Source organism: Perca flavescens, chromosome 6 (genome assembly GCF_004354835.1).
Source record: "Perca flavescens isolate YP-PL-M2 chromosome 6, PFLA_1.0, whole genome shotgun sequence".
NCBI lineage: Eukaryota > Metazoa > Chordata > Actinopteri > Perciformes > Percidae > Perca > Perca flavescens.
Genome location: NC_041336.1, coordinates 13,130,649 through 13,274,827, shown reverse-complemented (window position 1 = coordinate 13,274,827; position 144,179 = coordinate 13,130,649). Strand labels below are relative to the sequence as shown.

Sequence of the window (144,179 nt, the reverse complement as noted above, 5' to 3'; positions counted from 1 at the left end):
GACACAGAGAGCACACAGAGCAGGAGAGACACAGGGTGTATACAGGAAGAGAGTGATAGAGTGGGGAGGAAAATGAGAGGGTAAGGAAGCCCTGTGGCATAGGAGACAAAGAGTGGGAACGAAGGCAGGAGAGTGCAGGGGAATGAAGGACACACGGTTAGGTAGCATTAGGAAGGAGAAGGTGGGGGGTTGTTCACTATAGAGATGAGAAAGAAGGGAAGGGTGTAGAGGTTAATGACAACCTACAGTGAGAGACGAGAAATATTCTACAGCCATCACACGCTTTTCACAAACCTTGAGATCACAGGAGAAGGTGCTGGGTACTAATCTGGCTCATTATGGTCAATTGAGCTAATGGTGGCTATTGTTCTCCAGCAAGTGTGTGTGTGTGTGTGTGTGTGTGTGTGTGTGTGTGCTTGTGTGTGTGTTTGTGTGTGTCAAACATAACCTTTTCATAATGCACATTTCTTCTCCCTGATGTTCCAACTTCCTCTGTTTTATTAATTAATGTTTAGAAGAAAACACACTTATATCAGTCGTGGTCTATACAGAATTTAGCACCATTTCTCATCAAGACATTGTGTCCCAAAAAGCGTCAGTTAGCATTGTGACTCAGATTTAGTCATATGATGCCCGAGACAGCACTTGGAGCAAGAGATAACCTTTGAAAAAGGCTGGTTTCCTTAAAGTTTGTAATGTCAGATTCAATGAATGTACACACCATTAAGATTAGAACCAAATAAATTAGGGCTGTCAATCGATTAAAAAATGTAATCGAATTAATTACATACTCTGTGATTAATTAATCGAAATTAATCACATACATAATTAACGGTGGCTGAACCGATACTTTTTAAGAAAGTAAAAAAAGAAAAGAAAAAAGAAGGGTACTAAACAACAGTCGGTGACATTAAAGAAGGGCCTGTTTATTGCTAAGGCCATATGGTTAAAATTAAATGATTTGATAATAATCTATAACAATGACAATAACTTATTTCACTAGTAAATTGCTGTTGAACGACAAAAACAACCACCAGATGGGAAAAGGACATTTACAATAACTTCAAATGCACCACGATGCTGTAGTTTGCCAGTTTCATTGAACGCACCGTCTGTGTTGTTTTTCCGACCGCAGCTGCACTAGAAATCTAAACGCACCCTAGTGGCAGCTGGCTTGTCAGGCTAGCAGATTGTTACATACCGGTGTTGAATCCTCTACAGTAAAACACAGTCAAAATTTACACCGTTTAGCGTTAACTGTCAGCATTTTAACAGTGTTTAATCCAGCTACTAGCTAGCGGTAGGCTAATGTTAGCTGCTGTCGAGTATAGTGTTAACTAGCTGTTTTTTTAACGCGTTATTTTTTCTTAGATTAATTAATTGAAATTAACGCGTTATTTTGACAGACCTAAAATAAATACATTAGAAGTAGGACAAATATTGCCCATATTGTTGTGGATTTCAAGGTTATGACTGTTGGGTCAGTAAGGATTTCCAGTGGCTGTATCCATAGTTATTGCCCATGTATTCATCATATCATTTTGAATACTTTAAACCCATCCCCCTCAATGGAAAGCCAACAGGATTAATGACTTTGTTTAGGCTCCTGTGGTGGTAATCCCCTTTAATGCTTCAATAGCCATAGCCTGCACCTTTTCCATTTTGAACACAGATGGGGAACAGATTGTTCCAGAAGAAGGTATCTAATAAATACCCAAACCCCGGTCACACACTTTAACCTCTAGTCCCACTACCTCCTCATTTTCTACCCATTTTTTTCTTGTTTAATGCCCTTTCTTTCCCTTCCACACCTGTTGCGAGACATTTTCCCGGAACTCTACCTAAACAATGGCTGACTTTCCTGAGCTCTGACAGCCCAACATCTGGAAAAAAACAACTAGTTGTCCCCCCCCTTCCTTTGTGAATTTATGGTGACCTGACATTTAGCAGGCTAAAGCTTCTCTGTGAGGGGTGTGCAGACTGAACTAGGTAGAGTTACGTGAATGTGAAATGTCACCTTCTAATGTGTCAATAGTAGTTTAGTATTTAGTAAGAGTAGACTAGAGGGCAATACTCAAAGTCAAACTGAACCCAGTGGAAATTTTTTTTTTATTGTTTTGTTTGGAAATTTCTTTTATTGCAGCTAAATGATTTGTTTTCCTTTGAGAGAACAACAGCTTTTATTATTTCGTGTTGCTTATTGACTTTAGTGTCCCTGGGCTAAAGTGCATTCAGTCATGTTGTGGGTTTGAATGTAACTCATGACCTTTGTTGCATGTCATTCTGTCACACTAATTATTTTACTATCTTACAAATCAGAAATACTTTATAAATGTAAGCTGGATAAAAAAGTTAAAAGCATTTGATAACACTTGAGGCAGACCTGAGGGAACAATAAGCACAATACCCTCCTGTTGTCCAGCACAGCCCATGGAGCATTTATCTCTCCAGATGGACTCTTAATTCATTTTGAAGGGATGTGAATGAAAAACAGGCTCCACTTGTGCCTCAGGGTATTTATAACAGCTATAAGTTTCAAAGACGTGTTCTTTGTCTTCACAGTTTGCACGTGGCAAACTCCTTACTTTTTTTTGGGCACATGAAAAAGGTGCAGAATAAGAGAAAGGCTATGCATATGGCCCTCTTTCATTTACAGGGAACACTTTTATTGCCTTGTGCTGACACACACACACACACACACACACACACACACACACACACACACACACACACACACACACACTTAAAAGCTCAGGTGCAGAACTAGAGCTTACAAATATACCCATGACCACATGCACATACATGCACACATACATACGTGATACGTGATAACTGTCCTGGGTTGTTTTCATGCTATAAATACTCCCTGGGTAGAGCCTATCCCATTATAGACACGTGCAGCCTCCTCCCCCCTCCCAAATCCTCTTATAGCATCAAGACTTTAAAAGATATGAAACGTCTCTCTTCGCAGAACACATCATAAATACAAAATGTGGCAGCCCATTGCACAGAGTCATGCCTTATATTTGGTTTAAGGTTTCATGTAACTTTTTTAGTGGCTTGTTAATTTGATTAAGAAGCTGTTTAACTGTGGCTATGAAAGAGTCATTATTTTTGAAGTGTATTGGTTTACTTACGCAGCACTTTGGGATGTTTAAATGACAAACTCAGTCTAGTTTTTGTTTAAAATTTTAAAGCGGTAATCTAAACTGATCTGTCAGTTTTTTTTTTCTCTCCATATTTCCACCCCTTGAGTTACTTGTCCTGGTATGTCAATGCAATGGCTATGACAGACAGAAGAATTTGCTTGCGGCAGTGCTACATTATAGAAAAACAAGAAGTTGAATATGCAACAAAGATTTTTTGTTTTTAAATGCTGTCCTTTTAAAACAAAAGAAATCACCCAGCCTTTCTCTCAATGATAGGTTATACAGGAGGTTGTATTTGCTGCTAATTAAAGCAAACCTGGAACAACTCTTCAGGGGAAAAAATGTAGAATTCAGTACAACTTCCTGTGCAGAAAACATCTGGAGGCAGACACCTCATCATGCGCCTGGACAACAGACATTGTTCCATCCATTTATCTTTCATCCAACACTTACAGGATGCAGCAATACTATCAAACAAAAAATAAAAAATAAAAATGACTGCAGTAGACCAGACACAAATCAGTGAAACAAAGAAAAAGAAATGCATGCATAAGAAACATTACCTGAATGTGCTTGTTAATTTTTATATGTGATATCTGTGTTCACATTTATGAAATTGCCCGTACCACATACAGTGACAGAGTGGTTTGCTTCTAAAATGTTACTGGTTCAGCTGCAACATGTTAACGTAACCCTTACTTGTTTACTCATTGACTCATTATCTAAAATTAGTATATTTACGGTATTTAATATGTAAGGTAGAGGGTCATTAAATGTGTACATATGTCAGCTCTGCATTGCTGCCTAACTCCCTCCAGCTTTAAATAAGCACAATCTGAGCTGAGCTTTAGGGACCACCGTCCTTCCTGCCATCTGGTCTCTGTTGATTGCCCTGGAGAATAATACTTCCAACTAAACCCACTCCTTCTCTCTCTGTGTCTCCCAGGAGTCCACACAGGTGAGGTGAGGACAAGGACGAGATCTTCATCTGCCCCATCTGTCCATCAACGAACCAAGTGCCTCGGTGCCGGCCACCCTCAGGTCACCTCAACCACGACGGGCGCCAAACAATAAAAGTCTTGACCCTGGCGTCTCTCAGACAGACTGCACAAAACAAATATTTGAGGCCATTATATCTCATTTCTCAAGGCAGCCGTCACTGAAAAGATCAACAGTGAAGGGTGTTGTTGGGAGAAAGAAAAAGAGAAGAAAACGTGTGGGAGGAAAAGTAACCCTTTCAAAGTGCACCCCTGCCTGCTATTTCTGCTGCGGTGTGGGCAGGGAGCGTCTCTTTTGGGAGAACTTTTGGCTGACAAAAAAAGGTCTTCCCTGTGCCCTGCCTGCCTATCCAAATGCCTGTGTAAATACTGGATAGAGATATCAATTTGTCTGGGCTCTAACATTGCCCAACAAAGAGACTGTAAGCTATCTATAGAAAACTTTACAACAAACTTGGACTCTGTGGTCCCCTGAATTGCTACCTATCTATTACCCCTCAAGGAAGATTCACGAGCTGTGAGAACAGGAAGTAGAGCTGTCACAGTTTTCTACACTTAGAAACTTTTACAAACACAAACTAGGTTTGAAATTTTCACGGGGGTGAACAACTGCTTTCTGGACGACACCAGAAGTCATTAAGGGGGCTGCATTTTTGATGTCTCTTCCAGCTCAGTAAATCAATATGAAGCCCCTAACGCCAGCTGGATCCCCCTCTCCTCTGAGGCTCCTCAACAAAGGTCCAGACTACCTGCGCAGGCAGATAGATGGTGGAGGCCACGGCCGCTCAATCAGCGCTGTGGAGAGGCTTGAGGCGGACAAAGCCAAATATGTTAAGAGTCAACAGGTGATCAACACCAAACAGGAACCTGTGCTGGTGCCCTGTGCTACCCCACCACCGCAGCCCCGGCGAGCCATATCCATCCCCGGTAGCCTGACGCCTCAACTTCCCCCACGCTATTCATCCAACACCCCCTTCTCTACACTCTCTGGCTCCTTCACCTCAAGAGATGAGAATGAAAACGATGACTCCAGGAAGGAGAACAGACGGACTTCTGTTGACGTTGAGGCGCATAACAGGAGCAATATGAAAAATGTCCTGCTTCCAAACCCCAGGACTCCTGGCATCAACGCCTTGGTAGCACCACACAGTGCCCCTGTACTCAGAAGGAGCACAGGCAAACGCATGCTGAGGCCGGACTCCCTCGTCATTTATAGGCAGAAGAAAGAGTGCAAGAGCCCCAGCAGCGCAGCAGCGGGAGAGAACGATAACACGGAGGTGAAGGGCTACAGTTTTGTCCGCCGCCTTTTCCAGGGCTCCATGAGGGAGAAGAGTAGCGGAGGTGAAGGCAGAATTCAGAAAATGGTGATCGGTGAAGAGAAAGCGCCATCACGGGATGGAGACTCCCGCATGTCTTGGACCAATGACAAAGACACTACGGACGGAGGACCAGGGAGCAGGAGGTCCAGTAAAACTGACCAAGAACGCAGCCCAGGGTCTATCCCCAGCCCTGGCTTTAGCTGTGTGCTTGAACAGACTAAGAATGGATTTACAAATGGTACTAGTGATGGTACTACCAATGGCAACCACTCAAGTAACCATGAGGATGAGAATGACCCATGGAAGCGTGCGTCACCCCCACCAGTACCCAGAAGGCATTTTGGGGAGTTGCGGCGTTCAAAGTCAGACCTGCGTCTGCGCTGCTCAGCGTTATCAGAGCAGGAGCATTTCTTTGACTTCTGCGGGCTGGATGTGGACATGATAGAGCGTCTGGGTCGAGATAATTTCCTCTCTGGTGCCAGCTCCATAGACACACTCTCATTGGCCCTCCGCAGTGTAGGTGGGGACGGCTGCGGCGGCTCAGGGGATGGCTGCGGTGGCTCAGAGCCCAGCGAGTTCTCCCAGCACTCGGGAGACGGGCTGTTTCAGGAGGAGCTGGCTGAGCAGCTTCCCAACGGTGTGTCAATCATTGAGAGGAACGCTCGTGTCATCAAGTGGCTTTACGGGTGTAAGAACGCTGCTCGAGAGGGACCCAAAGAGTCTACTGTTTAATATAGGGACAAGGAACCATGCGCTGTGGAGTGCTAAGTGTCTGAGGTGTTCTTTCTAAGGTGATAAGGGTTCCCTGGTTTCTTTCCTGATGCGTACATCCTTACACAGAGAGAGGAGTAACTATTCAGTGAAATCACCTGGTGGAATATATGGTTCTGCAGACTTTTACCCTTTGGTGTTGAGATGCACTACAAACCAAAAATCAAAGCATTGAATCATGAATGAATTTCACTTGAATCTCAAAAAAAACATTCAGTATGGGCGTGTGCCAGTGTGATTCGCTAGCCGCATTGACGCAATGCATCATAGAAGAAAAAAATAGGACTTGTTTCTCCTTTTGAGATGCAAGCAGCAATGCAAGTCAAAGCAGCTAGAAAAATTTGATTTCAATTTCAATTTCAAATGGATGTCACTGACAGTTGACTTTTGTTTCAGACGCAAATGTCTGCACGTAGGGTTAGCACTCCATGGCACATGATTACCTTTAGTCCCTTGCTCTCCAAAGAGACTGTTTCTTTAACTGCTACTAGTTATCTCTGGTCAAATTGATATATTATATTTATGGATCTCAAGGACGTATTGTGTGGGTATAGACAGACCTTACTGATGAATGGAACTATTTCTCCGAGCAAAATGTTTCGGTATCTGTGTGTATGTGTGTGGCTGTGTGTGGAGTGGACGTTGCTGTCCTCTCCATTTGTAGCTTCTTTTCAGATATTGACTGAACTGATCTGAAATCAGCCCCTGTGACCCAATCACAAGGCACATATGTGTATGTTTGTCATGACGCAGTAGACACAGTTTAGTGTCCTTGACACCAACACTCTCCTGTAATGACTAAATTAAAATGGAAAACCACTAAGCTATGTTTTTTTCTAAACTGTTTGAGTGTGAAGTGAACCATGAGTACCTCATTCGGATCTGTCCCAGTTTAGTTTGTGCGTTTGTGTTTTTTTTTTTTTTTTTTTTTACTCCTTAAACGCAGGCGTTGGAACAAACATGCGAAGCACCCCTGTGGGGTTGTTAATGCACTGAACTGGACAGAGAGAGAGGAAATGAAAGATAGACATATAGCGTTGACTCTTTACAGAGATTCATCTCATATAACGTTAAACACTGAGCTGGATTCAAAGGACCACCCGCATTATGGTAGACAAAGAGCCATGCCTGGCCAGTAATTTCCATCATTTTCATCTCATTTTCTAAATTCTAAAGATGACTTTCACACAGTATAAACACTGTCCAATAATCACTTGCGACACACTCATTGATTACCACAGCTAATGCTTCATGCATGTTCAGTGCTCACAGCTGTGTAAGCTGTGGGGTTGCACAATGAGCAACAGGGAAAGATTCCTGTCAAGCAAATATAAGCACAATGAGAATTTAAATCTCACAAAAGAAGTTTAAAAAAAGGAAGACAATTTCATAAAAAATAATCTATTCACCTCCAAAAGTAAAGGAGCTCAAGTTGTCAAACCTTTACTGCGAAATGTTTTAGGATGTCACTTTCACCATCTGGCAGTTTACGGACGTTCAACCTTCCCAGCTGGCTCAGTCAGCCCGTTTCCCATCAAAACAAGCAGTGGAGGCTGAAGCCGCCCTCCTTTCTCTGATAACCAGAGATCCTACCTCACTTCATCCATCCTTCAGTGATTCTCACTTTATCTCCATGAAAGGTCAATCCATTGCTTGGCCTGTAGGATTCCACTGAAATATGAACTGGGGGTGTGCTGAGGTATGCGGAGGTTAGACTGAGAGGCGTTCTGGGCTGAGAATTATTGAACCCAAGGGCACAATATATTTGTACATGTGATAAATTAACACAATTAGTTGCAGCTTTGACATGTTTAATTTTCTGTATGTATTATCAGCATGGCTCCTAAAAACCCCTTCAACCTGGACTTTTTTTTGTTTTATATCTCCCTGTAAAAAAACATTTGGTTGCATGTTTAAAAAGTGGCTCCATTAAATTCTGAATCTCTTTTTTTATTTGATATATAGGAGAGATTTAGTTTTTATTCCAAAGAGGTTTGTGTATGATGTACACAGAAAATAAACACAAAGAATGAAATAACGTGTGATGGCACTTTCTTTGTTGTGTTTTTGGGTGAAATTTCAGTGAACCATATAGCACATATTGCCAAAACACAATTTTCTACATAAATGACACTTTAACATTCTTTTATCATGCACTATTCAATGAAGTATTTATTTGATGTAACATTAAATTAGAAAAATAGAGCAGTAAATGTTAAGTCATACAGAACAAGCTGTGACTGAGGTGTTCTCTAATCTTCTTAGAGGGTAATGGTTGACTGAGTCAGCGTTGTGATGCTGTCTCATCCTTGACTCTTTGTAGCCTCCCTTCACCCCATCGCGTCCCATTTTGCACATTATCTCAAGTGGCTACGCGCTAATCCTTTCAGCATTCCCTGCATGGTATGCTCTTGAGTGAGTTGCAACAGGTTGTGTTTATAGACATGGAGGCCTCTGTGTGGCTTGATGCTATGTCTACGCCGTCCGAGAGACGACCCTCCACCCTGTCTGCAGACTCCTCCTGACACTCTTTCTCTTCTCTCCTTCTAAGACCTGAGTCAGTGTTGGTTTCCACACGCACCAGCTCATGATGTATTATAAAAAGTATTCTTTCTATTCTTTCTAAGTCTCCCCTAAGTCTCAGAGCTTGAATCTTTTAGTGAAAATATCAGGTGAAGTTAGTCCATTTATTGTTGGTAAATTGGGGACTAACTCAGAATTTTTGTTTTAGGAAAATTACAGATTCATTTACAGGTCTTTACGGTCTTTAAGCTAAAGCTAATTGCTAACTTGGCTCCAACATATTTACCATACACACACATGAGAGTGATAGCAATCTTGTCATCTTTCAGAAAGAAAGTGAATAAGCGCACTTCCAAACATGTCAAACTATTACGAGCTTCATTTATTCCTCTGGCTCACAGACATGAATTACAAAACTCCACATCGCAATAAAGTCAAAATGGGTGATGTACGGGTTAAAGTTGATCCACTATTCACTGTGCGTGAATCGGCTCCATTTCTGAAGATGACTTCATCAGCTAGAGGAAAGACTTAAAAAATATATGATTTTTATTTTTGGGACGACTTTCCCAAAGGACATTTAGGGATGCGATTCTCTGACACATTCCCGGGGCTCTTTTATGCAGACACTGAATAACATTTTGCGAGCTGGTTTGTTTCCTCAGATAGCCTTAAAGTCTTTAAATGTCTAACAGCAACACATACAGTGTGGCTACACACATTAACACACAAACACACAATTGCTCCATCCCTTTACCACACTTCCCTTTCCCTCTTTCGGTCTTTCCCAATGCAGAAGAAAACAATAGCTGTCCTGTGTGCCTGTGTCTATGTCAGTTACTCTGACCGGAGGGCCTGCTGTGACATCCTGTTTTGGGTTCATAGGACAAGGTTTAAACATATGGTCATGTTTTGGGTTTGCCCTTTCTTTCTCAATCTGCCTGGAAATAAACAGATAACAGCTGGTACTGTAGAGGACGATTCAGATTTTATTAGTACAGGGTTGATGTAGTTTAGTTTAGTTTGGTTTGGTTTGGAGCTATCTTGGGAAAAGTTAAGCTAGTGTACTGGTTTCAGAATTTTGGTGAGCTTGCAGAAAATGCCTTGTTTGAAAAGTGGATGGTAAACTGGCAGGGATCCATCACTCCAGGCTTTGATGCTGCTGATGTGGTTTTCCACTCACATTAAAAATCCCCACAGGGGGTCCAAAGACTTGCTTTACACTCTTGCCCACCAGCAAATCCTGTCCAGCAACGTTCTGACCCAGTTATGACTTCACAAACTGGTTTGGAGTTTTAACTCAATAAAGCATCTCTTGAAACTTAACTATTCTTAGCAATTTAATAACCCACAAATGTACCTAATGAGTGTTTGTAATTCGCACAAGCAGTTGTGGGTTTACTTTGTTCATTTAGTTTCTTTACTGCCACAAAAGCATAACAGACTTATTTCTAGGGCAAAATAAAATTAAAATGTGATTCCCTCTTTGCCTGTTTTAAACTCACTGCAGTCTTGAACGCTTCTGGCAACTGTCACAACAAGATTGTTTCAGTGTCACATCACATAGGCAGCCAGAACATGAGCTTCTTTTGGGATAAAAACTTCCAGTCCAGCTGTCTGATAACAACTCAGGTCAAATACTATCACTTTGTGTCTGAGTGGCCTGAAACTTTTGATGCATTTGTAGTTGAGAATTTTTTCCTCTGTGCTCTGAGAAGCAATAATGTGTGTCAGGGTTAGCATGGGTTGTGAAGTGTGTCAAATCTGGCCTAGTTCTTCTGCGCCAGCAGCTCCAGCAGACTGTGGATGTCTACGCTTGAGAGAAGCTGGGTTCATGACTCAGGCACAGAGAGGCTGAACACACAAAACTAGCAGAAAGGTCTGTGTGATCTGCCAGTACAAGAATAAAACACGAAAGCTAATTAGCAGCTATTACAAAAGCACAGTTTCATCAGTGATGTGCTAGATACATCAAAAAGCTACGAGCATGGGGGACTTTGTAGAAGCAGTGGGGATCTGTATCTGAAGATACTGGTGAGGACAAGAGCTGTGTTCATGTTACATATAATGATTCTGACTAGGTTTTTATTATGTACTCCTTAAACACTGGAAAGCGGCATAATGAAGTATGCTCAAAGATGTCACTATAAATAATACATTTTCCTGCACTACTGTCCCACATCGTAATACTAAACAGAAACTTGAGGACCCACTCAGCTGGAAAAGGGTAAGAATGGTGCAGAGAGGGCTCCAAATTAATAATGATAAATGAAGTATGGTAATGTTACGGGGAAAAAAGTGTTTTCTCTCTGTTAAATTAAAGCGCCGTTCATTCCTAGTTTGATTGATGTCTTTCAGCACATAATGTCTGTGTGGAAAAGGTAAAGTAAGTTGCTTAAATATAACTGTCCAGTAATTTCAAGTACCCACGATTCAGATTTCTTTTTTTTTTTTTTTGGGGATAATCTGTTAGAAACCAAAATTGTCTATGTGTATTAGAACAACAAGCAGTGCCTTGTACTTCAGTGGGGGAGTGTCCCTTAAATACACTATCTGACCCTGTTGCTTCTATCATAGGTCATTGTTCTTCTCTTTTTTTAATCACAAAATCAAGAAAACAAGCAAGCTGTGCTGAACCGATAATCATAATACCAAACCGTAGTAACGTATGGAATTTTTCAACATGCATAGAAGGAAAACATGTAGATAAATGCAAGGCTGCTTGCTGAATTTGTTAAATTCAACTGTCTTACAGTAATGTTGGCTTGTTATTCAGAAGACCCTGAATTATCAAAAAACACCAATTCTGCTACAATGTTTCTCAAAAGGCTACATGTGTGGTGTTGAAATGAATTTGAACACATAACGCGTTGATTGTTATTTGTTCGAACTTTGAAATGTCATCTCTAGTACGTAGTTTTGGAACTTGAAAGGCAGTTATACGGTCTTGAATCAAGAGTGGGGGAGGGCACCAGAATGTGACCGCAGACTCACAACTGAGAGACTTAAACAAAAGGTAAGTAAGTCCAAGGAATGGCTGCAATGGTCCAAAACAGCAGCAGTCATGTAACAGTGTTTCAAAATCAAACAGCTGGTTTACATCTGGCAATGTAACCTACCAGAGAATCAGTCAAAAAGCAACAAACTATGTTGTACCTGCTTACTGTCCTAACTCCCAACAGCAGAGATCTTCAACAGGGGGGCCGCCAAAATATTGTTTGATGTACAGTATATCTTTATGGTCTTTAAGCTAAAGCTAATTACTAACTTGGCTTCAACATATTTACCACACACACATGAGAGTGGTATCAATCTTGTCATCTGTCAGAAAGAAAGCCAATAAACATACTTCCAAACATGTCAAACTATTACCAGCTTCATTTATTCCTCTGGCTCCTAGACATGAATTACAAAACTTCTCTACACCTGAAAAAAAGTCAAAATGGGTGATGTACGGCTAAAAGTGGATCCACTATTCACTGTGCATAAAGTAGCTCCATTCCTGAAGATGACTTCATCAGCTAGAGGAAAGACTTAAAAAATATATGATTTTTATTTTCGGGACGACTTTCCCAAAGGACATTTAAGGATACAATTCTCTGACACATTCCCGGGGCTCTTTTATGCAGACACTGAATAAAGTTTTGCGAGCTGGTTTGTTTCCTCAGATAGCCTTAAAGTCTTTAAGTGTCTAACAGCAACACATACAGTTCAACTACACACATTAACACACAAACACACAATTCCTCCATCCCTTTACCACACTTCCCTTTCCCTCTTTCGGTCTGTCCTAAGGCAGAAGAAAACAATGTGCCTGTGTCCTCAGAGTTACTGCGGCGGGGTCGCCAAAATATTGTTTGATGTACAGTATATTATTTGAAAGTTGGTTTGTTTTTTAAATTAAAAACATGTCTGACATGAATCTGACATATTATAAGCAAAGATGAATCTGCCTATTCATAAAAAAAAAAAAAATTACACAACAATGATGACATACTTAGCCATTATAGTAGCCATCCACAGATAAAGTTTACCTTAAAGCTTAAGGACTTACTTTGCCTCCCACGCATATGTTTAACATTAAAACATAATGTTTAAATAATAAGGTTAAGACAGCATTGGTGTAATAGCCTGTATATCCTATAGGTTAATATGTAACTATATTATGTATTTTTTATATCTCTTTTATATTTTTTATACTGTATTATGTGTTATATGGACCTGGGTCTGCAATAAAGCTTTATATTATATTATATAATAATAATATAATAATAATATTATATACATATATCTGTCCCAGTATAATATGCAACTCAATTTTAATACAATATTTGTAGTAGGGGGTCCTTGCTCGATCTCCCTTTCAGCTAAGGAGTCCTAGGCCTAAAAAAACGTTGAAGACCCCTGCACTACAGAACAATTTCAGCTACTGCCCCTTTGACTCTGAATGCCAAGCTGCTCCCTCTAAAACGGCTGAAATCTTAAACCAACGTTGGCAGGAGGTGCTGGGGGAATCTGCTTTGGTGTGCCCCCATCTCCGTAACAAAAACCATCCCTGAGCTGAAGGTATCCTATAGCTGCGTCAGGTCATAAATCAGAGGAGTGGCCCTTTTCATTCCCCTTCTCTCATGCGTGACCTCAGCTTCCCGGGGGGTCAGGGGGATGGGCTGTGCCTCAGGGCCTGTGGGAAACCTGACCAGGAGCCACAGACCCTCTTCAAATAACCGTCTGACGTCAGGAAAGACTACTGCAGAACAACGGCGGGACTACCGGAGGCGCTCTGGTTCAACCCCAACTGAAACTTACACGAAAAGGAGACAAGAGTTTTATGTTTTTTATTCTCTGTGAGCAGTCAGGTCAGTTGACCCTCATTGTAGAACAAGGGCAGGGATTGACTGCAGCTGGGCTAAACCAAAACTGAATATTGAAAAATATTTTATAAAATTCATTCAGGAAGTGTATGCTATTGACAGTTCCCTGGTTTATATGTAAAATAGGTTAAATAACTGACTTTAACAATTGCTGTGGTGTGAAAGGATCCACGTTAGTATGAATACACCAATGGAAAGACTATGCTTTTGTTCCTGTAGTTTTCCACGGAGATTGACAGTAAAACACCAAGTGATCAAAAGACAAAGCTGCCTCTCGCTGAATCAGCACTGGTAGAATACTTCTACAGCTAATCTCCATCAAGCTGCACTACTTGACAAGCAGAAAAATCGAGTAATCGGCTCTTTCTGGAACTTTTTCCTCCAGAAATCAAATCTGTTGTCCATCAAATATATCAGACAAATAGTCTCATCGTCAGATAGCAGCATCCCCAAACTGTTATACAGTAGGTATCATAAGTTATCATCATATCTAGATTCATTATCTATTTTCTCTGTTTGAATATATTCACTCCTCTTGCTCTCCCAATCTGTCTGTCTGTCTTGACTGAACAATTCAACATAATTAAGAGAATTGATTGAATCATTTATTAGTAGATGGTTATCCTTGACATATCTCATATTTCGACAATATGTTCATTATATGTGTACTATTGTAAATAGATCACAATATAATATATATCTGAGAGAAGTTGTTCAGACTCTTTTGTGTCTTTTAATATTAAAATATCTGAAGTTTGAACCAGAAAATCTGTAAATACTGTATTCACTATACAACTACCCATAATCATGTAGTGTGTTGCATGCTCTAGTAATATCATTGCAGTGGGGCAATTGTAACAATTGTTTTGGTTTCTTGAGTAAGAATACTCAAACTGAAGTCACTATGCATCTATTAAAGCTTTAGTGTTGGGGGGGGGTCATGGAAGGCTTGTATCATGTGGATGCGCATGCTCATGGGAGCGGCAGAAACTACGCACTATAGCTTTAACAATGCAGCACCTTTTTTTTCGGGAATATAATTTCTTTATAGTGAGTAACTGAAACACAATGTCCATCTCTGTAATACACGTTTATTGATGCCAGCTGTGAAAATCTACTAACAATACGAGCGAAAGTTAACGTTACTGTAATTATTGTGCTGTTGGCACTGCCACTGATATAGCAGAAGAAATGTGAATGGGAAAGTGTTCAGCTTCATCGTGAACCATTGACTTCTTTTGGGCAGCCACTGCTATATAGCACCCGAACTTGAGAGTTGTAGCCTATTTGTTGTGACAGGAACGAAAGAAATGAAAGTTCTTTGTTGTGACAAGTCCAGTGTTTTGGATAGCCGGGATTAAGGTTGTGTGGTTGGGAGTTCAGCAGAGCTGGGCCAAATACTAGCTGCAAATAATCCTCAGTGTTTGTTTTCACCCGCTAGGAGTGCAGATTAGCAGGGTTTACTGCCAGTTTTGCAATAAGAAAGAAAGAAAATTCTCACTGTAAAATAAATTTAAACAACATGCAGACAGTGGAACCCCTCTACATACTGTATCTTTCCCATTTGGCGAGGAAGAATGAGAAGAATCTAACAAACAAATTAGCAAAGATCTTGTGGTGAATGGTTTTAGTTGTGTCTTGAAGAATGTTAGAGTCAGAAGTCAGAGACGTACTGTAGTATGAAACTTACATGCAGCATCATCTTTAAGATGATTGTTATTGGGTTTTCTGCTGTTTATGGGGGAAAAAAAGTGAGTTTGCTGATAAAAAATGCTAGTCACTATTCAAAAGAGGAATAAATGTTTTGGCAGTGTATGACAACATAAGTCAGATTTGTTTTTCCTGCTGTCAAACATGGCATTGTGAATACCAGCATACTCTTAGTTACGGGTTTATTAATTTGAAACAAAAGTCTTTGTTTCAAAGTTTGAAAGTCCCGTCGAGAGCAGATTCCCTGAGAGCAGATGTTCCTCACAACAAGCAGTAAACAGGTTTATAATAAAACTAAGGAGATAAATCAAAAATCCACAGTCAGCCACATGACATCTTTGGCCAGTTAGATGATGATGATGGTTGAACAGGGCAGCCAGCAGTGATCAAAGTCAATTTTCTTTTGGTTGCAAAACAGTATTTAAGGAATGCACTACATTTAATTTGATCTGAAGTGCTATGGTATCCCACCAGTCATTACCGACCTTAATTGTGAGAAGTTATTAGATTATTAATTCAATTATATTATTATTTTCAACAATGAGCCAGTTTGAATATGGGGTGACTCTCAGAGCATGTCTGACCTTTTTTTGAAATCTTGATTTCACACAAAATAATGAAAATGGTACTTTTTTTTCCAATTTTATTATATATTCCAGTTGATTTACATGCATATGGTGCATATAGCTGCAAATACTGGAAGCAGGCAAGAGTCTTGCTAAAACAGCTGTTGAAGGGCAAATAACTATTCAGGATTTAAACTTGAGAACTTACAGAGCAGACAGACTCTATGATTACCACCCCGACATGCCACCCTAACGGAGTCCAAAAACATGGGTGTGTGCAGATTTTCAAAAATTTGTGTTTGCTACTCTTGTTGAAAATGATTATAATTTCAATATGTTTTTCATCCACATCTATCCTTCATCTTTTACAGTAACATTTAACAGTGTGTTCTTCACTGTGAAAGCATTTTAGGCCACTGGGTAGTGAGAAAGCTGCCTAATCACATAGTGAGATCTATTCCGAGTCATGTGGGAACAAGAAAACATCAGGCCGACAGCTGGCCCTCGCTCCCCGTCTGTATCCATGAAAACATTCATCTATATTTCTCCGACTCTGATATTCGACTCTCACGAGGGCACAGAGTTCATAACCCAAACTCCTCGATACAGTGTCTTTATTGGCCACTTTATTGCACCCCTATGGTTTCCGTTTACTCTCTTTCACTTTAAGGTCTTGATGTTTTCACCAAACAGGGTAAAGGCATCTCCTGGGGCCATATGTTCACAATATGGCCTTGGTACAACCAATGACAGGACGTTTTCTTTTTATATGGCAGCTTTGATGTGTTCCACAGACAGTTAAATTTGTTTGGGAAAATGTATGTTTAAAAAGACAAATCATCTGCAACTTCAAATAGTCTCCTCCTCCTCCTCCTCCTCCTTACACAAGCCTTCAGTGACGGTAAAATCCTTAAACAGGCAGTTCAGTAAGCTTCGGGTCAACACCATCGATTTTTTGCATGGATTTCAGAGGAAGCTGCAATAGTTTGTTATAATATCCTACAAGTTGCTTGGGAGATGCCCAAGCAACTTGATAGCATCTATTGTAAGATACCTACATATTTCAAGCTCTACATCCCCTAAGTTGTTTCCAAGTTAAGGTACCCAAGTTATGTCACTAAAGTAATTTTCCAAGACTTGACAAAGCTCCTACAGAGAAAAAACACATTTTAGACAGACGAGTAGCACATTTGGTCTTGTATTGCAAGTGTAGATAGTTAACCGCCGTATTATAGTAGCTACAGTATATTGCATAAAAATGTAGTTAAAATGTTATTTTGCTTTTTATTACCTGCTTCATGTAGTTCTACTCGAACATACGGTCAGTTTCAGCAAATATTACAGAAAGTTAGTTTTATAAGGCTTACCTACTGCACCTTTAAGTTCCACAGGCCTTTTTCCTCCCCCTCCCCCTCCCCCTGTTTCGCGTCCACCTTTAACAAGCACATCATTAGATCCTGTGGCCAATCATGAGTTGTGGAGGGGTGTGGTCCAGGCAATCACAGCTGCTTCTCATAATCCTAATTCCCAGTCCAACAAATGATTAGAAAAAAAAACAGCAAATCCACAAAACCATGCAAATAACAACTGCCAAAACATGCATCACATCTACTAATAAAACCAAATGAAAAATACACACTGCTAAAACTCAAACTGGGCAATTAACCAAAACATGCAACGTTGGGAACAAAATGAAAAGCTGCCTAAAGTCACATTCTGACATGTATACACAGCAGGAGCAACATTAGTGAGCAACAGCACTTGATGTGTCCTCTGAGGGTCCCTCAGGCAGATGAAGAGCGTCTGTCTGCTGCTCTCTCCAACCTCCACCATCATCAAAGCAGACCAGAGCGTTTGACCTCGCCCTCGTCTCCACCACAGTTCTGGGGTTAGCCTTTCCTAATTTAACCCCAGTCTGGTTGCCAGGGCGAGGGAAGGCCCATCACCATGGCGCCATGCTGGGCAGGACCTCCCCTGAGGATTCGGCCAATGACAGCCCACAAAAACCACAGAGGATCCCCACCTGACATATCACCCTCTGTGGGATCTAATTGTATTGTTTAGGAGAACACCTGTCAATTATTAGGGATGTTGGGGGTATCACATTAGCTTTAGTTATTTTTGTTAGCTTTTAAATTCTTGTTTTTTTTTCGGTTATTATGTGGATAGTTTGATTTGATGTGTCACTTGACTATTTGGTATCTCTGCATACAGTTACTCTCAGTCACTCAATTATAACCATAATTCTGTCCCCTTTGCTTGATTGGTTATCTGCAATTGGAATATTCAAAAACATTGTCACTTTTTATTATTTACTTTTATACTAACAGTATCACTTGCGGTATTACATAAGTAGTATTGGAAGCAGGGAAAGTGTGGAAAAACAAAAGTAAGAGTGGCATCTTCTGTATCCTCTGCTGTTTTAAAAAAACAAACAAACACTGGAACAAAGATTGTTACAAACATTTTCTCCATTAGAAGCAAAGCAATAGACTTGTATTACATTTGATCAAAGTTAACAGCAACAATCTACAACATCTCATACTGAAGTAATTATATCCACAGGTAAGAAACTTGAAAACAAATGATCGGTCAACAAATTACATGGGAACTGCCCCAGTGAAGTCTAATGTGGTCTAATACAGTCTGTTTCCTCTAATTACATTCCTCAGTCCATCAGAATGAGCTCTCATGACTTATTGCCAAGAGTCTGAATTACTGTGCAAAGTCCAGTGAGGAATGCAGCGCCGTTACGTAACGGACTGCAGAATATTTGAGTTATGTAAAGACTCTTTTTTTGGGGGGGATTCTGCGTGAGTGATTCAGGTGTCTAACTGGCCAATTAGTGTGTCACTCATGCAGGTGTAGAGGTCAACAAAAGGAACAATTAGTCACTCCATTAAAGTGGAATGAAAAGATTAGGCCTGCTGTAATCTCCCATGAGTGTCCAAAAGGTTTCTCCACCTGCGCAGACACATCAGACGTGATGCCAGATAGCTGCAAGGTTCAACAAGGAGTTATAATACAACATAACATACATACTATTTTTATATAATTTGTTCTATTTTATTGTTTTTATTCTATTCTAATTTAAATATTTAAAATATCTGTTTACACATTTTATGTGTGTGTAGCTTGGAGGAGACTGTATTGTATAATGACAATAACCAACCAGTGAAACCTAAGTAGACCAAATACAAGGTGGTTGCACTTGATTGATTGATTGATTTATTGATAGATAGAATTATGAGTAAATCCAAGCTAAAGTTAAGAGTTATGAAAATAATTCTTTAGATATTTATTATTTTCATTTTACTTCTTTTTCCATTTCTGTATTGTTAGGGTTTTTTCTTCTTACCTCTTCTCTCAGGGAAAATAGGACTTTTGTGTGTGTGTGTGTGTGTGTGTGTGTGTGTGTGTGTGTGTGTGTGTGTGTGTGTTTTGGGTTCAACTGCCATCAGACTTTTACTCCTTTTGATTATGTTTAGTCTTACCAAGAAATTGCTTGTGCATGGTCTTACAAAATGAAATAATGTAACATTATTTTTTTAACCATACTTCATTTAGTGGGTTTATGTCCACACAAACAAGTCCTCATAAATGCCAACTCCCCACAATAGCCTTGTCTCACAATAGCTCTACCTCCTGACAGCCTCCATCCACTCCTTATCAAGTAACACTGTCTACTCTTCCGCATCTCCTCACCCCACCACCTCTACAGCCAGACAGGCTGTGACACCACAGATTCCCATGTCAGAAATAGAGATGGACAGAAGGACGACGACTCCAAAGAGAAACAGCATGAGAAGGAACAGAGGAATTTCTGTTGGGAGGGAAAAGCAAAAGAATGACCAGCCGAAGGAGAGACAGAGGAGCTTTAATGACATCTTGTTGACAGGCTGGATGGGGGTATGCATGGCCCCTGCAGGAGCGGAGGAAGAGAAGGGTGTAAGAAGAGCCATATAGGCTTGTATAGCTGTGAATAGATGTGTGCTCTGTTACGCTCCCAACCCTGCATGTCTCCATGCCTGCACTGATCATACATGATGAGAAACAGGAGCAGTGAAATCTCCAGCTGTGCATCAATGTGTAATTTCCGACTTGGCTAGTTACGTTACGGGCCACTGCTTTCTCCAGGCTCAATTTGCTGGCCATGGATGCATGATCAGTCTGTGGTGTATATGAGGGCTATGTGGTGGAAAAACCCAACAAATATAATTTCTTATTTTTTTCTTTACATTTCTTCAAGAACTTCCAGCAAGTCCAGTTGCCTTTGCTTATCACAGAGAACTACCATGACCTGGATGACTGAGAACCTTCAAAACATAACTTAATCCTTGACAAACATAATAAAAGGGTTCACTATGCTTAAAACTAAAAATATCTGCAATAGTCTGCCTCCCTAATCTGTTTTCAAAAACTTTGTCTTTTAGGTGCCTTTGTCTCGACGCAATTAATTGCACAAATGGTGATAAGGAAGTAGTAGTAAGGAATTAGGCTTAAAGGAATAGTTTGACATGTTTGGAAATACGCTTATTTATTATCTTGCTGGTGGTTAGATGATAAGATTGATACCTAACTATATGCAATAACAAAAAAGATGCAAAGAGCGTATTTTCCAAACTGTAAAGCTATTCCTTTGACACATCCAGCCAATCGCTGCATGAAGTAGGCTTCATTACTGGACTGTCTGATTTGGGAAGTTACAAAAATTGACACTGTAAGACAATATGACAAGCACTTTGTTTTAAGCACACGAAGGCTTTAGGAATTGCTGTGCACCAAAACCAATGAAGTATCTTAGACGGTAAACCATCTTCAAGAATAAAAAAGCAAACCCAGTTACCTTTGACTTAGTACTTCTACTTCTAGTAGGCTACTACAACATCCTACTGGATTACAGAGAATCTTCATAAACGTACTTTTTATAGATTTTAAAACTCATTAAAGTATTAATACAGTACATAAGACAAGTTTTTATCTCCATCATCCTGCTAAAAAGAAAATCATTTTTTTCAAATAAATTTTCTAAATGCCTTCGCAGTGTCTTGCTGGAGTCGGTGCGTTCTTATGGTGTGCTCTGTGTGTGTATGTGTGTGTTTCTGTGTGTGTGTGTGTGTGTGTGTGTGTGTGTGTGTTTTAAGCTTAGAGGTTGTAGCTGCAGGTCGGGAGCAAAAGCAAAGAACAACGACCCTAAACAGCTGTAGCAACAGTAACTTGAGCCTGACAAGGACTGTGTGGAAGGCTCGATTAGCATTCCAGCAACCACAATACCCAAATATACAACGTAAAGATATCACACGCACACCAGCACTTTTATTGTCTAAGCAACCAGCACAACCAGTGGTCCATATCAGCAGCCCGACAATCCAGCTCTGAAAAGCAGTATGATTGATGAAGAACTGTAACCCTCTGGCATATCACTGCCTTAAAAATAACTGTAACTATAATTTTGGAGTCAGAAACATCTCAGCTGCTCAGTTATATTTTCTATGTCATGTATGGAAATACCATGGCTCATGTTCTACAGGCTCAGCGCTTCTCTTGGTTGGTGGCCCCTGTCAATACAATCAATACAACCTAAACATAAACTACAATCATAAACTGAGAAAGAAACACACACATATTGACTGAAAATCTATTGACTTGTGGTCATAGGACAATCCGTTAAGCCCTTGTTAAGAGTGTCAATAGCTGTAGAAAAATCCATCTATTTACAGCAGACAGAGACAGACCTACATTTGGAGATGGGTGTTCAGATTTCAACAGAGTTGTAGATAGATGATGGGTGGCAGTGTGTGTGTGTGTGTGTGTGTGTTTCTCTGTGTTTGCGTGCCTGTGTGTATTTGGGGTTTTGGTGGGTCGTGGTGTGGCCAGAGGGGGTGGTTTAGCCGAGAGATTACCCCTCTGCTGGGAAAAGAGGGGGCAGGTTTTCTTTTTCAAAGGGGGTCCCAAATCCGTTCCTAAAGAGCCGCGAGATTACAAAACTGAGATTGAGCCCGTAGATTAGAGGGATGAAACGTCCTGTGAGAACCTCCTTAACGCGAGGTGAGGGACTGAGGATTGATGGTCTTTGAATAATTCACCTCCCTGCCTCTATTGTCCTCTAAAACACTATAAAAACCTTTCTGAGAGGCTATACAGAGCCAGGCCAATTAATTAATTACCACCACTCTTCCTTTTCAAAAACAAAACAACAAAAAACTAAACATTATATTTTAGGCCTTTATTTCTGACTGGACAGCTTAGACTTGAAAGGGGAGAGAGAGGCGGAATGAGATGCAGCAAAGGGCTGCAGGTCGGAGTTGAACCTGCGGCTGCTGTCCCAAGGACTAAGCCTCTTTATGTGGCCGCGTGCTCTACCAGATGAGGTACCCAGGCGCGTGCAAAAGAGATTTTATTCATATTTTGTGGTGAGTTCTCCTAGATGTCATTGGAGTTAATCCAAATGATTTTATCTTTAAAATTATACATCCATAATTAAAGGGATAGTTCGGCTTTTTTGATGTGGGGTTGTATGAGGTAGGATCCATAGTCAGTATATTAGCTACAGTCGATGGCGGTCTGCACGCCCCCAGTTTGGAGAAGCAGGAGGCCAGGCACGGAAGCAGAACAATCTGCTGCTGTGGACGGGGGCAGCAGCTAAACATACGTCAGACAGCCCTTTTCAACGGGGAACTGAGGCCGTTGAAAAGAGCCATTTTACCCTGGCAGAACACGGGAGTTGCTGGTCTATCTCCTCGATTGGTTAATCTGTTCATGTTTTAGTGTGACTTTGGTGAATCCAGCATAAGCCTTTAGAAGACCAAAGTCACGCAATAAAACAAGCAAACTAACCGATTGAGGCAGCGGTAGACTAGCATCTCCTGTGTTCTGCGAGGTAAAATTACTGTTTTTGTCAAAGGAGTCTGGTGGCTTTGAAGAGAGCATAGATAATGGCTCTCACATTTCGAATTTTATCACTCCATTTAAATGCCGCTATCAGTTGTTATCAGCTGTTATTCATAGGTATGGTTTAGAAGGGGCCTGATACACCTACTAGGAGATTCAGAAGGCTGTTATCATCTATTCATATGGTAACGGTTACCGTTAGCGTGGTCACGATGCCTTGGCATCACTTTTTAATGCTCTGGACTAGTAGGTAGAGTAGGGCCCTCATATCTGATGAAGCAAAGCGAATGAACGGGTTTCATTTTAGATGAACCTCTAAATAATCTAGATTTCTTTTTTTTTTAGGTGGGCAAAAACATTTTGCTGCACTCCCCATCTACAGTAAATTGCTAAAGCCAAAATTATACTGTTGGTGCGAGCGAGGGTCCGCGTGATGTAAATGTCATCATCAGAGGGTATATACGTAGACTCTGTGCAGACGTCTGCATGCATTTCTCCGCATTTCAAGTGGTAGTGTAGCGATCTTCCAACTATGCACTCATGGGGTCCGCAGCTGTGCTTTTACGCGTTTGTTCCGGAGTATAAGCGAGCCTTTAGCTGCCGTGCTGGTACTCCTTAGCCTGGATGCCAGCCGAACTTAGCCCCGCCCACAACATTTGAGGTCGGGAAGTTTGGTCTGGACTTGATCCGTTGCAGAGCAACTATGCTCGAACCAGAGCTGTTCGGACCAATCAAATTGTAAGGGCGGGCTTTATACAATGATGGACAGATGATCAACAGTAACGTAATCAATCACGTCACCAAAGAGCGCTTGGGTTTAATTTGTTTATAACAAAGATGGCTGCAGCTGGAGAATTGAGATGTGTAGATTTCGCCATTGTGTCTGTTATAGAAGATATCAACAGCACATTAATTTTAAAATGCTCTGAATGGTTGTAGGTCTATCCAATTGAGTGCAGAGTTATTTTCTTTCCTGGTTTGGTTGAAACACAGCCCATAATCACAGCCCAATGGAGCAGTATCAGACTCATATTCTGACTAGAATCTGAGTATGACGACACCAGGCTAGGTACTCCTGCCTGCTTCTCCAAACTGGGGGTGCGCCGACCGCCGTCTACTGTAGGTAATACACTGACTATGGCTAATATCTCATACAACCCCACTTCAAAACAAATCCAAATGCATCACTATATGTTGTCGTTATGAACAATTTTAAGCTTTGTAACTTTGTAACTTTTTTGAAGAGATTAATCATCCAGTTTCTTAATATTAAGTGACAAGTATTTCATTAAATTAAATCAAAACCAAACCACACGTTCACAGGGATCCACACATTATCTGTTGATGATTAACAAGGCTAAAGGGTGCAAGACAGAGGTCATAATAACCCAATACAGAGTTTCCTCCTTCTTATCTCTACAGACATACTGCAAACACTCGAGATTAACACTGACGACTGCTTTGGCTACATGTTTGTTTGGGGGATCCCCTGCTTTTAGCTGATAAAACTGTCAGATTGTCGTCTGGTGCAAAGTTACAGCTAATCTCTCACACTTCTCTGACTGAAAATATGACCTCTGTGCAGTAACTCCAGTCAGTTAAATATGACCACATTACTTTTGGGACATTAGTATAATTACTGTAAACAAGAAGAACCATTAGAGAAGAGATTAGCAGCCTCTGGACGCATTTCATGTTCAATCTACTAGAAATAATTATTCAGTTTGAAATGACAGTCACCTCTCATTTGAGGGGGTTTATATCCACATCAGATGAAAAGTGTAGGAATTGTGGCCTTTTTATGCATACTATTTTAGGGGAACAAAATGTTAAAGGTCCCATGACATGGTGCTCTTTTATATAGGCCTTAGTGGTCCCCTAATACTGTATCTGAAGTCTCTTTCCTGAAATTCAGCCTTGGTGCAGAATTACAGCCACTAGAGCCAGTCCCACAATGAGCTTTCCTTAGGATGTGCCATTTCTGTCTGTAGCTATTGAGGAGGAGAGAGGGGGGGCAAGGTGAAGGGTGGGGGTGTGGCCTTGACCAACTGCCACTTTGCTCGTTTGAAAGCCATGATGTCTCTCTCTCATGGGTGGGCCAAATTCTCTGGGCGGGCAAAGCAGAGAAAGGGGAGGTAACCTTGCTCCTTATGACCTCATAAGGAGGAAGATTCCAGATCGGCGTATCTGAGCTTTCATTTTCTCAAAGGCAGAGCAGGATACCCAGGGCTCGGTTTACACCTATCGCCATTTCTAGCCACTGGGGGGGACCATAGGCAGGCTGGGGGAATGCATATTAATGTTAAAAAACCTCAAAGTGAAATTTTCATGACATGGGACCTTTAATGTATGAATGTAATATACCTTTTTTTTTCCATGGTGATGCTCCACTAGCCCTGTACTGCTGCCATCCTGTGTGTTAGCCTTGTCCTCAGCAGGTGAAACACAAAATTTGTTTGTATTTCTAGAATAATTGCCCTGGTGCATTGTCTCAAAATCATCTCGCCGGGTTAGCGCAGATGGTCGAGCAAGCGCACACATATAGAGGTGTATACATTGACGCAGAAGGGCAAGGGTTTGAGTCCGACCTGTGACAATTTCCTGCATGTCTTCCCCTTTCATGTCTAGCTGTCCTATCCATTAAAGGTGGAAATGCCCAAAAATAATCTTTAAAAAAAAAAAACAGGGAGGCTAAAAGTCAGGTTTTTCCACCCTCATAGACATTTCAATTTAAAGCAAATGTGCTGCAGGGGAGACAAAACAATGCCAAAGTGTGTCACTCACTAGTATTTCCAGCTTGCACTTTATATGTTTTTGTGTGTGCATGCTTTCCACAGACTAGTTTCCACATTCTTGCCTCAAGCAGGTGTGGCAGTTGTAGGTTAGAAATCCTCAGACTACAGTGTGTTTGTGTGTACATCTTTGCACCCGTAGGTAGGTTTTCCAGATGGGACAGCTGCTGTTAAGTGTATGAGTCACTGTGTCTGTTGAGACGCTGTCGTCATACCTGAGTGCTACCAGACATGTCTGTTTGTCTTTGAGGGCTTTTATGTACGAAATGTGTAAGTCTGTGAAGTCTAATATTACCTTTCCTGTTTTCCGTACCTTCACCTGTGAATCTTCTGCCCGACCACGACTCTCTTCTGATCTCAGATTTTACAGACAAAACAAGCTGAGGGGCCAACGAAACGACGGCACCTCAGGGCTACATTTTTATGCACGTCTCTCACTCACTGATGCTATTTTATAAGCTTAACAACTTTGAGACCTTGAGCTGTATTCTTGAAGAGAAACTTTCCCAAAGCTGGCACAGTCCGGTCACTTTGGCTGCATAATTTACGACTCGAGTTGGCCAAGAGGAGTCACAAAGGGACAGACGCTGGAAATACAACTTCAACTTACAACATAATCACATGGTAGTTTGACCCAAATTCATCTTTCTGCACTATGCCTCTAAAATGGTCCCACTGACCTCACGTGATGTTTCTTCTTTCCTTTTTTTAACCAAAAAAAAAAAGTTGTGTGGATAACCAAAATTTGCTTCAAAGGATAAAGAAAGCATCTATGTATGATACAAATCTAATTTTAATTTTCTTGTGTATTTCAGCTTTGAACTTGAAGTATGTGATAGAAAAGTCTAATCAGAGCCACTCCACCTTTGTAGCATTAACCTGTCACCATAATTACTGTGTTATTGTCGTATATCATCATAATCACAAATGTAATTCCACCACAAAAGAAAATCATGGATATAAACAGATTAAACTTGTTATCTTCTCTAACCATCGCCTGTCAAGATGAGCCAACAGAGAGAAAGAAAAGCATTGTGGGCTATGTGCAACAATTAACGCAGGCTCACACAGCGTTGCGGGCTGCTTTTGTTTGAAGTAATTACAGTGTGTGGAACAGAGCCCAGGGCAAGGTGTAAAGCAGTTTAGTCATCGATGTTCGTCAGCAGGAAAAAAAGAAAGTAGTGGGAATGGTTTTCTGTGTAGAAGGGGGGTGGGGAAATGTTTGTGCAACGCTGAGAGCCAAAAGTGAGCTGAAGGGCAAAGGTCACTGGATCAGAGAGACAGGGTGACGCACACACCTGTTTGAGAAGTCAAACAATAGCTGACACCCTTGGGTGTGTGAGCATGTGTACATGATAGAGTTGGATTTATTAAGGACTTTCATTCTGCTCAACAAGAGTGGAAACGGTACAAAGGTTGGTTAGTGAGGTGGAAATCATTCACTCATTCAGTATTCCCATCAATGTCATTGTTTAAGCCATCGTTTCCCTGAAAACTTTAAATTCTGATTGTGTTTATGATTAAAGTGGTAAGGCATTACATATTTGCAAGCATATGTACAGTACGTCAAAAACTGATTACATTTTAGATCTACATATAGTTATGTAAAATACAGGTATAGTTAATCTTGTTAAAATATGAAAATTTCATCCTTCAGTCATTTCAAAGGTTCATTTTGTTAAAGGGCTCGTTAAACACGCTAACTTTTGGGTGCAAGGATTCAGAATGCAATCACAAAATATCACAATGACAATGTGGAGTAATGGGACATTAGCCTCATGGACTCATGGCAGTGTGCTACCCACCCGGCCCGTTATGAGAGCTAATCAGCACATATCTGCGTTAATCAACCACCAGAACCGGACTCTCTCTCTGTGTGTGTGTGTGTGTGTGTGTGTGTGTGTGTGTGTGTGTGTGTGCGTGCGAGTGTGTGTGTTGGAGGGAAAGTGTTTTGCATCTGATGAATGAAATGTATCAAGGGAGTGTTGGTGCAGTCATACCGAAATTCACATCTCATTAATTTCTATGCGGAATGTGGCGAGACACATTCGCTTCCATTTGCCATTTCATTTTTTATTTTATTTTTTGCAGTAGTGAGCGACAGCAAAATATTTGATAAAACACTGTGTAATTTATAACTTAAAAACTAAACACTTTATAACTTAATTAAAAAAAAAAAACATTGTTGTTTAGGTTAGGAAGTCATTACTAGGCATCGTGATCATAACCATTAAATATTAATGTTCATCTCAATCCAGAAAACTGTCATTTATTGCCACTTGAGGGCAAACTTGATTATCTGTTGTAATTGTCCCCCAACAACATAAGTGGATGAGCTTCACTTATTGATATTTTCTTATTAACAATAAATCAAATGACTTATTTTATGATGAACCCAAAGAAAAGCCTATATAACGTAGTACAATATGTAGTACAATATAATGTAGTACAAGTATGTGAAAAGCTGCTAAAATGAGTACTTGTATTTAGTTTTTTTTAATCTCAGTTTATGAACCAAACAAAACAAATATTTTCCCCATTGATAATAAAAACAGCTCATTATTTCAGAGCCCCCTGAGACACATTTTAAATGTGATTAAAGCCACGACAGACTTCTCATACACCACAGTCTCCCCCTGCACAAACTGCCACCCATAACTGTTCAGTTTCTGATGCTATCATGCTCTACAAACCCCATTTCCACTGAGCGTTTCTCATTTGGCGTCATAAAACTGCAACATGGACCTCAGCACTGCACACACGCATCAAATAGTCAGCAGCATTCATCAGCTTTCCCCCAAAAAAGCCATTCTCATGATGAAAATCAGCTTTTGTACCTCCCGGGCATGTTTTCACATGGTCTCTGACAAAGAAACTGGGTGAGTTACATAAATATATCCCAAAAAATCTGAACATGTCCCTGAGTTGTGAGTGGGGGGGGGGAAATCTGCTCTGACTCAAACTGAGACTGACAACTGTGGAACTCAGGACAAAAGTACTGAGACTCACTGAGCTTCACAGGATCCACAATGTCAGCCCTGAAATCTGACTGACACTGGAAGCACATGGAAATAATGGAGGCTGGTCTTCTATAAAAGCATGAACTCGTGCTTTGGGTGCACTTGCTCACGTAATCATCACCTTTTATTAGGTCGTACTGTCAAATTCAAAAATGGAAATGTCAACAAAGGCCCCTGAATTGAAAAGGAAACAGTGCTGTGTCTGAGGAAACGTGGCACAGTAAGAGAGGAAATGGGTGTTGAGCAGGGGAAAAACAGGAAATAATGAAGGAAAAAATAGAGATCCGAGTATTATTGACAGTGAATTATAAAGGGTGTCTTTAGAGTGTAATGTGATTCAGAAACAGGCTGTAAAACAAGATAGAAGAATAGAGGAGACAGATGTTTTACAGTCAGAAGGTAAAGGAAGCCCTCTGCTGGTTAGAGGAACAACAGACTCGATGCAGATTAAAATCATGCTCTGGTGTTTCTGTTAATTTTGTCACACATTTGGTTTAGTTTTTGCATTAAAGAGCCACCCCAGGCGCCCAGATAGCTCGGTTGGTGGAGCAGGCGCCCATATATAGAGGTTTACTCATTGACGGGTTCGGCTCCGACCTGCGGCCCTTTGCTGCATGTCATTCCCCCTCTCTCTCCCCTTTCATGTCTTCATCTGTCCTCTCAAAAATAAAGGCCGAAAATGCAACAAAAAAAAAAAAAAAATAAATAAAAAAGAGCCACCCCCGGACAACAGGGAAATGGAGGCCCAGACCAAAAAAAAAAAGCAAAGGGCCCATTTTCCCACTTACCACTACATTTGTATTGTAGGTGCATCAAATGGTTTGGTTCTGTCTTGATGAAAAGAAAAGCATAAAAACACTTTTTTCTTCCAAGTTTAGAAAAGGATTGATTACATTTTTCTTCCTGTTTGGCAGAAGAAAGAAAATTACATTTGCTCATTCATGCTTTGTCAGAATGTTAAGTGCAGTAGTCTTTATTATAGCATACCGAAAAAACAAAACAGCAAAATACAACGTACAACGAGACGAAAACCAAAATCTGAGATAAAATAATATTTAAAGCCTCCTTTTTTCATGTCACAAGATTAGGAATGTTAAAAACTCACACTTTGCACAGTCTCAGTCACAATCAGAAAATGAAAGTCAGTTAAGTCATCATGTCAGTGCACCTGACATGATCTCACCACACACACACATTCATATTTCACACATTTTATATAATTGTGCAGCACAGTTCCCCTTCCTGATGTCCGAGGAGAGAAAAAGTGGTTTAAATAAATGCTTATATTATGTAATAGTTATGTTGCGCTGCCAAATCTCATTACTGAAATCCCATGCCCTCTGCGCAGGTTAAGTGAGATAATCCTCAACTAATCTAGCTATCACTGCCTTTAATCTCTTAATCCGGTTACAGATTAGATCAAATTTGCTGACAAGTATGAAGGCAACTCTTTGTGGTTTAAAAAGCACTTTGGTAAGGTAGATATCACCACACAACCCCCCAAAAAAGTAGGCTGTGCAGCCTATACACCAGCTTCAACATCAGATAAAGTAATAAATCTGCTGTATTTACCTTTGATCACTTGTTACACTGTCGGCTACATGCTGCATCTCACGCTGGTAAAGAGACAGCTTATCGCTTATCTGTAGGCAGATACGCATCTTACTCCCACCTCTCCTCTTAGAAATAATAAAGAATTTCATTAATTAGCGTAACTCTCTTTTAGTACAAGCAGTTTTAGAAGTCCCCTTTGTAAAGTAAACTCATTTTATTCTGTAATGATATTGTAGAAGTAAGTATTAGTATATTGCAGAGTATCTCCAGCACTTAACTTTGTGTCTTCCAGGAACAAGGAATATTTAATTTTCAGGTTTGAAATATGCCATGATTCATATTATAACCCCTCCTCGCACTTTAAAGTTTATTTTTTTTCAAGACTATTCTCTATTCATGGGCCTAAAAAAGGGTAAGTAAGGTAAAAGAAAAAGGGTTTATGTAACTTTTTTTGTCCATTGTAATATGATTTTAAAACTAAATTTATGGGAGACGATGCATGACGAATGCATTTAATAGTTCAGAAAGAAAGGGACTTCTACAATAGCTGTACAGTTCAGTTACAGGACATCCTGTGTAAAATATAGCCTCCTCCTAAACTTCCTCCTCCACAATCCCACATCTAACCCCTTCATCATATTGTTTATATTCTCCCGATTTCTTCATCATGAGCAGCTAGTTGCTCTTGGACTTCAGCTCTGCCAGCTTGCTGGTGACAAAGTTCCACTTGAAGGATGTGTCCTCGCTCCCTCCTCCCAGCGAAACATATTTGGAGAAGCTGTTGCTGCTCCGTCCTTCTCCTCCTCCTTCACTCTCCTCTCCCTGAGGGATCTGCCCATCCTGGCTCTCGTCCTCTCCGGCCTCTGTCACCCCCTCCTCACCCTGACCTGCTGCTGCATCGTTCGCTGCAGCAGCAGCGGCCGCAGCTTCCGCCTGCTTCTTGGCAGCCCAGTTGGCCGCAAAGCTATCCCAGAATGCTGTGCGCTTAGTGGGTCGTGGAGGCTCCTCTGGCTTTACTGCAAGTGGACTGAAGATTCAGAGAAAGTAAGGGTTCATTTTGGGAGTCAAATATAATTGAATGCTTTGGCTTGGAATTCACCATTGTCAACTATGTGTTAGGTTTTCTGATTTTAGATTTTAGGTCTCTACTCATTAGTTATACTGGCTGATAGTAAGTAGATTGCAGTTTACGTCAAACAAACATTTCTTAGAGGCAGAACTGCTCCGAAGACAGAAAAAAACAAGCATAAGTTGGCGGACAAACTGGTTAAAAATAATGGTTGACTGTTTTTTTGACATTTTGGGAAATACACTTATCCACTTTCTTTCAGAGAGTTAAACGAGAAGATCAGTATCACTTCAACAGACTGGTGTCAATCTTCTCATCTAAATGACGAGAGGAGAGCGAATAAGCGGATATTTCCCAAAATGTCTACTAACAACATAGTTTACAGTAAATGCTGTTAAGGCAACAGTCATATCTAACCTAGAAGTCTATTAAACTTTGACTTTTAAATCAAAATTTAGCCCAGAATTTCACCAAATCAAAGCTTGCAATTTATAGTTTTTTTGTCATATTTTAATCAGACCTATTTTTTTGACATTCAGTTTGTCAGAGTTAAATTCTGCTACTGATGTTTAACTAAATCTACAACATTATTTGGACTTCCTTAAACTCTGAATACATATCACACACAGAAACTATAAAATAAAATAACCCACAGTTCCACAAAGCAGCCCAATTTTTTTTCGACACAAACCCCACAAATGGTACAACAGATAACAAAAGAGAAAGATTTTCACTCACTGGTCGGGGACTGGCGGGCTTTCAGTCTCCTCTAGAAGCTGGTGTTCATCGTCTTTGTTGAAGAGAGATGATAGCCTGTTCCAGCTTTTAGTCCCGGCCCCCTGCATCTGAACACACAACCAACCACACACACTGGGGTCAAAGGTCAAAGTAGGTATACACCTAGGTGGTTTCAGAGGATCAGTCGAACAATGGTCTTCTGATACATGTAGAGAAAGACCTTCTTTATTCATTTTACAACCTTTTATGATATTCTTCATTACTGACACAACACTGAAGATGTGGCGTACATTTAACAATGTATGACCACATTGAAAACTGTATGTGTTTTCTGGGGTTAACATATTTTTTATATATATGAAATTACATACTTTCCTGGCCAGCTGGGTTACAGCGTTGGGTCCCTCATCCTCCTGCACAGGACTCATATCATTCTCCACCTCTGTGACCTGCAGCAGCAGCAAAAAACAAGACAAAATGGATGGCCAAACAGCAATGCCCTGATGTTAATACAGATGCACAGGATTTGCGCACCTTGGTCACCATCTAGTGCATAATGTCGATACTACAACCTGTAGAAAACCCAGAACAAGACCTTAAAGCGCACATCAAGAAATGTTCATCAAGACTATAGAAGACACGGACTGCTGCGGCCTGAAGTAAAAGCAGTTTTGGAAATTGTTTGATTGTTCTACAAAAGTATTTCTACATCAGTTTATGTTTTGCCATGAGGTCATAGTGATACACTTAAGTCGTCTTTTATTTCGCAAGTGCCACGGAGCAATGTCGATTTAAATAGCAGCTCTGCACACCCCTCCAAATGGAAACTATCTCTCCAAACACACACAGTGTTCCCCGCCGTCCCTGGCGCTGCGAGAGACTTGAAGGTGGCTGGTCTGAGTACACCCAGAGGCCCTGACTATCTGTCTCGTCCACCCATGTCAGTCAGTCAGTGGAATGCCAACTATTCCGTTTGTTCAGCTCCCATGCATGATCGAGTTTCTGAGTCTTCCAGAGATCTTGGTCAACACAACACTGTGTCTGTTTTGTTGGTAGCAAACTCTGGATGGAGTACAGGTGCCATGAAAACCAGTGGTGGAAAAAGTAGTACAACAATGTAAAATACTCCATTACAAATAAAAAGTCTTTTGTTCAAATTCCCACTTATACAAAATGACTGTGTAAGCAGCATTTTACTGCTGTAGCTGGTGGAGGTGCAGCTAGTAACTTACATATACATATACAGTTTAGTAGTAATAACTTTAATCCAGTGGTTCCCAACGTAAAGCTTGCAAAAATAAATCTGGGGCATAGTGAGATGATTAAAGGTGCAGAAAAGAAGAAAACCAATAATCTGCTACACAAATACATGTTAGTTTATTGGAATTTTCTATTTTGCTTGCTAATATTGAAATATTGGATACTTTTACCTCTGTTGCCTCAAACTATTATTCAAATGAGTTACAAGAGGAAATGTGTGTAAGGTGTTACCAGCCAAAAAGATTGGAGAACCACTTGTTTAATTTTCAACAATGTGTTATGTTTATTAAATTTATCAACATAAAATCTTAATCTGAAAAGTAGTAACTATAGTGTTACTGTTAAAAAAAATAATGGAGGAAAACGTACACAATTTCCCTCGGAAATGTAGTGGAGCAGAGATATAAAGTAGCATAAAATGGAACTACTACCTCAGAATTGAACAGTAATGAAATGTGTAGAAAAGAAACTTATTACATGCCTTCTAATGTTGCCGTAACATAAAGTATTTCAGTTACAAGCTGCTTTATTGGTGCAGTGAATACATCTGCTGGATTTCATCTTTGACACTGAAAACAGAAGATCTGCAATGCTAATAATAAATTCCAAACAGTTTTTATCAGTTAGTAATTCAGTTGGCAGTCAAAGTTGCCAAAATATGCAAAAGGAAGTATTGTAGGTAATGTATGCCTAACTTCTGCCTTAAAGTTCCCTTTGCACAGAAAACAAAACAGCCTAGCAGGCTCATCTGACCCTGTGATGAATAAAAAATGATCAGGAAACAAAACCTGGTGACTTTCTGACTTCAATGCCAACAACCACGGCAACTTTTTGACACTTTAATATATGCATAAGAATGAATGAGTAAGATGGAGAAAGTTGTAAATTCTGTACCTCTTCAGCAGTGTCCTCTTCATACTCAGGGTTAATGCTCTTCAGCACTTTGCTCTTATAAACTTTCCACACTGGATTCATACTTGCACAAATAGATGCTCAAAACTCAGGGCCCGACCTGTGAAGACCTCTTTATGCCTCTGTGGTCCACCCTCCACCAAGTCTCCGCTTCCAGCTTCAGCTCGTCTCAGTTGGGCCAACTTTGACCTGTTTCCATGCGTAAAAGTTGTCGGTAGTTCAGTAGAACAGGGAACCAGTTCAGTTCTGAGGCCCGCACAGTTTCATAGCGTTTCTTCTGCTCAGATTATGTCTGTCTCATCAAGTCAACGGAGTTGACAGCTGCTTTCGTCTCCACAGAGTGTCTGAACAGGTAAAGCTAGGAAGATGTGATGTTCATGCATGCGCCATACGCAGGTGTACACGCACACACACACACACACACACACACACACACACACACACAAACACACACACACACACACACACACACACACACACACACACACACACACACACACAAAATTCAGCGTCACGGTTCAGAATCCCTGCCTTGGTTACCTGGAAACAGGTGTGGATTTCCTCATGCATATTTCAGTGTTGGTAGACTGGGTCCTTTAACTCTGATGCACACACAAACACACACACACACACACACAGCTGGTAGGCAACCAGTATTGTCATGTTTATGCTCAGATGGAAATCTTACTTGAGCAAGCGGCTCACTTTCCATCCTTAACTCTTCCTAATGTACCTCAGCAGACAGCAAATTACACTGCAGGAAGACCATTTTTTAGAAACATGCGTTACTTGTAGTCTGATCTGTTATTCCCTATGAATTGACTCTACCCACACACACACACACACGTTCATACCTTCAGTTTATTTATGGAAACACGAGTTTATACCATCTCACCCATGGATGTATTGATCTCACCTTGCAACCTGTTACCTGGCCACTTCCCTGCAAGTCCTCCTCCTCTGCTCTCACTGGTTGCAGCAGGATATCAGTCAAACACCAATCAGTTTCAGGGACACCGCAAAGGTTTTTTTTGTGACTGGTCGCTTGGCAACCTGAGACGGTTGTCGTCGAGTGTCGTGTAGATAAAGAGAGATGTATAAAGCTTTGATGACTGATTGGGTTTCACCAGCCACCCTCAACAATACAGCCGAGTACAGAAATACACGTTCATCATCCGCAGAAGAAAATGAATGTTAACTCGACATGTCTCAATTATCTCTTTTATTGCAATCCTGATCAAGGCATTGCAAAAGCTCTACATTGAATACAACAATTGCAATGCAGCACTTGATATACATTTACGTAACGCTATACACAGTAGCCTTGATGATAATCTTGATTAATCCGTTAAATGTGATCTAATTTGCCCTATAGCTCTCCTGTTCTTGGTTTGGATTACCATACAGTTGGACAGTAATGAAACTGTAAGGTTGGGCAGATACATAAGATCAGCATGAATAATGAATGTAGTTCTATGGACGACACGTCTATGCACACAGACTGATGGATGTCTGTTATTTGAAGAGCAGCCAGTTTGGTTGAGGCCGAAGCAGCTCAAGTTTCAGAGTGGAAAGAGTTAACACACCAACCAAAAGCAGTGGGTTGTAAAGGCAGCTTCTTTAACGCTTCTTTAATAACCTGCATACGTCTTGTTATATATATATATATATATATATATATATATATATATATATATGTTAACAACCGTTAAATAATAGAAGATGTGTAGGATTTTATCAGTAAAGTAAACATGCACGATAGTGAAGTTTAAGAGCATTATGTCATACAGGACTATTGCATCAAAAAGATAAAAGTTAAGAAGATCTCACTCATATGTTATTTAAAGTGCTCATATTATGCTCATTTTCAGGTTGATAATTGTATTTAGAGGTTATATCAGAATAGGTTTACATGATTTCATTTTCAAAAAACACCATATTTTTGTCGTACTGCTGCAGCTCCTCTTTTCACCCTGTGTGTTGAGCTCTCTGTTTTAGCTACAGAGTGAAGCATCTCACTTCTGTACCATCTTTGTTGGGAGTCGCACATTCACAGTAGCTAGGTAAGCACTACAAGCCAGTCAGAAGCAGAGTCTGAGGGAGTGCCATGCTAGCAGCTAGGTGAGCATTATAACGTGTGTTACAAAGTGATGCACGTTTGTCACAGAAGTAAAGTCTGGACTACAATAGAGCTGTTTGGAGCAGTTGGTGAACAGTGTTTTCTGTTGGAGTCCCTTTGGGGTGAACTTTGGGCTTTTTCACTTTGTAAACCGATTACATGCACACAAAAGATATATAACACAATAAAGGAAAGAGAAAAAGCCAAAAAGCATAATATGAGCACTTTAAAGTACATAGATGTATTTGCATATTATGATTTCATCTTTTATTTGACCTGCAGACGGTGGTGGAAGCAGCATTAAGATCTTCTTAAGTTAAAGTTTTAAAATAAAATAGCAATAAAATGTACTTAACAAATCAAAACTTCTTTGCATGCTGAATGGCCAGTGGCCACTTTCACTGGTTCAGAGTGGTATATCATTGTGTATTTTGTCTTATTATGTTATTATTATTGATGCAATAACATTTATGTGGAAACAAGTTTAATCTATTACAATGCTTAATGTCAAGATGTTAATGTGTACAGTACAAGTATCCCAAAATAGTGAGACTTTTTGACAAACTGCTGCTTTCAAGGTCAAGAGGGTTGCTGGTTGAAGTCCCCATTCGGACTGAAGTATGGTAGTCGACTGATAGCTGGAGAGGTGCCGGTTCTCCTCCTGGTCACTGCCAAGGTACTCCTGAGTGAGGCACCAAACCCCCAACTGCTTGGGGTGCCTTTCCATGGGCAGCCCCCTCACTCTGACTGAGCATGTGTGTGTAATTCAGGCCTGTGTGTAATGTGTTTAATAACAACAGAGTGAAAACATATTACATAAACGATATTGTTAAACAAAACACGTTTTTGCCATGCCATAAAAACAGAACTGTTGTTATGTTTCTGCTCACTTAATCAGAGACTAGAACTACAACATTGGAGCAAGAGACAGATATTGTGTTTTAATTTTCTTCACATCATCCTCATTAATTAATAGCCAAACGGACCCTACTCAGACTTCCCAGTATTCAAAACAATTGTTATCTAATTACACAGTGCCTTCTCTAACCTTGAGGCTGTTTATTTTATTATTCCCATTGTGCTCAATTCATTATTTTGATCTATTTTTAAATCTCTGGTAATAGCGCCTCACATGATCAGGATGTGATAGAGGCAACAGCATGATGCATTGTGACCTCACTAAACCAGTGTTTAAACAAAGACAGTGAATTATCCATATATCCTCTTATTTTATGTATCCTGTTTCAGTTACCTTTAACTTTCACTTTCACTGGTATTTGCTTATTAATTACTGACTGGATGTTTTCCAGATAAAAAAGCAAATACGGAAGAGAAACATTACTGTTACATGTCTTGGCCTTAGATTACCACCAGGTGGCTCAAGAGTCCTTTACAGTGTTGAACATCTGGTTTTGGATGTTGTGAGGAAGCAGTTATTTCTAATAATTCCAATGAGCTGTGATTAGTAACTCGACTTTATTATTACATAACAATCTGGTAATGCTGATATAAAGTAGTGAGGGAAATGTGTCATAATTACTATCAACAAATGCACGTTGAGCAAAAGCGCCACTGTAGCAAACAGATCTTCTTTAAAGAAAATGTAAAGCTATAAAGAAGAAACAATGGGCTTTTACTGCTTCAATGGTTATCATATAAAGTTTTGATTTGATTTAATGTGAAGTTTCTTGACAACATTCATTAAAGCTAATCATCCTTTTTATTGCAGTAGTTGTACAATTTGTCTTCTGGTGGACAGCCAGCTGTTTTATTGTTATTTTAAAGTATCCAGGAAAGATGTCTTTGTTTGAATTCTTCCACTGCAAAGTTCTCTGTAAATGCCTTTGTCACAAAGCAGTCTATGTCTTGATATTATCTGTACATAATAATATTATGTAATATTTGAATGTTTCCTTGATAGCCTATGTCCATTATTACCTTTTTGCTTGTTCCCATACACAGGGGGTCAAAGTGGCACTCCAGAAACTGGCAGTGGTGAGACAAAAATAAACCTAATCTGGAGATAATTTCATGACAACCACAAGGGATTTTTTTCCCGGTGTTGACTCATGTAGAGCTGAACAAACACTTCCTTCCTTTCCACCGTTAACATGAACCAAATGATAAAGTCCATGCTTATGTCTGCGCGTGCCCTGAGTCCATATAGCATGTGCATCATATGCATGCGATGGAGAGATGCATGTTTTTTGTTGTTGCATTATAAGCCTTGCCTTCCTTTTTTTGACCACTAGGGGGTGACAGTGAAACAACCCTGTGCTCCAGTGTTGTGCTTCAGAGATATGGAACAAAATGTACAGAATACACATGCTCATGTGCCACAGTGTCAACAACATGCAAGCCTGTTCAAAGTCACGTGAAAGATAAACAACTGCTGGGCCACCTCTGAGGAGCGCCAGCATTATCTCTCAAACTATATTAGGTCATTGAATGTCAGAGTAAATCAATGCCGACAGAAATAATAAAGACATTGGTTTAGGAAAAACTAATCCTGTGGATAAAAGGGAAGACGGGTGAAGCAAATCCATTTAACCCTTTTTTGTACAAGCAAGCAGCGGGGAGTACTGCGTGGGGAATGTGGGTGGAGGGGAGATGATGTCAGTGTTTGCTGACCTCTCACCTGGCAGGCTGGTTTTCCAATCAATATAGACCGGTCAAGAAGGTAAACAGAGGAATGTCATTAGATAAACCCATTATCAGTTACAGTAAGTGTTAAACAGACATGTTACCGGAGCAATCCCGGAAGTGTAACGTCAAGGGATATAGACTATGCTAAATCCTACATAAAAACTTGGAAGTACATTCTTAAAGGAAACCTGTTAATGGGGTTAAGATCTTTAGCTTACCTAAAAGTAGCAATAAACTGTGGAGCAAATACTGCATTACAAGTAAGTAAATAAGTAAGTACAATATTTGCCTCTGTAATGTAGAGGAGTAAAAAGTATAAAGTATAAGTATAAAATGCAGATACAAGTAGTTTAAAAAAATGTACTCAGTGTAGACACATCACACGTCACACTCATTGCTAATTTGTAGTCAAGGATCAACTCACATCTGTGCTTGTCCTTCTTCACCCCATGCACCCAACCACCCACTCATGTCCACTGGTGTCCTCATAAGGCCCTTCCATTTAAAAGCATGTTGTCCGAACTCCTGTGGCGACTTGGATTGGACGAAGAAATTTCAGCAGCATGATCTTTACGAAGCTGATGCATGTGTAAATGCTCACCAACAAAATGTTGCCACCCCAAAATAGACCTGAATGTTCAGTCATGGGAATATGAAAACTGGTTGCTCTTCAAACCCAGTTTGAGTGTTGAATAAGTAAAAGGCCTGCTGAACTTTGCTGACAAGTTGTGATTTTACTAATTCTTGGCCAGGCACATTTTGTTACCTTTGGACAGAGTCAGGCTACCTGTTCTTAGCTTAGCCTTACTTTTTTGAAATGTAACTACTACTGACCACTAGTAAAACAACTTGTCTGTTTTTGTCAGATTTAAACAAACTAAATATGATTTGTTGATTAATGAGCTGGTACTGTTTCCAGCATTTATGCTAAGCTACTCAAATTGCATGCTGGCTGTAGCTTCATATTTACTGGACAGACACGAGAGTACCCTTCTTTACAGGTTGAATACAGCTATGAGCTGCTTAATCAGAAATTGATTTTCTCCTCTAATCCTGTCAGATGGTTTCATCTTTTCAACTGTTTATAAATCTGAAGAGATAAAACTTTCAAGTAATTCACAATAAATAAACAGGGATTAGACAAAAGTAAAAGTAAGTAGTAAAGTAAAAAAAAGAAATCTAAATTTATATCTTGCCTTGCTCAAAGGCACTTCAGCAGTGCCCAGGAGGGTGAACTGGCACCTCTCCAGCTACCAGTCCACAGTCCCTACTTGGACCCTCCGGTTCCCAAGCCAAGTCCCTATGGACTGAGCTACCGCTGTCTCCATAATAACATCATATGTGGATTTGTGTAAAACCATATTTGACTCATTGTCTGTAAATCACCTTAATTGTGATGGAAAGTCACCTGTGAAAGAAATAATACTACATGACTTCTAGAAAAGTGTCGCTTACCCTACATCTGTATTAGTGTGTATATGCATGTGTGTGCCAACACACGTGTACATGCATGTGACTGTGTTTATTTGTCTCTTTGTGTACACAAATGCATGTTTAAAAGCAAGCTGTTATGTCATGCAAGGCCGTGCAGGTTGCACAAACACATCGCCCATTTATGTTCTACTCATGTTTCCAAGGCCTTGCAGACGTGTGAGTTTTGGCACCATCGCTTCTACACAGGCCTTTATTGTGCCAACTGTTGCGTAACGCACACTAAAATGCCCATACATGACTCCTTTTACCTCCCAAAACAGGATTTTGCTATTCTTATGTTTCCATCAGCAACTTGGCTTCAGACTCTGGCTTTACGTAAGAACTCTAAAGGTTATTAGTCACAACTTTCCAATACACCTACACCCGGGGACACTAATGTTTGTACTCTTCTTCTTTTTTATAACACATCTGCAGGATTTGACTGTCTGAGGTACCAGTTTATCTTTTGTAGGATTTTCCTAAGAACGCTATGACAACATGAAGGAAAACTGCTCATTTTAAGACGTGTGTGTTCTTTTATTATTATCCATGGCAATCCAAACTCAACATCAACCAAGCTGCCATTTTGTGTATGTACAGTATGTACATGCCAGCATTATATCAGGAACTGTGAAGCACTAGATCACACACTGCACTACTGACTACCTGAATTTCTGTATGAAGTTGATGAAGTTCCCACAAGAACTGTACGCTGCTATCCAAATAATAAGCCTTGGATCACCAGCGATGTCAAGGACCTCCTCAACAAAAAGAAGAGGGCGTTTAAAGAGGGGGACCAGACGAAGGGGGGAACTCAAGGTCAAGCTCAAAGAGTCAAAGAAGGAATCCAGAAGGAAGGTAGAGCAGAAGCTGCAGGAGAACAGCATGAAGGAGGTCTGGGAGGGCATGAAAACTATCGCAGGCTGCAAGAAGAAGAGTAGCATAGTGGAGGGGGATGTGGTGAGGGTAAACCAGCTCAACCAGTTCTACAAGAGGTTTGATTGCCCTGCTCCTACTGCAAGGGCCTGCCCGACCCCCACACCGGACCCCCCCACCTACTCCAATCTGTTCACCGCATTTCCCACAGACGGTGTGGTCCCATGCACTTCAGCCTACAGCCACCATTCAGAGATGCACCCCTCCGCCCTATTCTCAACAAAGGGACCCCCCTTCCTCCCATCATCATGGCATATGAGGTCAGAGGAGAGCTGAGTAGACTTCGCCCAAGGAAAGCAGCCGGCTCAGACAGAGTGTGTCCCAGACTGCTCAAAGCCCGTGTTGTGGAACTGGTGGAGCCTCTGCAGCATGTCTTCAACCCGAGCCTCCGACTGGGGAAGATACCAGCACGGTGGAAGACATCATGTCTCATCCCAGTTCCTAAGAAACAACATCCCAGTGAGCTAAATGACTTGAGGCCAGTCGCTCTAACATCACACATGATGAAGACGATGGAGCGACTGCTACTTCACATCGATCAGACCCCAAGTCAGCCACTCACTCAACCGGCTCCAGTTTGCACTGTACACTTCTGACTTCAACTACAACTCTGAGTCATGCCACATGCAGAAGTTTTCGGACGACACTGCAATTGTGGGGTGTATCAGGGATGGACAGGAGGACGAGTACAGGAACCTGGTGGATGACTTTGTGCAATGGCGCAGGCTCAATCATCTGCAGCTGAACGCAAAAAGACCAAGGAGTTGGTGGTGGATTTCCGGAGATCTAAGCCAATACGCTACCAGTCTCCATTGAAGGGGTCAATGTGGAGGTGGTCAGCGCATATAAGTACCTGGGGGTACACATGGACAACAAACTGGACTGGTCAGCCAACACGGATGCGCTGTATCGGAAAGGGCAGATTCGGCTTTACTTCCTGAGGAGGCTGCGGTCAATCAATGTCTGCAGTAAGCTCCTCTGGATGTTTTACAAGTCAGTCATTGCCAGTGTCCTGTTTTATGCTGTGGTGTGCTGGGGAGGCAGCATTAAGAAGAGAGACTCTGGGCGGCTGAACAGGCTGGTAAGGAAAGCTGGCTCTAAGATGGTGAACGTGGTAAACATTATACTTGTTAAAGCATGTTAGCATTGTCATTGTGAGCATGTTAGCCTGCTGACAGAAACATTTAGCTCAAAGCACCACTGTGCCTAAGTACAGCCTCACAGAGCAGCTGGCTTGGCTGTAGTCTTGTAGTCTTTTTTGTACAAAAGCTCTCAGTTACGACTGTAAATAATAATTAGAAAAGGACTGCCATCTTGCTTTCCAGGATTGTAAACCCAATTATGGCCGAGAACAGAAAGCAGCACAGGTGTGGTGTCAATGTCTGCATGCTACAATAGTTCTGCTGTTGCGATGCAGTTCTTGCATCTGGGTGGGAACGGATAAATGGGTGCCTTTGCATTCACATGTGTGTTTATGTGCTTATGTGTGGTTGCATGTGTTTGTGTACACAGTCCCAAGGTACCCTGAGGACACTTTAGGATCTTTTTTTAAGGAGTTGCCCCTTCAAATCCCAATAATTTCTTTAAACTGTATATGTGGTTGTGTGCTCCTCTGTGCACTTGCACTGACTTTTTCTTTTCAGGATTGAACCTGTTCAAACCGGCTGTGAAGCTGTCACAAGCAGGTTTTTATTGCGAGGCTGGAGGCAGTTCCCCAACAGCAGGCCTGCTGTTTCACTCAACAGGAATTTGAAAGCTAATGACCAAGAAGAAAACACACATGCAGGCTCACAGAGAAATGTTGTGGTACAGATGTGATAGACTCAGACATTCACATGGCTACATATACACAGATGTACACATTTCGTAGGTCACGCACTAAAAAAGTTACCAAAGGAGGGTTTTTGGTTTTGATCAAAGCAAAACACATTCCCACGGATCGGCTGCTTATAGAGATCATAAAAAATAAACATGTATGAACTGATAGAAAAAAAATATTTTTTATAATCAATACAGGCCTTGAGATGTTGAATTTGACTCTGACAGTTGATCGTCAGAGCAGCGTTACATAAGAAACCCGCACTGAGCATGCTCAGTGACAGCGCAAATCAAAGACCCAGAATATCGGAGAAGCAGAGAACTTACTGTAATCTACTGTACATGCATGTGTGTGTGTCTGTTAATACAGACATGAGCACACTCTATGTCATACGTGCATCTTAGTGTACGAGTGACATATGACTGTCTGTGAACCACGTTATGCAACCATCACAGCCTCGCATCCAACTTTATAGCACTAACTGTTGCTGCCACGATAGAGCATAGAGGCTTTAACTGCCTCCTCTCATCCTCACCAATCCTCGAACTTTGATCTAAATAGAGCAATCAACAGACATTTCTTTTGACCACTAAAGAGCCACTTTGGTCCAAAACAAATGTTTCAAGAGTGCGGTTGCTGTAAATTTCCTGGTGCTGAGAGTCCTGGCGGTTCCAACAGGATGAAGTCTCACAGTTTGCGATCAGCATCCATGTGGTGCACCATGTGCCGCGAGTCTCAAATATCCATGCACACCTGTTTTCAAATGTTCCCTCCAAAATTAACCTACGCGTAACCCATTTGTATCAGCAAAGAGGAAAAGGCGGCTGCTGCCAGGGGAAGATTAGGTGAGGGAATTTGTGGGGACAGAGGGATAAGATGAGAGGATCAGAAGGTTATAGCTAGCATTCAACTCTGAATTCTCTTTATAGCTGTCTTTGGTGTGAAGCTCTGGAACAGCTACTCATGTAAGGACAACTGTATCAGGTGCCAGATGAGTTATGGCTACAGCAGTGACAGAAAAGGAAATAGGGAAAGGGTTGTAGATAGAAAGAGTAGTAAACAGAGCAGTGAGTGTTTCATTCGGACTCGAGGAACATGTGCGAGCAGCAAACAAGACATTTGTTTAATGTAAGCCAAGTTACAGCTTGTTTTTGAATTGGCTATGAACACTAAACGAACACTCTAGGATGCAAACACATATATAAAAGCCTATAAAGATGAAGGTATGAGCAGGCCAACATGCAGACAAGGACAAAATAAATTAGTAGTGTTGTGTATTTAATGCAGGGCGTAAATCTTTATTTACCCTCACTCAGCAGTTACAAGCCCAGCAATGCGTACATTTACATGGAGTCTGGAGCCCCAAAACATATGAAAGAATACAATAAGTAACAAAATTTACTGTATTACATATTCTCAAATTTCTCAACCTACTGGGAAAGATCTGGGCAGAGTGAGAATTAGTGAGAAATAACTTCCCCATGCCATTTAGCAAGGCATTTAACCATGTCTTACATTTAGACATTTTGTAAATATCATGTCAAGAATAATTCTTACTTTATTCCAGCACCATTTGTTGCATTGCCAAATTGTACTACTGTTTACAATCCTCATAGAGCTGTTTGTTTACATGTGTGTTTGTATATTTATGTATGTGTATGCATATGTATGTTTAGATGTATATATGCATTATTTTATATACAAACTTCTACCATGCATACATACAAGTCAAATGTTGATGTTTACCTTTTTGAGTTTAGTTGTCCTTGTTTTTAGCCACATTTCTATTTCTGTGTATGTACTTTGAGAGCAACAAAAAGCCAGAGTCAAATTCCCTGTATCTGTGCACACTTACTTGGCCATTATAGCTGATTCTGAACCCATCATTTCTCCAATAAGGCAACTTCATGACTAATAGTGGAACACTGTAGCTGCACTGAGCAGCTCCCACCCTGAATGCATGGTTCCACTCTGAACGCATGGCTGTCAAACAGACAAGGTAAAAGCAAATGTTTCTTGCATGTTTCTGACAGCTTGTGATACATATCCAGTGCTACATAAGCAGGTAATTACTGCTATAAGTAAATATCATGATAATTATCTCAGTGATTAAGTAGACATCTTGCAGGAGCCCTTTAGTATCTGTACCTGTACCTTAGCCACAGATCGATTCCCAGATAAGGTGCTACTTCATTAAGTGTACTATAGTGATAATATATATATATATATATATGCTCATTTTTCAAAATTCAGCAAAACTTTTATTTAATTTTTTAAAGATTGATTAAAGTCAAATGGTTCACAATGGAAAGTGCCAGTGCAGATGAGCGCAAGTGAGTACTGTGTCATGTCACAACATATGTAGGATCATGTTCACAGCTGAAAAGTAGGCCACATAGCCTGAATGTATACGTCAAGTGATATACAGTATGTCAAGGTCTGTTGATGATATATAGCTGGTAAAGGTGATCTATTCCTAAACAAGTCCCTCAACAACACCTACAGAGTGACAAACTTTTTTTTTTCTTCACTTTTTCTGTGGAGAAAGAGAGGAAAAAGTAGGTGAATACTGGAGAGGTAAAATGGAAAGGGAAAAGAGACTAAACTCTAAAAAATAGAGGTTTTAAAAAAGGAGTATAGAAGAGGAATGACAACTCCCCCACACACTTTTGTTCACATAATTACATTAAATGCAACACGTTAAAGCTCTCAAACAGACCATGGCATGGATCCTGATGATTGAAAATTGGTTTGTCCAGGGAGACCAATTCAGAACACTATCTCTATCCGCTCATGACAGAAATAAGACACTGAGCGACTCAGAGTCTATAATTCCCAAACCCACGTCTATTCCCAGCTCTGGCTTTTACAGCCGCTGGTATTCACACAAGCATTCCCTAACAATATAGACAGGAAATCAGCAGCTCACTGTCCCTGCTCCTCTCATACAGCGGCTCAGTAAAAAATGTGCTCATCAAAACATGTGGGATGTTGAAACAACATTCTCAGGCTTTCATTGTCAAAAAAAGTGGTCTAAACTGAGTGAGGGATTTTAAAAAGGGATAATGAATGCAGAAAATACTGAGACAGTTTTGACTCATACAATAGGTTACAGCAGGACAGTTTTTCCACTACTAAACCAATGTTGGAGGTAACTATTTTACTCAAAACAGAGCAGAATTCCTGAAATACTCTGAACTACATTAAAAAATACTGAAACTCATTTCTCTCATCATTTCGCTCACTCATTGTCTCATTTCTGAAACGTATTGTACAATTTACATTTCGAAACTTGGTTCATGACAGAGTTGCTCAGATGCTTGCTTTTATATACCGGAAGCAGACTTTAATAATAAAACCATCATCTTTTTTTAATTTATTGTGTCGAGTTATTCTTTTTTTGTTCTGATCTAGTAGGCTACTGCTTCCAATTTTTTAGCCTTATATCGGCAAGGCGGAAGGATGACATCCAACACGTGAATTGATATATATAGAAACTACATTGTTGCATCATATTTCTTTCATGCCAGTGCAGCAGGCACTTACTTGCATGATAAAATTGTTGTGGTTTACAAAGTGACAACTTCCTCCTCCAGAGATTTCCATTTATGTTTTGCAACATGTTCTGTAAATGATTCCCTCCATGTGTTTCCTGGTGGCATGGGGAAATACGAACAGATGGTAGGTTCAGGTTGTGTGACAGAACATGAATGGTTGTAAGATTTGAAAAAACACCCTGTTAATAGGGTTTAAACAAGACTAGAAGTCTACAGCCATGTTAGCCGCTCCATGAGGTTGAGTTAAATGCTAATGCCAGTATGCTAACAAGTTCAAAAAAAGACTTTGAAATGTTGTGCACATCCATGTAGTTGCTGGGGCAGGACAAAAAAGTAAATGTTCAAATAAGGTAAAGTCTGCACAACAGTTTAATGCTCCAAATAAATATTTAATAGTGCAGAATCAGGTACACAACGTTTCACAACTGAGGAAGGCCAAATTTTGGGCAGAAACGTTGTGTGCCTGATTCTGCACAATTAAATATTTTTTCGGAGCATTTAACTGTTGTGGAATTTACCTTATTTGAACAGTATGCTAACATGCTCACAATGACAATGCTAACAATGTTTATCATCATCTTAGTTTAGCATGTTGCTAGTGTGTTGCACAGTGTTAAGGCAAGTCATAGTGGGAAATCTACGTATTAAAATATAATTCTACAGTTTTGTCGGATATATATTGCCGCACACTTTCCTTTTTCTGTTTGCTCTAAATGGATGACATCCATTAGCAACAGTCATAAAGCAAAAATGATCATAAACCCAGTGGGAAAAGACCTGAGTCCTTAAATAGAGAAACAAACAGCCCTTTCGAATCCAGAGATAAGCTGCTTTTCAGCAAATCCTAATGAACAGGGAGCCATAGGGAGATAGGAAAAAAAAAAAACTAAGTGAGATTAGGAGACAGAACATGGCCTCCTACATCACTGACCTTGCCAGATAATGGAGCACCAACAGCTATAGCAAACCTATGAACTACAACTTTACAATTGTCAGATTAATTTACATAGCACCTTTTGTTTTTCGGGCATGGCAACTTATTTCGAGATCACTAAAAATATACTTTTATTTATTACATAAAAGTGGATGCTGCTGATTGTGCTGCAGGGCGGGGGTGTCTGTGATCTGAGAGACACTGTGTTCTCTACAGTCAGCTCCCCGGGCAGAGGCCACCCCTGAGTGAACCTTCATCCAGCTGAGATCGTGCTCGCTGCCGTCTCCTCAACCATGGATGCTAAGATGTGACCTGATGTTGCCTGTGGACATAAACAGGACTGTGGTCTGCAGGACTGTGATTAAAATTATTCATGTCTGCCATTTAATGATTATATATACAGATACACATTCAATATACAGTAGGCTATACAGGGCTGTGTTAAGCTGCCAGTATCCTTCATCTGAGCTGCTTCAGAAACCTTCTCCCCCTTTCTAATGTCAAAGTTGGGAAGGATTGCATCTGACCAATGCTCAAGTTCAAGTTCAAGTTCCACTTTCTTTATCCTTAAAAAAGAAAATTTAGTGAGCAGCAGGATGTCTAAAAACACATACACAGAGGAAAGCACCACCAGATGCCAACAACATTGTAAACACAACACATCAACACATCAACGGAGACGCTCCTTCCCCCCAAAACCAATCATAGAATCCAACTGGACATCATACAAGTAAATCTGTCATGTTGACAATAGACAGGAATAAATAAATACATACTCACATACTGTTTAAAGATTTCAAGAGATATCAATCAAGTGAATTCAGGTTCCTAATAGCCACAGGAATAAAAGAATCCCTGGCACGTCTAGTTCTTAACATAGGTAGCCTAAAACGGCGACCTGAGGGGAGCAGATTAAACTCCCCAAAGAGTGGGTGATCAGGGCAGTTTAAAATTTGGTTAGCCTTACCCCTGACCCGTTTATCATATACATGTTGCAGCTGTGGTAACTGTACCCCAACTACCTTAGACGCTACATTTACCAGCTTTGTTAGCTTACGCTTGTTGGTCATTGAAAGACCACATTACCACACCACAATACAAAATGTCAAGACTGATTCAATAAAACACTGGTAGAACAAAGTCATTAGAGTCCTGCACACGCTGAATGATTTCATCTTCCTCAAGAAGAAATCATCAACAACAGGACTTTGCAAAACCGTTAACTGCAATTCATACACACTTCATGCTGTAATTAGTCAGCTGTCTTGAGTTGAGGAAACACAACTATTGCTATCACTTTTCATGTGAACAACAAAGTGCAACACTATGAATCTCATCCTAGAGCGACTATCTGAAAATGCGCCCGATTATCCCAATGTATAAACAGCAACATGTCGTACAAACTAGTTCTTCTAACCCTTCCTTAGACGCATCCTGTGAGCATTTCCTGCGATTCTGTTTTTGGGCTTCTCACAATTGACACTTGCCAGATCAAGAAATCCCTAAAGGCTAACTTCCTCCATGTGCTAATGAAAACAACAATGAAGCAGCCTGTGGAGAGCCTTGAGGTGCAACTAGCAAAATTAGCTCCCTCGCTAATGCCACAGTTGTGGTTGAGACTTGGGCGGGTTGGTCTGTCAGCTAGCATTAAAGTAACCTTTCTGGTGTTTCCATTTGCTTCTCTAATGCCCTTGTTCTTGTCAAATGGACATAATCTAACTTGTCCTTATGTGGTTTAAACCACATGGTGATAAAACATTCCAGTTTTAAATTGACCAAAGAGGGGCCTCAAATGCTCATAGCCACAAGATTTCTTAACCCGGCCCTGACTATATATATATATGAATAAGGTGACTATGAACTAATTTGTGTGACTTTTTATCTTATGACAAGACAATAGTTCATAGTGATACACAGAGCAAATATTATATCTTAATGTCTTTATTGAACAAAAAAGCAGCAGCAAAACAAACACAATTAAATATGTTCACAGGTGGGAGGGAATGCCTTGTGAGGCTCAAACACTTCATCCCCAATGAAAAAATATTTCTTTATTATACAGCATGTCAAAAATAAGTCATATCTAACTTACAAGATTATACGTACAGGAGAAACACACTCATATACATACAGATTTATCATGTACAGTACACACAAGCTGAGCATCTTATATTTGTTCTTCTGAGAGATTGTGAAAATTAAAGTGACAGGCATCTGAGAATGAGCGTCAGTCGTGTTTCTGTCTCTTGTTCACACCTGCAACTTCCTAAAGGCCTTCACAAACATCTACGAAACCATCTCATTTACAGAACTTCACTTGGTTTCGACTGTTAAGGCCACCTGTGAGTGTAATTGTAAGCCTCTTGGTGAGAATTGGATAGGTGTTAAAACTAAAAACAGGGAATGGATCCCCCACTTCCATCCCAAAGAATGATCCTCCTCACCCACATTACCCACCAATGACCTTATCTCCATCCTTTTGTCTGTGTGGCTCAAAACCAGGCCGATTTTGGTGACGCATTACTGGTTAGCCAATGGGCCTTCGTTAAGGGTTGGGTTCTGAGCCTAGCATCACTGAGACGGCAAAGTGATTTTTGCCCAGTGATGTGCGATGGGGAGGAGCTAATGGCGTGAGCAGCGGGGCACGTGGCACCCAACGAGGTCTGAGCCTGTCACAGGGCATCACATCAGACAGGAAACAGGCATGCGCACTTTCTAAACTCCATGCCCTGCAAAAGAAAGGGAGGACGTGCAGAAAAGCAGTTACCAAACTCTCGCAAACCTGTCTTTTCTTCTTGTTACTCACTTACTAATGTGCCCTATGTTACTGAGGAAATAAGTGTATAAAACTTGAAGAATGTTCCATAAATACTCTTAAGGTGACAAAAATCACTGCCACTTAATAATCAACTCTTAATGTGGGGGACAGTTCTTGCCAGAAATACATCATTTGCCATACAGAGACATCACATTAAGGCTTGGTCACAAGCTAACCAACTGAAACGATGACGGATGTCTTCCAAAATCCTATTTGCTTGAGTTTTAGAACTTTATCATCTCATTACTTGCTTAAAAACGGTCTATATTATGTGGAGCATTTTGATTGCACCAATAAACATCAGTTGTCCCTTTGAATACCCCTTTTATCTAAATTATAAGTTTTCCTCCAAGCTCTAGTATAGAAGACAACATACTCACAGATAACTTAGATTAGATGATAGCATGTTTTCCTTACACCTTCATCTTCATTCCTCGCATGCCATTACTGCATGAGCTTCCTACTTCGACACTCAAAGCCATCTCTACACAACCACATTTTTGCAAAGTCACTATACAGTTGGGCTTGCGTGTGCAGAGAAGGCACACTAGCAGGTGATCTGAAAAAAGAAAAATCCTGACTTCCTGTTGCGTGCCGATCACACCACAGATTCTCAGACACAGGAAATACTGTAGCTCTGCAGCCTCTGGTGCCAACCAAGGAACCATTTAAACGCAACAACTTTGACTAATGGTTAGCGTTCAATATCACTAAATCCACTGTCCCATCTCGTTCAAAATATTCACAGCTTTATTAAATCATTACAAAGTAATACATTCATTTATCAATAACAACAAGACACTCATTAATTTTGCTTCGATTAAAAGTCTGCACACCCATGCAATGTTCAGTAAAGGTAAATGTTTGCATTAACATGTAGTAGATATTGCAGGGCAGGAAGGTTTCTTAACTAGGGTGCTTATATTAACAGGACTTCATGGATTTATGTTAAAACACAGGGGAAACACCATAAAGATAAGGTAGTCAGAAGTTTAAAGTCCCGTTGCAGATCTATTGCATTTATAAAAAAAAAAAAGTTTCTGCACTTTTGCGCAAATATCTTACTGAATCTCTGAGCTGACAGATACATTTCACAAGTATATTGACAGTTTGTTTATACAGCTGCTGGTCTGTTCACCAGCCTCTGTAAGGTTCTCCTGTGAAGGAAAAATACAGAAAACCTAAAAGAGTTTAGCCAACTTTTCATCCCCTTTAACCATGTTCTGGGACTGCCATCACTTCGTTACAAGGTACATCTCAATTACAGTCAGCTTTTCCCTTAAAAAGGCATTACTGTTCATATTTGTTAACCCTACATGGACAGGCTTTGAGCACTGGCAAAATTCACAGTATAAAGTAGTTTTTTGTAGCTCAGAACAGTATTGACAGCATCCTATAAGCATGTACCTTTGTAACGACTAATGGTCAGGCCCAATTGGCAGTCAGCTGGTTTTGAACACCCACCCAAACCAGTCTTTTCCACAACTCCATGTGAGCCATCCCCACAACCCCCCCTCAAGGTCCCGACAACAGAAAGTATAGAAAACACTTAGCAGCAGCCCTGAGGTCTGTGCGCATTGTGAGTGAGGGATCCCAGAAATTCAGAGTCCGAGTGTGAATATGACGGTGAGGTGAAAAAAAGTGCGGTCCTGGAAGACACTGCTGTGTCTCTGTATATATCCCCCCCATCTTCCACCTCCTTCACTTCTCATTGGTTCATCCATTAGCTCCACGATCGGAGTAGTCAAGTCCCTTCAGGGCGCAGGCTGGGACTGGACCTTCTCAGTCATCTGTTTGGCACTGTAGTAGGACAAACTCAGGCCCATGATGGCCAGCATCATGGCTATCTGGTTGACGGCACGGTCTTGTGGCTGCGTCTGCACCTCACCGGCTACTTGCCTCTGCAGAGACAAAAACAAACCGGACAAAAAGGTCAGAGGTCAGCCAACAGTGGCAACAATGAGTCTGAGCAGTCAAACCTGTAAAAAAAAAAAAAAAAAAAAAAAGCAAACATTCCAATAGCTGGTGTCATGAGAGGCTTCTCCCTTAAAATGCCAAACATCTGCAACTTTAGTTCCACAGCCCTCTGCCATGTGACCAAACCTTTGGCAAGTACAGTTATTAAACATTTAGGAGGGGGCTAGACTTTAGCACAGAGGGAACACAATGTTCTGTGCACAATGTAGAATATGAGGAGCAAATCATGCACCCAGATCAAACAGCTTGTATTGTATAGAATGACTGCCATCATGGATCATGTCCTACTGTGTGCGTTAAAATGTACAGCTCCTCCTTACACACACACACACACACACACACACACACACACACACACACACACACACACACACACACACACACACACACACACACACACACACACACACACACACACACACACACACACACACACACACACACACACACACACACACACACACACACACACACACACACACACACACACACAAAAACACGTTTTGAACACTTTGATGAGTTAATGAATATGGGTTCATTTTATAGATATTGTCAACAAGGAAACATTTCCAGCAAACTTATTCATACTTTTAACACTATTTTGCAGAAGTTTAGCAAATGATTATCGTCTGAGTCTAGATCTGATTTTGTCAGGAGGTATGACGGTGAAGAGCACAATGTGAAGCGCAAATGTACAACACACAAAGTGGAACTGGATGTTGAAATCTTGGGTGAACGGCTACCTTTCCTTGTATACAACATTTAAAATCAACTGTAAAAAGCTATAGCATTGTTGTGCCAATGTGTCAGTCTTTGCTCGGTTAGCAATTGTGGAAATTTGATTGTGGAAATGTTGTAGTGAAGCGCAAATTCATACGTCCAAGCATATGTTAAAATCTTTGTCAAATCAAAACAAAGAGCCATTTGTCTCTACGTGTGAAATTTTAATCCACTGTAAAAGTATTAGAATCCTCACTATAATTACTCGGCAATATCAAAGAAAAAATGTACTGTCTTGCCAACATGTCAAATCTTATGTAAGAGCCAGTCACTTTTCTCCGGTCTGTTAAGCTTTTGAGTCAGTGTAAAGCCATATGAGGGGACAGCCTGTCTGTGAATTACTGTTAATAAGTGAACAAAGGCTTTCCACAATGGTCGTGACATATGGAGGGTCACTACTGTTGACACCGATTACAATGACAGCAGAAGGGAACAAAAGAAATGGAGAGGAAATGATACCACAATGATTAGCGTCACCCCTAATTATACTGCCAATGAAAGCGAATTGTGGGTCACAGAACAGCAGTGGGCCCCTTGTATGAACGCAGCTCAGATTAGAACCAGTGTTAATGCCTATATACTGTAGGCAAAAAGATAAAGACAGACTGATTGACACGTTGACCGCTAAAATACAAATTTGCAAAAAGTGAAACTGAGGCCAGTGAAACTCTTGAGCGAGACTTTAAACCCCACATTACTCCTACAGATGGCTTGGTGGAGATTAGAGATTATGTGCCAGTATGAAGCTGCCCATACCTGGAGGAGGCGGAAGTATCCAGGTGTCAGCCTGCCCAGTCTGATGATCATGTCTGTTAATGTGGTGTGAGGTGGGTCGAAACGGAGGGAAGGGCTGGGGTGGCCTCTAAAGACCTGCAAAGAAAACGGAGAATTCATTAAGTAACTGCGCAGCAATCTGACAGAAAAATGCTAACCAGACAGCTGGAAAATTAAAATATCCACCAGAAGTGACTGGGAGTAGTGTCACCAAAACATGAAAAAATAAAAAAATGTAAATCTAGTATTCAGGCGTTGTTGCGTTACTAAGTTTTATAGAAGCATCAGATACAATCCATTTTCTTAGCCAAACTTTGAATGGAGTATTGCTGCCAAATGAGGAAGAGAACATTGCCATTGACGTGCAAATATAGGAAACCATCTGATCCATGCATGAGGAAGGAACATCTCTCGCCTGCAGCCATGGCACAAAACAACCCAATATGATCGCCATGCAGCGAAACCCAATATATAAAAGTGCTTATATAATTATCTTAGATCTGACCTACTTGGCTTTATATCCACCAGGAATGCCCCTTAAACCCCTCAGCTATTAAATTATCATGTTTGAACAAAAGCAACAGAGCCTCTATTCATGCTGCGCCATAAACAGCAGCAATGAAAAGGACAATTTCAGTCATTCACACATGGAAAATCCCATGTACATAATCTATGAAGAAAGTGGTGTTTTAGTATTGCTGCACATCAAATGTTAAGGGATAAAAAAAAAAAAAAAAAAAAAAAAGACCCCAAATAAGCCAATGGAGAAAGAAGCCAAGATTTAACATTTTCAAGCTGTACAAACTGGAACGCCTTCCCTGGTGCAAGGATGGGGATAAGGGTCATCTCAAAAAAGGCATCCCAGAAAGACCACATGAAGCAGATGAGGTGCATTATAAGAGACAACCTCCTAGGTTTTAGGTTTTTTAACAACCAGGGAAGTCACTTTCAGCTGGGATTGATAACCGCATTTGTGATCAAGGTTTAAGGGGAACGTGAGGAGGAGGATTGAGGATCAGGTAAAACGTGAAGCATTAATGTGCCAACCTGGTTGGAGTTACAACCCTTACCAGAAAAAGATAAATAATCCAAGCTTTCAAAGTGGCTCCTTATGAGAAAAGTTGGGTCTTATTCGTAAAAACCAAACAGGCTGGTATTCCTCACCTTGCAGAGACCCTCTGATGGCAAAAAAAGAAGCCACAAACTTACCAGCAGGACCTTCTACTTCCCAGCCACACTAAAAATCCTAACAGATGCCATTCAAAGTGATGAACTTGAACTACTGAGAGAGCTTCTCCGCTGTGCTCCGCCTTTTTATACAGACCCGCTCTCACCCAACCAGATCTGCGGGCTCCCCTTAAGCACACGCCCACTTTCAAACACACACATGTTGTCGAAAAGCATTACTCTCAACGGGTTGCTTTACCAAACACACCCCTTCCTGCCTCCTTCCAAAACAAGAATACCCCTTTGTGAACTGTCAGATATGATTTGCTCATATAGTCAACTCAAGCTAAATAGGAATAATGCAAACAAGCACGACAGTGTGTTCTTACAGCAGCGTGCATGTCAAAGTGTAGGGTTACATAACCAGCTTGATGTGGTCATTTAATCTCAAACTGGAGCAGAAATTAAATGCCACAGACCTCAGGACTGTCCACTATGAATGTGACAAACCTCCATCTTAGAAACATGGCACAATAAATTTCCTCTTTTAGAAACATTTTATTTGTGTTTTAATCAATTATGCTCCAATGACTGTGTGTCATATCGGTTTCCATTTCACTGAACAAATAATTGCAGTTACTCTCCATGGATCGTTAAAAGTGTGAGGCAAGCCAATGTTTACAATCACACAAATTTGAGTTTCCAGAGTTTCTGAACATCCATTTGGGTCTTTGTTTAGGTGCTGCTACATCACAAGGTGTTAACAGGATATTTGGGAATCTTACAGGGAAGCGCTCACACCTTGAACAAATACAATAATTTGTCTCAAAGCCAAAACATTAGCTCCAAAATTGACATCTCATCATCAACAGGGAGATATCTAGAGATTATAATTTGATTGTCTAGTAATCAAAAAACATAACGAGGTAAGGTCATTTTTTGGTGGTCTTTACAGCACTATGATTAAGAGATTAAGTCCAAACTTGGAATATGACTCTAAGCAAGTATACTATAAGCGGATATAAATAGCTTTTATACTTAGTAAACTTAAGTAAATAAGACATCGAGTCAAAGATTTAACCCAATCAAATTAGGATATTCTAATAGACGGGTGAGCATACGTATAGTAGGGTTGGGTGAGGTCTACAGAATTGGCATATTACAATGTTGGCTGCATGTCTCTCTCATGTAGGCTTCACGAGGTCTGTTGGGTCATTAAAAGAAACTGACACTGAAAAAGCTTTAAAAAAAAAAAAAAAAAAAAAAAAAAAAAAAAAGTGTATGTTTAAGTACATGGGAACAAGGTTGTTTTTTTTTTTAACCATAGTATCGAGAATCATGGTATTTTACTGGTATCGACTACTAAATTTCTAGGATTGTGACATCCCTAGTTGTAGGTCTTCTGTTGCTCTAGTTTTGCAAAGTTTTAAATAAAAATAACCTGGATGATGCCATTAAGATGGTCTCAACTACCTGTGTTACACACTGAAGGTGTGGGGTTCTGAAAGAAGTGGGCGTGTACCACTGTGGGCATGGTGGGCCTAAGAAAAGATGCTACTGAAGTGCATTATTGGAGGATCCAGCACTTTTGGAGCTTGACTCAAAGTCAGGACATCTTTGAATGCTACCTACAACTACAGTATACGAAAGTGCAATACTAAATCACTGCGAGTAAATGGTATATTGATAATGAAGTCCGCAGTGTGATACTTTGGATTTTCTACAATTCAATTTTCTTAATTTACCATTTTTGTCCATGTCAACAATGCTGGACATTATTAGTAAGAAAAAGAATAAAAGAGAGAAAAGTGTGCCCAGTTTATATTTCTAAATCTGACAGTGTTCTAAAATGTCCAAATATTGGGAACTTTATAATTGAATTATGAAACTGAGCTGGTCAGGTTAATATTTTGCATGATTTGTACTTGCATTTGTTGTGTAGAAGAAAATGAATTACCCAACAGTTTTAGTCTCATTTTATCCTAAAACCCTCTTTCCTGTTCACTGATTAAGTGCATATTATTTTACCTGATCAACAAACTTATAGTGATTTGATTAAGTCCGTCTGCCTTTTCTCTAGCTTAGTGTTCAAACAAAGCATTTTTACTTTGGTCACTGCGTGAGTGTTGTGTTTAGAGCCCAGGTTGGCACCAACAGAAGTTCACACCTTAACTAATCAAAGCACCTTTGATTAGTTAAAGCAGACAGTGTTGAGTCTATGCAAATCTACTCAGACAGACTTGGGAGTTGAATGTCTGCTCAGCTTTTGTTGATTCCGTTGTTTCCCGTCACCTCGTATAAAACTCTAGCCTGGTTGACACCAGACTTTGGTGGGGTAATGTTCATTCACAGCTCATTTCCAAAGGGGCGTCACCAACGGACGCCACTCAAATGCCTCTGGGCGCATTGGATAGTCCTTCAACCAATCAGACCAATGATCTGGGTGACGTAGCAGCGACAGCGGCATCAACGGGTTGCTGCACTTCGGTAGCCGTCATGTTGAATGTAAACAAAAAGCTGCTGCTCGCCGTCGTTGCGCTATGGTCATCGTGTAAAGCCCGCCTCAAAGGTTGTGATTGGTGCCTCGATTTGGAAAAAATTGAAAATGGGCTTGAAGGGGCTCTCGGCCATGCTGACTTGCAAAGCAAATCTCAAATTTGCCAGAAGTTCGTCAGGGTTTTCCCAGGCCAATAAAAGAATTCTACAGCGTCTGGTGAACTTTCTCCACTGCACAGTGAATAAAACTCACCTCAGCCAGTCACTGATTGGACCCGAGAGAACTTTTTCTTCCACAGTAGCATATCACACCAAGATGATCTTAATCTTCATGTGTATAAGGGTTGAGAATCACAGTCACCAGTCTGAATGCAACAAAAAACAACCTTACTGGAAGCTGAGTCAATGGGTCAGTGTTTAGGAGTGGTTAACTATATGTTTCGGCAGGAGTCCAGGGGAACAGCGGTGAACTGTTCAGGTTTACCTGAGGCCTGACATAAAAGCAGGAGGGTGTTTGCCCATGTTGTGACCACGTTTTAAAATACCAGCTGCAGACGGACGCAATGACTAACAGATTTTGGCAAAACTACTTCCTACTTATCTCAAATGAAAAAGGTTCTTCATTTTCAGTGAAGAAAGATGCAGTAAGGGCAGGACATTGTCTTTCCTTTTTATCAGGAGAGGCTGTGAAAACAAAGAGGGTTAGAGCCTGAATTAATTTACATAATCTCTCCCATGGATAGTATTTTTTTGTTTTGTTTTTAAACTGAAGGATCTCAATCAGCCTGCACCAGCCCCATAAACATGTACTGGGAACATTGTGTCCTTAAATACAAACAGCCAATGAAATATTAGCACTCCTTTTCTCCTCTCTTTGTCCCGCCTTCCCCTGTTACTTTCTAATCCCTCCGTAGCAGGGGCTCTCCTGCGAGTGAGCGTGGAACAACAGCCGCGTGGAAGATGGAGGCATCAGCAGCTGCAGCACAACTATCGACAAATTCTAAATCTCCAGCTGGGTCAGCAGCTCAGGATTACATCATCCATCAACCCGTCTAGTCATGCAATCGCTCCGCTTCACCGTCTGGGCTTCTGCCACAATCATGACTATGGCATGTACATGGCTGTTGCATGGTTTCTCTGTGTCACCACAGGGTGGTTTTTGCTGAGTTTATGTGCACAAGCTTTTGTGATGCGAAGTAGGGCTGGGCAATATATCGATATATTAGGCTAGATATCGTCTTTAACTCTTGGGTGGTCCTTCGGGTCCCCGGGACCTGTTCAGTTTGACGTTTTTGGATTGGCCTGGCTTTGAGCTTCGGGTCCCCCTGTACCTCGCGTACTATGTGATGTCATTCCCGTCAATGATCGAACGCTTTTGGACAAGCTAATACAAAATGTAAATATATTAACCAAGTCCCCATGACACGAAGGACAATTCAAGGGTTACATTTTGGATATCGTAATATCCTGATATGACACAAGTGTTGTCTTTTCCTGGTTTTAAAGGCTGCATTACAGTAGAGTGATGTAGTTTTCCAAACACACCAGACTGTTCTAGCTGTTCTGTTATTTGCCTTTACCCACACAGTCATTATATCCATATTACTGATGATTATTTATCAAAAATCTCATTGTGTGCATATTTTGTGAAAGCACCAATTGTCAACCCTACAATATCACCGCAATATCGATATCGAGGTATCTGGTCAAAAATATCGGGATATTTGATTTTCTCCATATCGCCCAGCTCTAACGCGAAGTTGTAACTAGCCTATGAGTTTTTGAATATTAAAACTTCAAAAACCCATCATCACAAAAACAATAGTGCACAACACTGCAAAAAAGAAATAACTTTAATACTTAGATTAAAAGATTGTGCTAAATTCCATAGATTTGCAACAAAATAATTAGGGCTGCAACTAAAGATTATTTTAATAACTATTTTGTATTATTTCTACAATTAAATCTTTTAGTCTATAAAATGTCAGAAGAAAAATTGCCAGCCTTAAGTTCCCAGAGCTCAATGTGACATCTCATTGCTTGCGTTTTCAGTGTATTTGCTAAAAGAAATAACCTAAACGATTAATCAAAATTGTTATTTTCTATTATCGACTAATCGTTTCTGCTCTAAAAATACACAAGACATGTTCCCATTGTGATGCAGCCAGCCATGTAAAAGGGCACCTTGGTGTTGAGTATTTAGTTAATCACAAGCTTCAGCGTGTGGCTGGAACAAACCAATATGGGTGTTTGGTGTACAAACTGCTTTCAGGTCAAAGTTTAAATGATCTTTTCCCTTCGCGGTGGATGTACTAGTGTTACATGGCCTCCATTTTGGGCCCCAGCTGTGAAGCCAACATGGCTGACCCACAGGCACAAATAAAAAGTTGAATTTGGGTGGGTAACAGATTGAAAAATGAAGCTTTGGCAGATAAATGAGCCAAATCTTAAGCTTGTTAATTAGCACCAAGCTAAACTGTTGGCCCACCTACTGTTAAAACCACACACACTAACTGACACAATAGTGTCAATCTAATCAAAGAGGGGAAAGTGTCCCAAAAGTACTAATGCCAAATTGTGATTTGCAGATGAAAACAGCTGACAGCAGTAGTAAAAAAACTAAAACTTAAAAAAAAAAAAAAAAAAAAAAAAAAAAAGCAGGAAGGTAAACATTCTTGGCTTAGAAATGCCTTCATATCCATTCAAAAGAGTCAAACATCTTCATCCAAACCAGATTAAAAATCCAAATGCAATCGACATTCAACTGTATTTTATCACTCAAAGCACCAACTGGCTGCACTTCTGAAAAAAAAAAACTCGTAATAGAAAGGAGAGGGGCAGTCGGTTATCCCAGTACCCTATCTATACTGCCAGGGTACAAAATGTACAGAGGACATGCCATGAGCACAGGGACTCCACATAAAAAGGTCAGATAAGCACCAACTGACTATACAGACGCACTGAATGCAAACACATCATTTTAGGGTGAGCCAAGCATCAGTGTTTTTTGGATTCAAATACGCAACAATATTTCCAGTTTTTTTTTCGGATGCAGTTGCAATCGTCACTGTAAAAGTTTACAATAAAACAATAGAATTGTTTCTTTATGGACATTTTAAAATCGTAGTATTGGTACCAAACGAACAACCACGCTGCTAAATAAAAAAAATAAAAATTGACATTTAAATCAAGAAAACAATAAATCTCCAGCACAATGCCTATCTTGATTTGGTCCCAGTTAGCTGCAAAATACGCCAAAATAACAACATCCTATGGTTTACTTTTGAAAATGTCAATTAATTCAACTCGTCCATTTATAGGAATACATGGCACATATACACAGCTCTAAATTTTAGGCGTGTGCCCTTTAAATTCTATATAGTTCCATAAGCCAAATGAGACGGCATTTTACTCATTTTGGACCAGAAACATCTCAATGCAACGTCTTGACGTCTGCAAGACCATTACAAAAAATATTCAAGTTTTAAATGAGAAGGTGAAGCGAACAAAGAAGCTGTATACAAATTCCATACAATAGGACACTTGTGTTGTAAAACCAGCTGTGGGCATTTGCTCTTCATGGGTTACTTCTTTTTTTGTTTATTTACATATCTTTTTGTAAAAGTACTAATTGAAAAGTGCTTACCTGCAGCTAAACCGGGTTTTAGGACGGTTTTGGGGTAGTTTAGCCGACGTAGGAGTGGATAGTACAGCGTGTTCAGTGTGTAAAGTCCTTATAGTGTAGGAGGCCGTGATATGTTCTATATGGACGGGGGTGGGGCACTCTGAGTCCTGCAGCACATACAAGGCATGTCAATGTGCATGAGAAACACATGTCCCCCACGACTGGGAGAAATGGGCCCGTCCACGTTATGTCCTCACGGATTTTTGACACACTGCTACATTTAGTCTTTCTCTTCTATAGTTTTTTTTGTTGTTGTCATATACCATTAAATATCAGCACATAGTAAATGTCACGTGCACACTATATAAATATGGCTTAAATTAAATGGCTAAAATGCATCTGTTTATTTATTTAGTTGAATGTTTAAATCCTAAATAGTCAAAGCAGGGGTTGACAACTTGTAGGCTATATATAAAAAAAATAAGGTTGGTTGCTCTATGTTTTGCATTGCTTTGCTACTCATTATGAAATGCTGTTGTAGGCTACTAAACACACGTTGTGCATGCTCTAGAAAAATGAACATTATAATTGCAGAAATACAGAAATGTTTGTTGTCCACATTTGATTTGAAGAACATTCCAGAGTCCATATATCCTACATTTGCATACGTTGAGATTGAAAGTTCATTCGTAAACAAAAACAATCTTCCAAACAATGTCAGTTTTGTAAATGTTCTGGAGCTTTCACATAACTTAATCTTCATTAGCAGATGGAGTTGTCCAGCTAGTTGTCACAATCATCTTAATGCTAAAATTCCCATTTTTTTCTGAGCACTTTTACAGGTTTCTACTTGCAAATGTCATAATTTTCCTAGAGAAAGAAGATTTTAACCAAAAACAGATTGATAAACTGTAGGGTTGTGGATCAGCATTTTGAGGTGCTCGTCTACTCGGTTGGCAGATCGATTTTCCCGGCTGAATCCCAAATAGCTCCCTATGGTCAGGCAGGCCGGCACCTTGCATCAGTATAGGTGAACAGATGAATGAAAGGCAAATTGTAAACCACTTTGGATAAAATTCTTCCTAAACTTAACACTCCCCTTGGTTTGTTTACTTTTAGTCATAAGTATTGTATTGAAATAAAAGGTGTATTGGGATTATGGATGAGAAACCAGCATTGCCTTTACCAGAAGCAGATAAAAGGAAAAAAAATGGCAAAAGTGTAAATGCCCTGGACATATTGTCAAGGTGACTGTAGAAACACACTCCATTCGTTTTGGCTGGAGTCAGTGGACTTATATGCATTCTTAACCTGAAGAAAATTGTGTCCTCCACACTGAAGCTACACATAGCTACTGTAGAGTAAACACACATCAGTTAACTGTTATGTCACTCTGGTAAAGCTAAAGGGAAAGGTGATAGGAGGAGGACTCCATGTTGGCTTAAAAACAATCTCAGCTTTTGAAAGAGATTGTGTGATACGGTCGAAAATACCCCTGTATGTTTCTTTGTGTCCTTGGTTTATGTCAGTTTCATATCAATCTAAAGCATTCATGTAGTGTTGGCTATGTGTTCCTGCTGTTTTTATAACATAATAATTGACCTTAATGTCTAAACTGTGCTGTGTTGCAGCCCCCTCTCAGCCTGTGTCCCCCCTGACATGATCCTGGTGTTCTCTTTCCTCTCGGCTTTACCATATGTGGAGAAACAGTTAACTTTTCTCTCCTAGTTTAGGAATGCATATGAACCCACCCCCGGGTGGAGCTACAGTCACCTTGACAGATAATGCATACATGGCATTTACATGTTTTCCTGTTTGGTTCACATATTCTATCTGCTTCTTAAAGGTCCCATGACATGGTGCTCTTTGGATGCTTTTATATAGACCTCAGTGGTCCCCTAATACTGTATCTGAAGTCTCTTTCCCGAAATTCAGGCTTGGTGCAGAATTACAGCCACTAGAGCCAGTACCACAATGAGCTTTCCTTAGTGTGTGCCATTTCTGTGTCTGAGGCGGAGAGGGGGGGGGCAAGGTGGAGGTTGGGGGTGTGGCCTTGTCTTGACCAACTGCCACTTTCCTCATTTGAAAGCCATGATGTCTCTCTCTCTCATGGGTGGGCCAAATTCTCTGGGCGGGCAAAGCAGAGAAAGAGGACCTTGCTCCTTATGACCTCATAAGGAGAAGATTCCAGATCGGCCCATCTGAGCTTTCATTTTCTCAAAGGCAGAGCAGGATACCCAGGGCTCGGTTTACACCTATCGCCATTTCTAGCCACTGGGGGACCATAGGCAGGCTGGGGGAACTCATATTAATGTCATAGTCAAGTAATGTCAAGTGAAATTATCATGCCATGGGACCTGTAAAGTGAACACATAGGAAATGGAAACATGCAGGCTATTAAAGTGCAGCTCTATGCTCTATATAGTTTTCTATATTGGAAACTCAGAGTAGAATAGTTATAGACATCTTCCTCGGCAGATGAGATGTTAAAACCCAACTAGAATAAAGAAAAACACAATACCATATTTTTTGCAACTTTATTAATAAAACCAAAGCAGCTGAAATAAAAAGAGGGGAATGGATGTATCTACATAAAAAAAAAACATAAATTGTTGGACTTTTGTGTAACATTTCTCAGGTTTCAGATAATGTTAATGTTTTAGCTGTCAAACAATCTTTACAAAAGATTCGATAATTCCAGTGTTTCCTGCACTGTACGTTCCCATACCTCATACTTGCATTATTGTCACTGCTAAATCTAAGCTGTTAACCACGCCAGTAACCTCCATAGACAGTATGGAAACCTCTAAAACAGCAGCACCCTCAAGGATGTGAGCAAACAGTCTGGTTCAAGGTTTCAAAACAAAACGCATCATATTTGACCGACTTTCCCATGCTGTACCAGTCAGAGGAAAGGGCGACCCCTGCTGGAAAGACCCTGATTAGTGTGTGCAGTTAGTGCCCTATATGTGCAGTGATGCGACACTGCCCTCTACTGGGGCTGCAGAGCAAAGACACGGAGGGTTCGCAAGAGCTGGGAAGTCAAAGAAGCACTTTTACTGATTATTATTTAATTTTTCACACCTGAATATTTCAAAATTTGTGCAACTTTATGAATCCACACCACTATTTCACTTTGGTCTTGAGCAATACTCGTCGTCTGTTGGCACATGGAGGGTAAACAATAAGATGAACTATCATACAGCACCTGAACTTGAACAATGGCCGTAACCCTTTTACTTCAAACCTCTAATATTGACTGTTGATTTGTGTCTATCCTACTGTCCACTTTATTCCCATATAACGCCATATTTAATGCTGTCTTTTTTTTAAACTTTATCTTTGCACTGCTATAGTTTTTATATTACTATGTCTATATTATTCTCTTATATTATCCATATTTAATGCTGGTCTCTAGACTTTATCCTTGCACTATTGGACTTATTTGCACTAGATACTCTTGTAGAGCACCTTACCATGCATGCTGAATCATAGGGTCAGTCCCTGCCCTGTCACTGCAAGCGGCTCATGCTTATGCATCCCTTAGTACATTCATGTGGATTTTTTATTTAGTATTTTTTTTTTTATTGTCCATATTATTCATGTGGATTTTTTTTTTGTTATTGTATCATCCTGTTTATGATGTATATGTTGTGTGTGATGTCTGTACACTACTGGGACCTTGAATTTCCCCCTGGGGAATCAATAAAGTATCTATCTACCTAAACACAATATGAAAATTATACTTTAAGGAATCATAAATTCAGACAATACATAGTTTGTGGTTTGATTCCCAGTACTGCAGATATAACAAAAGTAATGTTTCAAATGCAAGAACTCTTTAGGAAAGTGGTCCATTGTGGCTTAGCTTAAGGATTTATGTAATATCCAAAAACATTCTGGCTTTTCATTTCAAGTCAACGAGCCTCCAGTCAAGTACATTTAGAGCCATTCTTGAAGAACCCTTCTTAAAACAAAAATGGTGTTAAAATATATCAACAGATCAAGCAGGTTTATGAGAAATCTCTTAAAATAGATGTCCTGCAATTAGTTTGGGGATTTGTTGTTTGCTAAAATCACTGTATAACAGCATATTCTACTCACTCCACTGGGACTGTCACTGTACATCTACTATATGAAACAAGGATTTTCCTATTTCTTAGATAAGGTTTTCATGTCACAAAGTAACGTCAAGAAGACATTTTTATTCAAGAACATTTAGATCAACCATTTAAGTCAGAAAAGCTTCAGTCAGAACACAAACATAACTTAACAGGACTTTTCATCAGATGACCAGGTTCACAAACATGTTTTTTGGGATGCATTAATCTTTTGACCTAATAACAGTATTTTTCTGTGGTATTTTCACTGACTGGAATTCATGTCAACATACAGTGTTTCAAAACATTTGGTAAGCATTTTCTTATTAGTTTAACATTAAAATACAAGGAGATAAAAGGCACAATTCCTATTCTCCGTCAAATTTTAACGCTATGCTTTAGCTGCCTCATAATGTTTAAAATTAGATTTATATTCCAACTTGTTGGAACACATCTATTATTCTGCACTTTAAATTAAAAAAAAAGAAAAGAAAAAAGAAATTAGACAAACCGAAAATGCCTCGTCTACAAGATATGGACGGTAATCGTTTTTTTTTTTTTAATGGATATAAAATGAATATGAATGACACAACAAACTGTTGTTACATCAAGTGCAAGCCCAAACCAAACCTATAAATGACATTTGTAATATAAAACTTGGTAAAAAATACTTATTTAAAACTGTACAATCACCAAGTACACAGAGTGAGCACATCAACCGTTATTCATTTGGCTTCAGTGGCTTCGGCCTTTGGCTCCTGCGGACAGAAGGTAAGAAAGCAGCGTGTTAGAGGCATCATGCTGGGATTCAGGATCCATTTCATTTTATTTACTATATTGCACGGGGTCCGCAGGTTTCATCAAGTCAGACACAGACATTTCAGATCCTTTAATTACAATGACAGATAGGATCCGCACACTCAAATATGTGCAAAAATATTTGTGGGCTCAATTTTTATAGTTATTGAATTTGATAGTCCATACAGGGCTCAACGTTAATATAGCTTTTTTTTTTGGACAGCTTGGGCAAGTAAAATCAACTTGCCCCAAGTCAAAATTCTACTTGCCACCGGACAAATGGTTTTATTTATTAGGTTAGCAAATAACAAGACCAAAGTTAATTGTCACGTTGAATCGTAACTCAAGTAAATGAGCACACAAAGAAATTTAGGAGCACAGTTAAATGACAAAAGAAAATGTTGAAGTAACAGTTTATTAACAAACCATGTACACAGGCTACATATTTATACGGCATGTGTGCTCTTCACGTCAATATTAGGGAAAACATTTGAAACTTTTCTGCCCTAAAATGAATACTTTAAACACTTGAAGGAGTCATGTTCTCAAATTAAGTTAAATTTGAAAGGAATTAAAGTTTCATGTTTTGTAGTAGGCTAGCTGCTGTGTTTTGGTAGTGAGAAGCCTACAATTACTGAATGCATTTCTTTAATATTTATATTCTTAGCTTATCACAGTGTGTTCTGTTAAATTGTTCACATAAATTATTTGTAAAACAGCACAAATTACCTGCAAAAGAAGAAGAAAAAAAAAGTATGTTGTGTAAGCTCATAAAAACATAAAAGAAACAAACCTCGGCCTTGTTGTTCCCATTTTCAGCTGCTTTGGCCTTCTTTGCTTTGGGTGCCTTCTACAAAACAACAACATGACAATTGATTACTTACAGATTAAAGCTCTTCAGCTAGTATACAATCATCATTTCAGAATAACGAAGAAAATCAAGTGTACCACTAGGCCCGCCCTAATTTCCCTTCAAAGAAATAAAAGGCAATGACCCAGTTTTACATCTGACATACAGCATACAGATGTTCAGTTGAGATCAGCTAGCGTTTATCAGTTTCATACTTTTGGAGCAGGTTTTTTCTTTATTGGCTCGGCTGCAGGTTTATGTCTCTGCAAAACAAGAAAAACATTTCAAACATTATGTAACAGTAGACTACACAGAAGAGCATGGGCTACAGTGGAAAAAAATGGCTGGTGACATCGAGCACGTTAGTAGTTTTTTTATCTCCCAATAACATACATAATCCATCGGTTTAATATTGTAACAAGAAAATCGAGAATCTACACTCTATTTTGATATAGAGTGTAGCATGTTTGTGCAAAGCAAATAGACAAGACGATGGGTTTATGCAAATTACAATGTCAAGGTTAAAGTTAATCCTCAGCGAAAGATGCTGTTAGGAAACCAACTTGGATGAGGAACAAGAATAATCACAAAGTTAAATAGCTTTAATTGATGATTTCTAAGGAGCTTACCCCAGCCAGACGCTCGGAACTTCTTGTTCCCTATTGAGATAGGAGGAAGAACATCTTCAATAATGATTGTAGATAACTCGCCTACAGGACCCTAACTAAACATGATATTAACAGCCCTAAACTAGTGGGCATCCGGTGGCTTGTCAAAATTACTTACAAACAGAAAACACAACAAAAATCTAGGTAAAATTACAATAAAAGCAGCATTTAACTACAAATCTATTCAATAATCAATTTACTGAAAAGTTGTATAATATTCTTGCAATAAAAAAGGAACATCATTACAATAAGAATACAATAAGTTTATTTTTGTACAAACCGCAGATGCAGTGTTCTGAAAGACAAAGAACACAAAAAAGGACAATATTAAAATGTGAATACCAGTACAGTACATGACAACTCAAATAACACTGTAATAAAAACAGAGTATGTACATTTCTGCAGACAGGATCTTTTACTGGCGGAAAAATACGACCCAAAAACTAATTAGGAAACGTTTGGACACAAAGAACTTCCCGCGCATATTTGAATTCAAATGTGGGCTATCCTGTCACGATGACAGTCTTGGCGCCCTGACAGCTTCCTTTGTTTTCTATCAGTGCGCGCCGACAGACAGCTGTTGGGAAATTGATAAGATTACTAACGTTACTTTACTAATCTGCAGCTACCGCCATGTAATAAACGCAGCAAACGAAAGCCTGCAGAGGTTGCAAACTAAATGAAAATTACTTTTCTGCTTAGATTCAATAAAAACGTTATTTTTTCCATCAACGTTAGCTAGATAATTTAATAAAACACATGCAAAAAAAAATTAAACCTTCTACATCACTGCATTTTTTTTTTTTACCAATACGCACTAACGTTAATTTAGTGTATCTATAAAGTAATGCCAGTCGACGTAGATATTTTAATACCAATGTTGATTAAATTCAAATTGGCTGACAAAACGTTAAAACCAGTTTTGAATCAACATGCATGTGCATTAGCAAGCCTGACTTTCCCTATTCAAAACACAGTGAAGAATACATGCAACCTCCCCTCCCCCAACTTCTTCCTTAAATTTGCAAGTTGTGCTTAAACTTATTTTGATTACTCGATAGCGGCTCACTAGACGTTAATTTAGTAGATCACGAGTTATGCATTCATATCGATTTGACAGCTTACGTTAGTTACGCACTTAACATTAAAGCGTGTAATGTTATCTGTAACCTGTCAAGATTTCCCCCCCAACCTGCTGCTGCAAAGGAGGGAAAAAAAAAAAACAGACAGCGCAATGTCAACGGCTTCACTTGTCAGAGCTTTGGCGCAGGGCGTGAAAATATCATAATGTACGTTATCAGTCGTGTTTTACTGATTAGGATACATTTTAAGTTACTACCTAGACTATAAACTTTTATTTTCGAAGGATTAAAGAATCCCCGCCCAGAGTTCTCTCGTCGGACCGCCATGGCTGCACCGTTTGTTAGGGATGATGACGTTCTTCTGATGCAGATATATCAAACACAGCCTGACCTCAAGTTAACAACACGAACCTAGTGCACAAAGATGAAATAAAATAAAATAAAAATCTTACCTTCGATTTGCCCATGTTGTTGATAGGAAATGAACAGAAAGCTCACAAAAAATAGAACCGTAAAAACGAGGTTTTTTTTCGGAGAGATAACACACACAACGATCAGTCGATGCGTAAAATGGCGAACGTATAATGCAACGAATGTTTTTGTAGTTTATACGCTGAAATATAACAACGAAACCGGTTTAAACCAGTTTTGTGTTTCGATGTCTGCCATTGGATGCAGAACGTCACGTGCTCCCAGGCACCACCCATTTCTTAAAGAGGCAGGAAGCAGACCGGGTAAGCTATATACACTGTCTATGGGTAAGCTTTGCTTCAGAACGCGAACCTACGATGGCGCCATTTTGTTGCTACAAAGCGATCACCTCTTGTTAGCATTACACTGACTGCCATTTTTTTTTACGTCACTTGACTGCGAATAACTTTACATCTGAAGCGTTTAAAGACTATATTTGTCCATTGTTTATTTATAAAGAAACACGACAATGTATAAAAGGCTCCATTACATTGTACCTCACGTTATAGCTCCGTAGCAGACGTTTTAGTAAAAATAAGCTAACGATTGTGTCATAACCAAGTGACCTACTGTCGCACAGTAGAGGAATTACCGTACAGTACAGGAGAAGCTCGCAGGCAGTTTCGACTTACATTAGCTGTTTAGGTTTAATTACTAATGTTAACTAGCATGTTAGTGATCAATAATTAGCCTGTGCCCATGTTATCTCCTTACATATACCTACACTCTCCGTCTCTGTAAGATTGGAAATGATTGAGATTTCTCTTGTCACAGCTACCAGAAGACTTACAACTTTCAGACACGTTGCTCACGTCACATTTACGTTGTCTCTGTCAGTTGGAGGCTGCGCAGTAAAGCAAGTGATCACCGGAAAAGTGCTTCTAATAGCCTTCACTGGTCTCCTTCCAGAGCAACGGGGTCTATTGGTCCATTGTATATATGTCAATGGTAATAGGTAATACTAAGCCGCGCCGCAGGGAGGAGATGTATCGAAGGTTTCTGACTGATTAAAGGCCCGTCGTTATACAGAATGAGTAGGTCCACTTCACCGCATTTACTTTTGTGAAAAAAGGCTTCAGTAATATAATGGGAAACTAAATACAGTAATTTGGTTTCCCATGAGATGCTACACATCAGTAGCATGGACGTACTAAAGAGATTTTTCTGTTGCAGAAATTTAGACATTACATACCTATATTTTATAAGCCAGATGGAGACAAGAACTTGGGAAACTGTTCAAAGACCACCACAATGTTGACATGTGGTACGTAAGTACAAAGGACTGAATCGTACATCATTTACTCATATTTTGACATACAGCAATCGCTTTATTCTGTTTAAGAAAGCTGGTCAAAATCTAGTTATGCCATCAAAATCACACCCATCATCACACTCAAACACTTTCTTTGAGCCACAACAAAAATGCAAAACTGTACTGACTTATATTATTCTGGACGGCTGCTTTGGGAACGTTTCCAAAACACAGGATCCCTGGCTTTTACTCATATAATTTGATCTTCCAAACAATGGCATGCATTTGAAACACACTTTACACAATTACTTAACTATATCTTGACCAGACATGTATTAGACCTTTTTTTTTTTTTTTTTTTTTTTAAATCTACAATCATAAATATCAATTATTCTACAGCCCCATAGGGGTAAAATTGCCTTTGTCTTGTACAAATCAGTAACACAATGAAACCATTCCCAGTTACTGTTCACTCTTCCCTTTTTCCATCGAAAACCTTCAGGGAAAAGGACAGGAGAGGTTTCGTTCCCACTTTAACATGGCGTTTGTTTGGAGGCTTCCTAGGCCAAGATGGCGTCGCTCCATAAGTCACTAAAGAAAGAGTCTCTCTTGTGCTTTAGTGCTTCTAGGAAGTCCTGAATCCGTTCTTCCCGGCAGGTGGTGTACTGCATCAGTGCCTCTTGTCTTCTCTGGGCGTCTGCAGGCTTTCCATTCCCATGATGCTGCAGGTGCTCTGCTACACAGGCACGATCCGCCTCTAGCTGCTGTAAGGCCTGTTGCTCTCGATGGACGTCTCTGGCTTTCTAAAATACAACACATATTGATCTTCTAATTAGTCATGTATAGGTAGAAATTACTTTCTTTATCCAATTACTTACTTGCCACAAGGCCACTGTATTCTGAGACATTCTTATTATTTTGCCAATCTACGTGCATGCCCTCTCCAATGCCGAGTCCCATATTCATGACAACAAACAAACTGTCTCGACATAGGCCTTACCTGAATGGATTTGTGACTTAATTGATATTGAAGAATGGCATCACACAAGTTCCAGAATGAGTACTCCGGCCACAGAACCGACTGAAACACTAGACAGGAGTGGGAAGTCTGCAGAGTGGAAGATACAAGAAAATCAATATAAATTTCAAAGGAAAAGGTGTAAGGTTTTCCACAATATGATCAAATCTATTTGGTTAATGCGGTCTATTATAGATTACAACCCTAATTTGGTGGATGATACTTTGATGTTATAGTCATAAAAAATTATAAATTATATAAACTAAATCATATGTTAATAAAAATAGCCTGCGCTTCTTAAAGAAGTCCTGCAATCTAAACATGTATGATTACAATCAAAGAGAAATGCAAAAAGAATCCCCTGTATTTGGTTACAGTGTTAAAAGGGTAAGGCAGTGGAGTCTGTCATTGCTGGCATGTTTAGGTTGTTCAAGACTCTTTATTAAAAATCTATTTTTCATTGGTACAATCCAATGGTTAATTCTCACCTTTGATGGCAGCTACATTACAGATAAAGACAATGACATAAAGAATGTGGCTCTACCCAAACTCTGGGATGCTGAAGATCACCACAAACTCTTACTGGAAAACCAAAAGCTAGACTTGTATCATGTCTGCTTTGCGGTCAAGGCTTCATCTGACACATATTCCCAGCTCTTGCAGGTATGTTTTGGTGGCATTGTCTACATAAACTAAAAGCCTTGTACAACATAATGTTTGGAGGTGAATACTTTGAGCAACACAATTTCAAACACAAGTCCCACTGCCAGTGTTAACAGCTACTGTGCCTCAAAATTAGCCATTACTCCTAATTGCAAATAATCACCCAACACAAGCCTGGGAATTCATATCTCCAATCTTACTTTAATGTTTCAAAGTTTAAAGTGCTCATATTATGCTCATTTTCAGGTTCATAATTCTATTTAGATGTTATATCAGAATAGGTTTACATGGTTTCATTTTTAAAAAAAACCACCATGTTTTTGTTGCTGCAGCTCCTCTTTTCACCCTGTGTGTTGAACTCTCTGTTTTAGCTACAGAGTGAGGCATCTCACTTCTGTTCTATCTTTGTAGGTAAGGACTACTACACAGTCAGAAGCAGAGTATGAGGGCGTGCCATGCTAGCAGCTAGGTGAGCATTATAACGTGTTACAAAGCGACGCATGTTCGTCACAGAAGTAAAGGCTGGACTACTATAGAGCTGCTTGGAGCAGTTTGTGAACAGTGTTTTCTGTTGGAGATGGTAAGTGCCTTTGGGTAAACCTATAACGTGCACAAAAAAGATATAGAACACAATAAAGGAAAGGGAAAAGACAAAAAAGCATGAGCACTAAGTGAGATCTCTCAAGGTAACAACTCTCATCTTCACATATCATAATTTTTGCATTCATGCAGTCATTCTCATTCTCACCTGCCAAAGAAGGAAGTCGCTGAGTCTCACCTCTCCGGAGGTGCGGATAAGCAGATCAGGATTGGGAGAATTACTGCTGTACAAACACTCACTTAGCAACGGCTCTGAAACATCACTGAGCACGACAGGACACAGACACAGCTTGTTAGAGAAATAGCTCTACAGGTTATCTTTTGATATTCTAGGTCGTATTATGGATGTTGGCAGGATATCAACCCTGTATTGTCTTTGCCATATTTTTACCTTGCTTTGATCAGGCCCTGCTCCACTCCCCAAGCCATTTCTCGGACAGCATTAGTGATTTCATATCTTGACGTGTAGGCAAAGCACACGTTCAGGAAACATCTGCAGAGCAAACATTTGTATATCTGTGGTCATTTATAGTGTATAATATAAAATTGGTTTATGTCACATGTCTAGTGTGTTGGTAAAGTTAAGTCATTAATGATGAGTCATAGAAGCAGGGATACAAAGTAATAAAACATGTACTTATTGTGCGCCTTGGTTGTGAGCACAGCTTTGGCAATCAGCTGCTGAAGGTCGAGTGGCAGCATATTCAAGTCGCCCAGCACCCGGATACACACACCATGCTTCTCCAGATTGTCCCTATAAGCGAGGTGCGTGGAGGAGTAGAAAAATTGAGAAAAGCATGAAGAAGAACAGGGAGAACAACGAGACCACTCCATTAAGGCTGCTGAAACGTGTCTGTCTGCATTTTCCCACCCAGAGATGCACAAAGGTGCCTAAACATAGGAATTTCCACTGAGTCATCAGTGAGTAAAGTTTCCCTGATGCCGTCTGCAGTGCAATGTCACCAACACTAACTACCGTCCATCATATGCCATCCTCTTGGTGGCAGCAGCCTTGTAGCTATACTTACAAAGGTTGAAAGACATTTTGATACACATATTGAAAATGTGGAATAGTTGCATAACATGTTATTGGTATCAGGACCAATCAAGATGATGTGCAATATGTCACGACAATATGATTATTTATTTTCGACAGTGTTATTGTCGTAGGGAAAAATGTCATTTAGAGGTGAGGTGGGCGAGCAAGTGGCAACCACCAAAGCTGAGTGTGACAGGTACTCCTGTCGTTCAAGAAAATATGCTGCAAAACAAGCCAACCTTTCAAACTTTCTTTGCTTTTAACAAAACAGCATTGTCAAAATTGCCTCCAAGATAAAAATTTAAATTAGTTAACTTTAGCAATAATACCACAATGTCTTTTGAAAAAGCATTTAATAGACTCTGTATTTTTAATGAGGAACCGTAAGTGATCGACACAGCTACTGATATTATTGACTGATAAAAAGGTTTATTTCTTAAAACGCAAGAAATGAGTCACCTGTAAAATATTCATTGTTGTGGAAAAATATGAAGAAAAGAAATCCAAAGTCCAAGACAAAAAATTTATTGGGACAACCTCTAGTGGCCATTTGTGGAACTGCGTATTAACCATAGACTAAAAATAGGTATTAATCTATATACTGTCTATGGTATTAATGCACCTAATCATTCAGCATGATAGTTGTTGATTAGTCTACAGATGTAAACTAGATATTCTGGTGTATTGCATGGAAACAGCAATGGAAATAACTGATATTGTGCACTCCTATATATAAGTCAGCCTTTCTTCCTCTTTGTCCTTTTGGCATCAGTCTAAAGTATATCTCACTCAATGGCCAAGGCAGTGGTAGGGTTTTTTTTGTGTCAGTGTTGTCTCAGTGTGAATGTTTTTAAATGTAACTGGGAGCTATGTTGATTTAAAAGCACTTAACAGCTCATTTGAAAACATTTTTGTTACATTTGGCTCCTTAATACCCATCTGAAACTCATTTTGACATAGACTGAACCTGGAACTGGAATATGGAACAGACGTTTCAGTCTTGCAAGGAGAATTAACTTACTTTAACTACACAGCAGTCACTGCATTTGGTTCCTCTCGACTTAACTTTAAGAAAGCTGAATTAAATGATGTATAACATTTGACTAGTCCCACAAGCAACAGCGAAGTGAAAACCTGTTTTAAAACCTTAACTTGATAACTCACCGTTCCTCCAGCAGCTTTTCAAATTTCTGCCTGGCCAGCTCCATTAGCCCATCCACCTCGCTTTTGGTGCGCTTGAAGTTTTCGATGCTGAAGGCGTACACTGTCACCTCTTGGATGTTCAGATGCTTACACCAACGTAATGTCTAGTGTGGAAAGGACAAGGCGTTAACACATACATGAACAACCTTTTTTATGCCCAGGCAACATATGTTTGAGAAGCTTTAAGCAACCTCACCTCTGCCAGCTTGTTGAAGCCCTGCATATGCCCTTCCTGGCGCTCCATGTTTTTTTTACGTGCAAAGCGACGGTTACCATCCATGATGAAGGCCACATGTTTAGGCATGGGTCCAGCCTGGGAGACACAATGCAGATCAGGCGAGTCAATAGAGGTTATACTGACAGATACAGTTATATAGAGCTGAAATGATTAGTTAATGAACAGTAATTAGTAATAAGGCAACAATTGTTATAACATGCCAAATATCCTCTAGTTCTAGCTTCTAAAATGTGAAGATTTCCCTGTCTTTTAAGTATCATTCCTGACCTGAGAAATAATTTTTTTGTTTAAACAAGTTTAACTCAAGGTCCACCTACAAGCTTTTTTCAGAGCTTTAACTGCATCTCAAGGTGTTCATCACCATTTGACGTGTGAGCAACCTCTATCCAATAATGAAGGTTGTGAGATGCAGTTGAAAGCTGTGGGAGATGTGATTTTTTTTCTAAATGAATATTTTGGACTTTTTTTTTTAAATTAATGAAACTAGTTATTTAGAGAAAACTTTTGCTCTTGGAAATTGTTACCAGCATTTTGCACTATTTTCAACCATTTTATAGACAAAATAATGTATAGATTAATCAAGAGTATGACCAGCAGATTAATTGATAATTAAAATAATCTTCAGTTGTAGCCCTTTAGTGGTGCTGATTGTTTTAGGGTGACACGAAGTAGGCCTAGTGTATGCTTCTCGTGTATTAACCATTACATTCAAATCAGAGCTGAGCATCCATATTTTAAAAAAGCTAAATAACTAGGAAAAAAAAAACAGAAGTTTGTTTATCAAAGCTGCTCTAAAAGGTATTTCCAGTTCTTCTGGCCATCTGGATAGAGAAATATTCCGTCTGTAGTATGATTAAAAAAACGTTCGTTTTGTATGACACAAGTTAAATATATACACATTTTATTTTATATTAAAATATAAATGAATACAATGCAACATCCAGGCTATATAGACAGGCATAACTAACTAAGATTTTTTTTTTTTTTTTTTTGTTTCACGTCGTACAGAATGAACAAGGATATTTCATTTCCAGCTAGTAACCTTGTTCAGATTGTGCAGTGAATTGAATCTTTCTTCATCTAAATGGTTAGAAGATACTGGAAATACTGGGCTGTATGATCCTCTGGGGGTTTCCAAACTCGCTGGATTATTCGTTTTCGGAAATAAATTGAAAAATACATACAAAGAGGTACAAGAACATAAGAATATGCAGATTTGGGCTTACCTTCAGGATATTGGCTGAAATCTTTTCAAGCAGGTTTAATTCGCCTTCCCTTATCCACGACATGTTCAGGCTTTAAAAGGTCTAAAAAGAAGTGATTAACATGGTTTTAAAAAGGTTTATAACTGTCAACCTTGTACCCCGCCCTACACTAGACACAAAAATGACCAAGTTATTCTTTCTACAATAAGAATACTATCTGATGTCTTATTACCGTGTCTTGTATATATACTTGATTTCTACATGTAGAGCATGTTAGACATGCAGTGATTGATTTAACCGTTAACGTTAACTGCAGATTGGCTCACGAGACATGCAATGAACTTCACTGCTGTGAGACTATAAAAGCACAAACCAAGTCACACATCGTCCACTAAACACCTACTCTTACTGGAAACTGCTTAATTCATTCAAACTATTAAACCACATGCTGTTCTACTCACAAAATTACTATAATTTTATCACATCTCACAGACCTTCCAACTCACAGCTTTTACGATGACGATCTCTTCCGTGTTGGAGTAAAGTGACGTGACCGCGTGGTGACGACTTCCTGTCAGACGTAGTAGAGTTTCAAATGATGTGGATGAACTGTACGCATAGACTGACTGTACGTCCATTCCCGGTCAGTAAATCTGCTCAATATTTACTAAAGTAAAAGACCCTCAAGTATTTGTATATACATTACGATTACAAGTGAAAGTATGGAAGTCTTGGTTTTAAAATCTTACTTAAATTAAAGTACAAAAGTATTATCAGCTAAACTTGGCAAAAGTAGGCTAAAAGTAACATTACCCACAATGCATACAACATAAAATTGTCCTCTGAGTCTTAGCTATATTATTGCATTATTTTTACTGATGCATTAGCAAGTCGTAGTTACGATAAGCCTTCTTTATATTTTGCTGGGTGGTTTCACCTATAAAACAAATCATATTGTATAAGTAAATTTTATGTTATTATTTTTTTATGTGTAGACTAGTAACCATACCTGTGAAGGTAAAAAGGTACAATATTTCCCTCTGAAATGTATTGATTTTGAAGTATAAAGTAGCATACAAATGGAAATACTACTTTCTATCTATATAGTACTTGATTAATGTACTTGGCTACTTACCATCACGGTCATTCTCATATTTATTATGTTTATACGCTACTGTAGTTATTTAGCCTACTTTTTTAAATACTATAGGATGACTTTCGTATCATGGCGTTTCAATGGGTAGATAACTAAATAATATGTGCAGATGAATTTAAAGTGTAAGCAATGTATGGTGACTCAAAGTGTTCAAAGTTTTATAAATACATTTGAAATGAAGTATATAATACTGAAATGATTACTAGATTAATTGGAAACTATTTTGATAATCAATTTATTTTTCAAACAATAATACAAAATATTCCTCAGTTCCAGCTTCTTAGATAATAGTAAATCAATAATATCTGGCATTTGGGCAAAACAAAAAAGACATTTTAACACATCAACTTGAGCTTGAGGAAATTGTGATGGACATTGTTCCCTTTTATTCAGACATTTTAGACCAAACAATCGATTAAATCAAGAAAACAATCAACTGATTAAATTGTAAAAACTCAGTTAAATCTTATATAATGTTATTTTATTTCTGCTTCTTTTTACAATAAGTTTATTGCATTTATTTTACCAGGTTATTTTCCCAATGTGAACAACAGGCTCAAATGGGAGGTACATTTGTGTCACGTTAACATGCACATAATATTAAAAGTTTACCAGTGGTGGCAAACTTGTTGGACTGTGCTAACACAGCATCCCTCTTTCATTCCTTCAACCACCTCTTGAAATTTTGGCGTTGCAATGTTTGCGCATATCTATAAACCTGTTGATATCCAAATCTTTCATAATGTTTAAAAGTAACTGTGTTTCTTATCTTTTGAGCATGCATCTCTACTGTAGCCGGACGCGATATTTATTTTCCCACTATGGCCACGCCAAGACTCACCGTTCAATAGCATTCACACATTACTATTGGCCAGGCGTCCAAGCTTACATGTACAGGTCCTATCCCCCTGACCAATCCCCTAACCCTCACCTTAACCACTCAAGGTCAAATGCCTAACCCCAACCAATCGAGCTGCTTCGTAGGGCGGGTCTTGGCGTGACCATAGTGGGATTCGTAATTTTGCTAGCCGGACAGGCCGTAAACTGTTGCAAACTGCGGTAAAACCCCCAATTAAATGCATATTCCGAATGCGCTGTATACAAAGAATGCCTCTGAAACCAGAGTATACCGGCATATCCCATATGTCTTAATCTGAAAATGCTAAATTTGGAAAAAGGCCTTATTCGGAATATCGAAACAGAATATGCTGTTTACATGACCTGAATCAAATTCAGAATATTATCATAGGCCTATTCAGAATAATAGTGGAATATTAGTTAGTGTGCATGTAAACGTACTAAATTGAAGAGAGGAGTTACGCTTCAGGGTAATGTCCCAACACTTACACCATATAGATGAAGAAAAGATGTGACCAAGTATATAGAACTTTGGGGAACTCCATGAGATGAAGGATGAGTTGCCAATAGACACAGTGAAGGATCTGTTGGATAAATATCAATAGCAATTATATCTGCACAGGTAACAAAACACACAAAACAATACATTAAAGGATTAAAAACAATATTACACTGCTAAAATATGCGTAAAACAACGCAAAGTAGAGTTCTTCAATGACAAAATTCAAGTAGCTAAGTTAGGTCATTCAAATAAGCTTTGAGCCTATGTTCAAACTTTAAGAGAAGATAATTCTAACACAAATTACTGAGCTGCAATACATTAAGGTTTTAAAATGTCCTGAATTATTTCACAATTTAATGTTTTTTTATGTTTTTGTGGTTATTTTTTATGATTACTAATTTCACAATGTCTTATTTCTTTATTTTAAAAAGACACCGGGTCTTGTTGTATACAGTCTATGGTCTTAAGTGACACTTGCCTATATTTGCATATCTGCAGTGTAGTTCCGCCTTCAACCTCTGGGGTGTGACAGCAAGTTCATCAACAGTTCCTTTGCACTTTCTAATGGCAAAGAAGAAGTTTCAGATTTTTGGGGGGTGAGGAGGGGCTGGCCCTTTTTTGTTCCGCTGGAGAATCCTGCTTAAACGGCGAGTAGGGGCACAACAGACCGACGAGCAATCACAGCGCCGCGGACAATCGGCCAAATAACGGCGCCGGGAGGGAGCGCAGCGCAGAGGAACAGTGGTCAGAAATAAGATAGTATCGCCCTCCAGCTCTAACGTTCCTACCTCCAGGGTCAACGGGCAGACAAGCATCAGCTATCGCCGTTAGCCTCAACTCCTCTGCGGGTCTGGGGGGTTCTGGCAGGGGCAGGGGGCGGGGGTACACCGAGCAAGGAGAAGACTAACACGCCGAGAGGAGGGGGCTGGAAGTCTGAGACGCTTCCAGCCTGAAGGGGCCGGCGGTTTGGCCACAGCACCCCGGACAAGCTAGCTTGTACCCGCGCGGCTAAGTGAATGGGATGGAGCCGGGACCGTCTGGCGCTGGTAGGTTTATTTTTTTTTTCACTTGACTGGTTTCACATGTTATCAATTCGGATACCTGCGTTATTCTGCAGCTGGGGGAAAAAAAGGGCCACTGTAGCCTAGCCTTAGCGTCACGGGGATGTAGAAGGAGGCTTGGTGACAACCCAGTCTGTTGCATCGCAACGTGTACAGAAGAGAGAGAGAGTGGGAGATGGAGGGGGCTCTCTTGCAGTCTGCATGCCCACCACTTTGTAGAGAACGTTATTATTTATCCAGATTTATAGCTATAGACAAGCCTGTGGGAGTGCTGACAATATCCTAAACCATGCGCGAGGGCAGGGGGGGTCGTGGGAATCTGGATGAGGAGGGACGAGGTGAATCCCGCCTTGCAGCAGCAGCAGCTGGCTGCACACCCCACACATCAGACCAGCCTCTCTTTTCACTGACAGGTTATCACTGTTCAGGTTGTCTAAAGTGTTTAACACCTAGGCTTACATTACATGCGCACATTAGGGACACAGGCCTAACATCTGCAGAGACAGATTATTTATTTATGTTGAACCAAAACGAATCCTCAATAGTTATATCTGTGCATCTGCTGTTAAGAGTTGACAGGACCTGTTTTTAGACTTGGAAAGACTGAGAAGCATTATGCATTGCATTTGTATGTGGGGTTTCGCTCTGCGTGCTTCAGATTTACAGCTAGTGCTGATCAGTGCCAGTGATAATCTTTATTTAGCAGTTTTCTTGGATGACACTGAGGTGCGGAGGCGGCTAATTAAAACACAAACTAGGTAGAGTTTGACGTTATGCCAAGGTCTAAAGTCCACCTATTGAACCCTGGCATTTACAAATCAGCCTTGAATCTGTCTTGTACTTTTGCAAGGCAGGATTTATATATTGAATGCTGTTTGTTTTAAAGAGGTGGTGTTGTGACCTCATAGACCCTGTTAACTATTTCTGAACCCTCTTTGGATATATTCAGGCTGCTCTTTATTTGTACAAATTTAGGCCTGAGATTGAAATTACATTGTCAGTCCAGACACTGAACCTTGAAATCAGTTGAATAGGCTTGTTTTTATTTTTTAGGTTGGGGGAAGGGTCCTTGGGGCCCCCTCATCTCAAAGTCTGCTTTTGTGTTTTGAAGTGTGATTATTATTCAATGTGTTATTTTCCAAGATTGAGCTGATTGCCATGTTTAGCTCATGGTCAACAGCCAATTATCCAGAGAGCCAAAACAATGCATATTTGTCTGTTCCTTCTCATTCATTTACTTGGCCTGTTGTGATCTTCTGATGAGGGAAGGGGTCTCCCAGTACAAATCCACTACTGTTCTCTATTTTAAGATTTTAAAGCCTAATTTCATTGTGATGGATTCTTTCAATTTCAACGTACTTGCATTTATGTCCGGTAGCACTCATCCTTTATCATTAGCTACACTCGAGAACTGCTATTACTGCCGTCTAGTAGGATGCCTAAAAAAGGGCTTAAAGTTGGTTGTACTGCAGATCTCACCAAAGGATCATGAAATGGGCAAATTTGATTTGAAATTTAATAATGAGCAAAAATATAGTGCGCAAAAAAATGTACGTGTTCCCTCAGATATGACTTTAAAGTAGTAAAATCCCATGTGACATAGGCTTATTGCTTGTTACGTCATAGTAAAGACAGTAATTTGTGAGTGTCCTCATGTTATGATGCAGCTCCAAAGCTCTGCTTTAAGTCTGGCTGCTCGGAAAAGACTGCTATTGTCTTGGGATATGTGAAAGCGCTGGCTCCGCTTCTCACCATCTGCCTTCACTGGCACAAGGGTAAAGTGTGTGTGTGTGTGTCATTGTGTGAGTGTGCAACAATCACAACTCACTTTAGACACGTATTCACACACATGCATGTATTTTTGCACATATAGTATGTGTGGTCAACACACGTCTATGTTTATGGTGTTGTAGTGAAGTGTGATTCTACACATAGACACACGCAGCACACACTAAGCACAGAGCATCTTTCTGTGTTTTATGGCTCATGCTACTCTTCATGTCAGTTTGGCATTTTCTGAAGGCTTAGTGAACATATGATTGAGTGGTATGTTTGACCCAAGGATTTCCATAGCAGCTATTTAAAGGGGGGCCTTTCCAGTTTGCGATAAACAGGCGCCTTGGCCCGATGTGGGAACATGCTCAGTGCAAGACCAAAAAGGCCAAGGTCTCTTCAGCATGACCACAGCAGCACCCTGCCTCCTCCTATCTCTTCCAACAGCCACACAGACACACACACACACACACACACACACACACACACACACACACACACACACACACACACATAGGGGGCCCCCTCCACATTCCCAGCCTCACCATGGAGACACCACGGCAACACAGCATTGTCATGGATATCAGGGGACCTGTGTGTGTGTGTGTGTGTGTGTGTGTGTGTGTATATATGAGGGTGTGTGTTCGCCGAAGCAAGGGCGCTCCTCTGTCGTACACCCGTGTGTTTGTGTGTGTGAGATGGAGGAGCAGGGCAGCTGGGGTCTTTGTTGTGGTGAAGGAGGGCTGTTCTCTGGGGACCCAGAGGTTAAAGCACTGGGCCCCTCTCAGGCAGGAGTCACAGCTAGCCTCACATCTATAGCACCCAGTCTAGGAACCCCTCTGTATTAGACCTCCTGACCAGCTCAGACTTGTTTTTAAGACATGATGCTAGTACGGACACCTATAGTCATTAATCAGTGTATGCTTCGTGGACTACTTGTTACTACTTCTGCCAGAGAAATACTGCCTAGACTAAACCTAGATTATACAGTATACATTTTCAGAAATGAGACTTATTTTGAGTGTGCAAAATATGTTTAGGGCAACTGATGATTATTTTCATTATCAATATAATCTATAAATTATTTTCTCAATTAACTGATGAATCAGTTGGTCAATATAAAATGTCAAGTTAATAGTGGAACATTTCATCATGCGCTCCCAGAGCCCTCTGTGAAATCTTCAAAATGATTTTGTCTGTCGATTATCATCATATTTGGAAGTCCGTAAGCAGGGATGTAATCAGAAGCACAACCAAACTGAAGCTCATGTGATAAATCATCTTCAAAAATCACACTTTGCTACATAAATAAAGTTCTTTTTCTAACGTATTCCTTTTCTTTCCTCGCCATCATTTCTATTTCTACCATCCTCCCCGTTCTCTCCCTTTCCATCCTCATTTTACCTTATCTGGTTGTTTCTCCTCCTCTTCCTTATGCTTTGTCAATATCCTCCTCCCTCATCCTTTATCTTTCCACTTATATAACATACCTTTCACTCTCCCTGGCCCCAAATGCACATTTTGCTGCTTAACTGTTCCATTCTAATCATTGCTCTGTTTTCCTATCTTCCCTCTTCCTGTCTTCCTGTTCCTGCCACTCACTCTGGTGTCCCCTATCATGTCCTCTTGGCCCCTGCCCATGCTTCCTTCCCGGCTTATGCCACATTTCTTGCCCTCTGCTGCTCACAACCACTTCCTTTGCCACCTCCTCACTTGACCGTTCCTTATCCCATGCATGCCTGCTTTGCCTATGTCCTTCCTCTGCTTTGCCTTGCTCATTTTCTGCTCTCACTGTTGCTTTGTGCACATCCACCTTCCCCATTCCTACCCTCTTTGCTCTGAACCTCCTCCTTTCTGTCACCTGCCCTTGTCGATGGCTCCCTATCCCTTGTCTGTCCAGTGCCCATGGGGGCCTTCCCCCCACCTCTGCAGCAGGTGTTCCATGCCCCCCGCCGGCCAGGCATGGGTACCGTGGGCAAGCCCATCAAGCTGCTGGCCAACTACTTTGAGGTCGAGATCCCAAAGATGGACGTCTTTCACTATGAGGTGGACATTAAGCCAGACAAGTGCCCACGGAGAGTCAACAGGTAATGGGACATGTGAAGACTGTGGTTACACCTTCATTTCTGATGTACCCCATGAATCTGAAAGATCAGTACTTGGCAGTTGTCAAGTGTCATAAGCAGTTATAAACTTGTGGCAGAAAGGCATGGATTTTGAGAAGTCAACAAGCAGCTGAAATGTCTCCAGTGTTGAACTGTTTGAAATTGGATAATGAAAGCCCAACAGTCACTTGTAATCACTTTTCAGGAGGCAGCAACAACAGCTACTGTCAACATGAACAATGCAACTGGGATTTAAATGTAATTCTTCAAATGTTTATTTATTTTTTTACATACATGTTGATTACCATGTTTTTGTGTGGGGAAAATAATAAAAATATATCTGTGGTAGCTAAAGCAGAGCTCTTCAACTCTCAAGTATGCCTTACATGTATTGGTCTTACTAGCTTTAAAGTGGGTTATGTTTGCACCATGCAGCTCTGTTATGTAGGAAAACAAATATTTGATTGAAATGTGGTATAAGTAGATATGTAGTCATGAATTACTCAAATTTGGGTCAAAAAGGCTGTACCTTGTGATCTGCTTTAGATATTTTAGGCAATGAAACGCATTTTTCAAACTTTAGATTACATTTTATCCTTTGCTTTATACTGAAGACAAAGCCTCTGTGAAAATCATACCCAGTGTGAGTCCTTGAAGAGCAAAAAGCAGTGGCAAAAATGAAATACTTAAGTACCGATGGGTTTTAGATTATATTAAGCAGTAGGAGGCCTTCTCCTCCTGCAGTCGCTTTGCCCGAGTCACCGGACTGGACAGATGGTGGAGTCAAAAGTGAATTTAACTTAACTGACCCTTTTACCTTGGCTGGTGTTCATGCTTCAGTTTGCTTGAAGAAGCCCTTGTGTTGTGTGGCTGTGTCAAAATCTAGATAAAGTCACTGAAGGGTTCTATGATATTATTAAGTAGAATAAACATACTGTGAGTGGCTTTCCAATCAACATTGTAATAAGATGCATGAGCAAAAAAGGCATCTTACAAAAAATGATAATGGAGCAGGTTTATTAAAAGGTATTTTGTTCATTGTGAAGAGACAGCCTTCCTTTAGCTTCCCTTTAACTATTTAGGCTAGTGCAGATTACTATGTAACTTGCTACATACTTGCAAGCTATTTTTTTTTTTTTTTTTTTCATGAAACTATTAATCCCTAGACAGTTTTTACAGGCCCCATCCATTTTTATGTTCCAGCTGTAAGAAATTAAAAACATAAAAGAGCTGCTGTGGTTATGATTTGTCGTATTTATTACTTTAATCCAAGCAACAAACAGAACATAAACATGTATTCCAAAATTCAGGGGGGGAATATGCTGTCTGTCTGCATGACTGCAGACTTTTGTCATGGCTCTCCAGAGAGCCAGTTCCTTTAAAAAAAAAAAAACTGTCTTGTCTGCCTTTGAGGTGAAATGGCAACATGCCACACAATACAGATGTTTCGTCATGTAGAGCCAGACCGATAAAGGATTTTTAAGGCCGATATTGATACAAATATTTCGTGATTTAAAAATCTGATATATTATATCCGATATATATTATATATATATATAAATCCAGAAACGCATAACAAAACATAAACAGATTTCCCTAACATTAGTTATTTGTAGTTATTTATGAGTCCTCACTAAAATAATGATAATGCAGTTATAAAAATGCAGTTATAAAAATAAACTTGTTTGTTTTATTTTCACAACAGAACAGAGGAACATCAAAATATATTAAAGTTCTGATAAATAAAATTTATTAAAATTCCAAACTTAAGATATGAAATTTAAAACACAAGTGTTACCAACAGGGACGTTGTAGAGTGCCGGACAAACTATGCAACGCCAACACTCATAACACGGTTGAAGGGTGTTTTGTCAGTTTTTAAAATTTTTTTAAATATTCATTTATCGGTCATTATAAATGCCAATACCGATAGTTTGGAAAATGCCTAATATCTGCATATTTCGGTCGGGCTCTATCGTCATGCCATGTTTGATACAGTAGATTTTACCCTTCTATGAAGGCATGAATGCCATTTCCCCCTTTTACAATACTTTCCTCTGCTTTGGACGAAGATTGTTGTTGTCACGCTATGAGGTGGCTGTCAACAAGATACAACTGTTGTCCTTCTTTGTGTGGAAACGTGTCAGGTATCAGGGACAGTAGAAGCAGGAATATTTTTTATATATATATATATGTATATGTATATGTATGTGTATGTATGTATGTATGTATGCTAACCTTTTGTCAGTGTCTAGGCACGAGCCCAATCCATGAACTCTCAAGTTTACTGTCCAGTGTGGCTGACTACTAGCCTTGGCCCTTTAGAGAATAATCAATAATCATGTAATAAGATCCAGTGTAAAAAGGTTAGAATAGAGTCTTTCAATCGAGTGCCATATGTTATTACACAAACATGGGGAAGCCTTTATTGTTGACAACTTTACTTAGACTTTTGCATGTTTAAAGACCAATTCATTACTTTTCTCAAATCCTGAAAGGAAGAACTTGACATTATTCTTTTTATTCTGTCTATTAAAACAGCCCTGACTTAATTAATACTAGTGGCCTCATACAGTATAGCATTCTTTTTTTGATTTGAACAACTTTTATTCAAATCCTTGAAGATTTTAGCAGAAAGACAAGAGTGTGCACATTAAGGGGTTTTGTTCAAACAAACAATTGAACAAATCGGTAACTTGTAATTGAATAGTTTTTTGCTCAGAAAACCTGAAATTCTTGAAGAAGAGTTCTTGAAAGTTGCATGTGTTTACCACCTTCTCTAACATTCAGCGAGGTTCTCTTTTGGGTTTAGGGCTCGAGACAAAGGTTCTAAGAAGGCATGCAAAGGTCGAGCCCTTTTTGACCTTTTCTTTTCAGAACAACTTCTCATCCCCCACACTTATGAAGGCCAAGGCACCGAACATTGAAAGGTGGCCCCCCGCCCACTCCCTCGCTCTTTTTGTCCTTGCCTCTCCCCCTGTGACCATGACATATTGCACCCAACAGCTGCATCCTGCTTGATCAATTTTCTATCATCTTGAGAACTTCTTACCCCCCCATCACAATAGAGCATCCTGATGAGGCGATAGGTTTAATTGGGCAGAGCAGGGTCTCTTTTGCCTTTCTGTTGCATATTAATCCCATACTGTGTGTGTCGCTTCCTACAGGGAGGTGGTGGAATACATGGTGCAACACTTCAAGCCCCAGCTCTTTGGCGACAGGAAGCCAGTGTATGACGGAAAGAAGAACATCTACACGGTGCTAGCACTTCCTATTGGGAGTGAGAAGGTAGATGTTTGCAGTGGTTGTGCCTTACACTGTTACAACTAACCAACTGACAAATTTCTCCTCAGGGATCAATAAAGTCAATCTTCTGACCTGTCCGAACAGGAGTTACACTATTTCTCCAGGGGAAGAAGTGTGAAGAAAAGAAAGAAAGAAAGTGTTATTTATCTCCTACAGAACACATATGTCTCTCCCAGTATTCACAACAACCACAAACACCTACTGTTTTGTGGAACGATGTTACTGTCTGGATGGAGACGTCTAGTTTTAATGTGTTGAGTACAAAGGATTCTGCTTTCTGTTATTTTTGATCTTGAAGGAATATCGCTAGCTTATTCGCTTTCTTGCAGAGCGTTAGATTAGAAGATCAATAGCCTTCTCGTATCTATCCCTGTAAATATACACCACAGGGTTTCCGGTATACTGCACAGCCAGATAATTGGCTTTACTTGCTAATAGTCCACCTTCGTTCAATTTCGGTTATTCTCTTTCTCCTGCAGCCTTGTTCTTTACCTCTACCCTCTGTGTCTGTCCTTTCTGTCCTCTATTTCTCCAGGTGGATTTTGAGGTAACCATTCCAGGCGAGGGCAAAGACCGAATCTTCAAGGTGTCCATCCGTTGGCTGGCCAAAGTGTCATGGCGCCTGCTGCAGGAGACTCTGGTCAGCGGTCGGCTGCAGGTCCCCCTCGACTCGGTTCAAGCCCTTGACGTGGCCATGCGCCACCTGGCCTCTATGAGGTACACCACAGGAACCCTTTCTCTCTGAAGTTACACCAGTACAGACACAAACACACATACCTACACATACTGCCACACCCCTACCTCTGTAAAGTTCTACTTTAGTGAGATAATCAGTTCTTAAAAATATTTATAAAATAAAGAGTTCTTTGCATGTACATCTTAAAAGCAGATTGGATAGTCAGGTTGCCAAGTTATAAGAGTGCAGCTTAGCCAGGTTGACGGGGTTGTTCCCTTCACATACATCAGACCGTCATAGCTCCAGGGGTCGGAGTGACTAAACAATAGCTGTTAGCGGAGACCTGTGTGAAAGTGTCCACTGAACAATGCTGTGCAGGGGAATAACGATAACTGGCTTTTAGTACTTGACCTAAAAATGGTCAAAAAGGAGTTGTCAGTTCAGTGTTAATGCTGTTACCTAATTCTATTTCAATAGAAGTAATTCTGTTCCTCATAACTCCCATTGTGGTGTTTTTCTTTGCCGTTTTTTGTTTTTGTTTTGTTCTAACGGTTTCAAGAGTTGACTTCTTCTGAAACCTCTGACATGAGACGACAACTTCACTGGATATGAAGTCACGCTGAGGTCATGCTTTGTATCAAGTCTTTTTTCGCACATTCATCTTTTCCATCTTTTCCGATTAGGTACACTCCAGTGGGCCGTTCATTTTTCTCCCCACCTGAAGGATACTACCACCCACTGGGTGGGGGGAGGGAAGTCTGGTTTGGCTTCCACCAGTCTGTGCGCCCCGCCATGTGGAAGATGATGCTTAACATTGATGGTGAGTCACTGAAGTGACTTGAGTGTGTGTAGTCAGTCAGTGATCTCATTGTCTTTTACTGACATTGCATGACTGGGCAGAAACGGGGGGTCAGAAATGGAGAACATTTACTCAGAGACCAAAGAGGATTTGAAACCACTAATTATATGATTTTATAATTACGATATGATATCATAAATACAAGCTTCTATTGGCTGCTTGTAACATAAATGGTTGCTCTGATAAATGCCTTAAATGGCGATGTAAAGGCTAATAAAAGTTGTGGGCATCCATGGACCCTGTGTTAAGTTGCTCTTCTCTGACCTGTATGGACTTATTGTTGCTCTGTCTCCCTCTAGTGTCCGCCACAGCCTTCTACAAAGCCCAGCCTGTAATTGAGTTCATGTGTGAAGTTTTGGACATTCGCAATATCGACGAGCAGCCCAAGACTCTCACTGACTCGCAAAGGGTCCGCTTCACCAAGGAGATTAAAGGTGGGCTACTAGTATGAAAGGGCCTTCCAAACACTCCACGAGAAGCCCTGAACAGGAAAATAAATGTACACCTTCATGCCCCTGTCTAAAGATTATTTGCTCACACCTGGCAAACTCTTTTTAGACCTCATACACAAGTTACTGACATAATGTTATCAGCAACATTTCCCTTTTAGCGTTGATTGTGGTTAGGGGTGTGACGATACATCGATCTGGATCGATATATCGATTCACTCATCAACGATCTATTATTATCGATACAAAGTCAAAACATCGATACGTATCGTCATCTTTTAGATGCGCCTTTATTTTGAAATTCCCACTTTTATAATTATTCTTTTAGTTAAAAAAGAGTAGTTTGTTTTTAATTAAAAGTCTGGAAAAGCTTGGTAATGAAATTGACGCATCATATTTTAGTTGCTTTTTGTAAATACATATAACATACATGTAACTGATTGTGTTAAATTGGCTTATGTATCAACTCACATTGCTCGCAGGCCCCTGATTTGAATCGAAGTTGTGTCGTGGCAGACTTTGTGATATCAGTAAATATTGTATCATTGTCCAAAGAATCAATCTAATATTTGTATCATGATAAAATGTGTGAATTTTACACCCCTAATTGTATTATATTATTTCACAAGAAGCTCTTCTGATTACTGTACTCATAATTATAATGTCTGCCTTTCTGTGTCTGTTTGTGTTCATTCTTGTTAACGCCACTTCTTGTTGGCATTACCAGGCCTGAAGGTGGAGGTGACCCACTGTGGCCAAATGAAGAGGAAGTATCGTGTATGCAACGTCACCCGGCGACCTGCCAGCCACCAGACGTAAGTATGCAGACAGTATTGAATTACATTATCAAATACACCCATTTATTATCTGTATACATTATTAAGATATCCCAAAATTGCCTCCTATGGAGTTGAATAATCTGCTTAGATGTGAATAACTAGTTTGGCATAGAGATCATCCTGTAGCTTGTTTTGCCTGTCTCCACAGTTGACACTCTGCTGAGTGTTTTTATGGGTATTTATTTTTGTCTCTCTTGTTTACTCATTGTCACTCACTGGCCCTCTCAACCACTTCTCCCTCTGTCTCTCCTTATCTGACTCTTTTTTTTGGCTCTTTCTTTGCACCTGGAACTCTCCTAGAGGAGCTATATTAATCTCTAGCTCCTGCCAACACTGGCAAAGTTTCTGATTTCCTCAAAAAGGTTCTCAATCTCTGGGGAAGTTTGTGCAGTGGAAACCCCCTATTTTGAAATATTAGCAAAGGTTCCTCTTATATAAACTATATAAAAAAAGTATTTATCCCAAATTTTTAAAGTGCCCTATTATGAAAAAAATCACTTTTTGTGGGATTTGGGGTGTTATTTTGTGTCTATGGTGCTTCCACACGCATACAAACTTTTGAAAAAAAAAAAAAAAAAAACTGTTCAAAATCTGCAGGGTTTTCTACGTCACTAGCCGAAACGAGGGGGCTAAACCATGCTAGCGGTTAGCCCCCTCGTTCTCAATGGCAAAACACCGCTACAACACACACAAGTTAACCATAATCTACAAAAGAACTACTTACATGTCCCTCTTCTGCAGGTATTCCACGCAAAGTTGGAAGTGCGCCCTCATTTAGAATAAGTCTCCCGGCTAATCCTGCCTTGTACTGACTGCAGTTAGAGAAACAGCTAGTTGCAAATTGTGAGCCTTACCTAGCTACTGCGCATGTGCGACTGCCAACAAAGATGTTACAGCAGTGCGATGTCTCACTCTGTAGCTAAAACAGAGGCTTGAACACAGGGTGAAAAGAGGAGCTGCAGCAATGTGCAGTACAACAATGTTTTTTGAAAATTAAACCATGTAAACCTATTCTGGTACAACCTCAAAATACAATTATGAACCTGAAAATGAGCATAATATGGCCACTTTAAGTTGTTTGACAGATTGAGACAGAAGGAGAAAGTAAGAATTGCTGCATCAACCTGTTTAAGTCTATTGGTCAAACTGAGTTAGCAACTTTAATACGTTAGCATTTTAACATCAACCTGGGTGAATCAGCAAATCAGCTGCTGGCCAGTGGTGCATTGCGATGACAGAGTGACATTTGTCGGTACAAGGTCACTGATACGCCACACACTCGTGATCATGCTGGGTTATATCCACTCAAAAATATTGTGCAAATCATTACAGCAAAGACAGCTTCTTCATCTTAGTACCAGCTCCTACAGTAATTCATGTTTCTTTTCCACCAGGTTTCCCCTCCAGCTCGAAAGTGGGCAGACAGTAGAATGTACAGTGGCCCAGTACTTCAAGCAGAAGTACAACCTGCAGCTAAAATACCCCCACCTACCTTGCCTACAAGTGGGGCAAGAGCAGAAGCACACCTACCTGCCTCTGGAGGTGAGGAAGGGTTTGATATCTTATCATTTCAAGATTTAACCAATAAAGAGTGTTCATATGTAATAACACCATGTGCACTGACTTACACACACTATTTTGAGATACATCCAAGATTAGTACACGTGGGTAACCAATGTTTACCCCCTAATGACTCTGGATTTATTTGTCGCAGGTGTGTAACATTGTAGCAGGTCAACGATGCATCAAGAAGCTGACAGATAATCAGACCTCCACTATGATCAAAGCCACAGCTCGCTCCGCACCCGACAGACAAGAGGAGATCAGCAGGCTGGTGAGTTGTAGAGACAACTAGTGGGTGGAGGCCACACAGCTGACGTAACGAGTATATATATGAATGTCTGACTCAGTAATTTATAGTGTAAGACACAGAGACCGTGAGATATGATGGATATCCTTTACTCTTTACAGATGAAGAATGCTAACTTCAACCTAGACCCGTACATCCAGGAGTTTGGGATCAAGGTGAAAGATGACATGGCTGAGGTGACGGGCAGGGTGCTTCCACCCCCTATCCTGCAGTATGGAGGACGGGTAATACATGGTTCATTTATTATTTAAAAGCAAATTTTTTGAGTTTTGATGGGAGAGTCTGAATGGACACTCCAAACTAAAATCCTTCAGTTACACACACACACACACACACACACACACACACACACACACACACACACACACACACACACACACACACACACACACACACACACACACACACACACACACACACACACACACACACACACAGTAGTGTACATCATTTTGCGGTAGATGTGACCTGATTTAAACCTTCTCCCCTCTTGTCCTATTTTTCAACAGAATCGTGCCATAGCAACACCCAACCAGGGAGTGTGGGACATGAGGGGGAAGCAGTTTTATAACGGCATCGAGATCAAAGTGTGGGCGATTGCTTGCTTTGCCCCCCAGAAACAGTGCAGAGAAGAGGTGCTCAAGTAAGTACGAATGAGTGGTAACAGTGGAAATACAATTTTTTGGGAGGAATGAAATCATTTCCCCCATAACACTCTTTGGCTATTTTGCATTTAATAGCGGTAAGTCACTAGACCCATCTGGATTAAGCTGCTGGCGAGAGGAAAATAATTTGCATCCGCAACGCCATATTCAGCCTACATTTGGCATCTCAAACACCCGTGATTCATTTCTTTATAATCTAATCACTAATATGTCCTGATGAGCAGGGATACATTGCCTTAGCAATACACATGCCTTAGCTTGCTGAATTTTGTCTCAACTAATCTGGTTTCCTTTCAGGAACTTCACAGACCAGCTGCGTAAAATCTCTAAGGATGCTGGGATGCCCATCCAGGGCCAGCCATGTTTCTGTAAATACGCCCAGGGAGCGGACAGCGTGGAGCCCATGTTCAGACACCTGAAGAACACCTACTCGGGACTGCAGCTCATCATCGTCATTCTGCCGGGAAAAACCCCTGTCTACGGTAGGCTATTTTTTCCTTTTCTTCTTAGATATACACTCGGTTTGGCATCATCAAGAGACGTCAAGACAGATGCAAGACAAAATGATACCTCAGTCCTTTATCATCATGGTGTTCTTCATGTCCCATTTCTAAACTGTCCCCTCTAGCCGAGGTAAAGCGCGTGGGAGACACCCTCTTGGGCATGGCCACGCAGTGTGTCCAGGTGAAGAACGTGGTGAAGACGTCACCTCAGACCCTCTCCAACCTCTGCCTCAAGATCAATGTGAAGCTGGGAGGCATCAACAACATCCTGGTGCCTCACCAACGGTGAGCTTTTGTTTGGGCTGCTTTTGAATTAGGTTTTACATTCACGGCAGGAGGACAGCACTAAGAATTTTAATAGTACTTCTGACACACACACACACACACACACACACACACACACACACACACACACAGGTGTTTGACCCTGTGTAACCCGTTCATGTAAGACTACTGTCACAGGTCGATGCTGTCTATATAAGACATTGGATTGCATATTTCCATATAGGTCACTGTTAAACCATAGAATTAAAATGATCTTAAAAAAAGTTAATTTTTTAATTTATTTATTCTTTGAATTTTCTATTTATTAAATTTTTTACATTTAGGGATCTATCGGCTTTCAGTCAATTAGAAGTAGCTAATATAACTCTTTAAAAGCAACCCCACATTGCCTTTATGAGCAAGTTTAATTTGCATGTCCTCGTCCATTTGCACTCTCAGGTCAGCAGTGTTTCAGCAGCCGGTTATCTTCCTGGGAGCAGACGTCACGCACCCCCCTGCTGGAGATGGCAAGAAGCCCTCCATTACTGCTGTAAGTCTCAGAAATAACGCCTTTTATTAACCAACACTAGGTGAACTTGAACACAATCTTAGGAAAAGGAAAGGAAATGGGCAACTATTGCATGTCACACAAAGTAAGGCCACTTGTCAAGTGGGGGAAAAATATTGACTTTCTAGTTTAAGAAAAGTATTTTTCTTTCAATACCGTTGGGGGGGTTATTTGAGTATTGTAAGAGCCATGAAAAGGGGAACAGCAGTCTGAGCCACTTGTTGTAAATTCCAAAGTCAAAGTAGCCCTGTGTCAGCTCCGACATACAGATGGCGTAAAGTGGATCAAAACTATATCTGGTGAATAGTTTTCTTTTAAGAACAAAGGGCGGTGGCCAACAATCTCTTTTTCAATTCTTTTTTTTTTTTAAAGCCATAAAACATTATCCAAAAATGTATACTGTAGTTGTATCAAGTGAAAAAAAAAAAATCAAAATAATTGTTAATAATTGCCACAATGTAGTGTGGCGTCTCTGCTGGCAATCCAGATGCTGTGTTGGCAGGGCCCCTCCCTTTTTATAGGCAAATCAAAAAAGCAACAAGGTCATGTAAATAATGCAGATGATGTCAAGATGTCATAGAAAAGCAAACTCATGGTCATGGTTGCTTGGCGACAGTGGCACTGAGTGACCATGGTGCACGGCAGTGCTGGTTAAAGAATAAACCCAAAGCCATAAATAGTATGTTTGAGGCAGAAGAGCTTTACCACCTTTTTTAATCTTTAACACAGACAAAAAGTTAATCAAAACACTGTAGAACAAATGTCATTACATTCAGCTCATATGGGAGTGTTTATTATTAATTTGACTGTTATGGTAGCAGAATGCACAATAGAAATGGGGAAATGATATTATGTTTTTTGACTGATAGACAAGATCAATTTAGTACCTTGAGCCCCGGTAGTTTTGGCATTTTCATCAAAACACATCATTAGTTACCGCCCTAATTTACAGCTTTAATAAGTACTGTGTACTCTCAGTCAGTTCATAACACTTAACAAGCAATTTAGCCTGAAGGACCGTAGAAGTGCTTGGTTTTGTTTCTTTTCCGATGCATTTGTTCCTCTATCAATATCTCTGCTGAATCAACATGGGAGGGCAAAGAAGTGATAGTTTCCCCCCCCCCCCACTTTCATCTATATATTTATGGCTATTTAAGACCACTCTTTTTTTTTTAAGACCCCTCATATTAATTATATATTTATGTTTTTATTTTTTGATGCCTATATGTTTTTAGCTTTTTGTCTTTAGGTTGTTCTGTTGTAATTGTTGGAGCTTGTATTGCAAGACAAGTCTGTCTGTCTGTCTGTCTGGTCTATTTATCAAGTCTGTCTGTCTATCTATCTATCTATCTATCTATCTATCTATCTATCTATCTATCTATCTATCTATCTATCTATCTATCTATCTATCTATCTATCTATCTATCTATCTATCTATCTATCTATCTATCTATCTATCTATCTATCTATCTATCTATCTATCTATCTATCTATCTATCTATCTATCTATCTATCTATCTATCTATCTATCTATCTATCTATCTATCTATCTAGTTAGTCTATCAATTAATTACTGGCAAATGCCCTGCTTTGAAAGTCCATCTCATGAGAAACCGCAGTCTGCAGTCAATCTGACATTTCGTTTAGACTCGGATAGACAATAAATGAGGCTGAACGAAGAAAAGGAAAGTAGTAAGAGAGGAGTTAGTGAAGGATTAAGGGAAACAAATGGCTCATCACTGACTCACGTTCAAAAAGGAAATTACATCAATACTCGTCCGCCCTTGACCTCAGCTCAGCTGTGGTTGGCTGTGTTGTTGCCTAGGAAATGATTACAAACGCGTGAGAGGATTGGAGAGGAGAGTGGACCTGTCTTGTTCCTTCTGAAATTAGACAACCGGTGAAAAAGTATGATTTTTAGACCGTGCAGTACAATAATTTGAGGGAAGAAAAATAAAAGGTTGATGTTGATCCTCCCACACTTTGCAGTGGTGGCCTCTAGGGGATGTTAATGTACAAACATACACCTTAGGGACTAATGACTGATAACAGTGGATTAGGATCTGGTCCACTAACAAGATGTTCTTTGTTTGTCCATCATATATTTGATGGATGACTTAATGCAAAGCACCTTATAATACCTAATGCACTTTTTGCTCATGTGTTACCAGCGGGAATCAAATCACCACCGCTGAAAGTGCCATGTTAAACTCTGTCACTCCCCTCTCTTCCAGGTGGTAGGCAGTATGGATGCTCATCCCAGCCGATACTGTGCCACAGTGCGAGTCCAGAGACCCAGGCAGGAAATCATTGAAGATTTGTCTTACATGGTGCGTGAACTGTTAATTCAGTTCTACAAGTCGACCCGGTTCAAGCCCACCAGGATCATTTTCTATAGAGATGGAGTTCCTGAGGGACAGTTGCCCCAGGTAATATGACGACATGGTAGTTGAAACTGATGTGAGTCATTTGATGGATTATCTGGATTTTCCCAAATATGTAAAAATGTCTTGTTTCTTAACTTGATGTTGGCAAAGTGAATTTTTGCATGTTTCTGTAAAATTGATTTATATCAGTGAGCTAATAAACAATTGTCTCGTGAAGATTCTCCACTACGAGCTCCTGGCCATCAGAGATGCGTGCATCAAGTTGGAGAAAGACTATCAGCCAGGCATCACCTACATTGTGGTGCAGAAACGCCACCACACACGCCTCTTCTGTGCCGACAAGTCTGAAAGGGTGTGCCTTCTATTTTCCAACACATTTTAAAATGTGTTTTCATTTTTTTCATAGTCCCTTGTTTTCATATGTTTAAAAATTATCTTTTTTGTTGTTGTTGTTGATAGATTGGGAAGAGTGGGAATATTCCTGCAGGGACTACGGTGGACACCAGCATCACTCATCCCTTTGAGTTTGACTTCTACCTGTGTAGCCATGCGGGCATACAGGTAATAATAACAGAAACTGTATGTTTTAGTGCTCTGACTAAATTATAATGAGAGTGAATGCCTTTGACCCTAAAACCCTACATATTGCATTTGGTTGTTTTACCATTTTATTTAGCGTATTATGTTTCATCTAATTTTTTTTGCCTTCTCTCTGTCTCCAGGGTACCAGCCGGCCGTCTCATTACTACGTCTTGTGGGACGACAATCGTTTCACGGCTGATGAGTTGCAGATTCTAACTTACCAGTTGTGCCACACGTACGTGCGCTGTACCCGCTCAGTCTCCATCCCTGCGCCAGCCTACTATGCTCGTCTTGTGGCCTTCCGCGCCCGCTACCATCTGGTGGACAAAGAGCATGACAGGTTAGTGTGGCTATGGAAGATGTAACACAGGATTTCTCAAATGCTGATTGGGTGGCAGTTTTTGTTTACCAAAATTCTCAGGACCCACAGCAATTGGAATTATTATTATAAGTAGAATTAGGGAGGAATCGGTTCTGGGTAATTTTGAAATGTTCTGTAGGCCTTCTTCTCTAATCTGTCTTTAGAAGCAGTTAAATATTTAAAATATATTTACTTTACCACAAATATATCAAACATAAAGTATATCAGTCTTAATACAACTGTGTCCTGCAACACTGTCTACATATAAACTGAGCCCACATTGGGTTTGGACCCCAAGTTTGAGAGTGCTATTTGGTGACTGTATTCCGATAATCACATATGAAGTGTCGTTGATCTTTGTTCTGCAACTTGTCTCCCTGTCATCTCTCTGCAGTGGCGAGGGCAGCCACGTGTCTGGTCAGAGTAACGGTCGGGACCCCCAGGCGCTGGCTAAAGCTGTTCAGATTCACCACGACACCCTGAGGACCATGTACTTCGCCTGAGCTGCACCAACCATCACCACCATCGACCCTTCCCACCTCATTTCTACCTGAGTGGGCGCACGGCCCACCACCACCTCATCCCCATCCCTTATTCCCAATGACTACCCACCACACACACTCCACAGACTTGGCAGTTATTCACCCAAATCCAAGAAAAAAAAAAAAAGCCCTTCACCTGTAAATCACAGGCAGACTATACAGCCTCATGCACTCAAATGGTTATGAATATTATTATTTTTATTGTCATTTTGTTGTTTTTACTTTACCGGGACTATTGATCTTTTTATGTAGAATTTTTAAACGTGGGTATTATTATGTACTTGTATTGTACGCTACCTTCACACTCCTGTGTATGTAAGTATGCAATGCGGATGGGAGGGAAATAGGCGATGAAAAGATCACAAAAAACTTTCTTAACTGCCATCACGATGCTGCCTCTTTACCCATCCGAATGCCGGATGCCAGTGTTCCAAGCCCCTTAGTATGGGGATCCTCCAGAGGGGTGGTACTGGGCACGCACACTTACATGTATCATTTTATCGTTGTCATGAACTACATTCATGTTTTTAATGTTTTTGAATAATGTTATTTTTTTAAACTGCCTTGTGGAGTCCGAGGTATGGTACATTAGCACTTAGTGTTAGCATGTAGGTGCCACCTGTCCTGCAAAAGACTTTGTTAGTACATGTGAGGCTAGCCCTCTGGTCTTTATATAAGCAGAGACAGAAAGAGCAGGTGTAGCATATCGTAGATACAGGAGAGAAGTCCTGCCGCACTCTCTGTGCTGATTGGTCAGTCCCTTAGAGATTTAGCCCATAGAGGCAAGCTTAGCATAACAATAGAGGGACCTTTTTTTTTTCAGTGTATCAAATATACTTGCACCCCATGCACCTAAACCAGCATTATTAACCAGCCAAAAGTGATGCCAACCAATGGAAAAGGGGCACCTAAACAGGAAGATAATCTTTCGTTTCTGTATGCATTGCTCTTTTAGGATTTACGAGGCACTTTTTTTATTTTATTTTTTTTTTTACTTCTTGATATATTTTACTTCAAAATGGTGAGACTTGTCTGTCCTGAGGCTTGACACAGACTAGTTTGAAGTTTTCACACCCACACCTGCAGAGCTTTCAGGACAAATAGGTAACTAAGGCAATAGGCAAGGTCAACACTCCTCTGTAGATTTGAATGCAGGCAAATATAAAGCCTGTGATCACTTAAGTGCTGCAAAGCTGAAATCACATTCAGCAATTGACCTTGCTCCGATCATTCTGCACCTTCCAACATGTATCAGTAGAGGTGACGCCACACGGTGCACTCTAAACTACAAACCCGCACACTTCTTTGCATACCTGTACACACCTATCTCCATTTTTACACAAAGCTCTTCCCTCTGCAGGCATTTACAACTCATAGCCTGAATAGCAGAAGCACACACATATCTTCCTTCCGTCTCTTTCTTAGCATGTAGAGACCCACTCCTTCAAATGCACTTGTCCCCTTATTTCCCTCCAAGTCAAACTATCACTCATAACCCTTTCCATCATCACCTTTTATCCTTGCTGTCTATTCTCACTTTAACATCACACACCTGCAGCATCCCCTGCACCAATCCCGTATCTTGTGTTAGCCAATCCCTATTGGTGCTTGGTGTGCATGGGCGGCACAGATAAGGGATTGCTACATTGGACAGGGTGGGCCACTATTACTATTACTTAATATGCCCTGCATTTACATCTAGTCACTTTCTGGATTTGTGAAAAAAATGCATGTAATTATTTTTTATGACTGGATATTCTGAGCCACCTTATTTTGGTTTCCTTAGAGGTAGGAGCCTTGTGCTCGCCACTGCCTGTTATGGTTATAAAGACCTTCCTTTTGTCATTATTATGAATATTGTGACTAGTGTCAGAGTGTATCCTCAAGAGGGCACTGTGGAGACGGTCTCAAAATTCCACCTCAGTTGCCCTTTAAGCGCCTCAAATCTTGTCTGATGGTCAGAGCCCCTTTGAGCGGAAAGGGATCAGAAGATCAGATGTGTTTGATTTTGAAATCATGTTTATTAACTTGCATAATCAAAATGCCTTTGTACGCCGTTTTACTGATCCTTCTTTGTGTCCAAGGTGATTTGTATATATAAATATATAATAATAACCTGTTATGTATCTTGGCTCACCAGTTGCCAGGCCTTTCACAGTTGGGGCCAGTGTTTTACCCCTCATTATTTGCTAAAAAAAAGAAAAGAAAAGAAAAATCAGACTGGGGGCTTTTTCCAGTACCACTGAAACCAGATGCAGTTCTTCACTCACTGAAGCCACAAAGCACCTTGCAAAGGGGGGAGACGAAATGGCAGTCACCCTGGAAATGCATCATATGGACACCGGAGAGTCCACTCCTCTTCACACAGCCTCACTGTCTGACTAAGCAATATTGAAGCCACTGATCAAGAACAGTCCTTATCATAGCACTTCCCAATAGATTTGAATGAAAAGACATGGAAGCATATTATTTTGGCTCTGTATGTTATAGTATGGAAACTCTGTTGGGGTGGGTTATTTTTTAAAGAAAATAAAATTGTTTTTTATTAATCCTGTTGTTTTTAAGTTACATATAACTAATACTGTATTGTTTGCTTGGATTTTAAGCATAAATATATCGATGGGATATTAGTTTAATCTACACTCAAGTTTGATCAAGTCTCAATAGAAAATAAAATGGAACTTACACATTTAACATGACAGCAGAGGAGACTTGCAGTATTAAAACAAATGTAGCTAGTAATTCGTAGAGTCTGACGTAGCTATTAAAAATTGCATCTTGTATCCACTAATGTATTCATAGTATTGTAAACGTAGGGTTAACTTAAGATGAAGGCGGAGTTGATTCTTCTGACGTCTGTTGACACAGAACCCACCTCTTCCTGTCGGTGTCAGAAAGGCAACTTCACCATATTTAGCTGGCTTGCCGAAGCCCCGCGGAGTTGATCTCTCAACCAGACTGGAAATCTTGGCACTTATCGGCGAATACTGCCCGGTGTTGACAGCTTTATTTTGGCACCGCGATACTACAAACTACAGAAGACGATGTCATTGGGATATGGTGCTGGGGAAACGGGGCCGTGACAACGGCTGTTTTTAACGCGATAAAAGTAACGTTAGACGTCGTCTCTGTCTGTCAGAATTCCAACTAACGTTAACGTTATCCAACAGCCGAGCTAGTCAGCTAGCTAATTACTGTAGCTACCCTGACGTTCGCTGTGCAGTAGCTAGCTAGACACGAATTTATGTCGTCTCTGTTAAAGTACATATTTCGGTAGGAATTCATTTGGACTCCGTGACCCCGCTATGATGATATCCTGACAGTTCCTCTCTAGCGGGCTAACTTGGCTAACTAGCAGGTCTTCACTGCCACAGTGTCGCGTTGAGCAACCGGTAGCTTTCGCCGTGGCAGTGGAATCCGATTGGATACGTTGACCGTGCGCGAACGGTGGTGTGCGGACACGGGGGCGCCGAAGACCCCCGGCAGGGCAAAAACGACCGTAACCGAAGGGCCCCTGTTGACATTCTGCAGGGAGAGGAGCTAACCGAGAGCAGGGCACTCGGCCATTCGGCGCGGCAGAGGCGGTGCACTGCCGAAGGAGACACCGGATTGAACGGAGGAAGAGTCCCAAACGTTTGACTACTGTGATCCGGGAAGTGATCCGGACAGAGACCTCATGAATGGAAATCGGAACTACAGGTAAATTATTCCGTAAACGTCTCTTTACTAAGTTGTTGACTATTTTACAGTAACAAGTTACATGTATGCGTCCGTGGAAGTTAGTTCTATTCCCCTGTGATTGGTGCTGAGATAAAACACTGGGATGATGATGGAGGATGTTCCAGCTGTGATTGACAGCCCTGGTTGAAGCTTGAAGGTTGTAAACTGTAACCAGGGAGTCTCTAAGCCTCTACTGTTATTTTGCCAAAACATGAGTCACAATTGAACTAGTGACTAACACTCCCCGTCATACTGAAGTAAGCTTCTCGTTTTTAATGACATATGATGTATAGCTAAGTCATTCCCGAAGGGTACTTAGGGCTTTCGGTCTCACTCACTGAGAAGTCCTTATCATCATCAGCCAGGTGTGTGGCCTTCATTAAACAGGGGCTGATGTTGAGCCTGGTATTCCCCCTGCATTATCAGGAAGACTCCCACACTATTAAGTTATGTCATGGTTTTAGTCGTGCTGGTGCAGAATGAGATGTTGTGTTTAGCTTAAACCACCATGGCTAGTCACCTGAGAACTTGTGACAGTGGGATACTGTCTCTTTCCTTTCAAGGCCCCCGGGTCGTCACCCACTGACCCCAGACTCATCCCACAGCACCTACAGTTAGAGATACCTCCGATACTACTGGAGTTTATGCACCGATCCGATACCACGTAATAAAGCCCTAAAGAAAATCTACGTTAAAGTAGTTTATTTATGTTCTTTTTCCGTTCTGACTGTCAAACTGGAGAATAGAAGAAAGTTCTGTGGCATTCATTGTTTGTGTTTGTTCATGTTTCACAAAGAGTTTAGCCTGAGCCAGACATACAACAAAAATAGAAATCATATCACATCCATACAGGGATAGTAGTATACAGCTGTTAAAACATAATCAAATATATGACACACTGGTAGCGGATCGGTACTCTGTATCGGCCGATACGCAAGTTCAGGTATCAGAATTGTTATCGGGAAGCAAAAAATGGTATCGGGCCATCTCTACCTACAGTCTAACATTTTTTTTAAAGAATATTTTTTGGGCCTTTACACCTTTTTTAATTGACAAGACAGCTAGGTGAGAGAGAGGGGGGTCAAGACATGCAGGAAATCGCCACAGGTCAGACTTGAACCCTGGACTTCTACGTCAAAACATAAACCTCTATGTATTATGTGCGCCTGCTCTACCAACTGAGTCAACCCGGCCACGACAGTCTGACATTTAACCTGTTCTGCCATGCCCATGTATTGTGTATACAACATTCAGACAGTGCTGTTTTCTAATTCTTTAAGAGTGAGTAGGTAGGCAGTGTTTTCCTAAAGAACGTCGACAGGATCCTTAATTTGTTTTTGGAACAAATGAGCTGCGAAGTTTAGCTTATATATTTGTTTTTGCCAACTACACAACAGCCTGAGTTTAAAAACCACAAAAACTTGTTACTGAACATGTTCATCTTCAGCAGTAACCTTGTGTTACCTGGCAAATTCCTGTCTCGTCCTGGTGATACAAAAAAATGTCAGCCATGGCCAGTACCCTGTTTCTTTCTTGGTCACAGTGGCAGTTAAACAGTCTGAGTGGCCTGGCTTTGTCTCAGCTGTAACGGAAGCGTTCCACTTATGTGACCATAAACTGAATGCCAGGTACTCTTGATCAGCCAGTGACACATGATACAGCAGTTGGCTCTGCAACCCCTCCTCCTCAAGAGGAGATCCCTCTCTGCTGCCTACTGTCTCATTAGTGTGTCTGCTCCAACTTAGGTAGCATAAGGGAACATGAGGTGTTTTCCTAGTAACCAAGCACCTACAGTGAAGTCAAACCGACTAAAACGGTTATGTGTCTGTGTTTTGGCAGGTGTGGGAGGTCAGATTGTAGTATACTCTGGACTAGATTCAATTTGGTGTGTTCTCACAGGCAAAAGGACGATTTATTTTGAACCAAAAAGCAGCGGCATCCTTGACTTTGCTCTTCCAAGTGTAAAAAAACATTTGTCAAACTAAATTTTGGCATAGCCTTGTTGCCCCTTCCTAGTCTCACATTGCCAGACCTTCCTCCACAGCACAGCGGAGAAGGGTCTGGCTAGTCCACACAGCATTCCCGGGATGGGAGAAAAACATGCTCTGTTTTATTGGCATTTCTTTAAACCAATCACAATCGTCATGGGTGACTCTCGGTAAGCGCCTGACGGAGCCTCAGTGAAGCTGCAAAATAACCTTCTGGAAGGAACTTGTTTTTGGTGGAACATGTGTACGTTCCAAGGTTGTTTTAGTCGTGCAACAGAAAACTCAGATTGGACAGATAGTCTAGCTAACTGTCTGGATTTACCCTGCAGAGATATGAGGAGCAGTTAACCGTAGTCCTCATAAATCCACCGGAGTTTAAAATTCCAACACAAAGAAACCGAAAGGTAACGGACATCCGGTCGAAATGAGGGAAATCCGGCGCAATTTCCGGAGGCACCTGAACAATCCTGGAAGTGGAACGTCGTGGATATAGACTAGATTATAGCATACCCTGGACTAGATTCAATTTGGTGTGTTTTTTTGTTTGTTTATTTTTTTACCAAAAAGAAGCGCCAGCTTTGACTTTGCTTTTCCAAGTGTGAAAAGGATGTCTTAAACAAAATCTTTTGTTCTGTAATCTAAGAGCACATCAAATGCAATGTCATGTAGCCTAGAGACTAATTAGTGCACTAATACAGTCAGACAGAGGCATATGTTACTGTATCATTTGTCCATGCCTTGATGTTGGTGTGGGTTCACAATCCCATATCACTGTCCACCACAGGCCAGCCAGTGAGTCCTATGACTGGGTGACTGATTAAAACGGGGCCCTCGATCAGTCAGTCAGTGGCCCGGAGACTAGCGTGAGAAAATGCAAATTGATTGCACAGCCCACTTAAAAACTGACAGTCACTCTTCTCCCCAGCAGTACTCCGAGCAGCAGCACATGTGGCATTGAAACCACGCTCTGGAGAGCTCAGCACTAGGGATATAATGAGTGCAAATCAAATCCATTGTGATGTGCTAACCCCGTGGTATGCCCACAAACAGCTTGTCACTTGATATTGATGTGATGTTACAGTTTTTTTTTTTTTTTTAATACAAACAATATCTGTACATATATGTAGTATCAAAAACTTTACTTTTAACTTTATAACTGTACATAGTATCAAAAAGTTGATGTTTACCTTGTTTATAGCCATATGTCTATTATTACTGTGTTTGTACTGTGAGAGCAACAAAAAGACGGAGTCAAATTCCTTGTATGTGTTCACACTTACTTGGCCATTAAAGCTGAATTCTGATTCTGCAACGTCAGAAATGTCAAATTAGTTAAACCTTGTTGTTTACGTTACTTTAGGCCTCATAGTTAAACATAACCTTAAATAATAGATACATATTTTCTTGCATATCATTTTTGACTTTGATTTTGACCCACTTTGTAACCAGGTGGGGTTTGAGTTGGCTGAAGTTGACTCAGCTTGGTATTGGTATTGGCTTAGCAGTCCATTGATGTCTTACTCATTTGGCCAGTCTCCCTTTCCATTTCTTTTCCCCCTTCTTTCTCACACTCCTGTTTTTCCCGCTCTTTTTTTTGATTCACAGACAGTTGCCACCCCCTCCCCCCCCATCCTCCCGTCCTTAGTTACTGCTTCTATTTCCCTCTCTTTGCCTCAGTGGGAAACTCTGTCCTCTCTGTCATTCTCCTTGTAGGCTGGTTCTCTGTGGATTTCGTGCAGGCAGTGGGGTCTGCTTTGAGGGAGGGCTTAGCACTTGATTTGCATTCTCTCCCCATAATACTCAATTCATTCAAGAAACCCGTTGACAATAGACAACCCCCCATCCTCAACCCCAGCCAACCATAAGGCTAACTATGGCGCATTGTAGGTTTCTATGGAGAATTCAGTTTGCCGTTGCTCTTTAGGCTCATTTTAGAGAGATTTACCCTTGCCTTTATTGTACTGAAGACAATGAAATACTAGGGGTGGAAATCACCAGAGGCCTCACTATACGATATCATCACAATACTTATGTCACGATACGATATTATTGCGATTTTAAACATACTGCAACATTCTGCGATATATTGCAATTTATTACCTTTTTTCCAACTTCAAATTTTTCCCAATTTCAAAGGAAAATGTTGTCAACATCTGTTTTATCGAAAAATATACTTTTCTCAGTTTGTTGATCTCACTTCAATTTTATTGCTGCAAAATCAGATTGTCAAGCAGACAGACTGACCAACACCTATAATAAAAGGTCGATACTTGGCGTCTGTGTATCGATACAGTATTGCCACGAAAAATATCGCGATATGCTGTATCGATTTTTTTTTTCTTCCCCACCCCTATTAAATACTCTTCCTGCTAAACCCTCTTAGACATTTTTTTTCCCCCCAATCAGATCATATGCTATATTTAAGATCTGGCCAGTGTTGGCCATACTATTCTTCCAATCAAAAGTATTAAGGACCAGAATCTACACGGAGCTGCTGAAGTCTCAATGTGAGATCATCAAGTATCCCGGTTCTTTAAGACATTATATGTTTTGTAAGTTGTGGTTACTTTTCTCACAAACGGCGAATGAATACTGTCAATGATATTCAGTATCATAAGTTGAACGACAAAGGCTGTGTTTCTTAAAATATTTATTTGTATATATTTCTTAAGAGTGTCACTGTTTCCAGACTTTCTTGTGCAGGTAAATTAACAGGTCTGTGTATTGTTTAAAAAATGTAGTTTTTTTTCCCCTTACTGACCTATGTACGTGTTCCTTAAAGTGCTCCTATTATGCTCATTTTCAGGTTCACAATTGTATTTAGAGGTTGTACCAGAATAGGTTTACATGGTTTTTGGGTGGTCAGTCAGGCAATAGGACATAGCGAAGACAGTGGTGCCTGCCTGTAACAGAGGAAGTCTAACGTTAACCCATACCGTGACGTAGGGCTGGGCGATATGGTTGAAAACTGTATCACGATATAAGTTTTTCATATCGGTCGATATCGATAATTATTGATATTTTTTATGACCTATTTAAAATAAGGACCAGGAGAAAAATATATTAAATTTAAACATTTTTATTTAAAACTTAACCCTGCTCTGATTATAATCCCCTCAATTATAAAAGCAGAAATGTCAACACAACCATGGAAAACATAATTAAAATGTAAACAGGTCTAAAATCACAATGAACACTTAACAATTATCTCTTAACATTAAGGTGCAAAATTAACGAATAAGTAAGAAATGCTTAATAAAGTGTCATAAAATAGTGCAAAGTGTTAGGGGAACTATTTTCTGCAGGTTTAGTGCTAGGTTGGTAACCTGGCTTCTGGACAGTGCTCAGCATGTCTGCCTCCGTTATTTCTTTGTATCGTTTAGTAAGGCGCTGATGCAGAGTACCTCTCCATGGCGGTCTGCTGCTTGTGCAGTGTTGCAGCGGCAGATGTTGTTGGACGTTGATGGCGGATACGGCTGTGCTCGAAAGTGTGAGCGCGGCTAAAGTGGTAAAACAAGTTTATGGTACTACCAGTGTTGGTCGGGACGATGGTCTGACGACATTGGTCTGACTACGGTCAGACTTATAAAATCCCCAAAACTGCCATACTGACTTTTCCTGTTTTATCAACAATTTCCTCGCTCGCTCCGGCACTCACTTTCCACTCCACGCCGGTTCTGTTATTGAAGAACACGAGACAGCGATGTGGCGCAACCAAAAATGATACTGTTACATGATTGGCTGTTAGAGTGTCACTCCCCACGTTGCTAGGTTGCCAGAGAGTGAGGGCCTTTGTTCATGCAACCAAACTTGATTCACAACCTCTGGTTTCTTCTGATGAAGAAAAACAAGTTATCGAACGTTTTATCGACCGCATTTTCTATTGATATTGATTATGTGTCTATCGCGATACATATCGTTATCGTTTTATCGCCCAGCCCTACCGTGACGGCTTTCACCTCGCCGTTATATACGCTGTCTGCGTGGAGTTGCCGTGACTCACTGTGACTTTAACAAAGTCGAGGTTGTTTTGCTCCGTCGGCACCACAGCTGTGCGTGTGCGTGTGTCGGCAGTCGGACTTCCGCTCTCTCTCAAGATGCAGAGACGTCAGATATGTTCGCGCGTATGTGCTCTCGGGTACCAAAATTTGGCACTGTTTGATTTAAAGTGAATCTGTCCTCGGTAGTACCAACGTTATTTGTTCAGTACCCAACCCTAGTAATGAGTAACACATAACGTGAAGTAACATGGCATTTTATTTTGTTTGAGTTTTAACTTGTCCAGTGGGGCAAGTACATTTCTCTTCCACTTGCCCTACAAAAAAAATCCACTTGACCCAGACAAGCGGACAAGCCTTAATGTCGAGCCCTGTCACATATTTAAAGATTGTAAAAACTGATTATTTTCCAAATTATGGCACGTTTTGTATCTTTTATTTTTAATGCGTTCTGCAGAGTAGGGAGACTGGAGTTGGTCACGGTTTGGAATGAAAGGGAGTAAATGACGTAGTTAAGGCGGCAGGCGTGTCATGCTTAGGTGGCCGCCTAAGCTGCAAAGTGCTGCGGTAAACCCTGGCGTGCCACGCTAGCAGCTAGGCGAGCATTCTAAAATGTGTTACAAAGTGACGCACATTCGGCACGGAAGTAAAGGCTGGACTACAATAGAGCTGTTTGGAGCAGTTTGTGAACAGTGTTTTCTGTTGGAGATGGTAAGTCCCTTTGGGGTGGGCTTTGGGCTTTTTCACTTTGTAAACCTATTACATGCACATAAAAGATGTATAACACAATAAAGCAAAGGGAAAAAGCCAAAAAGCATAATATGAGCACTGGTTTGAGCAAAAGTTTTGTTTCAGCTCAGCATTTTCATTGTAGTTTAACACCATAAATGCCAACAAGTACACGCTTCAAATTTGCTGTCCAAAATTCTTCTCTGTATTGCATTTTATTGTATTGTGAATCCCATTGTTCCTGTGTGGACTATATCTGATGCAGACTAAGGACCCATTCAGACCAGAAAATGCGATTCGCCGCAGGGTTGTGCGGTGGTGGGAGTGTCACTTAAATGACCCATTTGTGTGACGTCTTGTAGTGTTTTGTTTAACCCCCCAATGTAGCACAAGTAGACTTTATATTTCACAACTATTGTTTTCTGTCAGATTGTTTATAGATCTCGACATTTCTGACTTCACTTGAAGGCAGCTTCATTTCACAGAGAAAAAGAAAAGAGACGAGTGACCACTGGGCTTTGTGCTGGAACTTTTGCACGAAACAATCCGTCGTTATAGAAACTCCTGGGCAGTTAAATACTTTTTTTTTTTTATTTTTTTTTTTTAATTTCTTGTGGCAGCGATAGAGGCAGTGATGTTTACCGTTTACTGTACTGGACTCTCACACTGCTTCAAAATGGACCAGTCTGATCGCCGGTTACGTGATTGGCCGCCGCAGGGTGATGTCCGGTTGCGTTTCTCCAAAAGTTGAATCTGTCGCAATTTTTTGACACAGTCCTCCTGCTTTTCCCCTCCCTGAGATCTGATTTTTGGGGCAACTTTAAGGGACAGGAAGAGAGGGACTTGGAAGGGGGAAGTCTGTGTGTTTTGTCAGGGGGCTCGCTGGAGGACAGACAGAAGTATTCCTGTTCATCAGTGGCAGAGAAAAACAATTTGGAATATCTCTTCATTAGTCCATACAATGAAATTAGGCTTGTTAAAACATAGTTCAGTTGCAACTACATTTTTTCGCATTTTAAAGGGACAATCCAAAATGTGTATATAGGCTTATTGAAGAGTTTAAGTTAAATGCTTCTCAGCTGATTGTAATTAAAAATGTATGCCCTGTTTTTACTCCTGTGTTTAGGAGTCAGTGTTTTTAACGGCAACAAAGAGTGAAGTTGTAGACCTTTTTGTATATGTTTAAAATAAACGGTCTTGTTAGGACGTTAACATAAAATTGCAATAATCTGAGTATTACCTTGTTTTGGTTATAATTAAGTTATTAGACAGCATGTACACTCTCAGAGTGACATAGTCATCCTGCCCAAGTCAACATAGAAAGTCAACAACCCCTGGCCCCCGTCCACTGTTCCGCTCAGGCCGGACTAGCAAGACTGTGAGGACAGAAGGCTCCATTTAACCTTCCTCAGTAGAATCTCCTGGTCAGGTCAGTTGTGTGTGTGTGTGTGTGTGTGTGTGTGTGTGTGTGTGTGTGTGTGTGTGTGTGTGTGTGTGTGTGTGTGTGTGTGTGTGTGTGTGTGTGTGTGTGTGTGTGTGTGTGTGTGTGTGTGTGTGTGTGTGTGTGTGTGTGTGTGTGTGTGTGTGTGTGTGTGTGTGTGTGTGTGTGTGTGTGTGTGTGTGTGTGTGTGTGTGCAGTTGATTCTAAACCCCCACCCACTTCCCTCCTGCTCTCTCTCTGGTACTCTCCTTTGCTCACTTCATTCTCACACATGCACTCCATCACTCAGCCTTAGTTTCATCCTGAGGGGGACATTTTTGCACGTTGTTGTGACTGACTGGCCCTCGTCAGCCTGTCAGTATGTGGCTGCCTGCTGGTGTTTACCTGTGGCAGAGAGTGGCATTGACTCCCATAGGTGCCAGATGAAACCCTCTTGAGGTTGATGAGGGGAACAGGAGGGAGGAGTCTGACAGTGTGTGACGTGCGTCAGTCCTTCTTGCCCGCTGTCAGTCTTTCTGTGTACACGTCTGTGCATGTGTACGTGTTTCTAGGTCCTGCCTGCTGTGACTGACGCCATTGTGCCTCGCCACTGAGCACTCGCCCTGTTCCTACGGCTCAGGCCTCTCTGGATTAGAAACACAACAGCTGTATTGTGTGTGTGTGTGTGTATGCGTGTGGGTTGGTGCGTGGGCCTGTGTGTATGTGTGGACATGTGCACTCGTTAGCAGCGTGGACGATTGTGTACTGGGGGGGTGGGTTGTGGCTGAGGGCATTCGCAGGCACTGGATGTCAGCCTAGTTTCTTACTATGCAGTTTGACTGGCTCTCGGCCCACTGTGTACAGTGTGACTGTGTTGCGTTGCAAAGCTGCAGAGTGGAACAAGCTGAGATGTTTCTGCAAAACAACCATATGGTAAAAAAGGCATCACCACTATTGGTGTGTTATATAATATTAACTGGATTTATTTATTCCATGTGCACTATTGTGGTGTAACACTGACCTCACTCAGCTTTGTTTATAATTTAATTAAACTAAACTAACTAAATTCACCCCTTGTGCTTGCCACACATTTTCCATTGGTACAAAGAAACCACTAACACAACTTATTTAATGTTACTGGCTGTGCATACCATAGATTTGCATGTGGATTTTGATGTATCTGGTCCTAATATGGTTAATCTTAATCTTCAAGAAGAGAATTAGACTTTTCAAACTTATTTGGCATTAGTGTTAAATGCACAATTATACCAGAACTGCAATTGGATCAATTTGAACAAATTCAGAAACACTCTCATACGTAACATTAACAAGCTGCCAGAAAGGGTTGCAACAGCGCTGAAAAAGCACTTCTAAACTTGATTACAGGTAGTATGTTTTGTAGTGGTTATGTTCGAAATGTGTAGTTTGCTTAAGCTGTAAAAGGCGTCAGCAACTCTTCAACTAGCCTTTTGACTTGTGTACAACAAATCCGCTGACAAAAAGTGGCGAAATATGTCCAAAAGTAGGGTGGCCAGTCAGCTCAATGTACAAGCGACACACAAAATTATCCCAGTGCACAAGTGGCAAACTGAAGCTGTGTGTCAGCAAAAGATTGGCAAAACTATGAGTGTTTGGAGCATATTGGACATGCTGTGGACAGCGGGAAGATGACTTATGTTGCAGGACTTGTGGGAGTAGTTTGAGAAGTTTCTTTGGATGTTTTGATACTGTATTTCTGCCTTGAAACTATGTTACTATTGGAGTACAGTGTATGTGACATAAAGTCAAGCTGTTCTTTAAAAGAGGAAACTACCAACATTTAAGAGCCACCTTTTAAGCCCCCAGGGTTTAAGCATATTAAAACATAAATCTTAGTCGGCACTTTCCTATAAAGTTTATAGAATATTGGCAACATAAAAAAATATATATTTTATCGATGTCTGCATTTTCTTAAAAAAGAACTATAATTTATATCTATATCTTAAAATGCTGTTGCATATCTTCATAAAAGAGGCAGCTTGTATAGTGATAATCCAGCACCAGATGTAGGTTATAGAATGAATGGTTTGCTGAACAATGAAGGGTGCAGGATGCAATCGGCCAAAGGCTTGAGAGGCAATATCCATCCACACCCCGAATTGTTGCAATTTTACTAAAATACACTAATGAAAGAAATTTTATTCATGGCGAAAGTAGGGTTTGCCCTCCTTTGTCGTCTCTCACCCTGTGCATGTACAGGCTCAGGAAATGAGAAACCTACTGATAGACAGGGAGAGGATTACATCTACTTTCTTCTGTTTGTTAAAGCATGTTCTTCCTGTAATTATCTGAAAGTGCATGCGCACACACTTAAACTCAACAAGGGGAGGCTTCCTTGAACCCTTACAATCACTCTGTAAAGAATCAAGCGGCTTTTGTGTTACTGTAAACTCATGCAATCATCTTTATTTTCTGTCAAGGGGCTTTACATCTCCCCACACAATGAACAAACCCAGAGAATGTCCATTTTGGCTGTCATGAGGCCTGTACTACGAATCAAGATCAACCTGCCCTGGATTGATTTCAGTTACCCGATTTCACCAAACCTAACAACCAGTCCAGCATAACCTGTGTCATGATGGTGGTTAACAACTAGTTATGCATTCTCATAAAAGAGGCGGTGTTTGCACAGCACGACCAATCGCAAACCTCTACCAGAGCCGCAGATTTTACATAAGAAGAGCAAACTATAATTCTACATAAATATGAAGAACACAGACACGGTTTTACAGGCAAAACACAATACAGTCGCTGCTTCATAAAACAGGAGGAAAGCTGGCAAAAAAAATAGCCGATACTGTAAATACGTAAATCACAATGCTTATCAATATCGCTTCCTCATCAGTCAGGCACAAGATCTGACCATAATTACATGTGTGCTTTCCATAAACTGTCGTTGCTTTAGTCTATTATTTCAGTTGCAACCCTGGCAGTGGTAAGCGATCCTGAGAGCAAATAAAAATATAAAAAATAATATGTGTTGCATTGGCAACACACGGCTCAAGAAGCTGACAAACCGAAGATGACCCTCTGCTGAAAATCTATATCTTTCATAAAAATACCCATCAGGGAATGTTAACAGGTTATCGCTCTCTAAATGTTTGAACATTTATGAGAGCGCACCGAGCTCCGGATCCTCTAAGATGGTGACGCTGTTATCGAGAATTGATTGGTCAGTAGGCGGTTGATCTCTGATCTCCAACTTAACCTGCTCCCGAGCAGTTTAGGTGTTCAGCATAAGTTACCACGGCGATTTAACCCGGTAACAAGTGATCCACCGTCGTGATACACAAAACCCTGGGTTGAACCTGAAGTTGCCTCCTTAACGCCAAATCTTGCTTCGTAGTACAGGCCTATGGTCTTAGTCATCGTCACATAACGACCACATTGCTTACAGTACATGTCTCAAACATTTATTGTTCAGTGATTACTGCACGAGTTGCCTTTGAATCCCTTTTTATTGTCTGTTGGACAGACTTACTCAAAGCTATACAAGCTTGAGACTGAAGTACTCTGCTCTCAAAGCTCTCCATTCGTTCCCGGCTAGACAGTTTAACCTTCCTCTTTGACCCCCTTCACTCCTGCCTGTTTGTTATGTCTGTTTGTAGAGGGAACAGAGACGCTCAGTTTCTAAGAGGGCCAGATAAGAGGGAGGTATCTGATCTATTGCTGAATGATCTGGATCAGATTGACTATTCAGAAAATGCTGCAGAACACATCTGTGTGACATGCCTGGTTGATTGATGGTTGATATCGCAGCATGTAGCCTGCCATGTGCGTAACATTGTAAGGTCCCATTTGTGTTCACAGGTTAGTCTGCACAATAGGTTAGTTGGACTGTAGGGCTGGGTACCGAAATTCAATACTTTTTAGGCACCGACTGAATTGCCTAATTGCCCCGAATTGATATCAAGTATCGAAAGATGCCTTTTCATTCAATACCCAATTTCAATACCTAAGGAGTAAATCTCATCGAGTCAGTGAGCCAATAAGTATGCAGCATGCTTCGACCAAGACCTATAATGTTTGTGATTGACTATCTAATGTTACACGTCGTAGAGGCACGCAGGAAAAACTCGACGTACGCTGAAAAATAAATAAAAACATTTGTGCCGTAATGTTGTAACCTCTTTTTGTTTTATAAAATTGGTATCGTTTAGGAACCGGTATCGAAGTCACGGTATTTGTATCTGTACCGGTATCGAACATTCTTTAACGATACCCAGCCCTATTAGTCTGTGTCAAGGGTTGGTCTGTGCATTCAGGCCCTTTTTTCTGGAGGTTTAGCCTTGGAAGAAATAATTGTCTTTCACAAATAATTTTTTTGTGTGAAATGTGGGAGTTTATAGCGGTTTGTATCTGTTGTTTTGGAAAAAAACATCAGGATGTAATATAGGAAAAATAGACCAGTTCTACCAGTGGTCTGTGCAGTAGTGCAGCTAGACATTTCTGTACGTCTCTGTGTGTGGGTTTCATACTTAAACTAAACCAACTGGCTGCGTGTGTTTTTAGTGTGCATGTGCGCGCAAGTGGGTGGAATGCCTCTCGCTGTAAGACCATGTCATCGCTACTGTAGTTCATTCACTCCTGAACCCAGAAGCATGGACTCAAGGATCTCCACTGTGTGTTGTGCTCTGCCCGTGGTGGCTCCGTGACTCATGCTGAACGGAAGCCAGTACTGAGAGGCAGATGAAAGCCGGAAAACACCAACCCTACTCTCTAATCCTGCCACTCCCTGCTAGCGACTTCACCAGGACCATCAGAAAAATAAAGTGCTGTCAGTAACAGAAAGAAGTGGACTTTCTTGAAGTTTGTATCAAGGGCTTCTTGAGTGAGCTCTGGGGCACTGAATTAGGACGGATCAGAATCCTGGGTAGACGTTTATTTCTGTAGCGTTAATGAATATTTCCCAGAATATCTTCCGTGTGTGTGTGTGTGTGTGTGTGTGTGTGTGTGTGTGTGTGTGTGTGTGTGTGTGTGTGTGTGTGTGTGTGTGTGTGTGTGTGTGTGTGTGTGTGTGTGTGTGTGTGTGTGTGTGTGTGTGTGTGTGTGTGTGTGTGTGTGTGTGTGTGTGTTTAGGCTTACCTCACAAGTTTCCCTGAGGGCCCCATTGAAATTACCATTACAAAAGTTTGTGTGCGTTTAGTTTTCTGTGACAGTCGTGGCGTGAATTCCAGACTTTCCTCTTTTTTTTTTTTTTTTTCATCATTTTATCCCAGCAGGCGATTTCAAACACAAGGCCTTACCCTCCATCAACCCTGTTGGCCTCCACTCCACAGCCCACCAGAGGAGAAAGAAAAAGAGAGAGCTGGGCACGAAGTACACACTTCCAGAGTCTGACTGTAAACAAACAGGGTTGCTCATGTTGTCTGCTGCTACCTCACATAAGGTTTCTGTTGTTCTGATGTGGGAAGGTTTTTATGAACTTCCCCTCAGCAGGGCCCTCAACCCCCACCATCACCTACACAAGTGAGCCTATGAGTCAAATCGGTGATGAATCTCCCTCAACCGTGACTCTCATTTATCAATGACACATTGCAAAACAATCGCAAAACGTACAGTAACGTCCTCCAAACATTGTATTGGCACATCAGCAAAGCCATTTGTTTTGTAAAGTGTGATGTGGAAGGCAAGCCTCAGCAGACCCAAAAATAGCACTGACATGAGTGTGGCAAATTAAGGCGAACAGAACTCAATGTTTCTGGATCAAAGTGACTCATGTCTAAGACATTTCATGGACTTTGTGTGAGTGTATGCATGTGCAGTGGTACCACTTTTTTATTTTTAGAACAATTTTGTGTAACTGTGTATAAGAAAATAACATATGCATATTGTTTGGGCAAAGATACCTCAAATTTGGGTATTCAATTGTTGTTACAAAGTTATCAACTAAGGTATATTATAACACATCAGTAAATAAACTGTAAAATAAATTCAATTTGAGTTTAAAAAGAAATTGATATTAAATATACAAACTGATAGACTGTTACAGATTCTGTAATAAGCCAATATCTGTCACTGTCCGTATGATGTATCAGCTGAGCTTGACATATTGTGTTTAATATAACATAACCGGCTCACTGTGTGCATAGATTTAGCACATTCTCACCCTGAATGACCTGAAACAGAGATTTCTTTTCATTTCTTCTCCCCTCATGTCCTCCTCTCAGGAGCCGTTGGGGCCCAGTCCCTGTTTGCCATGCCTCGGCGGCCTGGCTATGGCACCATGGGGAAGCCCATCAAGCTGCTGGCCAACTGCTTCCAGGTGGAGATCCCCAAGATGGATGTCTACCTCTACGAGGTGGACATCAAGCCTGACAAGTGCCCTCGGCGAGTCAACAGGTAGGCCGTAGACCGCCTGAATAGTATCTTTAAAACTTCTCCTACACCTTTCTCAGATAGAGCATTTACATCTAGAAATAGGCATTTAACTGATATCCAATATGGAGCATGCTGCAGTCAGTGAATACACAGGGTTGTGCTTGCCAAAAGAAAAATGGTTATTGATGGACATATTAGATATTGTTTGGGTTGAATCTGGCACCTTTGATTTGGAGGTGGTCTCCCTAATGAGAATAATAATAATTGTTTTGACAATTTCAAAAGTGGAGTCTTAAACATCAGCATTTTGATACCTACAGTTTAACTGAAACTCTGTGTCTGTGTTGTAGGGAGGTGGTTGACTCAATGGTACAGCACTTTAAGGTGACAATCTTTGGGGATCGCAGGCCAGTCTATGATGGAAAGAGGAGCCTGTACACAGCCAACCCACTGCCTGTGGCCCCGCAGGGGTGAGCTGGAAAACACACACCGACATAAAAACACACAAACATGTCTCTTCTGCACAACCTGAAACTAAACCGTGTGTGATTATCTAGTGCACATACAGACACACAATCTTAACAGCTCGCCATAACCTGAACCAAAACATACCTGCAGTACATTACGCATGCCCATGCATAGACACATGCAAACACACAACACAAATATACAAAATCTTAAAGGAGAATTCCGGTCGATTTCAACACGTAGCTCTGTTTGTAAATTTGGAGTGCTGTCAGTAGCGAGAAAAACGAAAACAATCGGTGTTGCCTACACCGTGTTATCCTCCTGCTAGCATTAGCACCCAGGAGGCTGAAACCGGTAAGTTTAAAAAAAAAAAAATTACAACACTGCAAAGTACAACACTGAAAAGAAATACAAAAATATAAAAAAAAAAATAGGTATATGCTTATTTTTTTAAAGTAAGTGCTGTAGTGCAACTAGCAGAAGAGTTATAATTGAGATAAGTTTGGAGACACTACCTTATTTAATCATTAAATTAATAAATATTTTTGTATCTCTTTTCGGTGTTGTACTTTGTAGACGGTCCCGAAGCACTCGTCTTGCCTCTCAACACCGGAACTAAACAGAGCTGAATTAGCACACATTTTATGCATTTCTTTCACATCTACTGCAGTCAGATTCACTGTGTTCACTCGGAAGGAATCCCTTCACATGGGTAGGCACTTGGAATGACATTTCGAACATGTTAAGAGGCTAAAAAAAACATTTAAAACTTGCCCGGTTTCAACCTCCTGCGTGCTAACGCTAGCAGGAGGATAACACGGTGTAGGCAACACCGATTGTTTTCGTTTTTCTCACTACTGACAGCACTCCAAATTTACAAACAACAGAGCTACCTGTTGAAATCGACCGGAATTCTCCTTTTTAAGAACCACCACTTTAAACCTACTTTCACTAAATAGACTCTGCCTTGATATCTAAACTTGTTTGTCCTGTCTCGTCCTCCTTTCTTCCCCCACCTTAGGTGGACCTGGATGTCACTCTACCAGGGGATGGAGGGAAAGATCGCCCCTTCAAAGTTTCCATCAAGTTTGTGTCTCTGGTCAGCTGGCACATGCTCCACGAGGTGCTGACTGGCCGCAGCATGCCTGAGCCCCTGGAGCTGGACAAGCCCATCAGCACCAACCCTGTGCACGCTGTGGATGTAGTGCTGCGACACCTGCCCTCCATGAAGTGAGCTGATGTTTTTATTTGGCCTGTTTTTGTCAGGTTTAGACTTATCGGTTCACTCTTTTAATGCCAGCTGGAGGCCTAAATAGACCATTTATTGTTGTTGTTATTATTAGATAACTGGGAGGTAATGTTAAAGAATGATATTTTAAAAGTCTTTAAAGGTCCCATGACATGGTGCTCTTTGGATGCTTTTATATAGGCCTTAGCGGTCCCCTAATACTGTATCTGAAGTCTCTTTCCCGAAATTCAGCCTTGGTGCACAATTACAGCCACTAGAGCCAGTCCCACAATGAGCTTTCCTTAGGATGTGCCATTTCTGTGTCTGTAGCTATTGAGGAGGAGATGGGAGGGGGGGGGGCAAGGTGCAGGGTGGGGGTGTGGCCTTGACCAACTGCCACTTTGCTCGTTTGAAAGCCATGATTTCTCTCTCTCATGGGTGGGCCAAATTCTCTGAGCAGGCAAAGCAGAGAAAGGAGAGGTAACCTTGCTCCTTATGACCTCATAAGGAGAAGATTCCAGATCGGCCCATCTGAGCTTTCATTTTCTCAAAGGCAGAGCAGGATACCCAGTTCTCGGTTTACACCTATCACCATTTCTAGCCAATGGGGGACCATAGGCAGGCTGGGGGAACGCATATTAATGTTAAAAAAACCCACATAAAGTGACATTTTCATGCCATGGGACCTTTAAACAGCAGATCCAGTCAAGGAAACTATCTTCCCTAATCTCACCACATTCACTTTCAGTAAGCAAACATAAGTCAAAAGATAGAGAAATGATCCCACTGATACTCTTAGTATATACTATATATTTGATCTGTCATAGTGGCACCAATATCAGCACTCTGGTCCCGACGGAAATCAAACAGCTTCTGTGGGCTCCCGCGAAGCGCCATACTTGACCTCATACCATCTGCCACTCGATATCACTTTCCCAAGCCCCAGCAGGAGCACAGTCGAACACAATATCACCAGCGTCTTAATGAAAATCTTTTTCAAGGCATTATTAAAAAAGTGGTTCTATAGACACCTTTTATTTAGCCCTCTTCGCAGCCTCCAGGGCCCGTTATTGCATTGGCATCATTACACACTGTCAGTCCAGGAGTCACCTAGAAAAACATAGCCCTTTACAATTATTAATGTGTCTGCTGGGCAGAGAAATAAGAGGTGAATAGGCCCAGGCAGTGTCACCACCTCTCATTTCGCTGATGTAGTTACAGGCCATATTGAGGAGCAGCTGATCGTGACACTGTTTAAACACACATTGACCTACATTCACGATTCAGGATGTTTGAACTAATCTTCTATTTCCTCTCTGTCTCCTTTCATCCGCCCTTTCCTACTTGCCCCATGTTCTCCTGCTTTTCATCTTGTCCTTTTTTTTTTTTTTTTTCAACCTTTTTCTTTTTTTGTCTTAACATCCCCATTATCCTTCATTCCTTCAATCTCTTTGCTCTTTTCTTATAATTGCTACTTTTCTCCATCTAGGTACACTCCGGTGGGTCGATCCTTCTTCTCTGCTCCAGAGGGCTATGACCATCCCCTGGGAGGTGGGAGGGAGGTTTGGTTCGGTTTCCATCAGTCCGTGCGCCCTGCCATGTGGAAGATGATGCTTAACATTGATGGTGAGAACCAAATTCCACCTAGACTTAATTTAGCTTTGATGGCACCTCAGGGCTTCAAGATGGCCTCACAGCTACAACAATGTAAATAGAAAGGCTGGTCTTACTGCCTATTGCCTCAGACTAGGGTTGGGTATCAAATTGGTTTTTTTCTGATACCGGTGCTAAATCGATACTTTTAAAATGGTGCCGGTGCCTGAACCGAAATGTATGTAATATATTTATAATGTATATAATATAAAATATAAAAAAGGAGCACAAAACGAGAGTTGGCGACATTAAAAAACGGCTTGTTTATTGCTAAGGCCATATGGTCAAAATTAAATGATTTGATTAATAATGTAATAACAATAACTTATAACAATGACTTATTTCACCAGTAAATTGCTGGTAAACAACAAAAACAAGCACTAGATGGGGAAAAGGGTATTTTACAATAACTTAAAATGCACCACAAGGCTGGCAAGTTTCAAGTGAACGCCCCGCTGTGTCAGACTGTTACATCCTGCTGTTGGCATCTTCTACTGGGAAATACAGTCCCACTTTACACCGCTTAACGTGAGCTGTCAGCATTTTAACCATTGTGTTTAATCCAGCTACCAGCTAACGGTAACGTAGCGCCCCGTGCAGCGATGCTTCTGAAGAAAAAAAAAAAAGTCAGGCACCAAAATGAGGAACTGAAATTTTCGTTCTTATTCGTTATCGTTACTACCGTTTACGTCGGAACCGGTTGCCCTATTGGCACCAGGTTTCGGTACCCTACCTTACCTCAGACACAGTAGGAACTATGTTTGCTAATATAGCTGTTCATATTTAAAAAATATTGAAATATGTACAAGATTCACAAGATTTTTTTTGTAATTCAATCTTTGTTTAAAAAAAGAATGTCTTCTCTTGTACAGTAACACAGAAATTGTTTTCCCTGCTCCCCTTTCACAGCTGGGGAAATGAGATTTTAATAATTAAACAGATAGATTAGAGTGACATGGAGCCTCCATGATACAGGGTATTTTTAGAGATTTGTGCGCTAATAATTTACTTTCAATGATGTTATGTTTGAGGAAATGTAATAGCTGTATTTAACATAAATCTAACGTGACAATATCACATTCATTAGAAAGTTAGTTCATTGGAGCTGAATGAGGTCTGCATAACACTCAAGCTTTTTCATCAGTGGGGGAGGCTGAAGTGCTGAGCCGGGGAACCACTTATTTTTTTATGAAGCAGCACACCTTCTATGGGCTCAGCGTTAAACTACCAGATAGATTTGCTTTTTATTCTGGTTAGTTTTTCTTCAAATAAAAAAAACTGTACTTTCTGCTTGCATTACTTGTCAAGGCTGTTGAATAAGTTAAGCTTGACATGGCGATGGCATTCATCCTTCTCGTCATGACGCGTCATTTAGTTGTCGACCACTTTGTCAGAACGGAGCTAATTCTGCTGGGTGAGAAGCATTTTTTGATGGAAAAGTTCAAGATGTAGTTTGGTAATTAGTTTTAGCACTGGGCTAGCGTCAGTAGAAGAACTTTGTTTGATGACGTGGACTAGTGAGCTACAATTTCAATCTGTTTTAATGAATTGTGAAAAATAAGGGGCAGAAAGGGTGACGGAGAATGTGTTTTGCCATATGCACACTGCAGGAGGTTGTCGCGGGACCAGGTCTCTGCTGATGAGAGAGAAAGTGTGTGTGAGTGTTAGAGGAACGTGGAGGGAGGTGGGTTTTTGGTTGGATGGGAACTGACTAGTCGGTTGCTGTGGAGACAGAGGTGTGTGTGTGTGTGTGTGTGTGTGTGTGTGTGTGTGTGTGTGTGTGTGTGTGTGTGTGTGTGTGTGTGTGTGTGTGTGTGTGTGGACATTAGTGAGACTGGTGGGTGTTACCTGGGTCAGGAGGGTAGCTGTGTGGAGCATTTCCTTGAGACAGCTTTTGTTTTTCTCCCAGTCTTTGAAGCCTCTGTCTCTATTTGAATCTTTCCCTCTCTGATTCTCTCTTTGTCTCATTTTCCCGCCCTGTCAACCTTCGAAACCATTGGTCGGCTCAAGTTTCTTGTCTGCTCTCCAGCAGCAAACTAGAACTCCCAAGTGTTTGCAAGGCATGGCATTTTGTACTGGCAAGGCAAATACATGCAACAAAGCGCATGTAACCAAATCATTGTAACGATGCGTGGAGAGGACAATTATGAGTGATGTTGCTTCCTGTCAATGGTGAAAGGCTCAACGGTGCAAACCAGAGGTGTACTGTAAGAGAGTGTGTGTGTGTGTGTGTATACGTGCAATTATCTGTCTCATGGATGCGCGCTAGTAGTGCTTTCATCAAACACACCGTCGGAGAGGGATTATTTACATCACAACAGCTGAGCCAGATTATTCGTCAACAACATTGACACCACCCTCTCTTCATCTCTCTCTGCCCATTTTTGGATTTCTTTTGGTCTCGCTTTTTGTTTTGTAATACCTAACTTGTGAAAAGTGTTACTGCAGTTGTTAGGACAGCTTTAAATTTCCCTTAAAAAGCCTTACAAAGTGCCTATTAATTCTACATTGTCAGAAGTTATATATGCATAAAAGTTTTACATTTCTTTCCAGGCAGACACTCAACATGTGACCATCCAATTTGCACTATGATGTTTATTGGTATAACACTGTTGAATTTTTAGAATCAAGTTGTTGTCATTCAGTGTAGCGTTATAGTATATCATGGGTTTTGTTTGTCTTGAATGACTCTTGTCCTCGCTTTATCTTGCAGTGTCTGCCACCGCCTTCTACAAGGCCCAGCCAGTCATCCAGTTCATGTGTGAAGTGCTGGACATCCACAACATAGACGAGCAGCCTCGCCCTCTCACAGACTCGCACCGGGTCAAATTCACCAAAGAAATCAAAGGTGATTACGGGAGTCTAAAGTGCGCCTGCATGTGAGAAAAGAGCTCAATCAAATAAATCAAAGTGCATTACGTGTGCGTGGAGAGATAGTTTGAGCAGAAACATGGAGTGCACATGCCGCAGCCACACACACACACACGCACACACACACACACACACACACACACACACACACACATATATACACACACACACACACACACACACACACACACACATATTCTTAATGCTTCTCCAACACTTTCTGTTATTCACCAGGTTTGAAGGTGGAGGTGACGCACTGTGGAACCATGCGGAGGAAGTACCGCGTCTGCAACGTGACCCGTCGGCCTGCCAGCCATCAAACGTGAGTCAGCCTCCGGGCGGGGAGGGGAACAGGAGACTCTGGGCTGAGTGCGTGGATGTGATGGGGGCGGGGAGCACAGATCACAGAGGATGCGATCACCGATTCACCACCAAACAAACCAGATAATAGCTGACTCATCTAGCAACCATGCAGTCAATATTAGTCATCCATTAGTGAAGTAGCCGTTGTGTGTGTGTGTGCCTGCTGATCTTCAGAGTTTCCTGAGTCTTAACAGTCCAGAGTAGAATACCTCGCTGTGTGTTATCCTTTAAATGGTGTTAAATCACCATATTGCCATCGAAAAGGATGTTCCATATCTATGGCAATAGCCTTGTAGCAATATGCATCAGAATAAGAGTAAAGATACTCAATGATATTTAAATAGTGATTATGAGGTTTGGACGATAGATGGCTACACGCTTGTAAATTGTTGTCAATGCGTTCTATGGCTGTGGTTTTTATGAATAGTAATTGACTTACATTCAGTTGCCAGTTTAAGGTACACCTAGCTAAAACTAATACAGTGTACTGTAATACAACAGTAGCAATAAGTCCTACCTTCATGAAGGTTATAATGCTCAGTTTTGTTTAGTAATGATCCATGAACCTCTCCAAAACTGTTTCAACAAAAATTAAACATTATAACCTTCATGAAGGCAAGTTTTAATGACCGTTGCATTAATTTTTTATAAACTGGCAACTGACTGTATTTTTTGTTTACATTAAGTAATCCAGTAGCCCAGTACAGTATCCATGTCCAAAAAGGGCTGTTCGGAGAAATCCTACCTATAACCATAATTATGGTCTGTTTCTGCGCTATTGTCACTGATATGAATATATATGGTAGCCAGCCAAAACGTATACCTGTGGCACTTGTTACAAATTGTATTTTTTTTTTGTTACAATCATATTGTTTTGCCCCCAATCTGATTTAGAGATGCAATGTCTCTGCCACACACTAAAAAGTATACTGAAGTTAATAAAACAAATCTAGTTTAGGTAAGCGATCCGAGACAATGTAAAACCTTTGCATTTATAGCAAAATAGTCTGCATCACTGCTTTCCTTACATGGTTTTATATTTTGAACATGTAAAGCAAACCAGTGAATAAAGATTAGACAGATTTTAGCTTAATTAAATATTGCTTTATCAGCTACAGATCAGCTACGATCCTAAGGCCCTATTTAAAAAAAAAAAAAAAAAAAAAAAAAAAAAAAAAGCTAAGCAATCTAATTCAGTTGCCTTCAGAAGTAGTCTAGTTTTTGACATGATATGCTCTTTTCCCTGCAGGTTCCCTCTACAGTTGGAAAATGGTCAAACTGTAGAGCGCACTGTAGCCCAGTACTTCAGGGAAAAGTACAACCTGCAGCTGAAGTACCCACATTTGCCCTGTCTACAAGTGGGTCAAGAGCAAAAGCACACATACCTGCCCCTGGAGGTGAGAGAAAACAACTTGCTATTTCACTTTTTTGTTTCAATGTAAACGTAACTCAAAATGAAGAAACCAGCTGGCAGCTGTCAGTTGTGCCTGTGTGTCAGCTGTATGAATAATATGCAGCTGCATAAATAGCTCAAGCGTGCCCAGACAGTCTTTTGCTGGCTCAATTAAAACTAAAATTATATAAATAAATGTATGTATGTAAATTATAGATTCAACGTTTGTCTTCGTTTTCTTGCAGGTGTGTAACATTGTAGCAGGTCAACGATGCATCAAGAAGCTGACAGATAATCAGACCTCCACTATGATCAAAGCCACAGCTCGCTCTGCACCCGACAGACAAGAGGAGATCAGCAGGCTGGTGAGTTGGATCAAGATCCCTTCTATCGCTCCATAGACACCCTATGTGAATACTGAATTTACATTTAGTGGCATCTCTTGATTAGTTGACTGTATGTATGTCAAGTATTCCTTCAGCATCAACATAATATAAATTCAAGGCTGTGACACCTATTTGGTTGCATACTTGAGTTTTTGGAATGAGCACTTACATAAAGTAGACTGGTTAAAATTGGTACCGTTATGTACTGTATTTTCTTACTAATGGTAAAAAATTTAGTTACAGAACACCAAAACAAATGGTGTTTATGCATCATATCCTGTCCAATTGACCTGCAATTTGCCTAGTAGGCAGAACATCTTATGTTGTACAGTGTCCTAAGTATGCACCATCATTCAAGTGGTTAGGTTTATGTAATACCGTGCAAAGTCAAAATGCCAAGCCATTGTTGGGGCTCTAACTTTAAAGGAGGAGGGTGTCGACACAGCCAAAGACAAAACGCTGCCTGGATGGCTGGCGCGTTGCTAAGCTTGTCAACACTTGGTTGCCATGCTGTTCATTTTGATATCAAATTGCTTGTTTAGGAATCACCCATCCTAGATTCTCATTTTATATTGTTAACCAAGGCATGTCTGTGTGCTTTTCCATTGCATTTGGCAATTACAAGGCAGGCCTACATAGGGTCAACAAAATACCAGAGTTGTAATGGCTTTAATGTGCGTGAGGCTGCTACAGTGTCTGCAGCGTATTGTTTATGGAAAGATTGATGGGCTGTACACCGCCTCTGGCCACCATCAGATTAACAATGCACATTCAGTTCCTGCTTTTACCTTATTAAACCACATCTCCCTATCTCTTCACTCAGAAGCAAAATCACTGGACTTGCTTACAGGAAATCGACATAGACAGCACTGTGGTGGTGTTTTCATTTAGATGCACAGTTGCTTAAAACTGACAGGCCAGTGTGGGTGTAATAGCAGAGGTTGAGAGACAGAAACGGGCAAAACAAGCAGATAAGCTGTGTCTGTCAGAACTACATACTGTAAGTACCAGGTGGGCTGACATGCAGTCATGTTGGATTAGGGAGCTTGCGCCTGACATTGTGTGACATGTCACCAATTTACCATTTAATTTTTCCTCTCCACCAACATCTTGTGAAATAATGAAAACAATCAAAATGCTAACTGCAAAAGAGAAATTGCCTTAAAGAACCATTAAGGGAAACTAATACCCGTACAGAAAAGCAAAGCCTCATTAGGGTTACAAGCATAGGCCTATGGTCTATCTAAAACAATGATGGCACAAGCACTTGGCACAGAGGCAAGCATAGTAGACATCACATTTTGTGATTAAATGCCAACTGAACTACTGCTGCACTTTGGCTGTGTTCTTAAGAGGAATCACAGTTGTGTCACAATATACAAATGTTGTCCTACTGTACAACATCTGAGAAATGGTCTCTACACTGGTAATTCACAACAAGCCTCTTCTAAGTTAAGCTGCTGCTCTTAAAAGAATAGTTTGACTTTTTCGGAAATGCGCTTATTCACTTTCTGGCTGAGAGTTAGGTGAGAAGAACCACCTAATATTAACTGACCGATATGAGAGTGGTATTCTTCTCCTCTAACTCTTAGCAAAAAAGCAAAGTAAGCTTATTTCCCAAAATGTCAGCACTGTTTCTTCAACCAAAACAAGCCAGGATAAGTGAGCAGATATAGGAAACTTCTGTAGAACACATGGCTATATACTATAACCTTTTGCGTAAATGGTCTTTACTCATGTTGTTATTAACTACCGTGGCCTGAACCTGTGTCCAATATTCCCACCCTCTTTCCCTGCAGGTACGCAGTGCCAACTACGAGGCGGACCCTTTTGTGCAGGAATTCCAGTTTAAGGTGCGCGACGAGATGGCCCATGTGACGGGGCGAGTGCTACCCGCCCCCATGCTGCAGTACGGCGGCAGGGTGAGCACAGAGCACTTTATGGTACCCTTCCTTTAAATCACGCCCATTCTCTCTGTTTGTCTGACACGCTCTCCCCTTCCTGAGCCTTTATTCCACTGTCTCTAAGGGGAACTAACTCACTGGCTTCTGTTTGTACTACATGGTGTCAGTCTTTTTGGCTTTTTTTTTGTGGTTGAGTCTCAGTAGTGCAAACTTAAAACGTTTTTTATAGGGGCAAACAGGACAGGAAACATTTGTCTCTCTGCGACAAGGGTTAAATCAAAAAAAAGAATACCCAGATCATGATTGGATAGCTTCTAAAGTATATAGCCTTTGCCAGCATTTGCACAATGTTAATTTTCCTTTCGTGAAGTCAAAAAGAGTTGGGTTAAAGAAATTTACAAAATTGCATAAAGAAGCAGCTTACTGAGACTGAACTACAGCCTTTATTAACATCTGTCTGTTTATCTTTTCTGAGGGGGCACATCTTTACATAAATACTATACTACTAATAATAATAATAATACTACACTTTTATAGAGCACTTATCAAAACAAAGTACAAAGTGCTGCTCAGAGGGCAGAAGGTAAAAATAATTAAATAAAATACCAAAGTGAAAGATAAAATTATTATATTTGGATGTGTGTATTAGTGAGAACTATGACACAATTATGCACACTATGCTGTGCATGATACACAGTAAATGGCATCTCACATACGATTCGTCACATAGTGCATCACACTACCTTTGCAATGGAATTCAACTTAACAATATTTGTTATTTGATTTGAAAGTTAAATGTTTCTCTGGTGAGCACAAATATATTTTGCAAATGCATGTTTCTTTGACTGACATGTTTCTTTTCTTTTGTGAATTTATGTACAAAAGTGAATGTTAATACATTTTGGTATGGATGAAGAGTGCGTGTGGGTTCTGTGGGTTTTCAGAAAGTGCGTGTGTTTATGTTTGTATGCGAGTGAAGGCGCTCTCGTCTTCCTACTTATGTAAGCGTGAGTCTGAATGAACCGAATGTATGCGAGTGTTTGCCCACATAATCATGAGTACATGCGGTGAGACTGCAATGTTGTTTCAGAACCGCACTGTAGCCACGCCCAGCCACGGGGTGTGGGACATGAGGGGGAAGCAGTTCCACACCGGGGTGGAGATCAAGATGTGGGCCATCGCCTGTTTCGCCACGCAAAGGCAGTGTCGAGAAGAAATACTAAAGTATGATTATTTGCAAATGTTTTCAAAAAGTCTGTTTCTGAGATTCTGTTGTCGCTGTGCGTACAGTGATGATGCCCACTTAAGTATGTTCATGAAAGTTCAAAAGACATTTGTTAGATTACTATTCAAATCACTTATCTATTTTGCCTTTCTCATTAATCTTTTATGATGTCAGAGATTGTATTTGTATATTTTGTTTCCATAGATTGTGATCTGGCATGAATTAAAGGTCACATATTATGCTATTCTATTTTTTTCTGTCATATCTACAATGTTATAATGATGGATTTTCATGTTAAATGTGGCCAAAATAATGAGGTAAACATATTTTAGACAAATCCCTGTGAGCTAAAACGTTCAGATTTCCAACTATTCTGAACACTCCGGTTTCAACAGTTTGTTCTACTCTCGGTTAAGTGTTACGCAACTCTAAGCCGGCCTTCTATGATTGGTCATCTGCTCCAAGTAGGCAGGACTGGAGTGTTTTTTTTATTATTATTATTATTTTTTTTTTTTTAAAGCCACAGCGGTGTTAACATTGTCCCATGTAACTACATGTAACAGCAGTAAACAATTTTACCTTGGCTGCCAGTGTCGTTAAATTCTCCCCAATTCCGGGTCACATTACTCCTGAAACATTTTCTGTTAGTAGTATTTGGTTTCAAAGCCTTTTTATTTGCAATTTTTGACCGTAGAAATTGCTGCTATATTCTATTAATGTCAGCTGCTAACTGAAGTAGCTAACGTTACATGGCTAACAGCAATGAACAATGTCATCTTAATTTGTTGCTTTTTTAAAATTATTTATCAAATTAAGTGCTAAAGGGCTTCACATTGGAAAAAAAGATGGATACGCAAGTTTCATCAGTGCATCCACAAAACAACAGGAGCTTTCAACATCCATATATCTAGATATTACAGAATTTACTGGATAGATTTTGTGTAAAATTTTGAAATTAATTTCTTTGACTTTGTTAGAAATACAAAATGTATGCGGTAAAAGCCATGTTTGTTTCCAGTTTATATCTTCCCAATGTGAATTCCAATAAGACTTTACTTTGTACAATTTGACAAATAAATTTATTATCCCATTGTTTTTTTATCATGTAGGTCAAAGTAGGGTGAGCATATGACATAATTACTTCATTAAAACAAACATGACTCTTAATCAGATGGATTAAACCTGAACCATGGTCATCAAATAAACACAAAATATTAATGATATTTCTTTGAAACCACTTTGGATAAAAGAGAGTGGTATTTCCAATAGTTATAATATTATTATTCCATAAGAAAGTCTTGTGAGGAGAAAAGTTGTGGATGAAGCACAACTTCCAGGCAAGAAGTGACTGCTGATGAAACTGATAATGCAACAGGAAGTCTGTTTGGGGAGTAATTACATGTCAAAACAAAAGAAAGACCAACAATTTTATTAAAAATATGGTTAGGGATGAAGAACCATATACTATAGAATTTGGGTTTGCCAGGCATCTTTAATTTTAGCAAGCATTATCCGTATCAATAAAATGTAAAGCTTCAAGACCTCCTTCCTCTCTGTTATTAGATAGTACTGCTTTTTGTTTTTGAGTTTTATTTTTCCAAATAAAATCAAGGAATAACGTATTAATATCATTGGCCATGGAATCCTTAACAAAACGAGAAAGTGAAGGGTAAACACAGTGAGACAGGCCTTCAGTTTTTTATAAAAGTACTCTACCATACAATGTTAAGTCCCTTTTGAAGCCAGAGGTTTACTATATTTCTAGTCTTCTTAATTCTCTCGTTAAAGTTCAAATGTTATCTTGCTAAAAGATTTCTAGTTATATAAATACCTAAATATTTCACTAAATTCTTTACAGGAACATTTTCTATTGATGTATCTTCACAATCATGCAATGATGAATGAAAGCCTTTGAATGTACCGAGTCTGCATAGTCCAATAGGTCTACTACAAGTCTAATATTATTACTAATCGACCCTTAATAAAGCCTGAATAAGTTTCAGCAACAATATGGTCAAGACTTGTGTTTAATCTATTTGCAAAAAGAGCCAAGATTTTATAATCAACTGTTAATACAGTGATAGGCCGCCAATTATCTATTAATAAAATGTCTTTATCAGGTTTTAGTATTAAGGAGATAATATCTTGTTTCACAGTTGTACTCCTATCTCTCTGACTTATAGCTACATTACTTATAGCATACTGCTAACTATTAAGTAGCTAGCTACATGCTAAAGCGACATAGCTGTAATCTCGGCCAATGCTGGTCATTTCTCCCCAAATTCCAGTCACTTTGCTGCTGGGACATGTTTGGTTGTGTAATATTAGGTTTAGAAGCTTTTATTGGTGATTTTTCATGGTACAAAGTCCTGCTATATACTCCGTTGCAGTATCTCCAGCTTCTACTAAGGAGATTCCAGGAAGCGCGCTGGCCAATCAGAGCAGACTGGGCTTTTTCAAAAAGACTAAATTCTTGCTATTGGGGGAATTACTGGAATTGTTGGGTCTTTGTAAATTATAGAGCGTGGTCTAGACCTACTCTATCTGTAAAGTGTCCTGAGATAACTCTTGTTATGATTTGTTACTATAATCCATCCATCCATCCATCTTTGTCCGCTTATCCGGTGTCGGGTCGCGGACGTTTTTTAATACAAACACAAAATGCAAGTATAATCCTGAAAATGCTATATAATAGTTGCCCTTTAATATTATCTATTTCAAATGATTACTTAAAGAACAGTAGCATTTCTTATCAGCATAAGGCAATTTGCAGTTTTTAGGGTACGTCTTTGACATCTGGTCAGGGACTACAGATAAAAAAACTATCCATTTGTCTACCTGACATAATTACGGTTATTTTTAATGAATGTGAGTCCTTCTGGTATTAACTGGTAAAGTAAAAATCTAAAATAAAATAGTCAGGCTCTGCAAACTGCTGAGCATGGACAAATGCAATGAGGACTAAAGTTAGAGTTTTGTTATTATTGGATAATAACATGGTTAAACACATTTTCAAATGTAAAGTTTTTACTTAAGATAACTGATTAATGTCAAACATCATTGACATACCATTTGCTGTTACAAACGTTTTTGCAGGTGTCCGTGCTTATTATTTTCTTCCAAGCAAACGGGCACAAGCTTGCAGCTTTGATTGTAGTTGACTTCACCATTCTACTGACTCTTCATCCTGGCCTCCCGCTTCTTCCTTGTGTAGGGGTTTCACAGACCAGCTGCGTAAGATCTCTAAGGATGCTGGGATGCCCATCCAGGGCCAGCCATGTTTCTGTAAATACGCCCAGGGAGCGGACAGTGTGGAGCCCATGTTCAGACACCTGAAGAACACCTACGCCGGACTGCAGCTCATCATCGTCATTCTGCCGGGAAAGACTCCTGTCTATGGTTAGAAAACTGCTTTAAATAAATATTATATTAGATCCCTGAGATATTCTTGTGGCTTAGATTGGGTGGAAACACTAATGCTACTCTGGTACTGGTGCAATATTCTCTCAAATGTCAATGAAAGAGCCACATTGAGGAGAGTGTAGTTCACGCTCTATCAAAAAATGTTCTTATTCTTAAATAATATTTTCTATCTTTGAGTATTTTTCTCAGACTGCACGTACCCATGTTTTATTCTTAAATCCTACAGTGTTTCCATGTATGACGGCTCTCTTGTATGGTTTCTATTTAACTACTATTTCTATTTAAGTACGGCTCATTATTCCACTGCCTAAATCTCTATTTTAAAAACTGACATCAACATTATAATGTCCTGTGCTACTTTTGCGAGGATGAAATATTTGTTTTAATTGACTTAACTTTTCCTTTTTTCTAACGCTCACTTTTTGTAACCACCCACAGCCGAGGTAAAGCGCGTGGGAGACACCCTCTTGGGCATGGCCACGCAGTGTGTCCAGGTGAAGAACGTGGTGAAGACGTCACCTCAGACCCTCTCCAACCTCTGCCTCAAGATCAATGTGAAGCTGGGAGGCATCAACAACATCCTGGTGCCTCACCAACGGTCAGTCATGCTCTCCTTCTCCTCATGTATTAGATAAGAGTTCAGAATGCAGCAGCTAGGCTACTTACTGGTTTTATCAGAAAACATCACATTACCCCAATCCCAACTTCTCTCCACTGGCTCCCCGTTCAATTTAGAAGTGATTTTTAAGAAACTGTGCCAGTATGCAGCCTCAGATCCTCTGGTGGGGCCTTTCTGGCCGTTCCAAAGTCGAGGCTTAAATCTAAAGTTGACCGTTCTTTTGCCATCAGTATCCCCTCGGCTTTGGAATAACCTGCCTGAGGAGATAAGGCTCGCAGAATTAGTGATTTAGTTTTTCATCACTTCTTAAAACCCACTTTTATTGACTTGCTTTCATGTGATGTCTTTTTATTGTTGTCTTTTTATCGTCGTCTTTCTATTGCTTTTATTGTCTTTTCATTGCTTTTATTCTTTTATTTGTATTTATAATTCATTTTGTTTTGCTTTTGTTTCGCCTCACTGTTCGGCTTTCTGCTATTATATTGTCTTCTCGGTATACAGCTCTGTTTTTAAAGGTGCTATATAAATAAACAATATAAAAGTTATTATTATTATATTATATATGGCAATGCTCTGCTATTAGTGATGCTGATTTTAAATGGCCTCCTGTAGCTTGGACTGTTAAATTATTATTTCAAAATTTGTGTCATAATATGATTCACGAAATAATATGACTGTCCATTTGAGAAACTCAATAAAATGAATGTCTTTGTTACGTCTCTCAATCAACAGACCGTCAGTGTTTCAGCAGCCAGTTATCTTCTTGGGAGCAGATGTGACACATCCGCCTGCTGGAGATGGGAAGAAGCCTTCAATTGCAGCAGTGAGTTTTTTTCTTCTTCATTTTACACCTGACCTAGTCTCGCATTGCCAGACCTTCCTCCACAGCGCTGCGGAGGAGGGTCTGGCTAGTCCACACAGCATTCCGGGATGGGAGAAAAATGTGCTCTGGTTTATTGGCATTTCTTTAAACCAGTCACAATCGTCTTGGGTGTTGCTAAGCATCGTACGGAGCAAAGGTGTCGCTGCAAAAAAGCCTCATGAAGAAACTTGTTTTGGTGTTATAAGTTATTTTAATCATGCGAGAGAAAACTCAAATTCGCCAGATAGTCTAGCTAGTTGTCTGGATTTACCCTGCAGAGATTTGAGGAGCAGTTAACCATAGTCCTCATAAATCAAACAGAGTTTAAAATTACAACACAAAGGAAGTGGAAGATAACGGACAGCCGGCCGGAAAGAGTTTTTCCGGCGGCAACAGAACAATCCTGGAAGTGGAACTCCGTAGATATATAGACTACACCTGACCTATTGGTTGAATGTATTAACCTATTAACTTCCCTGTATCTGACATTCATTCTTGATTGACCCCTTGTAATCTATCACCATGCCCCCCCCTCTCTCTTCCAGGTGGTAGGCAGTATGGACGCCCACCCCAGCAGATACTGTGCCACTGTGCGGGTCCAGAGGCCCAGGCAGGAGGTTATCCAGGACCTGGCCTCCATGGTGCGGGAATTGCTGATCCAGTTCTACAAGTCAACCCGCTACAAGCCCACCAGGATCATTTTCTACAGGGATGGAGTTTCAGAAGGCCAGTTCAGACAGGTCAGCTCCCACTTTCTCTCACAAAACGACTGGAGTCAGGTTGTGAATTATGCAGCAGACATCAGCCAGAATTCAGTTGAGTTTGGTTTGCAGAATTCTCTTTACTCATCATCTTATTTAATCATAGATGATTAAATAAGATACATTTTTTTTACAATTGAGGACAACATTGCCAGGCTTTCTTGCATTTGAACTAGATTTAGGTTTATGTCCCAGATGGATATTTGTTTGTACAGACAGTACACATAGCAAGCTATACACACAACAACATGTAGATAAACACAAGTTAATATTCTGATCAGTTGCACAGTAGGCCTGTAGAGAAACGTGGGTAACGATCCATATCATCCTTATATGATAGGACACTATGGAACTAAAACGACACAGATAGATAAGGAAATACAGTGTACTGTATATTGTAACAGTGTGTGAAGAATATGTTTGACGTGGGTTTTCTTCAAGGGTAGTTTCTATAAACTTTTTCTTTTTTTTCTTTTCTTCAGGTGCTGTATTATGAGCTGCTGGCCATTCGTGAGGCCTGTATCAGCCTGGAGAAGGAGTACCAGCCAGGCATCACCTACATTGTTGTGCAAAAACGCCACCATACACGCCTCTTCTGTGCCGACCGCAACGAGAGAGTGAGTTCCCACCACTCACACACAAACACGAGCACACACACACACACACACACACACACTCTCACTCTCTGAAAGTATGATGCAGCAATGGTACCCATTAAAGCCAGTACAGTGTGTTATATGTTAGTCCATATCTTTATCTTTTTTTTTTTTAATGGTCTTTGCCAGCACGTTAAGTACTCGAAATGGGCCTCTTTAATTACCTTTTGTTGTCAATTGGACTGTTCACCCTCCTAACCCCTGTAATTACATTCGATTAAAGCATTAGGGCCCAATGCAAACCGAAAGCTCTGGAGTGGCACTCAAGGCCCCTAGAGTAAGACTCATCTAGTAACAACCTTATTTTCAGTGCAGAGCATTAGGCTCTCTAGAGCATTAGGCTTTTAATTGGTTGATTGGGAAGCACTTGGTAAACCTTTGCCTGATTCGTTCCAGCAACTATTTTTTTTTTCTTCTTTTTTTCAGTGATTACAATTTTTACCTCCTGGCATCAGTTAGTGCTTTAAAAGCTTTGTTTTCTGCTTCTTTTTTCCGGCATCTTCCGTTTTCTTGTTCTAGCTGTTTTTTGTTTTCATGGTGAAACGTTAAAACACAAACAGTCAAAGGGACTCACTGACCTTAACCTTGCTTTTGTCAGGTTGGACGTAGTGGAAACATTCCTGCTGGTACGACCGTAGATACGGACATCACACATCCCTACGAGTTTGACTTTTACCTCTGCAGTCACGCTGGAATACAGGTCAGACCAACCTCTTGTCTTCTCTGCCCAGCCTGCTGCCCTTTTTTCAGCAGTGTTTCATCACATTCTCCTTCACTAAAATCTGAAGTCTGAAAAGGGTTTGCTTATGCAGAGCTATGCATTCTTGCAAGTAAAATAAGAAACAGGATTCAGACATTAAATGGCAGAGAGAGAAAAGAGGAAATACACTTTCCTTTTATTTATACTTTATTTGAGGTTCGATCTCCAGGAGCTGACAAAGTCGTGCCTATCAAAAATCATATGCCAGGGAGCTTCCTTCCCTTTATGCCACGGAAAACAGGACGCCTGTTCTGCAAGACTTCTTTCTTCAATCTACCATCTTTTTTTCTTTTTTTTTTTTTTTTTTTACTTCCTCCCTTCTTTTAAATGTAAAAGTAACTAGGACAGTGAGGTTCTGCAACAGCACATTGTGCTGTTGTTATTCTTGTCCCGAAGACTATAATGGTATGCATACAGCGGTATATACATCCTAGTTGGTTTGTGTTGCTGATAGCATCCTTATGGGTGTTTTTTTTTAGGCAAAGGTTTAATTGTTTGACTGGGGTCATTTTTTTTTTCTTTGAGTCCACCGAAGCAAACTCTTATTGACTGTGTTTAAAATGCAATAATGTATTGTTATCTTAAATGTGAATCTAATAATAATAATATAAATGTGTCATTTAATCCCCTTCTCCCAGGGCACCAGTCGGCCCTCCCACTACCACGTACTGTGGGACGACAATTGTTTTACCGCTGACGAGTTCCAGCTGCTCACCTACCAGTTGTGCCACACCTATGTGCGCTGTACCCGCTCCGTCTCCATCCCTGCGCCAGCCTACTACGCCCACCTGGTGGCCTTCCGTGCCCGCTACCATCTGGTGGACAAAGAACATGACAGGTGAGAGAGACTGGAGGCAATAAACAAGATGTTCTTCTATTTTGACTCTGAATCTAAAGGTCTTGAAGTGATGTTTTTAGAGAGAAATGTTTTGATAGCAGTTGTCATGTATTGCAGAATGTGCCCAGTTTTCCTACGTGCATCGCATGCCATAATTGTGTGTCATCCATCATAACTGGTCCTCTCCTCTCCACTGTGCAGCGCTGAGGGCAGCCACGTGTCTGGTCAGAGTAACGGTCGGGACCCCCAGGCGCTGGCCAAAGCTGTTCAGATTCACCACGACACCCTGAGGACCATGTACTTCGCCTGAGCTAAACCAACCCTCCCCGACCATTGCCACCCTTTACACACACACATAAACACACACAGACACAACCATGCACACCTGGCTTGCCAGTCAAGGAGTCCTCATATGTGCAAGTCCCGCCCCCCCCCCCCCTACATGCCTAGTCAATCCGGACCTGACACTGTGCAGAGGAAAGCAGGGAGGAGGGAGGGGAGGAGGCACCCCTACACTGGACAGAGGATGCAAACGCTGCTTTAAAAACAAACGAGAGAAACTCAGCACTATTATGCAATATTAAACCAGCCAACTAGTTAATTTTCACCCTTATTAGGCCCCCTTTCCATTGCCCCTCCTATCTGTTCTTCCCTGTGTCTCCTTTACTTGTGGCCTAGTGGGTGTTTTTCTTGTTTGTTTTTACTTTTGCTCCCCTTTGGCACAGTCTTTCTGTATAGTCTACTAATCTGCTCCTTTGCCAGCTACAGTACCTCAAGTCAGTTTGAGCAGCAGCACTTTTACATTGTGTTGACTCTCCCCGGTGTTTCCAATGAGGGAGCAGAGAAGAAGGAAGGGTCAGACTCTGGAGTTGGTGTTTGATTTCTTTTGGAATATAGTTGTTTCGTTGGACCAGTTGCCACTTTTATTTTTCCTCTTGTTTCCTCTTCTCTGTCACGTTTCCCTAGTGTGTGAAATTACCGGTTTCTTTTTATGGAGCATCATGTTCTTTGGAGCACACTGCCACCTGTTGGCGACGAGGTATAAATGCCCCTTTAAAGTCACAACAACAAGTTGTTGTCTTATAAGGTTTCAGATCAGTTTTGATTTCTCTTTAGCAGCCAGCTGTCACATTTAAACAGGCAGTTTATATTGGCTGATATATCAATTGCAGCCATCTATGAATTTTATTTAAAGTATAACACTGTTATTTGATTCTGGTTGTTATTTTTCTTCTACATTATGTGAAACATTTTATGATTCTGACTTCTTTTTTGAAAAACTCATTTAAAACCGTGTACGCTTATGTTTTTAATCTTAGTAGTTGTCATGCATTCGTTTCCCTCAGTGCTTTATCTCACATTTCCCTCTCATGAGTTTGAGATTGTGGGTAAATAGAGATCACGTCAATGGTTTCCTCTAGTGCAATAATCAGTCGAACGAAGGGAAGGGGACTTAAGGGGACGTAAATTGATTTGAAAGTGAGTGTCCTCGAAAGGAGAACGGTTTGCCACTCGTTAGACACTTTCATGTTTGTTCCTCTGTGAGACGATTGAGCAGCATGTTTTATTAGTTTGCCCTAGGGCGTTGGGCAAAAATGGTGCAACTGCAGTTTTGGTGATTTTCATGTTTTTACTTGAATTGAAGGATTTTATGCTCCTCTGTGGTGTGAGGCTACTCTATCAGCATTGGGCATGATTTCATAATTCCTGATCATCAGTTTGCTAATGAGGCTGATTTTCTTCATTCCTAAGAGTAACAAAGGTTTTCACCTCACAGCAGCAAAGTGGAGTTTAAAGGCCATAAAGAGGTATTATTCAAGTGCCTGGTGTATAACTTGTTATAGGGATCCTATTTCAGTGGGTTAAAATAAAACAAATGGACAGCATAAGATGGTTTAAAGCAAGAAAGTTTCACCCGATGCCTCTTATTCTCCTGACTTTTCTACACATTCTCATTCAAATCATCCTAAATTCAATATATTTATTGTTGCCCATACAGCAGTGTTGGCTGTTGGCTTTGCTTCTGAGCAGTGTTCAAGTAAAGCAGGCCGAGTCGTGTTTTTGCTTAATCTTCACCAGACATGGATCCAGCTGCTACAGTGTGTTTGTACCCAAAAGGCCGGGTTCATGGGCATGGAGTCGGCCGCGTCATAAATGAACTGTTTCTTTCAATAGAAATCCTGAGTCCAGGACTATAGGTTTATTTCCTGTCCGTGTAACCCGGCCCAAAAGTTGTCACTAGTTTCAGACCAATGCCGAGGAGTTATGTTAGACAGCTGACTAATAAAATGACATGTGCACCTGGATTGTAGTCACAACTTAGCTCCTTTGTGCCGCTGAAGCTAGTCTGGGGTGGGGGGGGTTAAAAGTTATCTGCACTAAAAGAAGCTGTGTTTCGGGACCGAACACAGGTGTGGTGCTACTCTCTCTGAATTAGAATCTGAAGCTGAACCTCTGTATGAGACTCTGGATGAGTTGGCGGGTAGGGAAGTAGAAAAGAAAATCCAGTAAATCTCACTTGCTTAAGGACAAGAGAAGGTCCTACTGCTATGGTTTAAGGGAGATTTAGGATTTTACTCGGTAGATATGATCAGCATTGAGAACCTGTCAAACGGTACAACGGCGGACGTTCCCTCGGGACGGTGAGGTATAATGCAGGGTCCTGCATCCGCTGTTGCATTTGCGTTTGCTGCCTTCCACTGCGGAAGCCAGTGGGTTTGAGCCTTGATGATTTCACCAGTGTCTGAAAGCCTTTTTAAAAGCTAGATCGAAAGTATATTTGTACATTTGAAATGATGTAATGCACACCACTTATTTTTGCTAACAGAAAAAAAAAATAAAAAAAAGTAGTCTAATTATTAACCTTAGTAATAAATGTATCATGATAAGTAATGGTTAAAAATGTAGAATAACAAAGTTTTATTATTGCAATAGACTGTCGACTAGTTCCCGTGTCACTGTATGACGTATACATAGTTTATGTGTGAACAGTGGTGGGGTTGTTGAAACTAGTGACGTGTGTTTGGACTGTCATACTGTTATTGATAGGGATGTGGACTTAAACCGCCTCTTGCTTTGATGTTTGGCGGGGTGAAAAAAGCTGCAAGATGTGGAATGCTTATTTCTCTCCTTTTTTGTGTGTGTGTAGATGCTCGTACAGCCAGAGGTTTGTCGTAGAGGAAAGAATCTCGAGTGAAAATATGACATACTGTACTCCGGAAAAGGCTTTGTATTAAGACGTTGCATCCCTAGTGTGACGACAAACGGTGGAATAGAAGAAAAGTCGATTGATATATATTGAGCAGTGTCTGCTCTCGAATGTTCTCGGGGGGTTTTCTCCAACTGGTGCTGATGCCCGCTCCTTATCAGGAGGGAGAGTGAAAAGGAATGGGCAAGTGGTTTTTGAAAGTGTTGTTGATCCATTTCAAGGACACGTGTGATCAAAGAATGTCATAACAATGGGTAGTTCTTCTCATTCTCAGTTCATTCCTTTCTGTTAAAGCCTTGGGGGATTTACGTCGGATTGCAACCTCTGCTGCTTTCCTCAGACTCCTCTCTTTACCCGAAGCGCTTCATGTGCTCAAAAATATAAAGACTTACCCTCCCGGTAAATCTGTGGTGTGACAAAGCCTGTAATCTTGTTGCTCTCTTTCCCCCTTTGCTCCCGAACATTTACTCCCCTGTGCCAGGGGACTACATTCCACAGCTGTACAATCCCATCTGATCCCCCTTGGAAGCGTGCTAGAGATTAGGGTTGAACGACAATTGTGGGGGGTCTGGTCAGTAAGACATAGTGGGTTCTGTTATTCATTCAAGTACGTGTGATTAAGATGGAATCAAAGGTGACCAACGATAACTTTTTGAGGCGGGTTATGTTGGAAGTTGAACAAGTCTGGAGGTTGACTTTCGAGAATTAAGAATCCATTTTTAACTCCCTATCTCTGCTGTCGTTAATGGATTTTTTTTTTATTTTTACTTTGTGTATAAACTACACACCTGAGGGCAGTTGAACACATGTTTACATAGCAGATGTGTTTGCCTCGCTTACAACTGAAATGTCATCAGCTCTGCTTTGCAAATATCAGCCAGTAGAGAAGTGACCTAACATGAGCCAAGACCATTTTGGGCCTGTGGAAGTGAACGCTCAAAGGGATACGAAGACATTATTTATTTGGTCAATTTGTCCTCAACAGACATCTGTGTTACACGGCAGGGGAATAGACCTTGTTGGTCCTTCCAGTTCTATTAAAATGACTTTTTAGACTCGATTGAAATGAAAGGGTACACTTTCACTTAGCTTACAATTAGAACTGCTATTTGCTAACAATACAGACAAGTCTTTCTATTGAAGCTGAAGAACAAACATCATGCCCACAAAGCGACAACTGTCTGATGAAGAAGAATCGCTAAATTAACTCCAAAAGGTCAATGTCTCCCTTTTTGAGGAATCGATCAATATCCCTGATTTTGGTTGCTCTCTATTTGCAGTGGAAGGTAGCAATGGAGTGAGAAAAAGTCCACAGAAAGTGCCTTTCCTCATGATGGTGCTGTAAATTGAAAGATAAAATGTAAAATCAAAGAAATAGACTCTCCTTTTCAAGAACACATTGCAATGCAGGAACTGCTGCATTTACACACACACACACACACACGCACACTCACTGTACACGTTTGTTTTTTAGGGAGGGCAATGCAAACTCGTGTTTCATGTATTTAGACATTAAGCCTACATAGAAATAGAATATATGCCAAGTATATGGTTGTGGTTGAGCTTTCGCTTCCTAGTGCATTTAGTGTCTTGGACCAATGGTGTCGTTGGTACAGTGGAATGTGCGTTTGGGAGGGTGGGTGTTGGGGCGGTTTGGGGTCATAGCTGACAATAGCGTGTTGTGACACAGCCCAGCCCACGAATGACACACACACACACACACACACACACACACAGCACAGCACTTTAGAGACCGCAACTCTCACTCAGACACATAGCCAAGAGGTTTCGATCTCTGTCCCTTCAGTCCCCTTTCTTCCTCCCCAGGAGGAGGAGGAGAGGATCCAAACCTCAGTGTAAACGAGTCGAAGGGATGTGTGTTACCAAACCAAGCAGTCGGTCATTAAAAGTGTGCCTCATGCTCTCGTGACTTTGTTGGTGGCTCGGTTGAGTCAGCCTGCTCTCGGGTGGTGCTTTTCCCTCTGGAGTTCCCACTCGACACTTTGTTACAGCTAGGGCTGGGTGTCAAAACACGATATCGGTACCTCCCAGATTTCGGCATCAACATTTTTGAAGCATCTCAAGCTTAATAAGAAAGCAGTTTGGAGGTTTTTACAACAGCGGATTCTTGCACTGAGAGGCAAGGTTTTCTTCTTCAAGGGCATTTTTACTAAGAAAAGCATCAGTGGGATAGAAACTATAGAAACACTTCTTGAAAAGCATAAATGACAAACTCATTCAGTGTGTTGCATAGTGAAGTATGCTTTTATCCAAGTGTCATTTTACAGCAGGTATAAAGATGAAATAAACAGAACCAGTGTCAGTATTGAAACTTTTTTCAAGATGCCCAGCCCTAGTAGCAGCCCATGGCATTCTTTCATCTAAGTGCAATGCCCTGCCATGTGTTTTGTCCCTGATGGAGGGAATGTGTGCCCAGCAGTATCCCTGTCTTGAGCCGTTAGGGTGTTGATTAAAAACCAAGGGTGTGTCTGTAGTTCTGTGGGTACCTTTTCAGTCCATGGGGTGACATCTTTCTATTACAAGAGATCTCAAAAAACACTGCACCTCACTTACCTTGGTATGCTGCATATGTTATACTACATGAAAGAAAACTGCAAATTGCTTTTATTATGACATATAATGCTTGAGTAATGCCTGATTGCGATATTCTTATACGGTAACTATTTTAGAGTCAAAATAAGTATAACTGTAAAAAAAAAAAAAAAAAAAAAATATTCTCTGTTTTGTCTTAACACTTATCCGATTTTGAGAAACTGTTCTTGAGCCGACTTTTATTTTGTTGTCCTATTTAAATGTGTCGTTCTTTAAATTTATATATGAAATATATATGTGCGGAATATTTTATGGTGTATTTATTGAGAGTGCATTCAAGCGGCTGGAGTCTCCGCATCATATTGCAGCATGGTGGGGGCGGAGCCAGGAGGATGAGGCCTTTAGCCCCTCCCCCTCCATGTTGACGCCTTATTCTCCAAGACACGCAAGCACAACAATATGGAGGGGGCTGCGAGGTGGAGGAAAGGGAGGCGGTGGGTTTGACCTGGTGATAGTCACAGGTCAACTCTCCCTCCTCTGTTCTTTAATATTCTTTAACCTCTTTTACCACCTGAGAAGGCCATATGCCAACCCCCACATGTTGCAGTTCATCTCTTGACGAAGGGAACCATTTCTGAAACCCCACTGACCTGAGTGTTCGAATAGCTGACTCTTTTTTTCATCCCACGCTGCTAATTGGTACGTTAGCCATGTAAATTCCCCGAGCCAGTAAAAAGGGCAGGCGGGAGAGCGTCAATTAAAAAAAAAAAAAAAAAAAAAAAAAAGCAGCGGGGAAGGAAGGAAATACTGTATGTTGAAAAGGCAGAATTCTTTGGATCATGGTGAAAATGTTAGCGTTACTTCTTTCCTCTTACTTTTTTTTTTTTTTTTACAATTTACAGCAGGAACAGGTCTCATTCCACAAGAAAAGACATGCCTCAGCCTTAAGTGCGTTCTTACATTATCGTCAGTTTCCTACAGTATGTGACTTTGTGATGCCTGTGTTGGGTGGCCTACCAAGAATACAAGCCTATAACGTACTTGATATGCCCTCAATCCCCAACTGGCATTCTCATCTCTTCTCATTTCTCATGTAAACCACTAACACTGCTACAGAACTTACTGAGCTCTAATGTACGAACAAGTGTAAGCTTTGACAGATTGCTCCGTCCCATTTGTAATGATGTCAGAACAGAAACAAGGTCCGGGTCAAACAGCATTTGGAAACAATTCTTGGCATTTGTTTCAACCAGATGAGCAGTGCTTACTGCCTCAGGACAATTCCGATATCACCATAAACATTCTGAATGACATGGAAACATTTTGCTAATTTGAATTTTATTTACACTTCTCTGTATTTGTGTAAGCGTATTGGTTATCATTTTATTGTCATTGATGGCAAATCCAAAGAACAATATTTCAGATACAGTTTGACCCGGGCCTGACATGAACCAGGAGTGCTGGATTACAGAAACCTGTGCCTGTAAAATGAACCAAGGATGAACTGCGTTTTGATGAATTGCTGTTCTTTTTTTTTTTTTTTTTTTTTTTTTGGATGTCCCCTCACCCCATTGGAGGATCAGAGACATGGAGCTTTTGAGTGTTGTTAATTCTGTCCGAAAGGAAATTGGTCCTTTATCCTTTAAACCAACCATAATACATGTTTACTGTAATGTTTACTCTCATGGCTATCAGACCTGATCAACCTGTTTTTGGCCCATTAGCATTCCAATAATGACTTTGAACCAAATATTGCACAAGAGATTAGGCTCCTGGTGCCGTTTTCCCCTTGTATACACATAATGGTTTTGAAGCAAGATATTTGAAAGTGTCCAATAATTTAAAACATTTTATGTGCACGCTGATTGTTTAGATTGTTTTGTTTTTTTCAATGTAGCATCACTCTTGTGTCGGTCTTATTTCAAACTAAAGACCTTGGACTCTGATACCTCCTGAGTGATGCACCAGCAAACGGATGTATACGTTGAACAGTGAACCTTTACCACCAGATGATCCATGTCTCAGTCTCTCTGTATGTTGCAAAGGCTCTGTTGTACCAACAGCTCTATTCCTCTCAGTTTTAAATGTCTCTTTCTTTTGTAACTCTCTCTTATAGGTTGTTGGCCTTTTTAGTGTTGCTTTGCTTCAGTTTGAAATGTATCTTTGACTAATACTTGCAATAAAATGCTTTGCTTTACCTTTGTTGTCTTGGTGAGATAGTGTGAGAAATATGAATGGTTGTTTTTTTATGCGTGACGGTAAATAGAGGGAAATGTTTCAGGTTCTAAAAAATAAATAAAAGTAAATATTTAGAAATACACATATAGGCCTGTCACAATTACATCTACAAAACAAAGATATTATTTGAATTGGTCCAAGCACTGAGCCTTGTGGAACGCCATGGCTAACTTTAGCGTGCCTGGAGGATTCTTCGTTAGCATTAACAAATTGAGATTGATCAGATAAATAGGACTTAAACGAGCTTAGTGCAATTCATTGACAACTAAATTTAGACTTGTAAACAGTAACAGGATGGTATGGTCGATGGTGTCGAATGCAGCACTAATATCTAGTAAGACAAGTACGGAGACAAGTCCTTTGCCTGAAGCAGTTAGAAAGTCGTTAGTCATTTTCACCAGTGCCGTCTCTGTGCTATGATGCATTCTAAATCTGACTGAAAATCCTCAAATAAACTATTGCTGTGTAGAAAGTCACATAACTGATTAGCGCCTACCTTCTCTAGGATCTTGGAGAGAAAGGGAAGGTTAGATATAGGTCTATAGTTGGCTAAGACCTCAGGATCGAGGGTGGGTTTTTTTTCGCAAGAGGTTTTATCACAGCTACTTTAAATGACTGCGGTACATAACCTGTTAATAGAGACATTGATCATATCTAGTAATGAAGTGTTAACCACCGGGAACGCTTCTTTAAGTAGCCTAGTTGGGATTTGGTCTAAGAGACAGGTAGATGGCTTAGCTGAAGAGACCTTTAACATTTATTGTTGAAGGTCTGTAGG

The 144,179-nt window shown here is 40.5% G+C and overlaps 5 protein-coding genes and 2 long non-coding RNA genes across 10 annotated transcripts in view; 3 read left to right on the top strand and 4 right to left on the bottom strand.

The window, feature by feature from the left end:
* The window catches only part of fam110d (family with sequence similarity 110 member D), a 16,615-nt gene extending 10,222 nt beyond the window's left edge, over positions 1–6,393 (top strand). The window contains exon 2 of the mRNA XM_028580886.1: positions 4,096–6,393. Coding sequence (XP_028436687.1) covers positions 4,831–6,198 — 1,368 coding nt within the window. The 5' untranslated portion in view covers positions 4,096–4,830 and the 3' untranslated portion in view covers positions 6,199–6,393. The remainder of the gene's footprint in view (positions 1–4,095) is intronic.
* Positions 6,394–30,839: 24,446 nt separating this feature from the next.
* LOC114556847 (uncharacterized protein C1orf232) lies at positions 30,840–34,206 on the bottom strand. Its single transcript, XM_028579906.1, has 4 exons — positions 34,126–34,206; positions 32,343–32,420; positions 31,972–32,078; positions 30,840–31,191 (listed from the first exon to the last, which is right to left on the bottom strand). Exons 1-4 carry the CDS (start codon positions 34,204–34,206, stop codon positions 30,840–30,842), a joined length of 618 nt encoding a protein of 205 aa, XP_028435707.1.
* A 15,346-nt stretch (positions 34,207–49,552) lies between these two features.
* LOC114557808 (uncharacterized) lies at positions 49,553–61,409 on the bottom strand. The gene is made up of 4 exons (XR_003692842.1): positions 61,286–61,409; positions 53,959–54,072; positions 50,826–52,346; positions 49,553–50,356 (listed from the first exon to the last, which is right to left on the bottom strand). It is a non-coding gene; the product is annotated as an uncharacterized LOC114557808 (long non-coding RNA).
* A 4,040-nt stretch (positions 61,410–65,449) lies between these two features.
* On the bottom strand, positions 65,450–69,425 carry LOC114557110 (uncharacterized). Its single transcript, XR_003692765.1, has 6 exons — positions 69,215–69,425; positions 67,961–67,975; positions 67,642–67,671; positions 67,228–67,275; positions 66,956–67,012; positions 65,450–66,122 (listed from the first exon to the last, which is right to left on the bottom strand). It is a non-coding gene; the product is annotated as an uncharacterized LOC114557110 (long non-coding RNA).
* A 1,110-nt stretch (positions 69,426–70,535) lies between these two features.
* dhdds (dehydrodolichyl diphosphate synthase) lies at positions 70,536–77,078 on the bottom strand. Of its 4 annotated transcripts, none has more exons than XM_028580475.1 (9): positions 76,946–77,078; positions 76,473–76,553; positions 75,205–75,321; positions 74,970–75,112; positions 73,404–73,520; positions 73,158–73,259; positions 72,915–73,029; positions 71,486–71,593; positions 70,536–71,288 (listed from the first exon to the last, which is right to left on the bottom strand). In XM_028580475.1, the coding sequence occupies exons 2-9, from the start codon at positions 76,533–76,535 to the stop codon at positions 71,046–71,048; spliced, it is 1,008 nt and encodes a 335-aa protein (XP_028436276.1). In that variant the 5' UTR covers positions 76,536–76,553; positions 76,946–77,078; the 3' UTR covers positions 70,536–71,045. The 4 variants fall into 4 exon arrangements, with proteins under 4 accessions (XP_028436276.1, XP_028436277.1, XP_028436279.1 ...); XM_028580476.1 differs by having other exon boundaries at positions 76,958–77,078; XM_028580478.1 differs by having other exon boundaries at positions 76,913–76,951.
* Positions 77,079–79,548: 2,470 nt separating this feature from the next.
* ago1 (argonaute RISC component 1) lies at positions 79,549–100,277 on the top strand. The gene is made up of 19 exons (XM_028580295.1): positions 79,549–80,013; positions 83,702–83,888; positions 87,074–87,194; positions 87,748–87,929; positions 88,572–88,708; positions 89,047–89,181; positions 89,924–90,011; positions 91,430–91,577; positions 91,750–91,869; positions 92,007–92,129; positions 92,415–92,548; positions 92,868–93,052; positions 93,199–93,358; positions 93,797–93,887; positions 96,140–96,334; positions 96,510–96,644; positions 96,752–96,853; positions 97,015–97,214; positions 97,630–100,277. Exons 1-19 carry the CDS (start codon positions 79,989–79,991, stop codon positions 97,736–97,738), a joined length of 2,577 nt encoding a protein of 858 aa, XP_028436096.1. The 5' UTR covers positions 79,549–79,988; the 3' UTR covers positions 97,739–100,277.
* A 310-nt stretch (positions 100,278–100,587) lies between these two features.
* On the top strand, positions 100,588–143,360 carry ago3a (argonaute RISC catalytic component 3a). The gene is made up of 20 exons (XM_028580296.1): positions 100,588–101,476; positions 115,842–116,013; positions 116,343–116,462; position 116,944; positions 117,482–117,690; positions 119,178–119,314; positions 122,055–122,189; positions 122,447–122,534; positions 123,825–123,972; positions 124,214–124,333; positions 126,154–126,276; positions 127,349–127,482; positions 130,698–130,882; positions 131,345–131,504; positions 132,258–132,348; positions 132,933–133,127; positions 133,631–133,765; positions 134,403–134,504; positions 135,203–135,402; positions 135,604–143,360. Exons 1-20 carry the CDS (start codon positions 101,458–101,460, stop codon positions 135,710–135,712), a joined length of 2,583 nt encoding a protein of 860 aa, XP_028436097.1. The 5' UTR covers positions 100,588–101,457; the 3' UTR covers positions 135,713–143,360.
* The last annotated feature ends 819 nt before the right edge of the window (positions 143,361–144,179 follow it).

Excerpts from the sequence above, each read along its gene's own strand:
- LOC114556847 (XM_028579906.1), bottom strand. The coding sequence starts at position 34,206 with ATGAATCCAGTGTGGAAAGTTTATAAGAGCAAAGTGCTGAAGAGCATT. Across the intron at positions 32,421-34,125 it reads AAGAGGACACTGCTGAAGAG|GTCACAGAGGTGGAGAATGA; the intron begins GTACAGAATTTA and ends CTGCTGCTGCAG. Across the intron at positions 32,079-32,342 it reads TAACCCAGCTGGCCAGGAAA|ATGCAGGGGGCCGGGACTAA; the intron begins GTATGTAATTTC and ends TTGTGTGTTCAG.
- dhdds (XM_028580475.1), bottom strand. The coding sequence starts at position 76,535 with ATGTCGTGGATAAGGGAAGGCGAATTAAACCTGCTTGAAAAGATTTCA. Across the intron at positions 75,322-76,472 it reads TTTCAGCCAATATCCTGAAG|GCTGGACCCATGCCTAAACA; the intron begins GTAAGCCCAAAT and ends TGTGTCTCCCAG. Across the intron at positions 71,594-72,914 it reads GCGACTTCCTTCTTTGGCAG|ACTTCCCACTCCTGTCTAGT; the intron begins GTGAGAATGAGA and ends TCCACTCTGCAG.
- ago1 (XM_028580295.1), top strand. The coding sequence starts at position 79,989 with ATGGAGCCGGGACCGTCTGGCGCTG. Across the intron at positions 83,889-87,073 it reads TGCCCACGGAGAGTCAACAG|GGAGGTGGTGGAATACATGG; the intron begins GTAATGGGACAT and ends CGCTTCCTACAG. Across the intron at positions 92,130-92,414 it reads TCCTGCAGTATGGAGGACGG|AATCGTGCCATAGCAACACC; the intron begins GTAATACATGGT and ends ATTTTTCAACAG.
- ago3a (XM_028580296.1), top strand. Across the intron at positions 122,535-123,824 it reads CGGCCTGCCAGCCATCAAAC|GTTCCCTCTACAGTTGGAAA; the intron begins GTGAGTCAGCCT and ends TTTTCCCTGCAG. Across the intron at positions 126,277-127,348 it reads TGCTGCAGTACGGCGGCAGG|AACCGCACTGTAGCCACGCC; the intron begins GTGAGCACAGAG and ends ATGTTGTTTCAG.